Source organism: Panicum virgatum, chromosome 3N, assembly GCF_016808335.1.
Source record: "Panicum virgatum strain AP13 chromosome 3N, P.virgatum_v5, whole genome shotgun sequence".
Classification (NCBI taxonomy): domain Eukaryota; kingdom Viridiplantae; phylum Streptophyta; class Magnoliopsida; order Poales; family Poaceae; genus Panicum; species Panicum virgatum.
In genome coordinates this window covers 20,919,651-21,044,100 of record NC_053147.1, presented here as the reverse complement: position 1 = coordinate 21,044,100, position 124,450 = coordinate 20,919,651, and the positions used below count along the sequence as shown (strand labels likewise).

Sequence of the window (124,450 nt, the reverse complement as noted above, 5' to 3'; positions counted from 1 at the left end):
ATTTTTCTATGTCTTAGACCTTTTACGAGAACCCCCTGCAATATGAGAGTAGTTTTATAAAGCTTTATAGGTATCCAGTTATACCAAATCTGCTGGAGTGGAGCACAAAATCATAATCTAAATCTTCTCTCTCCTATACATAAAAGCAAATTTAGGTATTCAGTTTTACGAAATCTGCTGGAGATGATTTAACACTTAAAAAAATAGAGAGCAATATCAACCCATGGTGTCTATAAGTAGTGTCTATTGTGTTATCATATCATCAAGATATTAGAAACTCATACTCTACAACTCATAATGTCTTGGAGTGGTTCCTATTAAACTCATTGACAGGGGAATAAACCAGGGGTCCCTAACGGGCCCGACTTATATAAAGCAAGGCCCGGTAGATTTATTGGGCCAAAGACGGGACGGCCCGTTAAGACGCGCGGGGAGCTGCCTTCGCCGCTAAGCGAACGGGTCCGGGAGCCCGACCTCCCGGACACGTGGCAGCCCCCCGACTTAGCGCCCCGGGTCAGGGCCAAGCTGGTAGCCTGAGACGTGCACTCCAAGGGCGCCGCGCCCCCTGACAGGCGTGCCGGCCAAGACAGCCTCCGTGCAAGCTCCAAGGCGCCGGTTCTCCTTATCTTGTGCTAAGGGCCAAGCCAGCAGGCCTCCCTGACAAGGGGACAGCGCCGCTCGCACGGGCCCCTTGACACAACGGGAGCGGGCGTCCACAGACACTGCCTCCCCTCGCCATAATGATGGTCACCTCTGCGCACCACTCCATTACGCCAGCGATTGTGACCGGACGCTCCCGGGCTGGCCTCGGTAAGACACCCCTCACCGGGCGCGCCGCTTGGTGACAGAGCTATGTAAGATAGCCCTGCAGGTAAGAAACCCAGGCTCCGGCGGATAAGACCGAAGGAGACCCCCGAGGGACCGACCGGGTGGTCGCGCCGCCCCGACTGAGCCAGGATGGGACAGCGCCAGGGAAACACACCGCTCAAGGAGATCGCCAGAATCATTCCTTGCACCAGAAAATTGCCAGGATCAAGCTCGCCCACTCCCGACCGACTGAGTGGGCCCCGACGACCGACAAGGACGATTTGCGCCCTGACGGTGCAAAGACACAACGCTAGATAACTGTAAATGGGGGCCCCCACCTTGGACTATAAAAGGGAAGGCCCCCCACGTAGGAAAGGGTTGGACTCTCACGAGTTCGACACTACTAGACCAGCTTGTAAGCTCCCCTCTGAACTTTGAGCACCCGGGCGCGAGAGCAATAGAGCAAGAACACCACCCCCATACTGGACGTAGGGCATTTCAGGCCCGAACCAGTCTAAATCCTCGAGTCTTTGCGTGCTAGACCATATACGATCAAGCGCACAACAATCAAGCAATCGAGTAGTTTTGTAGTCGCCCATTTCCCGCAGCGACAGTTTTGGCGCCGTCCGTGGGGAGCACTTTGTGCGTTCACTGCTTCGGCGATCGGATGGTTTCGATCACTCCATTCGCCGCTCCGGCAGCCGGCGACAGTGAGACGATCCTCTTCGGCTCGCTGGAGTTCCCCGCGATCCCTTGCGACAGATTGTGGGCGCCTCCACCGTTCTCGCCTTCCCAGATCTTCCAGTTCAGAAGCCTGGAGTTCATCACCGACCGGCTCGGTGCATTGTGCCTCCACGAGGAGGAAGCCGCTCCGGCGGACACTGAGGAGCCAGCTCCTCCTCCCAAGCCTCACAACCTGAGGCGTCGGCGATTGGTTCACTGGCCCGTCAAGAAGCACAGGCCATCGCAGCCAACCCGTGCGGTGCCCCGCCACATCTCGCTCATGATGGCCTCCAACCCCGCCGCCGAGGACGTCAACTTGGTCCTCTTCTCTTTGGACAACGTCTCTCGGCAGCTCACGGGCGGACCTCCGCTCGTTCCACCTCGCTCATTCTCAGAGCGGCTCCCGTTCGGTCTTCGCAATGCCGCGAGCGTCTACGCTCGGGAAGCGCGCAAGGCCGCCCAAAGGTTCCAACCCGCGTCACAATTCATGGGCATGACGGAGAGCTACTGACTCCGTCCACGACCTCCTATGCTACGAGGATCCCCTGAGTGATTCCTCAAGCACAGGGGACAATCGCCTGGGGGGCACATTTGCGCCGCCGCGCATGTGTGCCATGGCCGACGGCGACCCGCCACTGGAGGTGGTGCCGTCCAAGCAGACGCACACCCCAGCGGACCAACAGGAGCACGCGCTCGCCAACGCGCTGGCCCATGGCAACGAACTTCATCATCTCGAGCAGGCGCCTCTGCCCGCGGGACAGCCTCCACGGGCCCCCTCCGGGTCAAAGGAGGTGAACCCCACAAGTTTCACGCGCCGGCGCGCACGTGCGGTCAACCACGACATCATCAACAACGCTCGCATGCGGCTCCCGCAGGAGTTCCGTGTGGGTCATAACATCGCAGCAGCCGCCATCCTACTGCAAACGCTGCCAGAGCCACAAGATCCGGCCCAAAGAGACCTTCACCGTCAGGTGAGGAATCTGGTCGAACTTGCTGCCGTCCAACAGGCGGAGAGCTCCTCGTTCCACCGCCGCCAGGCTGCTGCCTCATGCCCAGTTGGCGGCGCAAACCATGGTGGGCGGGAACCATCCCAAAAACAATGTACCCCACCTCCATGGCAGCCCGACATGGGAGGCGCATCAGCCCCAGCGGCGGCATCCGCTCCTCTCCCGCCGAGGCCATCGATCCACGATCGCGTCGGTCCTAACTACGACGCGCGCAGCGTGATCCGAGGCCGGCAGCAGGCGAGGCACCACGCCGACATTGATCGCATGGCCGCTCGGGCAGAAGATACGCAGGCATATGCCCCCAACCAGGAACGCTCACCGCTCCACCGTGAAGGACGTCCCTGCGACCCCGACGTGGATCAGGACTGGAGTCCAAGTCCAGATCCCACCGGGCCAAACGCCTTCTCCAGAGCAATCCGGGGGGTACCTTTCCCCCAACGCTTCTGACCGCCGGCGAACGTCGTGAAGTACACTGGGGAAACAAACCCCGGCATGTGGCTGGAGGATTACCGGCTTGCATGCCGAGCCGGAGGAGCGACCGACGAACGCTTCATCATCCAGTACCTCCCCATATGCCTGGGAGAAAACGTTTGCGCCTGGCTGGAATTCTTGCCCGCCGACTCCATTGGCTGCTGGGCAGACCTCCGTAAGGTCTTTATTGGCAACTTTCAAGGCATGTACGTGCGCCCTGGCAACTCTTGGGACCTCAAGAGCTGCAAGCAGGAGCCCGGTGAGTCCCTGCGCGACTACATCTGGCGCTTCTCCAAGCAGTGCAACTCGCTGCCGGGCGTCATCGACGCCGACGTCATCGGTGCGTTCCTCAACAGGACGCACTGCAAGACCCTTGTCCACAAACTGGGGTGCCAGAAGCCGCGTACCACGCACGAACTCCTAGAGATTGCCACCAACCATGCCTCCGGCGAGGATGCGGTCGGGGCCGTCTTCGAGCGCGACCAGCGCGTGGCACAAGAGAAGCGGTGCGACCGCGACAGGCCTTCCTCGAGCCACGAGGACAAGAAGAACAAGAAGAACCGCCGACCTCCTGCCTCCAGCGAGGTCGCGGTGACCGAGCGCCAGGACAAGCGTCCTCCGAGAAACGACCACTTCTACCAGCTCCTGGACAAGCCATGCACCAACCATGGCTATCCGGTGAACCACAAGTTCAAAGATTGCGATATGATGAAGCGCCTCCTCTGCAGAATAGCCAAGACCGACGGCGACGACCACGACAAGCGGCCTGACGCCGGCCAAGAGAAAGAGAAGCCGGCGGAAGGAGAGTTCCTGGACATGGATCGGTGCCTGGTGATCATTGGTGGCCTGGAGGACGAGTGCTCCAGGTGACAACAGAAAGTCCGACTCCGCGAGGTATGTGCTGCCGCAAGTTCCATTCCTAGAAGGTTGAAGTGGGCGTCCACGCCCATTATTTTCGATCAGGACGACCATCTGGCAAGTATCCCTCGACCTGTGAGCTATCCCCTCGTCGTCGACCCCATCATCAGCAACATGCGCCTGTCCAAGGTGCTGATGGATGGGGGCAGCAGCCTCAACATCCTCTACTTGGACACTTTGGAAGACATGGGAACCCCGCGAGGCTGCTTGCAGGATTCCCCCTTCCCCTTCTATGGCATCCTGCCGGGCATGAAGGCCTACCCGGTCGGCAACATCGACTTGCCGGTCACTTTCGGCAACAAGACCAACTTCCGCACCTAGACCCTTACATTCGAGGTGGTGAACTGGAAGGGAGTGTACCATGCCCTCCTCGGCCGCCCCGCTTACGCCAAGTTCATGGCAGTGCCCAACTACACCTACCTAGCCCTGACAATGGGTCACGATCCGGCCCTAGCCCCACTCCAATCCTATTTTGTTATTAGCTAGATCCAATCCCACTCCAGCCCAACTAATTTGGGTCAACTCGATCCAATCCTATCCTTAATATCATAGAATTCCAACCCACTTAGGATCCTATTGGAGCCCAAGGATCCATGCCCACCAGCAATCCAAGGGCCCTCACAGTCATATGCTGCTACTAGCAATTTGTGCTAGCACTAGCGATCCAATGGTCTTCACTGGGCCTTCACTAGTAATTTAGCTGAGTAGCTAATAAATGTGTCAATAGAAAAAATAAATTACATGTAAAAAAGAAATAATAAATTACATCCACCAAATTTGACTTAAACTCAATTGCACTTGCATCTTTGAACACCCTCAGTATTGAACAAGTATATAAATTAAATCACGATCACAAATTCTTGGTTGTAGCATAGTTTCTTCAACAGTACTGAGTACACAAGGCGGGCAATGGATAATGTTAAGTGAAGAAGCATTAGAACACAAGACTATTATAAAGAGTGGCCATGTCTGCACCCTACAGAACAAGTCAGCTTTCATCGACGGATCTAGGATAGCAGCTATGAGAAGTATCATGCTAGGTGCAGCCCAGTACTTCTCAAACTTGGTATACATAGCTTCAGCCAATGCATTGAGCAGTGAATTGGCATTCCACGCCTCATCAAGCAATACATCTCGGATTGCCATCATCATCTTCACAAACATGTGAGCTGTTGGATGCCTATCTGCTGAAAATGCTTTTGTAGCATCACTGAACTGTTCTAGAAATTCATGAAGCCATGCAGCGTCCTGCCACTCTACTTCACTAGGACAATCTTGAAATTGCTCTGCTGCAAATCTGTTGAGGGCTGCTTTGTACTTCAGAGCTTCATGCAACATATCATATGTAGCATTCCAACGGCGGGGAACATCTAGAACCAGCCCCGACTTGCCTCTGAGACCTAATGTCTACACAATTGAGTTGAATGTTTGCAGCCGTGAAGGTGTAGAGGTGGCAACCTTGATAATGTCCCTTATTCTTTTAATTGCATTTGGAATGACTTGTAGCCCTGCTTGAACCATTATATTGAGTACATGAGCAGCACATCTGGCATGTAGATGTTCACCATTAAAGAACATCTGCGGACCCAGAGCGGCATGCAAGTCTCTAATTGCTCTATTGTTCACACTTGCATGATCTAGAGTCACTGAGAACACACGATCAACCAAATCCCACTCCATTAAGCAAGCAGTAATTTCATCTTGAACAGCAAATGAGTTATGAGGGTAAGAGATCTGCTTAAATGCAATGATCTTCTTCTGGAGCTCAAATTCTTCATCGATGTAATGAGCTGTAACTCCAAGATACCCCAAGTTTTGGTTAGACGACCACAGATCAGTTGTTAAACTAACATGAGACTTCAACTTTGTGATCTTATCTTGTAGCTGCAATTTTTCTTCTTCGTACAACATCATACAATCTGCATGAACTGTTTGTCGACCGACCACATTGAATGATGGCTGCCAATAGTTTATCATCTCTCTCCCAAGTCGGATCATCTGCTTTGCGAAATGCAACCTCACCATGAAGAAAATACTTGGCAATGAGGCCTCTGAATACCACAGGATCGAACACAGAATTATCTCTACCGGGCGTGTTCTTCAAAGATGCTAAGAATGTATCCCTGTCCTCTTGAGGGATATGATGGCAGTAATATCCAATATGCCTGTTCAAATGAGTTGTTCCTTTCCCTGGCACAGAAGATAACTGAAGCTTACAATACTTGCAGACAGCCTTCTCCACTCCATCAATGAGTTCTGTGTCAACATAAGCCCAAACTTTGGCTCTCTTTTTCCCTGACCTGCCTGACTGATCAGTGGATATAGCATCCTCAACCTCTGTTGCGGTTGCTGATGAAACTCTTTCCATAATACCACACACTGTAAAAGAGATAGCATTGCTGGATATTATTATACAGCTGGCAATGAGTAATATGAAACAACAGGTAGTGGCTATGAAGAAAAAAAATTCTGCAGGTCACTGGTAGTATGTAATAAAAGTACAAATTCGTGGTACCCAAGTACAAATTAATTATTTCCAAGTGGAACTGAATTTGGCACTTAATAGCTACTGGATAGAAATATTAAACAGTAAGAACTCAGGTTATATGCATTGCTTCTGATGCTACAGTCTTACTGCTTGGTAATTAGTAATATTACCAGATGCATTGAGGAGACATTTATGTTATCCTCAAATATTTATGCATTGCTTCTGGTCGCTCATATTGAATCCGTCAAAAACATGCTGTTTGAATCGTTTGGTCGTTCCTTGGCTTGCAAAGGAATCTGCAGCCTCCATCTGTAGATCCGCCGTTTGCTAGGAACAAAACGGCCCTGGGCAGAGCGTGGCATGAGCATGACATTATTGCTGCCTCCGCCTCATAAGCTTACACTGCCTTAACCCAGCAGCTACCCTACCACTACCACAGCCCAGAAAAAAAATCCCCAGCAAGAGATGCTCTGCTCCTATCCATCCCTGCGGCGTCACTACTGCAATCTTTCTCGGATCACCAACCATTAGTTGAACTGAAGCAATCAACGCATCAAACGGAAGCAACACCAATAGCTAAAACCATCGAACAGCGGCCGTACAGGCAAGATTCACGGGGCAGACACGAGGTTGTGCAATGCATTAGTTGAACATATGGATCAAAAGTCAAAAGATAGCAACAAATCAAGGGTGTGCGGCACAGGCAAGATTCACGGGGTGATTGGGATGGGAGAGGGGGTGTCACCTGAATATGATGGTGAGTGGTGGCGGCGACAGTGCAGGGGCTTCAATTCTCGGCGAGGAGAGAAGGTTCTTCGAGGGTGCGCCGCCGGACGGAAGCTGCTTGGAGGGCGCCGCCACCGCCGCCACCGCCTCGCAGCAGCACTGCCGCAGGGGGGATAGGAGAGAAGACGCACGCAGCAAAGCCTAGCCCTTTCTTGAGAGTCCACGGGCCGGCCCTTTCTCACGGTCCACGAGCTGACATTGGGCCAATGCCTAAAATCCAATCCATATAAGCCCTTTAGAGATATAACCCAGTCCGATCCGGCCTTTTCTTATATGGAGCCCATATGGAACCCGTAAATAACAACCCTTGAGTTTGGGAGCCCGTACGGCCCTTGGATCTAGTCGGCCCATTGTCAGGGCTACACCTACCTCAAGCTCAAGATGCCGGGTCCGAATGGGGTCATCACCGTGAGTGGCTCCTTCGAGCAGGCCTATGTCAGCAGCCGCGAGTACTACGACCTCGCCACCACCGCGGCGAACTCGACCGAGCTTGGCCAGCTTCGCGCCACCACAGCCGAGTGCCGCCCTGACCCTGGCAAGCCCAGCCAGGCACCGGCCTTCGTCTCAATCGACGAGACCAAGGCGGTCGCGGTCGACAACGCCGACCCAACCAAGACGGTGTGAATTGGCTCCCAGCTGCCGCCCAAATAGGAACATGCACTCGTCGACTTCCTCCGCCCCAACAAGGACACTTTTGCTTGGAAGCCGTTCGACATGTCGGGCATCCCTAGGGAGGTCGCCGAGCACGAGCTCCACATTTTGCCGGGATCCAAGCCCGTCCAGCAACGACTGTGCCGCTTCGATGACGAGAGGCGCAGGGCCATATGAGAGGAGATAGCTAAGCTATTAGCTGCCGGCTTCATTAAAGAAGTTTACCACTCCGACTGGCTATCTAATCCAGTCCTTGTAAGAAAGAAAACCGGTCAATGGAGGATATCTGTTGACTACACCAGCCTGAACAAGGCTTGCCCTAGGGACCCTATTCCTTTGCCTAGAATAGATCAGATAATCGATTCCACCTCCGAGTGCGAGATCTTATCCTTTCTAGACGCTTACTCGGGCTATCACCAGATAGCGATGAAGGAATCCGACCAACTCGCGACATCCTTCATCACGCCGTTCGGCTCATACTACTACGTATCGATGCCTTTCGGTCTCAAAAGTGCGGAAGCAACATACCAGTGATGCATGCAATCCTGCTTCTCCGACCAGATCAACCCGCCGATCGATCCCGACCGGTCAGACCAGCCTCGGGCAACGGTCGCGGTCTACGTCAATGACATCGTCGTCAAAACACCACGGGCGGACGACCTGGTCGCTACTCTAAGCGCCACATTTGCAAATCTCAAGAGATTCAATATCAAGTTGAATCCCGAGAAATGCACGTTCGGCGTGCCTAAGGGCAAAATACTCGGATACATGGTGTCTGAGCGTGGCATCGAAGCCAACCGCGACAAAATTACGGCCATCACAAGCATGGGACCCATCCGTGGCGTCAAGGGCGTCCAGAAGCTAACAGGATGCCTGGCGGCGCTCAGCCGATTCATCACTCGGTTGGGAGAACGAGGTCTGCCCCTATACAAACTCCTCAAGAAATCCAACATGTTTTTCTGGATGGAGGAGGCTCAGGTGGCCCTCGACCGCCTATAGGACCTCTTGTCCTCTCCACCAGTGCTCGTGGCACCGGAACCCTGCGAACCCCTTTTGCTTTACTTGGCAGCTACTAACCACGTGGGCAGTGCCGCTCTAGTAGTCGAAAGGGAAGAGGAAGGACATGCCCTGAAAGTCTAATAGCCCGTGTATTTTGTCAGCGAGGTACTAACAAACACCAAGTCATGGTACCCTCAGACACAGAAGCTTCTGTACGCCGTCATCATGGCAGCTAAGAAGCTCCAACACTATTTCACCGAGCACGAAGTGTCGGTCGTCACCTCATTTCCACTCGGAGAAGTTGTCCGCAACCGCGACGCCGTGGGACGGATTTCTAAATGGGCAGTCGAGCTCATTGGCTACGACGTCAAGTTCGTGCCGCGTACGACGATAAAATCCCAGGCCCTGACCGATTTCATCGCCGAGTGGACGGAAGTCCAAGCCCCAACCCTAGAAATCGCCCACGAATACTGGACTCTCTACTTCGACGGATCAGTCATGGGACCCGGCGCGGGGCCGGGGTCGTCCTGGTCTCTCCAGAAGGAGGCAAGTTCCAGTACACGGTTCGACTCCATTTCCCTGCATCCAACAACGTTGCAGAGTACGAGGCGCTCATCGGCGGCCTTCGCATAGCCATCGACATCAGGGCAACCCGCCTGTATGTCTATGACGACTCCAAGCTGGTAATCGACCAGGTCATGAAAAACTCCAACTGCGAGAGCCCACTCATGGACGCATACTGTCAGGAGGTCCGCAAGCTAGAAGGGAGATTCTGGGGTCTGGAGCTCCACCACATCCCACGAAAGCAAAATCCTGACGCGGACGCTCTCGCAAAAATGGCCGCCGACCGCAAGCCGGCACCAAGCGGTGTTTTTGTCAACGACCTGAATGCGTCGTCGACGCGTGAAAGACAATAGGCCGCAGACAAGGCAAAAATAGAGGAAGCAGAGCATGCACAAAAAATAGAGCACGCTCCCTCCGACCCAGCCCCCGACCAGACACCCGGGGGCCCAACCTGTCTCGCCACGGAGCAATCCGACCCAGGCTAGACAAACAACACAGACTGGAGAGCCGACCTACTGGCTTATCTCCTACACGAAGTCCTCCCCGAGGATCGCAACGCAGCCCGTCGCGCCGCCCAACGGGCCAAGATGTTCATTGTAATCGACGATGAACTCTACAAGCGCAACCCTTCAGAGACTGGCATTCTCATGAAGTGCATCCCCATTGCGCCACGCTCCTTGGTCGGAAAGGCATTCCGACAGGAATTTTACTGGCCAACAGCCCTGCGCAATGCGGAAGACATCGTCCGTGCATGAAAAGGATGCCAGTTCTATGCCAAACAAACCCACCTACCAGCCTAGGCGCTCCAGACCATCCCCATAACATGGCCATTCGCTGTATGGGGCCTAGACATGGTCGGGCCACTCAAAAAGGCAGCAGGAGGGTTCACCCACATACTTGTCGCAATCGACAAGTTCACAAAATGGATAGAGGCAAAACCGATAACCACGATCGATTCCAAGGAGGCCGTCAAGTTCTTCCTGGACATCGTCTACAGGTTTGGGGTGCCCAACTCCATCGTCACCGACAACGAAACCAATTTCACAGGTCCCTACTTCCAAGAGTTCGCGGAAGGGTACGGGATCCGAATCTATTGGGCATCGGTCGGACACCCACGCACGAACGGGCAAGTAGAAAGAGCTAACGGCTTAATCCTCCAAGGGATCAAACCACGCATTTTTGACATGCTCAAAAAGTTCGCGGGTCGTTGGGTGGAAGAACTGCCGGCAGTGCTCTGGAGCTTGCGAACTACACCCAACCGATCCACAGGGCTGACGTCTTTCTTCCTAACATACGGCTCCGAAGCCGTGCTGCCCTCCGACCTGGACTTCGGTGCGCCGAGAGTCAAAGCCTTTGACCCAACAACGGCAGCCGAAGCCCAGAGGGACGCAATGGAAATTTTGGAAGAGGCAAGGCTAGTTACGCTCCTCCAATCGGCTCGCTACCAACAAACTTTACGCAGGTACCACGAGAGGCGCATACGGGAAAGGATGCTGCAGGTCGGAGATCTGGTGCTACGACGGGTCATGATGATGAAGGACAAGCACAAGCTCTCGCCGCCATGGGAAGGACCCTACAGCATCGCAGAGGTGATACGACCAGGCACCTACAAGCTAAAAGACTCTAACGGCAACATTCTGACCAACTCTTGGAACATAGAACAGTTACGTCGCTTCTTTCTGTAAGCAGCACTAGCGGCTCAGTCCAAGTTCTCCTACCCGGCCACTTCCGGCTCGGCGCACTCGGGGGCCCGACACCTGTCAATTTTTTCTCTACCCGCACAACACAGTGCACTCACTAGGCGCCCCGACCTGGCCACTCACTGCCCAGAATCACTCGGGGGCCAGACACCTGTCTTTTTCTTACATATTCATAACACAAATAAACTTGCTAGTTATCCAGCACCCCGACCCATACAAATTTGGCTCGGAGCACTCGGGGACCAGACCATGGCCTTCGACTATCTTATTTACTGTTGCTTCCTGCCTCTACATCCCCTTGCCCTGAACTACTTTCTTGCCAAGGCGCTCAGGGGCCTCACTGGGATAAACCGTGCAGCGTGCACGCATCTTCTTTTTCCCTCGACACAACCCTTTCTGCCGATCCGCATGCTTTTTCATCCTACTCAAACGTTTTTTCCGAACTATCCAATCGATTGGATCCGTGCAACGATCTATGGCGCCTAGCGAATGATGCCTCTGGGCCAGCTCCTGGCTATACATCGCAGCCTACGATCAAAATGCAGTTCCAAAAGAAAGGAGTGCAGAGGACCAAAAATGTTCACGAGCAAGCAGAAAAGCAGTCAGAAGAACCTTTTTCGGAAAAAAAAACATAGAACAGTACTTTGATCACCAAGCGCAATATGTTTTTTCCTCACCAACAGCCCCTCATAAAAAACAAATACTAATACATCGTCTATTTTCGCAACGGTGGATCAACACTCGAGGAAGGAACGGCAGACCCACCGATCGACGACGCGTCTGCCACGGCCCCAGTACTCCCGCAACTGACCTCCAACTCCTCCTCCAGCACTACAGGTAAAATGCATGAGATGCAGGGAAAAACAGGGGAAAGAAGACGCTATCAAGAATGGAACTCACCGAAGCCACGGGCCTGCGCGTCCGCTGCAGCGTCCCTCACCGCGCGCACCTCCCCCTCGGCGGCACCCCGAGCCACCTCGACCGCCTGCAGGCTGTCCCGCAACTACTCGATCTCGACCGTGGCGACCGAAAAGCGACCGTGCGCCAGGTCGCACTCCCGCTGTAGAGCCACTACGTCCGGGTTGACTCCCCCGGGGTCGGACCCTGAGGAGGCGGCAGACACAGCAGGCGAACCCTGCGCGGGCGAATCCGGCGCGGGCAAGCCCGGTGCTCCAGCGGCCGCGACTGGTGGAGCCACAACGACCGGCAGCAACGGCGCGACGGAGGACGACGCCAAGCCACCAACAGCAACACCATACGCCCTAGTGCCATCCCGCGCTGGGGTCCTGCCGGACGAAGAGGACTCGGAGGCGCCAGGGCCGCCCGATGGCCCAACGCCGCCTTGACCGATGATCCATGCTCCGGGACCCGACGACGGCACCCTACCACCGTGCAGGTATCATCATGAATGCAATAAAACAAAATGCAGGGACAGAAGAACGAGGACAATGCCGAAAGGTACCTCCCCCGGAAGAACTTGCGGCGTGCCCGCCGCGAGCCACGCTGCTCAGCACTGGACTCCTCGTCGCGGGGACGCTTGTCGCCAGCTGTTGGCGCTCCTTAAGTACCCATTTTATCCCTTGTTTATCCTTGATAATGACATGAATTTAATATCAAAATCACTAACCGACCTAACCCCGGCCTAATTATTGGTCATTTTCATATTTGCACATATATTTTGGAGGAATTTCATTTTTGCAGGTTTTTGGCCTATTTTGGAGCATGAAATGCCAAGGCCCGTGATCGAGCGCTAACACAGAGAAAGACGAAGGCCAAAGCTCAAAGGAAGGACCCAAGCCCATGTTGATTCGAAGCTCATTCATGCACATCCATCCTCCAAGAGAGCCCAAAGGACCAAGCCCACGAAGATGAGATCAAGATACTTCGAGATTAAGCAAAGCAAATGAAGATTTAAGGAAGGATTCCCTATCCTATCCTTTCCTCAAAAATATCTCCAAGATAACGATGTTCAAAGGGGTGCAATCGTGAAGGACATAAACTCTAGAAGATGCGAGGAGTCTACACGCGAAAGATGAGATCGAGACGGGCCCGAAAGAGGGTAGGTCGGCTGGCCTAGGCCCATGAGCAGGCCGGCCTAGCCCGTTTCCGAGGCAGTTTGGCCTCCCCTTCGACCGGTAGCTTCCACGACTCATAAATAGCTCGCACCTTATTCAACTCGCGGCATCCATCCACCCAGAACTCGATGAAAACCTAGGGCCAAGACCGGAGGGAGACGACGGCCGCCACAAGTCTTCGAAGTTGTCTAGGAGATGGCTTAGGCTGCCCCTAACGGCCATGGCCTCCCTACGTGGTTGTGCCATGGCGGAGTTCATGAGCTAGTTGGATTCATCGATGGTGTGCACATGGCGGTGATGATCCAAACACATCTATTATGTGAGTAATGATAATCATGTCTTCCGAATCTATTAGCGATCATGTCTCTCCTTTTTTATTTCGTTCTTGCCTTGGGTGCGCTTATTCCTAGATCTATTCTCGAGATAGATTGCATGGGGTGTTCTTGTAGCTATGGTGGCTAGGAGTTCATACCGGATCTACCCAAGGGGGTTCGACACGTCTAGCGTGCTTCGGGGTGCTTTTGTCCAAAGGGAGCGTCGTAACAGGGCATGGCCTGAGTAGAGGGGTTCCCGAGGGATTGGATTGGAGGTTTTGATTTAAGGATGCTATTGATTGAGATGCATGATTTATTTGGAGGTTTTGATTTAAGGATGCTATTGATTGAGATGCATGATTTATTTGCTCGTTAGCTTGAACTACAACTAGATGACGATAGGCCTAGTCATGTCTTTGGTTTTGCTAAGGTTACGCCTATGTTCATGGATGAGATCAACTTTTACACAACACTCATATCTATTAAATGTTTACTCTATATGTGCAATTCAGGCTTCATGTTAGGATAGATCCGTTAGATTAGATGGAAAACCTTAGGTAGTTCTTTGTCGATCCACAGATTGATAAACCTTGGGGGAGTACTCTAAGGGAAAAGCTACCACGATCCGTGCGCTTGCGGTACATAAATTGGGGCGCTAAGGAGCGTCAACACCGGCCATCAAGGAGGATCGACGACGACGACTGGCGCGGTTAGAGTCCCTTCTTCTTCTCCTTCTCCTTACGCCTTTGCCTTCCCCTCTTCTCTGTGCCTTTTCTCCAAGAAAATGGCAGGAAGCAATGTCGACGGAGACGAGGCGGCGGAAGGCAGAAGATTAAATAGGCGAACACCATCATCACTCCGCAGCGGTTCCCGAGCGACGCGATGCTTCGAGACACGAGCCGCCACGAACGAACCTCTCCGCCGCAACCGGCGCGACGCATCGACTCTACGGGTACGTACTCTACAGTTTCAATTAAATCCTCTTCGTCTATTCGTTTCCGATTGCAGGGAAGACGGTGGACCGTTTCGATGCCTCAAAAGAATCGCAACCGCACGATTCGATCTCATGGTTCGAAAGCCAGTCCGTCAAGGGCTCCACACTACCTTGACTCAAAGAGCCAGGGAAGAAAAACCGAGACGAGCACCAAGCGGCCCATTGTAAGGATCACCGGGGTGTCCGACCCTAGAGGGGGAGGGGGTGAATAGGGTCGCTAATCGCTTTCTATCCTAGGGCTCAATCTATTTGCATGAGATAAACCTAATATGTCCTACACATGCTAGTTATGACTAAGATTTATCTATGCTACTCTCTACTTACCCCTAAAAGACTTGCAACCTATAGCCAATCCTAATCAAACTAACTAGGAAAGTAAAGGCACGCAAGATAGAGTAAATGCGGAAACGTAATATGGTAAGTAAAGAGGTAAGGGAGAGAATATGAAAACTCCCGAGAAGACACCAAGACACACGATTTAACGTGGTTCGGTTAGGACACCAAGTCCCTCCCTACGTCCACGGCCACTTGTCCAACACGAACAAGTGTGATGCCAAGTCTCTTCGCTTGATCGTCGTCTTGCGTTCGCTACCAAGGCTCCCAGCAAGCAAAGGCTAAGTGACCCCAAGTCACCAAGACAAGGCCACCGCCACCGTCTCTCTCGAAGCGTCACCAACGGCACTGTCCTCACTATCGGAGCTTCTCACCAAGAGGGGTCTCCTTCCCCGCACAAAGTGTCGTTGCCGCTCCACACCAAGTCGGAGGGTCACACGACGAGTACACAAGATGCTTGCCGCAGCAAGACTTTCACTCAAGCTAGTTCTCTCAAGAACTAAGCCTAATCAAGCACTAAGCACTCTCACAAGTGTGCTTAAGCCTATATGATGTACAATGAAGCTCTATGGTGGTTGGAGGTGTTCTTCAAGTGTAGTAAGCTTTCAGCAACTCCAGCACTCTCAAATGACCCGGGCTTGGGGGTATATATAGGCAGCACAAGCAAATATAGCCGTTGGAGAAAAGCTGCCAAAAAAATACTTAGCGCCGGTTAATCCGACGCACCTCCAATAGCCATCGTCGATTCAACCGGTGATACTAAAATGCCCGCCTCAAAAACTAGCCGTTGCGTGTACGGGCAATCAACCGATGCTGCGTCAGTTTAACCAGTGAGTGTAGTTGTCCTGTGAACTCTGAAAAACAAACTCTCTGGACAACTGCACCGACGTTCATCAAGACCCAATCGTCGGTTCATCCGGTGTATAGACCTTGCCTCAGCTTCTGGGTCCATTGCACCGACATTCTCAACTTTCCTGACGTCGGTTCAACCGGTGAAACCAAAATTCCTGGTGTGCTCCAAGTCAATGCACCGACGTATATGATTTTCTCAGCGTCGGTTTAACCGGTGATACTAAAGTATCTCTGTCTAAAAGCCTGAGAATGATCATCTTAACAATCATATTAGTCCAAGTGTTGTATTGTCTATATCAATCACCAAAACATTATATTGAAATATGGCATGAGAGGCCATTTTCGCTACACCCATGCCCGACCTACCCTGGCAGTACTCGGGTCGTCTCAACCTTTCTTGTCCGATCCGGCCTCTAGTGTTCCACGGAATCCCCTCCAAGGGGGAGGCCAACTAGGCCCCCCGAGCTGGCTGACGGCTCGGGTATCTATCTGGGATGCGGGCCGTAGAGCAATGGAGTGCTCCTATCTGGGGCTCCGTCGACCCGGTCGTCCGCGGCCATCTCGGATTGTCCTTAATTGGGCCTACCCGCTATCGAGCTCACCGAACTCGCCGTTCCGGGCCATCTAGGTCAAGCGGTAGGTTTCACCTCCTCCGATTGCTACTGGTCGCAGTGGAGTCATTCATCATTGAGGCACAAAAATGAAAAAACAATGGAGATAAATGAACAAACAAGAGCGCCTCAGGGCCAACTTTGTTTCATTAATCTTCCTCTACAAAAATCAGCTCTAAGCCATTACAATAAACGAAAGCTAGCTGTCCTCGACTCATGGACACAGCAAATACAATGGATCAAATCCACAGGTTTCCCCCAAAGTGGGAAACCAAAAGAAAAAAGGCGGGAAGGCACTCCAAGAACGCCTTCTCCAGCTATGGCCTCGTCCCCCAAGCTGCAAAGGATGGGGACAACAACCACCCCGGGTAAGAAGCAAAGGACACGCTCAGGAGAACCCACAGGGTCCTATCCAAGGTGTTCGCTGCCTCCTTCCCCCGAAGCCCGTCTCATTAGAAGTCCCGTAGCGGTGGGCGACACGGGAGGCCACGACGCAGGGAGACTCCAAAGCCGACGCGAGGTCGGGCGCTCCGAAAGCACCACCTTCTGCTTGCAGCACCACGCCTCCGCCCACGCCGGCACCAAGGAATACCAAGGGAGCCACAAGGGAGATATGGTCCCTTACCACGCCCTTTGGAAAGGGAACCAGTGGTCAGGCTCGCCTAACCTCCCCCTGCAGCACCCTGGTTCCTCAACACCGACACAAAACTAGCGGAGGGAGCACGATAGCAAGCGCGCGTCTAAGGAGGATCCCCCGCCATTCGCAAGCATTCTTCTAGCACCAGAAAAACGGGCCATGCCCACTCTCATCTGGAGGACGGGTATGGGGTGTGAGGAAGAGAACTGGCGAATGGAACTCCATGATCTGTCTACTTGTATGGAACCATGTATCCACAGTCCCCTTATTTATAGGCAAACATGGGCACCAACAGCCCCAGTAGTCAGTGGGCCGGCCAGAGCGGGACACGCCAAAAGCCCTCGCCAAAATCAAATCCCCATTTAAACGCCGACAGAACGGCGCCAGCGCGCCCGGCAACTGCCGCGCCACTCGGGGCACGATCGCTGCACGACCCACCAATGGGAGGCGGCCCCGAGCGGGGGAAAACGAGGCGTCTGCGGTACAACGATAAGACGCGACGACCGGCCTCGAGATTCCACGACCCGTCAGCCGGCCATCAAGACGGGCCTGACCCCGTCACGCCTCGCCTGGCGCACGCCGAAAGCTGAAGGCGCGAGCAGTCAGATGGGACGTCCCGCTCAGGAACCATCAAAGCCGAGACCAGCGGCTCCACGATTATTTCAAAATCGTAGAACCGCTCGGGGGCCTCTGACGGGGGAATAAACCGGGGGTCCCTAACGGGCCCGACTTATATAAAGCAAGGCCCGGTAGATTAATTGGGCCAAGGACGGGACGGCCCGTTAAGACGCGCAGGGAGCTGCCTTCGCCGCTAAGCGAACGGGTCCGGGAGCCCGACCTCCCGAACACGTGGCAGCCCCCCCCCCGACCTAGCGCCCCGGGTTAGGGCCAAGCTGGTAACCTGAGACGTGCGCTCCAAGGGCGTCGTGCCCCCTGACAGGCGTGCCAGCCAAGACAGCCTCCGTGCAAGCCCCAAGGCGCCGGTTCTCCTTATCTTGTGCCAAGGGCCAAGCCAGCAAGCCTCCCTGACAAGGGGACAGCGCCGCTCGCGCGGGCCCCTTGACACAACGGGAGGGGGCGTCCACAGACGCTGCCTCCCCTCGCCGTAATGATGGTCGCCTCTGTGCGCCACTCCATTACGCCAGCGATCGTGACCGGACGCTCCCGGGCAGGCCTCGGTAAGACACCCATCACCGGGCGCGCCGCTTGGTGACAGAGCTACGTAAGATAGCCCCGCAGGTAAGAAACCCAGGCTCCGGCGGACAAGACCGAAGGAGACCCCCGAGCGGCCGACCGGATGGTCGCGCCGCCCCGACTGAGCCAGGATGGGACAGCGCCTGAGGAACACACCGCTCAAGGAGATCACCAGGATCATTCCTTGCACCAGAAGATTGCTAGGATCAAGCTCGCCCACTCCCGACCGACTGAGTGGGCCCCGACGACTGACAAGGACAATTTGCGCCCCGACGGTGCAAAGGCACAACGCTAGATAACTGTAAATGGGGGCCCCACCTTAGACTATAAAAGGGAAGGACCTCCATGTAGGAAAGGGTTGGACTCTCACGGGTTCGACTCTACTAGACCAGCTTGTAAGCTCCCCTCTGAACTTTGAGCACCCGGGCTCGAGAGCAATAGAGCAAGAACACCACCCCCATACTGGACGTAGGGCATTTCAGGTCCGAACCAATCTAAATTCTCGAGTCTTTGCGTGCTAGACCATATCCGATCAAGCGCACAACAATCAAGTAATCAAGTAGTTTTATAGTCGCCCATTTTCCGCAGCGACACTCGTTCTCTCTTCTCCCCCAATCATATTTTATCTTCATTTATTAGGAAGACACCATCTCACTCCCAAAGAACAATTTAACAATGTCTAGCGTAAAAGTTCTCGTTTCTTCCTCTCTTTCTCTTCACTCTCTTTCTCATTTTATAATGATGCCACATAAACTAAAAGTCCTATATTGCGCTATATTAATGCTATGAAATCATCTTATATAGAGGGTTGGGATGCCCTTAGGGCGCCTGCAACGGCCCGATAGCACCCTCTACAGCAGAGCCACGTCGGAGAGAGAGAGACAGAGAGAGAAAAAATGGTCGCTAGACAAAGCGAGAGAGTCGCCAGCTCTTTGTTCGACGCCGAGCTGACCCTACGGTGCGTTTTCCTTTGTTCCGTGTGGTCCCAGGGGAGATGGGATGCCGGATGCGGATAGGAGAGCACGCGGCTGCTGGGCATGCGGCGGCCACATGGGACTCACATTTATGGTGGATGCTGCGCCAAAGATTAACCGTTGGAACTGTCGCCGATTGTAGTCTCTATAAGTTGAGCTGGCATGGATACGTAGGTACTAAAGTGAGCTATTGCCGTTAATTGTTACGGGTGCCCTTAGAGCAATGTTAATAATGCAGCCGTACTAAAGTGAGCTATTGCCGTTAATTGTTACGGGTGCCCTTAGAGCAATGTTAATAATGCAGCCGGTTGCTGATTGCAATAATCCTTACAACTCACCTCCGAACCACTCGTATAGTATTTAGTTTTTCACCATTAATATATGTCTGATCTGTCTTTTTCACAAAATTTCTTTTTGTTTTGTCGAAGCTAGCTATAAATTTACAGCCGCTTCTCCTCTCTCTTCTTTTCTCTCTCTACCTCAGCATTTAGCCTACTTGCAACCTGTTATAATACTTGCTCTTATAGTTTATGTGAAGCTGCACCATGAAACCAGTTACTACAACGATGAAACATATTTATTGTGGATTAATTATGATAATTTGTTGAATGAATTATGTCAATACTCCCTTTGTTTTTATTTACATATGGTATTAGAGTTGTCCTAAGTCAAACTCGATCAACTTTGACTAAATTTGTAAAAATAATAACATTTACAATACCAAATTTGTTTTATTGAATCCATCATGAAATTAATGTTGATAGTGCATATGTTGGGTAGTATATTTGTTGCTACATTTTCCAATAGTTTTGATCAAAGTTAGCTGTTTGATTTAGAACAAATCTAATACGATATGTAAATGAAAACAGAGAGAGTAGTTAGGATAGAAGTTGCCACACTTTGGTGTGGAGCATTTTCGAGGAACCCAATGCATAATGAGACCAATTTTTCTTGAAATAGTTATGACAATTTGAATGGATAAAGAGGATCACTAAGATAAGGGCTAACAACGATTTGTTGGCAAATTACTATAATGACAGGAGGCAAATTTAATTTAAAGTAGCTAGATTGCGATGACTTGAATGGTTTTGAGATGAGATTAAAGAGCATCACTGTGCACTACGACAACCTGTATTATTGAATATAATATAGAATTTGAGTTGCCGCAATCTGACATTTTGATCTCTATGTTATTCAGATGGTGAGACACAAATGAAATATCACCATAATATATAGCATGAGAAAAGCCAAAAGCAGTTCGGAGGAGCTAAATTGAGGCACGTTTTGCTCAATTTTGTTGGGCTTCTTCAGTTCTTCGGATAGCCCTGTGATCAAACTGGTAGCTCCAGTGCTCTTGGGTTCTCTATAGAGACATGGTTTTAACCTCCAATATATACAGTTTGTCAAATTTTACTTGGCAAATCTTGTGACTTGTCAACTCCCAAAACTATATGCCAAGTAAAAAAACTGCCCCTCTCTAATAGTTTGCTATTTTGGACTTAATAAAATGAAAAAAAAAAGACCACAAGACTTATCCCGGTCGGTTTCTGTAATGCTTTGCGTGAAGTGTTCTTCTCCACATGAAGCCGCCGCCGCCGCGTCATTCTTTCACGCGCGATCCCTTTCTCCCAGCCGGCCATCTCTTCCTCCGTTCCAGCCCTCCCCTCCATCCAAATCTCTTCCCAGCCGTTTACAGAAGTTTCAAATTGTTGTCGATCCATCTTCCGCCGGCCAGGATTCATGCCTCGAGTATTCAATCAAATATATTTTTAAATAATATACGAGTGTGCAATGGATCAGCATCAGCAGGAGACGAGGATGGGACATGGATCAGCAGCAGCGTAATGTTCTACTAGGCCCTTGTTTAGTTCCCTTTAGAATTCTAAAATTTTACAAGATTCCACATCACGTCAAATCTTTAAACACATGTATGAAATATTAAATGTAATTAAACAAAATAATTAATTATACAGTTTATCTGTAATTTGCGAGACGAATCTTTTGAGCCTAGTTAATTTATGGTGGGACAATAATTATCAAATATAAAAATACTACAGTGCTTTACGGGATGCACTTTTATGCATCTAAACAATACATAGTACATCCAATCGGCACGAGCAGCAATGTACAGCAAGAGCAGGCAATGATTAATGCATGTCGAGCAGCACATGTAATCGGTAGGAGTAGCAGCCTATAGCTGGAGCAGCAGGCAATTTGCCCGACAGTAGCCAGCGCGTATATTTGCGTGTTGAACAGCTGCATTTGCCAAGTTGACAAAAGATGGTAAGGAAGATAGCAAACTGTTGAAGCCCTATTTTTCTTACTTTTACTAAAAAACAATGATAGAGAACCAATTTGCCAAACTATTGGAGTTGTTTTTAGGTTGTGTCTAGAATCAAATGCTAATGGATAAAAGTGCTAAACTTTAGCAAGCTATCCAAATAGGAGTGCTAATGAGGTGAGCTAAATTTTAATTAAGATTTAAAAAATTTAGCAAAGATGTAAGCGCTACCAGCGCTAGGTAAGCATTCAACTTGGACCTAGCTATGCAGACAGGTGAGCGCCTCCTGCACCGGATGGGTGAGCGCCTCGTCGACTGCAGTCGTGCTGTACTCTTTGCTTTTTATTCTTTTTTTAATAATTTCACATTCAGGTCCTTTTAGAAATGAATTGTGTTTTGGACCCTGGGGTTCGGCACCACAGGTCGTGGCGCCAAAGTTACACATCTCGGCACCATGATACGTAGCGCCGAGCTCTGGGCAGCACTTCAGCATGGCAGCAAAGCTGGCGTGGCATGGCAGCGACCTCGGCGCCACGGATCTAGACACCGACGCCGTCCGCCCCTCCCCCCATCTGGCCGCGCCGCCGTCGCCATTGGTGCCCACCACAGCAGGGCCCTCCCTGCCCGCCCGCGCTGCCGGCCATGCCACCGGCGTAACACGCGCAGGGCTTCCCCAGCCGGCCGTGGCGCTCGTGCCCCCGCCAGAGTTTGGGCTGTCCGCGGCGCTTGGCCCGGCCGCTAGAGTTTGGGGCGGCCGCCAGCTCCCATGTCGTCCCCCCCCCCCACCCCACCCCACCCACTTCAAGGTATGTATGTTTCTGTTAGTAAATTCAAATTAGCTACAAACTGTTAGACATTGTTAGTTAGCAAATTAAGGTTAGTAGGTAGCAATGTAGTTAGCAAGTTAGAAAATTTAGTTGGTGCAATATAGTTAGCAATTTAGCAAATATAGTTATCAATATAACATGAGAATGTAGATATATGAGCTTGTAGATATATAGCATTTTAGTTTTGTTAAGAATTTAGAAATTTACTTTTGCTATCAATTTACTAATTTACTTTTGCTATCTATTAACCAATTAGATGGACAATGTAGTCACCTTATACCATGGAGGAAGTGTGGAGCTAGATCGGTTTAGCAATGTCGATTTTATTGGAAACACTGTGATGTTTTAAAACAATTATTTGTAAGATACAAATATTTCTGGCCCCATTTAGGTGCATGTTGTGCTGTTGTACCGAGCCTTTTCAGAGTTATCTAACCTAGCCTTTTCAGAGATATCGAATCTAGCCTTTTCAATGCTACTGAAACTAGCCTTTTGAACAATTTCAAATAGCCTTTTCACTGCCCTTTCAAATAGTATTTTCAATGTTCTTTCAAATAGCCTTTTCATTGTTATGTCATATAGCCTTTTCAGCTATCGAAAATAGGCTTTTCAGAATCTTGTGAAGACTAAATTCAATCCGAATTTTGAGGTACATTGACACATCCACACACCGGTATCAAACTTTTCCGGGCTATATATACCCCCCTTCATTTCAAGGCTCTTACAGTCACTGGAGTAGCAATGTCTGGAGGGTCGTCTGGTGGGAAGGGTTTTGGCACTGGGAAAGGAAAGGGGGGAAGCAGTGGCGAATCTAGGAACAGATCAAGGGGGTGCTGAGTTTCTTCTTCCTCTCCCTTTCCTTCCCTTCTTCCTCATTCTTTGTCCTAAAAAATGGAGGGGGGCTCAAGGCGGCTCCATTGTTTGTGGGAGTTTAGAGGGGGCTGGAGCCCCCCTAGGCCCACCGCTAGCTCCGCCCCTGGGGGAAGGAAGGGACAACCGGTAGTGTGGGATGGTGTAAGGATCACCGGGGTGTCCGACCCTAGAGGGGGAGGGGGTGAATAGGGTCGCTAATCGCTTTTTAACCTAGGGCTCAAACTACTTGCAAAAGATAAACCTAACACGTCCTACGCATGCTAGTTATGACTAAGGTTTATCTATGCTACTCTCTACTAACCCCTAAAAAGACTTGCAACCTAGCTAATCCTAATCAAACTAACTAGGAAAGTAAAGGTATGCAAGGTAGAGTAAGTGCGGAAACGTAATGCGGTAAGTAAAGAGATAAGTGCAAGAGGGATGCAAACTCCCGAGTAGACACGGTCATGTAACGTGGTTCGGCATAAACGCCTACGTCCACGGGACACCGAGGCTCTTCCGATCACCGTCTTGCACTACGCCACCAATGGCGATGCCGGCAAGCAAAGGCAAGTGCCCACAAGACACCGAGTCTCGTGCACCGCCACCGTCTCTCTCGGTCACCCGGCCGAAATCCACTACGGAGCTTCTCCACCAAGGAGGGGGCCTCCTCTTCCCCCGCACAAAGTGTCGTTGCCACTTCCACACCAAGACGGAGGGTCACACGACGGATCACAAGTTGCTTGCCGCAGCAAGACTTCTCTCAAGGGAGCTCTCGCAAGAACTAATCCCTATTACAAGCACTAAGCACTCTCACAAGTGTGCTTAAGCCTATATGATGTACAATGAAGCTCTATGGTGGTTGGAGATGATCTTTAGCTCTAGTATACTTCTTTGAACTCCAGCACACTCAAATGACCCGGCCTTGGGGGTATATATAGGCAGCACAAGCAAATATAGCCGTTGGAGAAAAGCTGCCAGAATTGTGCTTAACACCGGTTAATCCGATGCTCCCCAAATTGCCATCGTCGGTTTAACCGGTGATACTAAACTGCCCACTGAAAACTAGCCGTTACGTGTACGGGCAATCAACCGACGCAATCGACCGATGTATGTAATATTAGCGTCGGTTTAACCGGTGAGTGCAACTGTCCTCTGATCCTTGAAAAACAAACTCTCTGGACAACTGCACCGATGCCATTAACCGGTGCATCATCGGTTCATCCGATGTATGCATTTTTCTTGGTCTGCTTCTGCCATTGCACCGACGTATTCAAACTTGCTATCGTCGGTTCATCCGGTGCCAAACCCTAGCCCGCAGGCCATCTCTGTCATTGCACCGATGAGTACATTTTGCCTTACGTCGGTTTAACCGGTGATACTAAAACTCCCAGACGTGCTCAAGTCAATGCACCGACGTGTGTAATTTGCTTGGCGTCGGTTCAACCGGTGACTTGATTTCTTTTAGGTTTCAGGGCGCTGCCCTGAGACCCGCGAGGGGCGGCTCCCCCTCGACCCCCGTAGGGGCGGCCCTTCGGGCCTAGCTTCGCCTCTCTTCTCTTTGTCATCACTTGAACCTAAAAGCCTGAGTATATCATCTAAGCAAACACATTAGTTCAAGTGTTGCGTGTGTCATCAATCGCCAAAACATTATATTGAAATATGGCATGAGAGGCCATTTTCGCTACAATCTCCCCCTTTTTGGTGATTGATGACAACACAACCAAAGCAAGCAAGATAAATTGCAAGAATATGAAATTGATACAAATTTGAAAAGTTAGAAACTACTTAGCTTGCTTGGATGACATTTCAATGCTCATTTTAAAAAGCCCTTGATACCAATTGTAGAAAGAATTGTAGAACAAAGGCTTGTGTGTGGTTTGAACCATATGAGCAATGAAAAATTTGTACCTTAGTCCATGGGATCATCAAATTGCACTTCTCCCCCACATTGACTAAGTACCTCCCCCTATCACCATGCATCCTTTTGCATTGCATATTCCATTCCTCCCCCTTGCTAATGGCATCACTTGCTTGCTTTTAGGGTACATTTCTCCCCCTTTGTCATTAAGCACCTAAAAGCTTCATAACCACTAGCAACAAGGATCATTAGTAGCAAAAGAAATTCACTAGTGATAGAGTGTTATACCAACTAGATTAGGCATATCTCCCATTGTTTGAACAAGCTCCCCCTTTTTCAAAGCTTGTGGCACCTCCTATCTTGACATCCATTGTAATACCAATTGTGACTTGTAGGGGTAGTGTTCAAAGGAAATTGAATTCATGGAGATAGCTCTAGGTGACTAGCCATGTCTCCCTATATCATTTATCTCTTTAACCTTTGGGAGTTATGGCTTGGTCTTCTTCCCTTGTCCAATCTTTCTTGATCCACATTTGTCCCTCTTTGGAATCAAATTACTTAAAAGGTCTTGCTTCTAAAAGTTCTTGCAAAATAATATAGCTCAAAAGAAGATTAGTATCCTAGGGAGTTAGCTCCATGACTCATGATCCAATTGTATGATATCAATGAAGATACCAATTGAGAATTTACTATGGTGGATCACAAAATCACGAAACTAGCATGACATGAGCTAAGCTTTCCACAAGTATGTGCATAAAGTGATAATGTGAAAATCAAGTGCACAACTAGATGTTATAACTAGAAAGCTTAGATCATATCATGCACGGAGGTAGCTCTAAAAAAAAATAAGGAATTGACAATTATACCAATTGAATGAGTTTAGAACCTAGCATACCTCCGGGGGAACAACTTAGTTTACCTTGCATGTACCAAATAGAAAGTGACTTGCAACCAATTGAAAGTCTTTGAAGGAAGAGTACTTGGTACACCAAGGTTGAGCAAGTGTATGAGCACATAGCCTATGAACTTAGATATGAGCATTTAAGTTCAATAAAGCATGGCTCAATATGCATGAAGGCACAATTTATCTAGCCACTCTTATAGAGTTGTTTGTTCACATTGATTGTGAGACACATTCTCTTAGAGTGTTAACTTCACGTGAGACTACAAAAGATAAGCTAGCAAACATGTTAGTCTCAAAATCACAAGCTATAAAGTGAACTCCCCCTAAATGTGTGCATTTAGTGTTTGAATCACCAAGCAAATGTATGCACATTGATTTTTACACAATTGGGAAGTTTACCCTATAGCTTGTGTTCATAGTACACATAAGAAATACATACCTCATGAAGTCCGTGTACCATGAAAGGTAACCTTGTGTAGCTTTCTACACACTTATCAAACCATGTAGGTTGCTCATGGGTTAGAGTCATGGCATAAGCAACCCACCATATATAACACTAGGAGATGCAAAACAAGCAAACATCCTAGCAAAAGCAATGGAGCTACATGATGCTTGAATTGAAATCTAGCTACCATTACCTTATGGGGGACTTGGGCAACAAATGTCCAAGTTGTGAGCTTAGCTTGTTTTGGCTTGGACCTTCACTTTTAACTTGTAAGCTAAGCATCCAAATCCCCCGATGCACTTGTTTGGTGCCTAAGTCTTAGGAACCCAAACCTTTTGAGAGCCATCCATGGTATGAATAATATCCTTGGGCACCCAAATAGGTTGGTTCCATCCATATGTTCTCCACCCCATGACATGAGCCACCACCTTGCCATTCTTCTTCTTTTCAAGTATGTAGTGGTTGCTCTTTTGCTTTTTCTTGTGGGTGGGCTTGGTGTACATGTAGGACGCCTTCAAGTATGGAGATGTGTTTTTCTTGATCTCCTTAGCCTTCTTGTTCTTGTTCAAGTTCTTGGGCTTGCTATTTTCTTTGCCCTTTGCTTTGCCCTCTTTCTCCTTGCATTGGTAGGACTTGTGGCCTTCTTTGTGACACTTGAAGCAAGTCACGGTTTCTCCCTTCTCAAGCTTCTTCACGCCCGCGGAGGTGTTATCTTGAGAAGGTTGGATTTGCTCTTGAGTGTACTTTCCTTTGAGCCGCCTCAAGTCCGTCATTAGCCTTTCTATCTCTTGTTTAAGCTCATCATTTTCCTTAGCAATGAGATCATCACATGTTTCTACAATCACATTCTCATTGCAAGAGGTTAGATCACAAGAGGTAGAGGCATCTACCTTGTCAAAAGAGATAGCACAAGGAATATTGCAAGGAAATGATTTATCCGATGATGATTCACTTTTAGACTCAAGACTCTCATATTTCATTTTAAGTTCTTTATGCTCATTGTCTAACAAATTGAATTTATTTAGCAAGTTCTCATATCTTGAGACAAATGAAGCATGAAGTTTTTCTTTAGCCTTGAGAGTTTTGATTTCTTCATTTTGTTTAGTGAGATATTCTTGTTGATTTTGGAGAAGTGTCATCATCTCACTAATTTCATCGGTTTCAACATCGGATTCATCATTTGAGGAGGAGTCATCACTTACATTGTTATTACCTAGTGCCATAAGACACATGGGAGGTGGTGATAATCTCCGAGGGCGATGGGTGGTGGAGCTCTTGGAATTTTTCTTGTGACTTGAGCTTTCACCACTTTTCTTGGGCTTGTGGATGGCGGAGAGAGCTTGGGCTCTTGACTTGTTCTTTTTCTTCGCCATCTTCTCCATCCCAACCGCACTCCCTCTAATGAGTGTTTTGTACCCAAGCTCATAGAGCTCATGTACATGCTTGGCAATCTTGCGGTGATGGTATAGCACGGCCCTTGGATATTCTTCATCACTTGAGCTTGATTCATCATCACTTTCTTCCTCATCCTCTTCTTCTTCTTCTTCTTCACTTGAGCTTGATGAGTCTTGTCGCCTTGGTTGATGCTTGCACGAGTGCTTGGCGGCGAGACTCTTTTTGTTTGAAGAAGAGGTGGACTCTTGCTCTTTCTTCTTTGTCATCCCCATACTATATTCATGGGCAATGATTTGATTGATGACTTGGTTGGGTGAAAGCTTGACCAAGTCTTCCTTTTGCAAGAGTGTGTTGATGATGTCATAATCGGGCTTGCGAAGACTTCGGAGGATCTTGCGGTTAATGTCCTCATCTTTAACTTGATTGAGACCTAAGGCATTAATTTCATTGACAAGAGTGTTTAATCGTGAGTACATGTCATGAGCATTTTCATTGGGAAGTTGCTTAAAGCTACTAAGCTCCTCGCCGAGAATATGATATTTTTGATTGGCAACATCCTTTGTGCCCTCATGATTCTCGACAATTTGCTTCCATAGCTTATGAGCATTTTCATTTGCAAAGACACGATTAAACACACTATCACATAGAGAAGACAATAGAATTGATTTTGCAATGGCATCATATTGTCTCTCGGCCTTATTCTCATTTTTCTTGCCCTCTTCGGTGACACGCCAAACATCAAGCCCCCGGGCTTGAAGATGTGCTTGCATAAGCACTTTCCACCGTGGAAATCCCGTGCCATCGAAAAACGGAGCCCTATCGGTACTCATCCCTTCCCCGGACATGATACTCACTCGACTGTTAAGTCGACGGGTCTCCTACGAGCTTTCTCACAAATTTACCAATAGAATTGGCTAATCCTCGTAAGAGGTGTGAGACCAAGCTCTGATACCAATTGTAAGGATCACCGGGGTGTCCGACCCTAGAGGGGGAGGGGGTGAATAGGGTCGCTAATCGCTTTTTAACCTAGGGCTCAAACTACTTGCAAAAGATAAACCTAACACGTCCTACGCATGCTAGTTATGACTAAGGTTTATCTATGCTACTCTCTACTAACCCCTAAAAAGACTTGCAACCTAGCTAATCCTAATCAAACTAACTAGGAAAGTAAAGGTATGCAAGGTAGAGTAAGTGCGGAAACGTAATGCGGTAAGTAAAGAGATAAGTGCAAGAGGGATGCAAACTCCCGAGTAGACACGGTCATGTAACGTGGTTCGGCATAAACGCCTACGTCCACGGGACACCGAGGCTCTTCCGATCACCGTCTTGCACTACGCCACCAATGGCGATGCCGGCAAGCAAAGGCAAGTGCCCACAAGACACCGAGTCTCGTGCACCGCCACCGTCTCTCTCGGTCACCCGGCCGAAATCCACTACGGAGCTTCTCCACCAAGGAGGGGGCCTCCTCTTCCCCCGCACAAAGTGTCGTTGCCACTTCCACACCAAGACGGAGGGTCACACGACGGATCACAAGTTGCTTGCCGCAGCAAGACTTCTCTCAAGGGAGCTCTCGCAAGAACTAATCCCTATTACAAGCACTAAGCACTCTCACAAGTGTGCTTAAGCCTATATGATGTACAATGAAGCTCTATGGTGGTTGGAGATGATCTTTAGCTCTAGTATACTTCTTTGAACTCCAGCACACTCAAATGACCCGGCCTTGGGGGTATATATAGGCAGCACAAGCAAATATAGCCGTTGGAGAAAAGCTGCCAGAATTGTGCTTAACACCGGTTAATCCGATGCTCCCCAAATTGCCATCGTCGGTTTAACCGGTGATACTAAACTGCCCACTGAAAACTAGCCGTTACGTGTACGGGCAATCAACCGACGCAATCGACCGATGTATGTAATATTAGCGTCGGTTTAACCGGTGAGTGCAACTGTCCTCTGATCCTTGAAAAACAAACTCTCTGGACAACTGCACCGATGCCATTAACCGGTGCATCATCGGTTCATCCGATGTATGCATTTTTCTTGGTCTGCTTCTGCCATTGCACCGACGTATTCAAACTTGCTATCGTCGGTTCATCCGGTGCCAAACCCTAGCCCGCAGGCCATCTCTGTCATTGCACCGATGAGTACATTTTGCCTTACGTCGGTTTAACCGGTGATACTAAAACTCCCAGACGTGCTCAAGTCAATGCACCGACGTGTGTAATTTGCTTGGCGTCGGTTCAACCGGTGACTTGATTTCTTTTAGGTTTCAGGGCGCTGCCCTGAGACCCGCGAGGGGCGGCTCCCCCTCGACCCCCGTAGGGGCGGCCCTTCGGGCCTAGCTTCGCCTCTCTTCTCTTTGTCATCACTTGAACCTAAAAGCCTGAGTATATCATCTAAGCAAACACATTAGTTCAAGTGTTGCGTGTGTCATCAATCGCCAAAACATTATATTGAAATATGGCATGAGAGGCCATTTTCGCTACAGATGGGCCTCTTGGTTCAGACTTCTTTCCAGAACTGATGTTTGAGTTCCCAGCTCATACTAAAAGAGAGTTCACCAAAGTGACACCTCTCAGATAGTATGATAACCGCAAAGAGGAGTGGCCAAAATGCAGGCATGCTGAGGACTACTTAGTGCAGATGTGCACCAATGCAATGTATGGAGGTCGCCGTTTCTTCAAATGCCCGCGTGTTTGGGTCAGTATTATCATCAAATGATTGTTCATTATCTTTCTATTGCCATTACAACTTACATGAGATTTTTGTTATAGTCTTCAGATGCTCCCGAGAACTGTGGGTTCACTAGGTGGGTCGATCCCGCTCCAATTGATCCGCATCAGGAGTACATCGAACACCTATAAAATTGTATCTTCGAGTTAGAGACTGAAGTGAGCGCCGCTTCCCAGGCGGAAGATGATGGTGACTCCCCAGAGGAAAGGTGCACTATTCCTTATTACAGTTGCCCCTGTCACAAGACCAACGGTCCTCCATCGTCGTCATCACCACCACCACCACCCCATGCAACGGAAGCATACTATGGAAAATGTGCAACACAATATGGTAGGTGGCCGCACTACTAGAGTACCCTAGTAACATTTCGATGTTACATGCAATGTTTCTTCTCTCGTTTAGTGGAATAAGGCATGTTAGGTTTAGTCCAAGACCTCATTATCCTACTATTCTACACCACCCGATATGCCACTTTCTGTGTTGTCTCTGTTCAATTATGTAATGTCCTCTGTTGCATGTATTCAGTTCCATCAGATTATATGTAATGTCCTCTGTTGCATGTATTCAGTTCCATCAGATTATATCGACTAAATAACTCTTTGTTAATTAAATAGAAATAGAAATAATGATCATATTAAGTTCCATAAGAACACAAAAGTATACTCAAACATGCAATAATGACAACATATTAAAACTAGAGTACATGATAGCTCACCGAATAGTTCAGTACATGACAACACGAGAACAAATGACAACATAATTAAAACTAAAGTAAAAGACAACACATCTAATAGTTTATTACATGATAACACAACATCAGTCGACCAAAATAGTTCAATACTCGCTAGACTTGCCCAAGGTAAACTCGCATACTACTGCATGCAACGAGGTCACTTCTCCTTCCTCAAAGCATCTGGATTCTCCTTCATTGCGGCTTTGGCACGGTCAACACGCTCAAGCTTCCGCTCCCTCTCCTCCCTACGCTCAGCTGCCTGTCTCCTTTGCAGTTCTTCCCAATGCTTCTTTTTAGCTGCCTCCTCCTGGCGTCTCTTCTCCAACCTCTCCAGCCGCTCTTATTTCCACATCTTGCACAGCTCCATATACCTCTTGTGTCCTCCTTGATCTCAGTGTCAATCCAGTCATATAGCAGCGAAGGGGTCTACAAATAATCCATTGTTACACAATATTCACACACGATTTCAAATAATATCAAAGTAATCGAAGACAAAACTTAAATTCTCACCATCAACCCAATGCGGATCATACGAGCTGGTGGATCGAAGGCATAATTTGCACACATCCAATATCCACACCTTGCAAGGATCACCGCAGAAACACATCGGTATAGGAACTCCACTAGGCAGCAGCAAAAGGAAATTAGCATCACCAGTCCGCACCGGCGGTTTCTTAGACTTACCACACCTAGGCATCCTAGTTGCATAATACACGTTACAACAATTAAACCCTAAACTCTAAGTAGCTACATTTCAAACATACAAGTAAAATAGACCAAATCAAAATGTACAAATTCAGGAGGGGAGGGAGGATACCTTGCTCTTGACGATGTACGGATTAAATCAAAGTTTTCATGGTCAAATATGATGATTCAGATGGTTGAGCGAGTTGAGAGGGAGAGAAAACCGAGAACAAAGATGAACAATGGAGGCACGCTCGGGAAAGAGAAGAGGGCGCAGGGTAAAGGCAGCAAGGCGGGTGCCAAGATCCACGGCGTTGAGCTTGGTGCCAAGACCTGTGGCACGGAGCTCGGCGCCAAGATCCGGGGTGCTAAGGTCGGTGCCACATCACGCCACCGTGGCTACAGCGCTGGAGTGCTGCCCACATCTCGGCGCCGCATATCATGGCACCGAGATGTATAACCTCGGGGCCACGATCTGTGGCGTCGAGCCCCAAGATCCAAAAACGCAATTCGTTTCTAAAAGGATTTGAATGTGAAATTCTTTAAAAAAAGGCTAAAAAGCAAAAAGTACGGGCAGCCGTGCAGCGTCGTCGACAGTGGCGGAGGCAGGATTGAGTCCAGGAGGGGCTCTCCTCTTCTTCTTCCTTCTCCAATCTCTCCTTCTCTCATTCATCTTCCTCAAATTTGTAGGAGGGGCTTAGGGGGGCTTCATAGGATTTCCAGCGGTAGGAGCGGCTCGAGCCCCTCTAAACCCACCACTGGATCCGCCCCTGGTCGTCGATGCACCACGAGTCGCCTTCGGCAGCGGAGAGGTTCGATCTCCACGTCCGGAGCGATCCCACCAGGCCGCACGCCATGGGGGCGTGCCGCTCGACGGCTCGAGGGTCGAACGGACCAACTGGACGTTCGCCAGGATAACGGTGATCGATGGTGGGCTTGACGACGCCCGACCGGTTGATACGAGGCGGATGGCGAGGTCGGTGTAGGGGGCTGATGTGGCTGGGTGGGGAAGAAGGGTATCAGAAAGGGCGCAGCATCTTGCTCTGCTTAGCTGCAGCCATGGCTGATTGCAAGCTGTTTTGGTGTGAGGATTTGGGTTGAGAAGGCAGCAGGAGCTCTCTAGCTTTAATTATGCTCAGCGTGACAACCTCATGGCAAGGAGTAATTAAACACAGTAGGTGCATATCTTATCTCTTGACCACCAGAGTTAAAATCTCACTTTAAAGAACTGCTGCATAATTTTCCGTGACATCACATTACATTGTCTAAACTCTAAAAAGAGGATGCGAGAGTTGTTTAAACCAGTGCTGTTAAAATGAAGTTCTGAACAGAACGATCTTGTATGGGATGGTTCCAAGCAGTAGTAAGTTGGTTGCTGATCACCAAGATGGCAGTGTCCTCGTCTAAAGGTTTGTGCAAATGCTCCCTGAATCACCTACCAGAACAGCTTGTGTGTGCTGCGATTATATATGGCCATGCAACCCGAGCTCGCTAGCCCAGCCTGAGGCCTGTTTTTTTAGGCCGGCCCAAGCACGGCCTGGCTCGGTGACCTACGGGCTCGGGCTGGCACGGCCCGGGGGAGCAAGCCGTGCCTGGGCCGCCCCCTAAGCACATGGGCCGGCACGAGCACGGCCCGGTCCCCTTTCCCCCGCCGGCCCAGCCCACCAGGCCACCACCTCGCCTCGCTTCTCCAGTCCTCCCCCACGTCCGCCGCTTCGCCTCGTCTCCTCCGCTCTGCTCTCCATGTCCGCCGCTTCCAACGCCTCCTCCTCCCACACCCGACCGCCCCCTTCCGCTCCCTCCTCCGGTCCTCCCCTTCCGCCACTGCGCGGTCCGCGCCAACACCGTCGCCAGTGGCAGCGGAGGAGGCATCTCCGGCGGTATTGGCGGAGGCGAAGGGGCCGCCGCGAACGCTGTTCGCCTGTTCCCCAATCCCCGGCGGCTTCGAGCGGCCTGATCCCGGAGATCCAGGTGCCCGCGCGCGTCGGCGCCGAGGAGGCGCTGCGGTCCGGGGATGAGGCGGCGGGAGGACGGCCACCATGGCTCGGGGCTTGGAGGTCGACGGATCGTCGTTCTGGAGGCTGGGGAGGGGGAGGAGGGCGGGCTTCATAGGCCGGCCGGGCCGTTTTACGGCCCATAGTACCGTGCCTGGGCCGTATGCCAAGCACGAAGCGCACAGCGGCCCGGCCCGTGACGGCCCGGCCCGTGACGGCCCGACCACTAATGGGCCGTGCCGGCCCGACGTCGTGCCGGACCGTGCCGGGTCAGCCCGTTGGACATCTATAGCTGCGACTCATCCATGTCAGAAGCAGCTGCATGCCTGTCAGAAGCAGTTGCGACTCATCCAGTGCTCTTGGGAGTACATGGTTTTAACCTCCAATATACATAGTGTTAGGTTGTGTCCGGAACCAAATGCTAATAGACGAAAGTGATAAACTTTAGCACAGCTATCCAAATAAATAAATAAATAGGAGTGACAAGATGAGCTAAATTTCAGTTAGGATTTAAAAATTTTAGTAAAGATATAAGCGCTACCAGCTAGGTAAGAAATAGTACAGATATTTTCCGATTATATTTGTCGGTACCCCAGGACTGGGGTACCCCCTCTTGCTGCGTCTAGGCAAGAGCCTTGTAGTTATCCTTAACTACGTCCAGCAGCCGGACCCCTGCGGTCCGGAGCCCTGCTCACCCAACAGCGGTCCCAGATCCGTCTCCTAGTTGGGAAAGGTCCGGGAGCACCACGTGTCCCGGGAAAAGCTAGCGGTCAGCCCGAACGGCTGGAAGCTCCGGACCTCCCGAAGAGGACCGGATCCCCAGGGAATCCCGGACCCCCCATGGGGTCCGGGACCCCCTGTATAGTAACCGGACCCCTCTCCAAGGAAAGGAACCGTCACCCCGCCTCGGGGTGGTCCGAGGCTACCACGTGTCAACAGGCCCAGACACGTATATAAGGCCGCTTGGTCTCCTTATTAAGGCTCACCGACCGCGGCATTCATTACGACAGGAGAGCGTCCGCATTAATGTAGCAGAAGCCGAGGCGATACTTTGACCAGGGGACACTATTGATCGCGTATTACCAAGATAGTGGAGCTGCTGGCGCCGCCCACGCCGCGCCTGCCAGTCTGCCATAACAGATGGATACAACGGCTCGAATTCACCCATTATGACGCCTACATAATAGCCTCCACAGGCCACGCCGCAAGCTACGCTCCCCCAACGGACACCTTGGTGACGGGACAAGAGAAGACCACTGTAGCGCTAGCAGGGCGTGGGAGCGTATCGGAGGAAAGATTCGTAACCACTGTACCCATCTAAATACTCTGCGCAGTATGCTGTGCAGTCACGTTGGGCCCACTTGTCGGGGCCCCAACGTCCTATGTATCCGCCCCCTTGGTCTATAAAAGGGGGCGCCCGCTAGAAGGAAAACTCAGGCTGGGTGAGAGCCAAGGCCCGGCAGAGGATAGACTCATACACAACAGAGGTCAAAACTTCTCCCAGTGGACGTAGGGTATTACGCTCCGGCGGCCCGAACCACTCTAGATCGTGTGTTCTTGTGTGCTTATCTCAGAGCTAGATCAGCCCAATCGCCTAGTACCTTCCCGAGCACTCCCTCTCTGGGAATAGGCGGGTGCGTTCCGCCACCCGGCTGTGGGTACCCTAGAAATCCCACGACATTTGGCGCCGTCCGTGGGGAGGATCAGGCGCTGGCTGGATCTTCAGGCTTCTGGGGCCGTGTTCATCCTCTGCAACAACGAACGAGAAGATGAAGAGAGGCATAGTGGCACCTACGCCACATGTTACTACGCTGTGGCACCAGCGCCCTCGGTGCGACGGTGCACGGCAGCGGCGCCTGCTGTGCGTCGCCACTGTGACGCCTCAGAGCCGGCACGGTGGTGCGCGGGGGCGACGCCTGTTGCGTGCTGCCCCGCGCCATCCCAGTGTCGGCTCAAGGTTTTCTCTCTAGCAACGGCCATGCTTCCTCTCCGGCGGCATGACGTCGGTTCAAGGCTTTCTCTCAACATAGAGCCTGGAGCCGACGGCTATCCCGGAGGAAGTTGGCTGTGTCGTCCTGCCGTCGCCAGCACCGGAGAGCCACCTCAGCGTAGCTTGGTGCTGCTGCAGACAGGGCCCCGCCGCCAGGCGCGGGGGCCCCTGGCGCTAGCACCAAGGACAAGCCGGCGAACGACCGCACCTCTCCGCGCTTCGCACCGGTCCTTCTGCTGCGCAAGGGCGTCTGGCTTCCATCGGCAGACGGCGGCGGCGGCAGGGGGGCCCTCCCATTCAAAGCCAAAGAATTTGTCTCATGCTACCTAAGCATATGATAGCTCTTAGGCAAGGAGTGGCCCCCCGAGCTCCCGAGGTGATGCTGGATGATGCAGTTCAGGCACATCCAGGGCGCCTTCACCTCCGACGACCATGAAAAACCCCGGAGTAGTGATACCACTCCCAATCAAGAGAAGAACATGCTGTATAGAATGCAGCCGAAGGTTACTCCTAAAATAGGGCTGGGAAAATTCCTCCTTTGTAATAACGTGGCGCCTACGTGTGAGTCCAGAGCGGTCAATGTCCGACCTTGTATACCCGACCTCTGGCCCTATCGCACAAACAGGCAAGCTACGGACCGGAGCGGTAGAGGTCCGACCTCGTAATCCCGACCTCTGATGTATACCGTGACAACCACAATAATAAAGGAGATCTTTCTCAGTTTTATCTAGGCTCCACCTTGATTACATTTATTCGCCTTGGTTTAGCTTTTCTTTCCTCTAAAACGGAATCTTCCTATTATTGCTAACAATCCAAGATAAGTTGCTGGCTTGTGGCCAGGTGGGGACACCCCTTCAAGCTGGAAGGCAGTTCGGACCCCTAAGGACCTAGTCCGGAGAAGTAGTGCTCGTATCCTGGGGTAGAGAAGCTCCACGTAGCTTAGCCTGGTAATGTACCCTAAGTTTACGTACTTCACTACCCTGTTATAAGTACTCTAGTATCCGAGAACTGCTGTCTTTAGAAGTCCCGAGCTCCCTTCTAGTATAAGGCTTGGTTTCTCGCACCTTACTCTCAGATCTGGTGATATATTTCATCGGATCATCAGCAACGACTCAAGTCCACTCCGATGGCCCGCTCCGGCGGAGACCGCTCGCCACGGTCGACTCAAGTCCACTCCGGTGGCCCGCTCCGGCGGAGACCGCTCGCCACGGTCGACTCAAGTCCACTCCGGTGGCCCGCTCCGGCGGAGACCGCTCGCCACGGTCGACTCAAGTCCACTCCGGTGGCCCGCTCCGGCGGAGACCGCTCGCCACGGTCGACTCAAACCCACTCCGGTGGCCCGCTCCGGCGGAGACCGCTCGCCACGGTCGACTCAAGCCAGATCCGGGAGGTGGTGCATGCTCCCTGAGCGATCCGAGGTCTGTGTAGCCGCTTAGCTTGGTTCCGCACCCTAAGCCTACACCTTCGTCGCCCTGTGGAGAGCACTCTAGAGCCTGAACCTGGCAACCGATGTACTGGCCTCAGGGGTCCGGAGCACCCGCTCTTTGAATGAGCATACCGACGCAATCAAGTTTGCGTGGAAACACATCTCGTTAGTGGCCCCACCCGCGGGTTCGTGCCTCTCCCGAGGTGGGCCCGGGGGTCACTGTCGGTACCCCAGGACTGGGGTACCCCCTCTTGCTGCGTCTAGGCAAGAGCCTTGTAGTTATCCTTAACTACGTTCAGCAGCCGGACCCCTGCGGTCCGGAGCCCTGCTCACCCAACAGCGGTCCCGGACCCGTCCCCTGGTTGGGAAAGGTCCGGGAGCACCACGTGTCCCGGGAAAAGCTGGCGGTCAGCCCGAACGGCTGGAAGCTCCGGACCTCCCGAAGAGGACCGGATCCCCAGGGAATCCCGGACCCCCCATGGGGTCCGGGACCCCCTGTATAGTAACCGGACCCCTCTCCAAGGAAAGGAACCGTCACCCCGCCTCGGGGTGGTCCGAGGCTACCACGTGTCAACAGGCCCAGACACGTATATAAGGCCGCTTGGTCTCCTTATTAAGGCTCACCTACCGCGGCATTCATTACGATAGGAGGACGTCCGCATTAATGTAGCAGAAGCCGAGGCGATACTTTGACCAGGGGACACTATTGATCGCGTATTACCAAGATAGTGGAGCTGCTGGCGCCGCCCACGCCGCGCCTGCCAGTCTGCCATAACAGATGGATACGACGGCTCGGCTTCACCCATTATGACGCCTACATAATAGCCTCCACAGGCCACGCCGCAAGCTACGCTCCCCCAACGGACACCTTGGTGACGGGACAAGAGAAGACCACTGTAGCGCTAGCAGGGCGTGGGAGCGTATCGGAGGAAAGATTCGTAACCATTGTACCCATCTAAATACTCTGCGTAGTATGCTGTGCAGTCACGTTGGGCCCACTTGTCGGGGCCCCAACGTCCTATGTATCCGCCCCCTTGGTCTATAAAAGGGGGCGCCCGCTAGAAGGAAAACTCAGGCTGGGTGAGAGCCAAGGCCCGGCAGAGGATAGACTCATACACAACAGAGATCAAAACTTCTCCCAGTGGACGTAGGGTATTACGCTCCGGCGGCCCGAACCACTCTAGATCGTGTGTTCTTGTGTGCTTATCTCAGAGCTAGATCAGCCCAATCGCCTAGTACCTTCCTGAGCACTCCCTCTCTGGGAATAGGCGGGTGCATTCCGCCACCCGGCTGTGGGTACCCTTGAAATCCCACGGCCAAATGTCGTGGTGCTGCAAACACGGCCGGGTGGCGGAAGGCACCCGCCCTAGTCCGGAGGGTGTGTACTCGGGGGTTAGCTAGTCCCAGTTAGATCTCACTTAAGAACACGATGAACACAGCAAGATTTAGAGTGGTTCGGGCCGCCGGAGCGTAATACCCTACGTCCACTGTGTGTTGTATTGCCTTCCCACGAGAGTGAGCGAGCTCACCAGGGCTGGTGTGTGTGGAGAGCTTGAAGTCTATAGTGCGCAGCGAGCGCCTCCCTTTTATATCTCAAGGGAGGCGCGTACATGGCTGTTGGGTCCCCGACAAGTGGGCCCAACGGTGTAGTATAAATTAACATACTGTTCATACATCATGGCGTCGCAGGCAGCGGGGATCTCTCTTCTGGAATCTCTTGCCTGCTCCTGGTGTCCCTCGTTCATCATGTCCAGGCGTCGTCTTGTCGGGACGATGCCAGACGTAGCTAGTGGCGTCGCCTGCCATGTAGCTGAACGGCTGTGTAGGGGGCGACGTAGGCGGCGTGATGGAAAAGTGCCGTGCCGTCGTATCCATTTAATGCTGCAGACGGACTCTGCGCGGGCGCGGCACAGGCGGCCGCACTGTGCACCTTGGTAATACGCGGTGCACAGTGAGGCCTGACAAAGGCTGTCCCGCGTGCCGCGGTGACAGAGCACGCCTCAACCACCGCATTAAATGTGGTGGGTGGGCGAGTCTCCTTGCGGAGGACTCGCGCACGAGCCCACACCCGCGCCTCGGGGGCACGTGGCGGCTCTGGACCCCCACACGGTAGGGGGGGGTCCGGATGGCGCAGGAGGTCCCGGACCCCTATGGGGGGTCCGAGGCCTCGGCTGTCAACTCGGAGCTTCCCTTCCTTAGAGACACGTGGCGTCTCCGGACCCATCCCCAGGCGGGGAACGGGTCCGGGGCCGTTGGCCTGGTGAGGAAAAAGCCTAACCGGTGGGGCCTGGCTACTCCGTCCTTACGCGTAGTTACGGATAACCACGCGGGTCCTGTCTTGCTGCAGTAAGAGTGGGTATCTCTGCTTCAGGGTACCGACAATATTCGAATTCGATTCGGTCTGGAAGGGTTTTTATCCGTCCGTATCCGATTCCGAGTATTCAATATCCGTAACTGATCCGTATCCGAATACTCAAAAGTTACATTTTTATGATGTCGACATCCATTGCAATTTTATTCGGCAAAAACTAGCACTATCCATATTCAACTCTGTATTCGAATAAAAATATAAAAAAATACGATATCAGTAATATCCGTCCGTATCCGATTCGTTTATCTCCCTAGTGCTGCCACTCATCCATGTCAGAAGCAGTTGCATGCCTGTCACGATTAAATTCAGAGGACACCGTTGAATAATCACCCAAACCATCAGTCTCGCATTCATGATTCATGCAGGTCATCCAAATCACTGCTTGGCCTTCCCTCCGGTCACATTGGACACCATCTCCCTAAGGAACCTGGCCGACTTGGTCACCGGCGAGTTGGCGGCCATGAGGTTGTACAGCATCGTCTCCACCTCGCCGATCGTCGGTCGCTTCTTCAGCCGCGACACGACCCTGAACTCCTGCCCCACCGGCGCGCCGCCGTCGTTCTCCACCATGAGCACCCAGCTCTCGCCGCCGAACCGCCCGCCGTCGACGCACCGGAGCAGCACGCCCCTCTTCTTGCTCAGCAGGCCCCGGACCTCCAGCCCCGTGAAGGAGTACACCACGTCGAAGGACCCCAGGAAGCCCCTCGCCCCGGCGCCGAACGCTTCCCCCTCCTCCTCGTCGAAGCTCCACGCCGGGTTGAACAGGACCACCGGCTTGGGGTCCACTGCGGCGGCGGAGGCCTTCACCAGCTCCACCTGCGCTGGCACCGGGGCCAGGAACACCGCGGCGTCGCAGACGCTCAGCGCGCCCGGCGCCTCCGAGCCCAGCTGCGCGTGCGCCGTCGTCGAGTCCCCCGAGTTCTCGAACTCCCTCAGCGCCACCGCCAGCGCCTCGGCCGAAGGCCAGACGAGCAGCAGCCTCGCCGGCGCGCCCTTCCTCGACACGCCCGCGCTGCCCGAGAACACGTCGAGCGCGAGGCGCGCGAGGGAGGCCGGCGAGTCGTCGACGACGGGGATCTCGGCGCGGAGCCGGGGCTGCCGCTGCCTCTTGAGCTTCTTGGGCGGGACCGAGTTGCCGAGCGGCTTCCGCAGCGCCGCGGCGAGGCAGGACCGCGCCTGCGCGACGGCGTCCTCCCTCGACGACGGCGGCGAGGGCGCGGCGTCCGACGGCGGGGACGACGCCGACGAGTGGACGCGCAGCGTCGGCCGCGGCGGCTCGCTGCGGAAGGTGAGGGAGCGACGGAGATGGGTCCCTCGCGGTGGCGCGGAGAGCGACGGGCGCGGCGGGAGAGGGGGCTTGAGCGCGACCTCGGAGGGAGGAAGGTTCAGGAGGTTGTTCAGGGCCATTGGCGCGGGAAGCGTCGGTGCGAGAGGAAGATAATGTTATCTACTAGTTGGCGCATTTTCTTTTTGGAGCAGTTTCTCCGTCGGATCAAACTCCAACCGTTCACAGGTTTGTCTTCTACCTCCCCTTACGAACGAAGCAATGCACAGCGTGATGGTCCTGAACTTGGCATTCGTCCCGGATCTGGAAATGCCACATGCTTCGGACAGGAAACGAAGCAATGCACAGAGAAATAGCAGGTCTATCCCTCTTTGTCAGTCTAAGCAGAATAACTAGCACATATAAGTGAGCAGCTAATGGGGCTGTGGTCAAACCACTGGAACGTACGAGGGCAGCAGATCATCATCACACACAGATCCACAATTCCTGAAGATTGTTGCACATGCAGAGCAAATAATATGCAAAGCAGTGGAGCAATCCGCAGGCCACAAAAGCATAGCCCCCTCTCCAAGGAAATCTAAAAATCATACAACCAATAGTTTCTTTTCTGTATCAAGGATTGAAGAAGTTGCCAGAGCAAATAAGTAAACAGGCATACTTGCATCACCCTTCCCAAAGTCACATATGACAGTAAGGTGACTGACAAACATCAACACAAATGGCAATACGCTGCGTTTTCTGATCACATATGTACAAATTGTTCGTTCAAGTTACTCTCGGAAGTCGGAAACAACATAAACAAAAATGTAATCTGAGCTGCTCCACGAATATTGAACTTCTGGATTCAAGCCATACTGGTGGTTTTAACAGTCCATTCAAATGGGGGAAAAAAGAAACTGGATTCCATCATCTAAGCAAACCCAAGGGTGAGATGCTAGCGCATATAGACAGCTACCCTTCCAAAATAGAAAACTTCATACAAGAATTTAGTAGTCCATATAAAATTCTCAAATCTCAATGGCCAGCTCAAGTAATATGGAACCACAACTAGAACAGAGCAACATCCAGCACTTCTTTGTTCAGGAAAAAAAATCCAACGCTTCTAACTTCCAATGACCCTGCATCCTTACGTCTTTTCTCAAACATGCTGTAACTCAACCACAAAATACAGTGATGTTACCCCGCTCTCAAAAGTGACACCAGTCCACCTTCTCTAACTTCATATTTTTGTTACTGTTCTCAAATTGGCTACCTAGTTCATTCGCCCCCCCCCCCCCCCCCCCCCCCCCCCGGGGTTGAACTCGGCTAACCAAACCATTAGCATGCCAAGAACTCATGAATGGCAATGACAACTATCTTCTGGTTTCTCCTAAATACCAAGAAGCCATCCTTCTCTTCTTACACACCATAAAAACCCCGTGCAAGGATTTTCAGTGTCCAGCACTCCAGCTCTATTACTATGTCACCACAGATTATGTCAACAGCTACCACAGTGATTTTAAGGCAGCAATTCCCATGTACACCGAACATGTATCTTGCAAAAGTTTTCAATCACGTTATATAACTCATCTACAAGTTTCGGTAGCTTCTACCAACACGTAAGAAACAGTCCCCTTGATATGCTAATTTGACATCTACCATTAGTGTTCGCCTGTAGTGGCTAATTTGTTCATCTTAGCAGCAGCAATCAAATGACCAGCTCGCAAATCGAGCACAGAAAACCATAATCGGTCGAACCAAATCATCAAATTCATCAATTGCACCTCAAGTTTTATTCGCTGAATGCCTGGTTACCAGTACACAATCAAGTACCGCACCCACACCTTTACTATACCTCTAGAACCAGGTATCGTCCCGGACGGGGTGCGCTCCTCGCGCTCAGAACACGATCCGGAATTGCGGCGCGCCCTCCCCGGCCGCCGGCACCAGCTCCCAGCGGCACGGCTCGAGGTCGTCGGAGACGGGGCAATACCCCGCGAGCGTGACGGCGGCGCCTGACTCCGCCGCGGACCCGAACTCGAAGACCGTCGCGTCCGCCGCCTGCCGCTGCCGCCGGACCTCCACCGCCCCCTGCGCCCCGGAAGCCGCCGCCTCCGAGCCCCCGGCCCCGGAGGCCGCAGCGGCCTGCTGGCCCGGCTGCTCCGGCGGGCCACCGCCGCCGCGTCGCCCTCCTCCCCTCCACCACGAGAAGAGCCCCATCGCGAGAGGGAGAGACGTGGAAAACGAGATTGGGTTAGGGTTGCGCGTCTCGTCAGCGACGGACCTCGGGCCCGTTTGGTTTGAGAGAGACGTGAGAACCAAGAAAAGTGGGCCGGGCCGTGAAGATCCTGATGGTTTGGACCGCCACGGTCGGCCCATTTACCAGCGTGTTCCAGGATCTTTTTTCTTTTTTATATTTAAAAAAAATTAAAATTTCAAAAATATATGTCCGTTTTCAAAAATTTCAAAAATATACCCCGGTCGCCCTCCCATAAGGCGACAGGCCCAATGTGTAATTTTTTTTTCAAATTTACAACGAAGTCCCTGGAGAAAAAAAACAAGCCCTGTCGCCCGGCCCGCGGGCGACCGCCGCTGGGCCCGGCCCACAGTCGCGGCAGGGGGGCTGTCGCCCCCCCCCCCCGGGCGACCGGGGTCTCCCCCCTTATAAAAGCCCCAGCCCTCCCCTTCCCTCCTCATTTGAGCCCGAAAATTCCACCAAAAATCCAGAAAAAAAAAGAGAGGAGTGAGGAGAAGGAAAGCGGCGAAGCCCTGCCGGATTCAGCACTTGTGATCTGCAGGTTAGTACATTTAGTTTAAATATTGTTATATTTAAGTACTACGTATTTAAATATGAGTAATTTAATTTAATTAGTGCTATAGTAGATCCATTTAAGTAGGAGTTCAATGATACTTTAGTTTGTAGTTACGTAGTAGTAAATTAGTTTAGAAAATTAGTTCTACGCATTTATTATTACAATTGCAGTGCTATTAGAGACATGTTTATAAATTAATTATGATTTAGAATAGAATTTGGCATATGCAGTATAGAATTCGAGAGTCATCACGTAGTTATGAATACTTATACGTTATAGTTGAATTCCATACTTAGTTTTTACGGATTATTGAATAAGGTAGTGAAGTAAAGAGTATAACTCGATAAGTATTATGTGATATACAGATATGTCGAGCAAAATGCAGTTTCAAGTATTTTATGGTGAATACAATATTATGTATGGGCCAAATGGAGTAGATCTTTCTGCCTTTAAGCGCACATCTAGCGGCATAGATAAACCTCTGGAAAGGAGTTTTGGTTCCATATGTAAGTGGCTGCAGTGTGGGTTCCATGTTGATCCGTTGACACATGTGATCACTGTCCAGTCTCTTGTTAATTGGGAGGTAGAAAGTGAATTATGGGAATTAATGATGATACACAGCACTGATGACTGGCAGAAGTACGTACATGCAAGCAGCTCTAGAGCGTGGGTGGCCTCTGGCCATTCTTATTCAAATCCGGGATAAGACACAAAATGAAATCCAACATTGTGCAGATCAAGGAACTCCGAGTATTCGAAGAGAGACCAATTATGTTGAGCAAGATGAGTCAGAAGAGACAGAGAACCAAAACATGGGACCACAGGGCCTTGCTGATGAGGGAGAGAGGATACATAGCATTGTGGACGAGATGGAGGCAGAAGACCAAACCGCAATAGAGATGGAAGAATATGAGGACTTATCTGATGACGAGCAGTACTCATTGCCAAAAGAGTGGAAAGAGCATGGTTTTGGCAGTCATATCGCAGAAGATGTACGAAATCAGGAGTGGGAGTACAGAGGGAATGAGGTAGTGCAAGGTGCAACATATCCAAACATTGAAGCCGTAAAAGATGTTGTGAGACTATGGGCAATCTCATTGAAACGAGAATTCAGAGTCGTGAAGTCTGGCAGTAAAGAATATGAGGTGAAGTGTGTGAATGCTGGATGTCCATGGCGAGTACATGCATTCAAGGGAAAATGGAAGTCAAACTGGAAATGTTCCATTGTCACAGAGCACACTTGTTTGCTGTCAGAAGTTATTCCCTCGCATCGCAATATATCATGCGACTTTGTTGCAAAGCAAATGTATGGGTTTATTATGGACAACCTAAATTATGAGCCAAAAATGATTATTCGACACATTGAGCAGATTTACCAGTACACCATCAGTTATTTAAAGGCATGGCGGGCTAAACAAAGGGTGTTCGAGATGCGGTTCGGCACATACGAGGCATCATATGATAACCTACCTCGTATGTTATCCCAGGTTGCTGCTAGAAATCCTGGAAGCTTTTATGACACATACCTTTTACCAGCCGTGACTAGGGGACAAACAATTATGCAACGAGCCTTCTTTTGCATAGGTGCTTCTGTTAGAGCATTTCAGTTTTGTCTTCCGGTGATCTGCATTGATGGCACATTTTTGACTGGAAGGTATAAAGGTCAGATACTCACCGCAATCGGTGTAGATTGTAACAACCAAATTGTTCCGCTCGCATTCGCATTTGTTGAGAATGAGAACATAGACAATTGGTATTGGTTCCTTGAACGAGTGAAGAATCATGTTGTTGCTGCACGTCCAGATGTGTGCCTTATTAGTGATATGCATGCAGGTATCCTGCAATCAATACTGAAATTGCAATGTGGAACTGCGACAACGCCTCCATTATGGCCTGATGTCCAAAACAGGTGGTGCATTAGGCATATGGGTGCAAACTTCTATGAACACTTGAAGAACAAGGATCTTAAGAACCTGTTTAAGAGGTTGTGCACCCAAAATCAACAGAGAAAATTCAATGCATTATGGCAGATGCTTGATCAGTTGAGTGCAGAGCTAGTGAAGGTAAGGGCATCAGGAGCAGGCACGAGTCAGGCTGCAGAGGCTAGGGATTCAATTGAGAAGCCATTTTCACACTGGATTCGAGGTGCACCTAAAGAGAAATGGTCATTCCTTTATGATACCAACGGAATACGGTATGATATTCAGACAACGAACCAAGCAGAGTGTTTCAATATGGTTATGCGTTCTTGTCGTGCCTTTCTACTTGTGGGAATTGTTGAGTTCATCATGTATGGGTGCATGAAGTATTTCAGAGAGCGTTACACGGCTGCAAGCATAAACATCAGCAACCCCCAAATTCAGTTTTGCAAAAGAGTGACACAATATATGCAAGAGAAGATTGAAAAGGCAAAACTGCACCGCGTCATATCCACAGGTACAATGGAGCATAGATTTGAGGTTCTATGTAAGGATAGAAGTGGTCGTGGTATCCGTAGAGATAGAGTGGTACAGGAGAGTTTGATTACAGTTGATGGCAAAGCATTCTGTTCCTGCATGAAGCCTAAGTTATTGCATATGCCATGCTCCCATCTCATTGCGGCATGTGCAGAGTCTGCGTTACAGCCAGGACTATTTGTTTCACCGTACTTCAGCAAGGAAGCAGCTGTATCCACATGGGGACATGAGGTATACGGGATTGGAATTGTGGGGCCTTTCACTCAGGATAATGAGAATAAGATGTTTATTCCTGATCCAGCCACTAAGAAAGGCAAAGGCCGCCGTCAGACACGTCGTATTCGGAATGGTATGGACGAGTCGGAAGCAAGCAAGGCACAAAAACGTTGCAGCCAATGTGGATCATTGAGTCACAACTACAAGAAGTGTCCTCAGAATGCACTTCATGATGCTGCTGACGTCGGTCCTTCCGGAAATCCCAGAGATGGAGCACCTCCTACGTTCAGACGAGCATCGGCGAGAATTGCTCGTGGAAGGCATTCGGTGTCATGATCCACAATTGTATTTCATTATTTGTAATATGTAGTAATGAAATATGGCAGGTATGTAATGAAGTATTATTGTATTTATGTGTCTAGTTTGTATGAAATATATATTTAGCTATGTGTTCTCATATATTTTTGAATGCAGGTATGGAGATGGACTCCTTACTAGACCCAGTGATCGACTCGAGCCACAGGTCTTACTTTGCAGCTGTTGAGCACCGAGCCCTAGAGGTGCTACGTCCTCGTCCACCCGGCGAGGCGATCTCTATACACAACGATTGGTGTGACCGGTATGTAATGAAATATTATTGTTTATGACTTATGTATTCGCCGGTATTCCTTTGTTTCGACATTTTTTGTTTTTTTGTAGGTTACGTGAGGGCGGCCTACTGACTCTGAGCCGTCTTGTCGAGGTTGGGCCTATTCAGCTCGACCGATCCCTCCTGACGGCGCTCGTTGACAGATGGAGGCCGGAGACACACACGTTCCACCTCCCGTGTGGGGAGATGACTCCTACGCTGCAGGACGTGGCCTACCTCCTCGGCCTCCCTATCGTCGGGGAGGCTGTAGGTCCGCGTGTGGTGGCGGCCTCATGGAAGGATGAGCTGGAGGCCCATTTTGCACTGGTTGACCACGTGGATGAAGCAGGTCCGATCAACCCGCACCCGCGAGCAGCAGGTCCTTCGAAGACCTGGTTCCTACAGTTTACAGTACGTATTCATTCCAAATATAAATTTAATTGTTACAATTCACATGTTCCATTGATAGTTGAAACTATTTATCTTAATTGTTTATGCAGCCTGCCCTTTTGGCTGTGGATGTCGACGAGTACAGTGTGACCAGATCGCTGGAGCGTACCTACTTTGGTTGTTTGGTTACATCATGTTCAACAACACTCATGGCAACTCGGTCGATAGGATTCTCCTTCCGTATGCACGGGAGATTGCGGATGGGGACGAGGACGTACCGCCCTACAGCTGGGGTGAGGCGGTACTTGCAGCCACTTACCGTGGACTCTGCGATGGGTGCATGAAGACACATGGGAACGCTATCCTGTCAGGGTGCCCACTACTGCTACAGCTTTGGTCGTACGAGAGGCTAGCCGTTGGTCGCTCCTTGGTCAGCCACGAGCCTTACCACGGGGGCATGTACGGCGACGAGGAGGACGAGAGGCCCACTATGGGAACTATCTGGATCTGGCGTCAGGTATGTTCGCAACAAACCTAATTTTGTTATTTATTGTTACATGATGTATTAGCGCACTTTTAATTTTACTTATTCGGAATGCAGAGGTCCTGGGCACATGCGCGGGTTAAACGCGCATATCCTGAGTTTGTTTCGGAGCTCGACATGCTGACGCCCGAGGACGTTGTCTGGGAGCCTTACAGCCCAGAGGCTGTGGCTACCCGTGCACCAGCAGGCCTGTCTTCGCACTGCTCCGCGAATGCGAGCCTGTGGCTTACTTCCGCCGTCCTGGTTTATGACATCGCAGTTGAGGCATATTGCCCCTGGAGAGTCAGGAGACAGTTTGGGCAGCGCCAGGAGTTTCCGGTGCCCACCGCGTTGGAGCGTGTCAGTCGCCAGGACCACAGGTAATTATGAATGAACTTGGCTCATACATTCGTGTCGATTCTAACGATTCTTCGTGGTCCACTTTGTAGGTTGTCAAGGAGTGGCTTGCCGTGCTCTGATGATTGGCTCACCAAGATCCAGCCGTGGGTGGACCAATGGGAACAGGCAGACGAGCACTTGGTCCATCCAACAGGACCACACACAGATAGCTCCTTTAGGGCTTACCTCACCTGGTACTTACCCCGGACTCGGGCTCGTCTGGTTTTTGTTGACACTCACCCGCAGCCACACCAGGCGAGGCCTCAGGATGGCTATGCCCGGCACCACGTGGAGGCACTAGCTGGCGCGGTGAGTCTCTTGATCATATTTGCATATATATAATCATATTCATAAGATAATTCATGTGTTTGTAACTTTACTGAATTGATGCAGTTTCGCCTTTGCAACATGATGGAGACGGACTGCTCGACTTACCTGACGAGGGTACGTGCCGGATCCCCAATGACCCAGTTTGAGCAGATAGAGGCATGGTCGAGGCAGCGTGATCAGTTGCGTCAGGTAACGCACAACTTCGGAAGCCGTGTGTAGTACGAAGACAGCCACGGGTCGTCTCAGGCGTCGTCGTCGTTCCCGTGTCCGTCGACCATACACGGGCCGACGTCGCAGTTCTTCCCAAGTACAGGTAACGTACATATCTCTTTAAAATTACATCAAGTGTTCCTACATATTTACTAATATCACATACAGGATACGATCCAGCTACTGCGTTCGGCCATACTGGAATGTTTAGAGGGACAGCACCAGTTGGCGGACCGTATCCAGGGATGGTACCGGGGCCACAGATACCGGCGTGCACAGGTTAATTTATGTTTCGTATTTCGGTTTCAACATGTCATTACGAAATATACGAGCGTACGCTAACATCCATATTTTTTGCGTAGGATTCTACCCCGATGCGGGCGCCGGACCTTCTTCTTCCTCCTTTCGACCAGATAACGAGACATTCACCTTAGACGACTTCGACAGCTTGAGTCCAGAAGAGCCTGCCGCGCAAGGTGACCCCGATGTCTTGGGGTATTCACAGCTAGGAGGAGCACCACTTGGGATCTCTCAGCAGCAGACACCGCAGCCCCTTGCGCGTCCTGAGCGACAGGTAAGGTCTCCGGATGTTCTCACCTACTCCGAGGGACATGTCCGTGCCCAGCAGAGGACTAAGAGGGTCCGACGCCCTAGGGGTGGTTAGATGTATATGATGTTTATTTGTAATGAGATAGCTGTGGACCGCTTATTTGTATCCGATGTTTATGATTGTGGTAGGTTACTTATCATTTGTTTTTATAGATATTATTTATGTGAACTTATTATGTTTGTGGGTTCCATAATGCTCGTGAAATAAGGGAAGTTCTTGCGATTTTTTTCCGTGATTTAATGAAGGACAAGTAACGTGCGGTAGGAGTTAGCGGCCGAGATCTTGCCGACGATGATGACGAATACATGCTCGAATAGCTCAAAATAGGTCCCTGCAAAAATAAAAGTCCGAGAAAAAAAAGGGGGGCCTGTCGCCCCCCCCCATGGGCGACAGGGGCCTGTTGCCCGAGGGGAGGGCGACAGGCCCCTGTCGCCCATTGGGGGGGCGACAGGTCCCCTGTCTTTTTTTTCTCTCCAGGGATTTCGTTGCAAATTTGAAAAAAAAAATTACACATTGGGCCTGTCGCCCTATGGGAGGGCGACCGGGGTATATTTTTGAAATATTTGAAAACGGACATATATTTTTGAAATTTTAATTTTTAAAAAATATAAAAAAGAAAAAACCGCGTGTTCCAGCAGCCCAGAGACCCAGAGACCAAACCGCAAAAGGCCAGCCATGATGACCCCCACAGCCCATTTATTTCCAGTAACAAAAAAAAAGGAAAAAGGCAGGAATCACATCGATGGCAATGGCGTTAGCCAGGCCACACCGAACGGAATCGCGGCTCCCATCCTCTGCTTTCCCCAAAGGCCAGCCAGCTCCACCACGGCGCCACCGCTGCTATAAACCGCGGCCTCCCTCTGGGCGCGCTCGGCCCCCCCGGGACCGGGAGAGATCCTGAGGCGGCGATGCCGGGGCGGCGGGCGATCGAGGTCCGGCTGCAGCCCGGCGATGCCGCCGCGGCGCCCAGGTGGCGCATGTCGCTGCTGGAGAACACGTTCGCGGGGTTCCTGCAGGGCGCCGGCGCCGACGCCGCGGCGAGGGCCGTCTTCGCGGAGGGCTCCCTGTTCAGCCCCTTCCTGTTCGGCAAGTTCTTCGACCCCGCCGACGCCTTCCCGCTGTGGGACTTCGAGCCCGAGGTGCTGCTCGCCGCGCTCCGGCGCGCCGCCGCCAGGACCACCGTCGACTGGGCCGAGACCGACGCCGAGTACTACCTCAGGGCTGACATACCAGGTACGCGCTGCTCGATCGATCGCCGCCTACTCCATGTCTCTGAACGTGCTCCTAGCACGCTGCTCATTAACAAACATGCAACATCCTTCGCAAAGACTGCAAGCTTCGAACCGGTTTCAATTCAGAACAGTGTTCAGTGACAGACTTACAGACATCTAAATCCCGGCGCAAACTTCAGATAAACTGACATAGGATGATTTGGAATTAGTACTTCAAATTCAGAGCTTTAGAACTCGGTATAAGATGCTGCACTGCACATATAGATTCTTTGTCCTTGTAATATTTCTGCTCTCCTGCCTCATCAGCTACCCAGCTGTTAGCGTTACTGCTGCGGTTGCGTCTCCTCGGGATATCGGCAGCTGCGACCGGGCAGATTGCGGTGGCAGTGTGCCGTCCATCCACGATTCAGAGTTCAGATGCTTTACAGTTTTCCAGAGAAATCTTTTGCAACTAGCAGCAGCTAGAAGCTATATAGGATGAAAGAACATTCACCAAGTCATGTGTGCAGCCTCTTTTCCCCCCACTAGCTTCCCTTGGCTTTATCACTATAGTAATTGGCTTTATCATTTACTTCAAAAAAAAAGTAATTGGCTTTATCACTATAGTAACATACTTTTCCTCTACAAATATACCTTGCGTTTGCGTGTGGCACACTGAGGCGTGGCGTAGACACGCAGGCGCAAAGAGTGTTCGAGACGATTGCCGAATGCCGAGAACCAAGAAACCATGGCGATCTATCACGTTGCATTATTCTAAGCTAGGTCGAGCAAAAAGATTGATTCGGCTGTCCCGTCTCCGTTCAGGTGGCAGGAAATGCGACGTGGAGGTGAGCGGGGACGCGATGAAGGTGATCGACATCAGCGGGCTGTGGCGGGCGCCGCCGGCGGACGGCCGGGACTGGCGCGCCGGCCGGTGGTGGGAGCACGGCTTCGTCCGGCGCGTGGAGCTGCCGGAGGACGCGGAGTGGAGGAAAGTGGAGGCCTACTTCGACGACGGCGAGGGGGCCCTGGAGATAAAGGTTCCCAAGGCCGGGGATGCCCACCAGGCCACCGCCTGAGGCGGAGCGAGAATCCGAACCTCGCCGCCGCCCCCCCCCCCCCCCCCCCCCCCCCCATTGGAGTAGAGCATTATTCTTCGAGCAGTAGGCAGAAATGGAAAATTACGGCATGATCCTGATAAAAAAAGTTTGCGAGATATGGAGGAACAAAAAGGAGCTAACTAAGATCATCATCGCATGTTTCATATGCGTTAACGTTGATCTAGGGTTGAAAACAAAAACGAAAATTTTCGATTACCGGGAACCGTTTTCGAGGTTTTACCGAGATTCTGGTGTAAATGAAAACGGCTACCGAAAATACAGAAATAAAAATGGTATTTTTATCCGAAACTGAAAGCGAAAATGATTTCAGCCTCTAAAGACCGTTTTCGAAAATTACCGTATTTATGCGGTAATTTACCGCCGGTATTATCGTATTTTAGGAATCTTACCGTATTTAAAGCCCAGCCCAACACATATTTTCTCGGCCCAATAGCTCACGGGCTTCCCTGCTGGCCCAGCCTTTCAGATTAACTCTAGCCTCAAAATCCCCTACTCCCCACTCCCTGACTCAGTGAGGCAGTGACCCCGTGAGGTTGGTTCTTCTCATTTCATTATTGGCTATTGGTTTTGTACTTTAGTATGATAATATGAGTACTAATATATTTTTATATTTGTAGGATGAATTTTCAGAACTGATCAATGATGATTATGTGGCAGGTGATGATGATGACATACCTGAGGTTCAGCTGTAGGTATAGGCAGCCGGCCCTGCACTAGTACTATTCTTAATGGCATGCTAGTATATGTTTAAGTCTCTATTTAAATTTGATTAATGATCATGTATGACTATGTCACGTATGTTGTGTGCAACTTTGTGCCATACTATCGTGCATGCTACTATGTGTCAGTTATCACGGATTGGTTCGATATTTGGATTAATATCTTAATCGAATCTTCACTAATTGCATATGAGATGTGTCAAGTCATATTGTTAATGTTATGCTCTATTGTTTGATATGTTTATTGTTTTTTAAATACCGTTTTGATGGGTTTCGACCGTTATCGATGTGTTCTCGACCGTATATTTCTGTTTTCGAAATTACCGGAATACCGGCGCCGTTTTCGTTTTCGAAAATACCGTACTGCTTTCGTTTCCGATAAAAAAATGTGAAAGTAAAAGTGGTGAAGTCTTTCGCCGACCGTTTTCATCCCTACGTTGATCCATGTCCCTGAAATATGTAATATGTTCTTCGTCAGTGCCAACTGTGGAATTGACTTGCTCCTTTGCAGTGTCACTGTCGCTTGGGTCACCGTTCAAACGCGGCATCAAGACCGTGTACATGATTCCGGGGTAGATGAATATAAATTCACAGGGCGCGGCTTTCCGAAAGGCGGATGCGGGTTCTCCCGTTTCTTTCGGCTCTCCATCACCCCCCGCCCCTTTATCCTCCACAATCAGGCACATGACCATCAGAGCTCTGACGGGAGCCCGGCGCTTTCGTTTCGTCAGGATATTCTTCTTCTTCAGAGAAATTATTGCCCAGAAATCTTTAGGTGACTGATCAAGATCTGCTGTAAAATAATCATCTTTCTGTGTGCACCAGGTTGTTTAACAGATTTAACAGGAATTCGTTTCTTCTCCCTGGCAGGAAGACCAGACATTTGTTTCAGAGCGGGCATCTTTACGTGATGCCCTTATCGTACTCGATTACAGTTCGAGTGAACCAGCACTCGACAGGTGTTCTTCAGATTTCCTCCTTAGTCCTTGGCCCTTCCATCATTGGTAGCCTGATGCTGTTTTGGTAATGGCGGTCTCTTTGACTGACAACGGACAAGAATGGGCACGCAAGTACGAGCAGGGCACACGTGGCGCCGGAGCATCGCCGGAGCTGAACTTCAGTGTAGTTTCCTTTCCTCCGCGCTCTTCGCCAGCCAATCGCGCTCGTCAAAATCAACGGCTAAAGGACAGAGATACGACAAGGCAGTGACACGGACACGCCCCAACTGTGTTTCAATCAGGCTCAAGAGTGACGAGAACAACAGGTTCTTCGTCATCGCCCGGAGATGCCCGCTCGTGTGGATTGTTCCCCGTTTAGAATTGGCCCTGCTTGCTTGTTCGGTTCTAGGGACGCCCGCCCTCCGGCATAGAAAATGGGGTTCAGAGAATGACAAGGCGAGGTAAGTTTATTCAGAGTTCTTCGTCCGTTGCTCTCAACGGCCAAAAGAGTCCGGGCGGCTATGTCTGTTCCGCCGTCGCCTTCTCTCCGGCCATTTTTTTAATCTAGGTTTAACGGTAGAAACACTACGGCTAACGACATAGTGGTACATTGTACATGTCATAAACTCATTACAGTGTCGTTAAGCTGAACCACCTTCTGAGGAAAACATGGAAAAAGTTGGTTGAAACTATGCTGTCTGAACTTCAGTATTTCAACATAGGCCTTCTGTTTTTCTGCTTTGATATTGAGTTGTTCCAGTTTTGAGTGTGTTTTCTGGCTTAATTTAGTAGAGTAGTCAGCACCAATTCGCTCGAGAAGAATTTTGGACCAACTAAAGATTCCATCCACGATCTAGAGCAGTACAAATAAAGTTGGTAGTACAACAGCAATTCAGACACAATCAGACAAAGGTGTTAACATGATAATTCAGATTGTCTTTTCCCCAATGGAAAGAGTCCAAATTGCTATCTAATTTCCGCCCTCATGGGGATGAGGGAGGATCTTTCCAGAGCTCCTATAAATAGCCCATGTCATTCCAACAAGCAAACCAAAACTTCGAACAAATTAAAGCACCTCAACCCTGCCAATGCTCTCACTCAAGTCACCTTGCAATTGCATATGCTACCAAACTCCAAACTAGTGTAGGAACTAGCAGCAGGCAGAAGACTAATCCTTCTAGGGATTGCTTGGTTCCACATCTCCAGAAATGATCCGCAGCCGCCCAATGCGAGCCCGACAAGTGTCGCCATCCTAGCCAGCCCTAACTATTTGGCTTTGGCGTCCGAAAATCCTGTAGCACATTGGCACGTCCGTACGAGGACTAGGCCGGGGGATGGAGCAGGAGCTGAGGACCGCCGGCGGCAGCGGCGGCGGCCTCAGGGCGCACAGCTCCGTGTGCTTCTCCGGCGCGCTCATCGACGGCCCGCGCATCCAGCAACTGCTCCTCCACTGCGCCGCCGCGCTGGAGTCCAACGACGTCACGCTGGCGCAGCAGGCCATGTGGGTGCTCAACAACATCGCGTCGTCCCAGGGCGACCCCAACCAGCGCCTCACGTCGTGGCTGCTCCGCGCGCTGGTCGCGCGAGCGTGCCGCCTGTGCGGCCCGGCCGGGGCTGCCCAGGCGGCGCCCGCGCCGCCGGAGCGGGCCATGTCGGTGACGGAGCTCGCCGAGTACGTCGACCTCACGCCGTGGCACCGGTTCGGCTTCACGGCCTCCAACGGCGCCATCCTCCGTGCCGTGGCAGGCAGCGCCGCCGTGCACGTCGTCGACCTCGGCGTCACGCGCTGCATGCAGTGGCCGACGCTCATCGACATGCTGTCCAAGCGGCCCGGGGGCCCGCCGGCGCTCCGCATCACCGTGCCGTCCGCCCGGCCCGCCGTGCCGCCTCTGCTCGGCGTGCCGGACGAGGAGCTCGGCGTCCGGCTGGCCAACTTCGCCAGGTCCAAAGGCGTGCAGCTAGAGTTCAACGTCGTCGGAAAGGGCACGGGCACGAGCACGAGCACGAGCCCGACCCCGACGTCGTCTCCAAAGAAGCAGGCGGCGCCGCTCTGCCAGGACCTGCTGGCGTCCGTGCTGTCGGACCCGCCGTCGCTGGCGCTCCGGGACGGCGAGGCGCTCGTCGTCAACTGCCAGAGCTGGATCCGCCACGTCGCGCCGGGCTCGAGGCGGGACGCGTTCCTCGACACGGTACGCGCGCTGAACCCGTGCCTGGTCACGGTGACGGACGAGGACGCCGACCTGGACTCGCCGAGCCTCGCGTCCCGCATCGAGGGGTGCTTCAACTTCCACTGGATCCTGTTCGACGCCCTGGACACGTCCGCGCCCAGGGACAGCCCGCGGTGGATGGAGCACGAGGCGGCCGTGGGCCGGAAGATCGAGAGCGTCGTGGGCGCCGACGACGCGGACGGCGCGGAGCGGTCCGAGTCCGGCGCGAGGCTCGCCGAGCGGATGCGGCGGAACGGCTTCGCCGGCGTGGCGTTCGACGAGGAGGCGGCGGGCGAGGTGAGGCGCCTGCTGAGCGAGCACGCGACTGGCTGGGGCGTGAAGCGGGAGGAGGACATGCTCGTGCTCACCTGGAAAGGCCATGGCGCCGTGTACACGGGCGCCTGGACGCCCAGCTAGTATAGCAATCTGCTGCTAGGAGCCTTGGATGATGACACCATGGGAAGAAAGTAGGCAAGGTAGCCTATGTTTCCGATTAGCTCAAGAAGAATCAAGCTAACGGACTTGACACAGAAACAGATTTCCTCAATATAGTCAGTTCCATTCGACCATGATCGCGGTTAGAGAATCGATCATTAGTTCATGACTCAAAGAATGAAATTTTATGTGAACATTTGTGCTGTAACGTTTAAGTTTAAACCCTCCCTTGTCCTAAATGCAATGCAAATGAACTTAAAAAAAAAGAAATAAAGACCTCAGGTGACATGGATTCAACTTATCAATTTACAAATAAGTATTTTCGTAGGAGCCCATTTTGTGATGAAAAGGCTGAAAAGCAAATTGATTTGATCACCACAAAAGTTCAGGTATTTGATTTTGGGGACTAAGGTCTTGTTTAGATCCAAAGTTCAAAATTCCAAAAGATTTGTAAAATCGCCTGCATGGTGTACTAAATATAGTTGAAAAAAATTCATTACACAAATGGACTGTAAATCGTGAGACAAATCTAATGAATCTAATTAGGTCGTGTCGACACTAAATTGCTACAGTAAACATATGCTAATGATGAATTAATTAGACTCATTAAATTTGTCTCGTAGTTTACAGAAGAGTTCTATAATTAATTTTATAATTAGTTTATATTTAATACTTTAAATAGAAAAAAATCATTTCAAAAATCAGAGAACTAAACACACCCTAATGCTAGTCGCAGCTGCGACCACCAGCAGTCGCGTCGTAGAAGGCCCAAGAGGCCTACGATGACCGCCTTTTTCAAAAGGACGAGTGCAGTGCGCGCGCCACCGCGCGCGTAAACTGTTTGCTTGATTCCATTTAGCAATAAATTTTAGTCTGAATTTAGTATATGTATATAGTACACGTATATTAATATATATAAAGATGGAAACAAAAGAAAAAGGAGCGGAGGCGTGGAGTAAGAGGAGTGGAGGCGCTGCTGCAGGCCGATCCTGTTCATTAGAGGTAGGCATAGTTAATCGATGACCTAGAACTGAGATTCTGTTTAGTTCTCAAAAGTTTTTAGTGCTACAGTAAATTTAAAAGTTCGACCACTAATTAGAAGCATTAAATGTGGATATCTCACAAAATCCATTCCATAATCCCAGGTGAAATTGCGAGATGAATCTTTTAAACCTACTTGGACCATGATTGGACAACATCATGCTAGAGTAGACATCCTCTCACGATGAATTAATTACACTTAATAGATTCGGCTCGCGACTTTCCGTCTATCCGTGTAATTAGTTTTATAATTAGATAATATTTAGTTCTTGTAATCTTATGTTGAAAATTGCTAAAGTGATTTTTTTTAAAAAAAATTGCAAACTAAACAAACCCCGAATCGAAATGCCGGAAATCGAAACTGAAATCGAAATGACCGAAATAAAAATATTCGGTTCTAAATTGGTTCTCAGTTACAACTAAGCGAATTTATCTTGGTTAATTCGATTCGTAATATCTGCTAACCAAATAAACCGAAAGGATGGAAACTCACGCCACCTCTCTCTCACACCCTTTTCTCCCTCTGTCGGCAGCAGCATCCTCACTTGCTCCCTGCTCTCTCCTCTCTCCTCTCTCTCTCTCTCTGTCCTTGCATTGCATACTCACGCACACATAGTAGGCAGCAGCAGCCTCTCTTTCCCCTCTCTGATTTCTTCTCCACCGAGCAATCAAGAAGCCAGATAGCTGCAGTAGCACACAGGCCACTGGCTCTCACTCCCTCTGATTTCTCCATCGCAAGAGCCACCAACAGCGCCATCTTCCTTGTGCTCCATCCCAAAACGTCAAAGCAACAAATCTCCCTAACGCAAGCACCGTCTCTATTTTCCCCGAGCAAGCAATCCGAGGAGGCCAAGCTACCAGATGGCGCGTACGGTCGCCACTCCTCGCCCACGGCCGTCTCGGAGGCAGGCGTGGCTCGCAGGCCGCTGCTCGCCGCCCACAGCCGGGCTGGAGGCATGCGCCGTTGGCCTGGCGCCGCTGCTCGTCGCTTCGGCTGGGCTGGAGGCATGCGTCGCCAGCGCTCGCCGTCCGCGGCCGGCCCGGTGCTCCTGCTCCCTGCCGTGCCGGCCAGGCGCGCGCGGCCTGCTCGACGGCGGCGCTCCCCGCCGCGTCTCCGGCCCGTGTCCGTCGCTCCACGCCGCTGGCCGGCAGGAGGCATGCGCGGACCGTCCACCCCCACCGGCGGCCGGCCATCCGCTACCAGCAGCACCGCGCCGGAAGCCCTTGCGTCCTGGCCGCTGCTCCCCGTCTCGGCCGGCCACGAGGCGCGCGCAGCCGGCCCGGCGCCTCCGCTCCCCGTCCAGGAGCGCGAGGCCGCCTTGGTGGACGGCCGGACGTGGGAGCTTGGCCTTGATGGCGGCGGCGGGAGATGGTCGCCACCGCCATCCCCTTCTTGCTCTTGCAGCGTCGGCGACTTGGCTTCCGTGGTCACCCGCTCACTTTGCCCTTCTGCTCGCGCCTCCCGCCGCTCCAGGTTCCAGCCCAGCGCAAACCGAGGGGAAGGAGGCGCGGGCAGCGCCCCGCTGGAGCCCGGCGCCACGGAGTTGGGGGGGGGGGGTGTTGTGGAGGCGCAAGCGGTGCCACCGCTTCAGCCCAGCCTCAGGCCGACGGAGAGAGGAGGCGTGGGCGGCGGCGGCGCCGCTGCAGTCCGGCACGAGGTTGAGGGAGGAAGGAGGCGTGGGTGGCGGGTTGGAGAGGGCGGTGGTGGCCGGCGGGATGAGCAATCGCTGCCATCTATGCTGGGATGAACGGCGTCGATTTTTTTTGCCGACGTGGACGGCGTGGTTGGCCGCCGACCTTCGGGGCAATAACATATAGAAATGCCTGCACTGTCTGGATCCTATCTCGCCGTTTATCTCCACGCCACTAGCGGCCGGCAGCATCCTCAGCCCTCAGGGCTCGCCACGCCGTCCTCTCAACCTGCCACCACTATCCGTTCTTCTCTATTGTTCCTGATCCCTTCCTTTTCTAAGATCGGCGGCAATTGAACACCTTGGCAGCCCCTCCTTCGTGAACAGAGGGACCGCTGTTACATGGAAGATAAACAAGAGCGGCGGGGCCACTTGCAGTGGCATGGCTGGTCCTTCTGCGACGCGTGCGCTCATAGTTGCATGCATAGCTACAAGTGTTGTCGTTATTTTGTGTCGTTAAGAAATGTGTCTTTGTTGGACTGTAGCCACTCGGAAAAGGAATTTAGTTCAAAGCCCAAATCTGCTTCGGGCTAAATGTTCCTTCAAAATCATTCGGGAATTTTTATTTTATTTTTTCCGATTTGTCAAAAATATATGTCGATTTTTTTTTTGCAAAAATGTCATCCTGCCTACCTTCCGCCGGATGAACTGGCGACAGGATGACATTTTTGTAAACAAAAATTCGGCATATATTTTTGATAAATCGGAAAAATAATAATATAAAAATTAAAAAAATTATCATTCGGCCTCAGTTTTGGGCTGCCCAATTTTATCAAGTCCACCTTTCAGCCCGTAATCTCTAAAGTCGATTCATGGACCTGAACCGGGCAACATTATTGGGCCATGTCACCTGCAGAGAGGATGGCGGAGTCAGATCTAGAGATGGCAGCGGATCGGGTTCGGTGCGGGTATCCGCGGGTTTCGGTTTTTCGGGTTTCGGGTTTGTTGTTAGTTTTTCGCCCACGGTTTTTAGGTTCGGGTTTGGGTTTGGTTTCGGGTTCGGTTTCGGGTTTTGGTTTCCACCCGTGGATATCCAATGGATATCCGAAATAAATTATTTGGAATTAAAACTCATGTTTTATAATATGTTAATGATAATTTGTTTACTTAGACTATTAAATTTATTGAAAGTTGAGTCATGAAAATATTTATTATTTGTTGCCTCTTGTTTATACATGTGAATATGTGTATATTTATCTGCGGGTTTCGGGTATCCATTCGGGTTTCGGGTATCCGCGGGTTTGGTTTTGGTGATGGATTTCCACCCGAATCGGTTTCGGGTTCGGGTTCGGGTTTCGATTTCGGGTTTCGGTTTTGGGTGCACGGAGACTCTACCCGATCCGAACCCGACCCGTTGCCATTCTTAGTCAGATCATCAACTTGGGAAGAAGGTCTTCATCCCGCGGCAGAAAAAGGGGAGGAAGGCACGTAGCGTAGAGAACTTGCACGCGCAGATCTCCGGCGAGTCCATGCCGCCGGTGGACAGCACACAGCAGGCAGAAACCAGGGACGAATGTGCGAAATAGTCATCCAATTTAGGGATTTTAAGCAAATATTCGGATCGCAACAAGTGCTTCCTCTATTCACAAAAAAAATACAATTATGAGATTGGTACCAGTCAAACTAATTCAAATTTAACAAAGTTCATAGTAAATAGCATGAGATATTATATCTCCAAATAAATTTATTATATAAATATATTTATAACTAATCTAATAGTACTTATGTTATATTATTAATGTTACTATTTTTCATATAACTTTAGTCAAAGTTTAAATGTTTGATTTATTAAAAAACGAGAATTCTTGTGGACCGAGGGAGTAATTGTGAATCGCGATCTAAACTAGGGTGTTTAATGTAAACTTATTAGATCGTAAAAAATAATCACTATTTTTTATGAATTAGGAGGGGTAAAAACCTAACTGGTTATATATTAAGTAAAAATGAAACCACCAAACCAAAGTCTAAGAGCAAGTATATTAGAGCTGTCTAATAGGCGGTGTTATGCAATTACATATCATCTTGGTACGATTGAATAGATAATCTCTATGGAATGAAAAAAAAAGGAGAAAATTATGAGTAGCATGACAAAAACTACTCATATAATGGTGAGTAAGCAGTTTTAAATCCTCCACAATGTGCTCCCAGAGTGATGCTCAAATAGAAAAGAGAAGATTGAGGCATCACTTTCCACACTGCAGCCTGCGAGGCCTGTGCTAAAAATTCCAGCAGCGATGCTTTTAGGTGCACCGATGCCCTGTTGATTTAAAAAAGAAAAAGTAAAACCTCTGCACTTGATTCCCTCTACTGATCTGGCAAGGTAGTGAGCAGCTGGATGAATGGAACCTATATGCAGATTCTTTTTTTTCGGTTTGTGGAACGCTTGAGCGATACTTGAACACTGCAGCCGTGGAAGAGACACTAGCTTCTCTCTTATGTCACTAGGGAATAGTTTTGGATTTCGCTCACATTATGGAAGGTCTTGGCCCTGTTTGGTTTAAGCAGTAGCACGTAGCATAAATTTTGACCAATTACTAGGGGTACTAAATAAAGTCAGTTTACAAAACTAATTCTACAATCCCTGCGCTACACGACGAGACGAATCTAATGAGACCTTTGACCGCACGATTAAAAGTTGGTTACTGTAGTATTATTGTAGCCAATTATCTATTAATTACCGTTATTAGATTCGTCACGAAAAGTTACACTCATCCGGAAAAAATTTTACAAATAAACTCTGTTTAATACTTCATGCATACAAAAAAAATTTATAACACGAGTAGCGCAAACCATCCAAACAAAACCCTTATAGAGATTGTTTGGTTGGAGGCACACCCTGCCACGCCTAGCTATGGCGGCGCCTAAGCACCAAAAACTGGCAGCATCGCCACAGTTGTGGTGGGATTTTATACTCGGAAGGTCTGTGGTTGTCGAACCTTTTGGCTGAACCAAACAACAGTCTTTTGTTTTGTGGCTCGCCACATGTCAGGCGTGGCAAAATAAGGCGGGGCACCAAACACCCTCATAGTCCTTAATTCTAGTCTATGCTATGTTTGTTTCACGAAGCAACTACTTTGTTCTCTTATACTCCTCTCTTCTTCATAACATCAAAAATTCTGTGGAAATCTACACTCCTATAACACAGTTAATGTGTACTCCCTCCGTTTCAAATTATAAGTTATTCCAAAAAATTTGGAGAGTCAAATCATCTCAAAGTTTGACCAAAATTATAGAAAGAAACATAAAAAATTATAACATCAAATAGGTATACTATAAAATATAAGAGTAAAGTCCATCGCCGGTCCCTAAACTTGTGTCGTTGTGTCATCCCGGTCCCTAAACTCACAAATCGACCGTTCATGTCCTCAAATTTGTCCATCTGTGTCATCTCGATCCATAAACTTGTTCCACTATGCCATCCCGGTCCCTAAACTAGAAAATCAAACGTTTACATCCTCAAATTTGTTCAATCATGTCATTTCGGTCCCTAAACTTGATTTTGAATCTTATATGGATCAAAACAAGGCGATTTAAAATCTATATATCCAATAGTAATTCATAACTTTTTCATATGAACTTGAATGAAGATAAATTTTATATCAAAATGGTAGCCCTCGACCTAATCTACAATTTTGTAGTTGAAGTATTTTTAAAATAAAATTGTTTAGGGTCTCAAAAAAATATTGTTGTAAATTTACAGATTTTGAAATTTAAATGTTAAAATTAAATTTTGGGACCCTAAATAATTTTAATTCAAAAACTTTTTAACTGCAAAGTTGTAGATCGCGTCAAGAGATACAATTTTTGATATAAAGTTTGTCTTCATTCGAGTTCATATGAAAAAATTATAAATTATTTTTTGATATAGATGTTTTAGATCGTCCGGTTTGGACTTACATGATATTCAAAACCAAATTTAGAGAATGGGATGACACGACTGGACAAGTTTGAGGATCTAAACATATGATTTATAAGTTTAGGGATCAGAATGACACAGCCAAACAAATTTAAAGACCTAAACGATCAATTTACGAGTTTAGGGACCGGAATGACACAGTCGAACAAGTTTAGGAACCGGTGACGCACTTTACTCGAAATATAACTAACAAAGAATCTGTGACATCCCGGAAAAATCACCGAAATAAATTACTCGCTAAAAATAATTTTTAAAATATTTTCCATCGTTGAGTTCAAATCGTTCTAAATCTTTTTCTGTCCAAACTCCCGATGTCCCGAAATCTTTCCCGGCGATCCGCCGTTTCGACACTCGTACCAATCCCCATCCCATCTCTCTGTTTCCTTTCCTCGTTTTACGTGCGTGTCGCTTCCCCCAGAAGCCACGCAGCGCGCGCGTGGCCGACCGCCGCCGCGAATTGCGCCGGCAGCTCTCTCTTTTCTTTTCTTTTTTTCCTTTTTCCTTTTTCTGTTTTCTTTTTCTCCTCCTTCCCCTTCTTCCTTCTCCCCCCTCCTCCTTTCTCCCCCTCGCGCGGCACGAGCAGAGCAGCTCGGCGCCGGCCGTCGCCCCCACCAGCGGCCCCCTCCTGCCTACCCTCCCTGTGCAGCCGTGCCCCCTTGCCCGCCGCGCGCACCCAAGCAGCAGAAGCGTAGCTCACACGGAGCCGAGCTCTCGTGCAGCACGCCACCGCGCGGCGCATCGCCGTTGGCCGCCGCCCATCCACTTGCGCCGCGCAGCTCTCCAGCTCCATGAGCTCGCCCCACCACCGCACGCCCCCTCCCGAGCCGCGCAGCGTTGCTGCCACAGCCGCCGCCGCCCGTCTCCGCCCACCGCCGTGGAGCCCCCTCCTCGCTGTGCCCCAGCCCAAGCCGAGGTGGGGAATAGGCCCCCTCGTTCCCCTCTCCCTTTTCCCCTCCCCACGCCCGCCGCCGTGCCCGGGAACCCCGGCGCCAGGGGCGCTGGCGAGCTGCCCCGCCCACTCCTCTGTTCCCCTGCGTGAGGAGGAAGAAGATGACATTTTTGCCAAAAACCCCCCTCCCTTCCCTTCTATTCCTTTAAGAACCCCCCTATTATGTTCTTTTCCAAATAAACCCGCCATGTTTCCCCTATTTAAGAAATAACCCCTCCACTATATAAACATAATTTCAAATAGGTCCCTGCCCCTTTTCGGAGTAACACAAATACTTTCAAAAATTATAATCAAGACCTTCCACTCTCAAAAATAATTACAAAGAAGCCCTTGAACACCCGTTTAACCCCTAACCACTCCTTCAACTCATTATTTCATGCGCCAAAAATCCTCTGTTTGCCCTGAAACATTACCACGCCGTTCTAACATAATTCCGGCCATGCCATTAAGAAATCTCCCAAAAATATTCTTTCTACCATCGTTCCTTAAGTTATTCCTGATTCGAGCTCAACGACAAAACATTTATTTCTTTTTATTTATTGTGTGTTTGTTTGTATACGCCGTAGATCACGGAGTGACCTAGGCAGAACCCGTCGATGAGCAGTACCGCGAGCAGGTGTGCGAGGACCAGCACCGTGAGCCTGAACCCGAAGGATGGCACTTCGATCAGGACTTCCCGGAAGGCTTTGTGAACGGCAAATTCAATCTCATCCTTTGATTGCATATTTCGACCCAGTTTTATAAACACAACCTATTGGCCTATTTTATAAAATTGCATATATTTTTACTGCTGAAACATGGTTGGATAGCCACCCTTGATTTGTTATAACCATTCCTTGACCACCTAGATTAACGTCTATATATGATTTATTCTTTATGGATGTTAATCGCTGCTAAAGCGCCGCTTAGGACTCGGTACTCGTTTTATTACACTCAAAAATGGTTACAACATGCTTTATAAAAGGGAAAATGCGTGAGTATTGAGAAAAGGGAAATTGGGTTATATAGAATAAAATGTTAAGCTGGGATGGATGAATGGCATTCCCTGTGTGGATTGTCATATGTTGGAGGCTCGTACCGATGTGGTTGAGCAAGAAGGTTGGGAGATATCCATCTTGTCGCAATTAAGGACCGAGTTGATGTGTCATCTTGTCTAACTCAACTATCATGCAAACCACTCGACCGTTGTGTGTGGCAACGGCTTAGCATAAACCCCACTAGTTAGTCTGATAGACATCAAGAGAACTGAGAGCAACGGGTGATCAAGGAGAAGGGATAAGGTCATAGTGAATTATGCCCCGGTTAAACCTTAGTGATAGGTCAATGGCCCCTTGGTGGAGTCCGTGTTGGCTAGTCAGGTCTAGCTAAGGTGGGTAATGGCTTTGTTGGGATCTGCACTGACACTAAGGTGATCGTGCTGTGGTACCCCACTTGTGGGTAAAGTTGTACACCTCTGCAGAGTTAAAACCTATTGGAATAGCCGTGCACACGGTACTGGGCGAGTTACGGTTTGGTCACATAACTAGCTTCTGGGATGGATGGTTCCATGGTGTGAGTTGTTTTCGAAAGGTGTCCGGCAGATGTGCCGTGAGCTACTGCGGATGAGGAGTCCGGTAGCATTTGAAATTTGGATCCTTTGTGTAGGATCAACCCCACTGATTACTCGGTTACTAAAGAATTGCTTTGGGAAAAACTCTTTTCAAAAATAAACCCTTGCATGTGTAAAATCTAGCTTTACTGCAAATAAACCTCAGCCTTATCCTTGGTTTATCCTGTGCATATCTGTGTTACCTCGTCCGTAGATGGGGTTGGACTTGTTGAGTACTTTTGTACTCACCCGATATATATTTGTGGTTTTCTTCAGATGAAGATCCAGATTTCGTTGTTGAAGACGTCGAGTAGAGGTTGCGTTCGAACCCTAACTTTGCCTGTGGTGTTGGCCCTCTGCAAGATGCTTCTGCTAGCGCGTTACTCTGAACCCGAGCTGGGTCCCATATGAGTTGTGCTTTGGTGTATCACTGTAGCTATTTTATTACTGATTATCATTTATATCGAGTGTCCGCCTCCTCGGAGGTTTGTACGGTGATGTACCATCTGATGTAATAAATGTGTATCAGCCTCCTGGGACTGATATTTGTATCACATTTAAGTCACCTCTTATGAGGGAACGCTTCAGGTGGTATCAGAGCCGTAAGTTGGTCGTAGGACGGGACCCTAGGATCGAAACCCTTTTCTAGGCCTTTCCACATTAGAACTTTCCTTGCTTAAGCCTTTTTCCCACACAAACACTCACCACTGACTCTTGCCTGTTCCAGATGGCTGACAACGGATGGAGTAACAGAATCTTCTTCGCAGATCCTGACCTCCCTAAGTTATTGCTACTCAGCCTGGAACGCGTCGGAGTTGTGGACACACCAGAGTACATCTACCGGGAGTACGACTCCAAGGGCACTCTTTGGTGCGACATGATGATCTTCGTGGGAAAAAGCACCCGCTACCCTGACGTGGACCCCTGGTTCATCTCCACCACTAGCTTTCGCTTCCCAGATACCTATCGAAAGGCCGCCCGAAAGGCCCTGCGATGTCTGCGTGTGGTCTACAAGCATCATCTTTAGCGGACTCCTATGGGATTTTTTCCGCCTACTGGAGAAAGAGGATGCTCATGGATTGCCCGGATGAGAGGACTTGGGAGAGAAGAAGACGACCTAGAAGATACGGTCTCCCACCTATCCATCTACCTCACCGGCCTGGATGAGCTCTACCGCGAACAGGCGGAACAACTGAAGCACCAAATCCGCAGGGCAGAAAAGGCAACCCAAGAAATGGAGGAACAACGGACTAGAGCCGTACGAGCCGATTATTCCCTAGCCACTCTCCAAGCCCAATGGCAAGACCACGAGGCTCACAGAGGAGCGGGTGGATGGTTAGAAGAAGAAGAACCCGAAGAAACCCATTGGGATAGGGGTACTCAAACCGAAGACGAACAGTGTCTTCCATCAAAGAAGCGCCCTATCCAGATCGAGGAAGATTTCCCATGATAGAAGAGTAGCACACCTAGGCTAGAACCACTATCCTAATAATCATGTATCCATGGAAAATGTACCCCACCCCGTTGAAATGATAAGGACCATCTACCCCCTTTGTACTCAAGTATTTATGCAAAGTTTGTTCACGCTACCTTTATTTTCAGATGGCTGAGAAAGGATGGACCCAGGGCATTTGCCAAGCTGCACCTGGCCTCCCCAGTCTTTTGATCAATGCCCTGGAGAGCCTTGGTGCTTCAGAACGCCCAAGGTACTACAGTAGGGAGTACGAGCACCATGGTACCCTTCACTACAGGGTGATCCTGGTCATCGCCAAAAGTGACCGCTAGCCCGACATCCAGCCATGGCGAGTGACCACCACCGGGTTTAGGTACCGAGACACCTATTCCTTGGTCGTCAGGAAGGCGCTCCGTTATCTGTGCCAGATTTTCGAGGAACATCTCGCCCCCACACCAATGAGGATCTTTCCTCCGTCCATCAGAACCCCAGTTTGGGAGGCTCGCATGAGAAGCCTGGAACGGCGCCGCCATGAAGAGGATCCCCTATACCAAGTGGCTACTTACATAGCCTCCTTGGATCAGCTCTTTGATGAGCAAGCCAGCATCCTGAGAGAGCAGACCCATCGGGCCGAGCAAGCAGAGCTCGCGATAAGGATGCATCAAATCCGGGTGGCTCAAGCCGAGGCAAGAGCCGCAGCCGCGGTCAGTAGTGAAGCGGTTGCCCAAGAGGGCCTCAGACAGGGCCAGGACCTGCGTATACAAGAATGGACCAGAAGTGGAATGCCAGTCCTGGCAATTGGAGAAACCCATGTCCTACTTGGTACACCCATCATGGGATGGGGATCGCTTTTTGGGACCCCACAAGCCCCACCCGAGAACCTTGAAGGGCCCACTGCCGCCGTTGAAGGAGAAGCTACTGAGCAACCCCTGGAAAACGGAGACGTAGAGAATGGCGAGCAAGGATCACTCATTCCCCTGGAGGATGTGAGTTCTCTTCCAAGGGGAGAACCCACTCAAGCCAATGAGTCTACCTAAGTGCTAGTGACCGTCAAGGGATGAAGCCGTGTGATCCGAAGTTAGAGTTGTGCCCCTCTTTTGGAGTTGTGTATCCGGACGTGAAGTATGTGTTTTGGCCTTGCCCCAGTGTTGTACCCCCCCCTTGCAGTAATGAAGTTGTTTGTGCTTGTTGCTTGCTAGTCTTGTGTGTGTTTGCTATTAGTTGGTGTGCTTCGGCAGGAGGTGGATTCTGCCTTTTCAAAAACTACGAACTAAATAACTTAAACATCACTTAATCCTAATCCCAGACTCACAAAGACTCTATCCAATCTACAGATGGCTTCCCGACACGGTTTAAGAGCCTCCCGCAGTCGGAACTCTGCAGCCCCTGGCGCAGAAGGACCGCAAAATGGGCACGGACAGGACCCCCTCAGAGAACAGGAAGTGAACCAGGACCAAGGAGAAGTGCCACTGCCACCACCTCCACCTGTCGGAGACCTGGCATAGGCGATAAACAATCAGACCCTCATACTGGAAGCCAAGGGCAATGCCATCATCAATAAGCGGCCACGAGAGCAGACCATGAATGACAAGCTGACAGCTTTCTTGAGAGCCAAGCCACCCACCTTTGCCGGATCCAGCAACCCTTTGGAGGCAGATGACTGGCTTCGTGTGATCGAAAGGAAGCTCGAGCCATTCGAATGCCAAGACCGAGATAAAGTTCTTCTGGCAGCTCACCAACTCACAAGAACTGCCTTAACTTGGTGGGAGAATTACTGTGCCGCTGCTGAAGATGCCACCACCATCACCTGGAACGAATTTGTGAAAGAGTTCTACCGCTACCATATCCCCGCAGCCACCATGAAGCGCAAAGCGGATGAGTTTCGCGCACTGCAGCAAGGGAGCATGTCTGTGGAAGAATACACCTACCAGTTTATGGAACTTGCCCGCTATGCACCAGAGGAATACACCTACAAGGATGAAAAGAAACAGGACATGTTCAAGAAGGGATTGAGCCCAGAACTCCGGACCTTGCTTACCCCTCAGATATACCCGGACTTCAATACTCTGATGAACATGGCCATTCTCACAGAAAGGGCCAAAGCTGAAGAAAGGAAAGAAAACAAGCGCAAGTTCCTGGAAAATAAGACCCGCCAGCAGAACTGCTTCCAGAGACCAAGAAGCTCCAGCTATACTGCACCAGGATCTCAGGCCCCAATGCAGTACAGGACCCAGTCCCAAGTGACAGGCCCCCAGGCCCCTAACACACAGTTCAGGAACCATAACACTATGAGAGCCCCGCAGAACAATGCCAGCCAAGTCACCACCAACAACAACAATGCTAGAGACTGTTTCAACTGCCATGAGACAGGGCATTACATTGCCAACTGCCCATATGCCAAAAACAAGCCTGCTGCATCAGCCTTCTCCAACACGGTGAATGAGCCCAGGCCACCTGTATCCGGAGCCAACCGTGTCCCCGTCGGCAGCAACAACAAGGGCAACAACAATAGCCAGCAGCCTTATGGACGAGCCCGCGTCAACCACATCAACGCGCAGGAGGCTCAGGGTGCACAAGGAGTGGAACTTGGTGAGTTCCTAGTCAGCTCAACTCTGGCAACAATATTATTTGATTCTGGAGCCTCACACTCATTTATATCGTCAAGCTTTGTGGATAAACATAAAATACCTACAGCACTACTAAAAACACCCCTATTAACCCGGACGCCCGGAGGTGACATCAAATGCCAACTGGGTTGTTTACGGGTAAGGATCAATTTAAGTGGGGTAGAATTTCTAGCCGATCTAGTAGTACTTAAGTCTAAAGGAATAGATGTGATCCTTGGAATGGACTGGTTGAGCCTACACAATGGTCTCATAGGTTGTGCTGACAAGGTAGTACACCTAACCAACTCAGACGGGACGCAAGTGACCTGCCATACTCGAGGAAGTGGACCAAACCCAATGGTTTTTAGTATGGATGGGAAATCCCTAGAAGGAGTTCCAGTGGTGAATGAGTACCCTGAGGTTTTTCCGGAAGAACTCACCGGAATGCCACCAGACAGAGATATAGAGTTTGTCATAGAACTTATCCCCGGAACCTCTCCTATTACCAAGAGACCCTATAGGATGGCAGCCTCAGAACTAACAGAGCTGAAGAAACAACTAGAAGAGTTACAACGAAGTGGTTTTATCAGGCCTAGTTCATCCCCGTGGGGAGCCCTAGTCCTATTTGTCAAGAAGAAGGATGGGAGTATGAGGTTGTGTGTGGACTACCGTGCACTGAATGAGGTTACCATCAAAAATAAGTACCCCCTCCCCAGAATCGATGATCTCTTTGATCAGCTAAAAGGAGCCAAGTACTTCTCCAAGATTGACCTGAGATCAGGATATCACAAGCTCAAGATTAAGGAAAGTGACATCTCAAAAACAGTTTTTGTCACCCGTTATGGGCAGTTTGAGTTTACTGTGATGTCATTTGGACTCACTAATGCACCTACTTATTTCATGAACCTCATGAACAAGGTATTTATGGACGAGTTGGATAAGTTTGTCGTAGTCTTTATTGACGACATACTTATCTACTCCAAAAGTGCTGAAGAGCATGAGCAACACCTTAGAGTGGTCCTGGAAAAGCTAAGAGCACATAAGCTATATGCCAAGTTCAGCAAGTGTGAATTTTGGCTCGAGAAAGTAGCCTTTCTTGGTCATATTCTGACTGCAGAAGGAGTAGCAGTCGACCCCGAGAAGGTTGAGGCAGTTTCCAATTGGCAGCAGCCGACCAATGTTAGTGAAATCGGAAGCTTCCTTGGTCTAGCTGGGTATTATCGGAGATTTATTGAAGGATTCTCCAAAATCGCCCGGCCCATGACGGAGCTGCTTAAGAAGGAAAACAAGTTTGTTTGAACGGAGTCTTGCGAAAGGAGTTTCCAAGAATTGAAGAAAATGTTGACGACCGCCCCAGTGCTGACCCTACCGGATATCCATCGGGACTTGGTCGTCTATTGTGATGCATCCCGACAAGGTTTAGGGTGTGTTTTTATGCAAGATGGGAAAGTAGTTGCATATGCTTCCCGCCAACTCAAGCCTAATGAGCAGAATTACCCAACACATGATTTGGAATTTGCAGCCGTAGTACATGCCCTCAAAATCTGGAGACATTATCTGATCGGGAATAAGTGTGAGATTTACACTGACCATAAGAGTCTAAAGTACATTTTCACCCAACCAGATTTGAATTTAAGGCAGAGAAGGTGGCTGGAATTGGTTAAGTATTATAATCTGGAAATCCATTATCACCCCAGCAAAGCTAACATGGTAGCTGATGCTTTAAGTCGGAAATCTTATGGACCCAAGGATGCCCATCTGCAAGAGGAAATGACACGATTGAATGTGCACATTGTCCCTCGAGGCTCCAGCCACAAGATGAGTGTCCAACCCACCCTGGATGATAGAATCAAAAAAGCCCAAGGATCAGACAAGGATTTAATGAGAATCCGCAAACATACCGGAGAAAACAAAGCACCGGATTTCCGAGTAGACGAAAAAGGAACCTTGTGGTACAAGAATAGAATCTGCGTGCCCAAAGAAGGGAACTTCCGGCAAATGATCATGGACGAGGCTCATAACTCGGCGTATTCCATTCACCCAGGGTCCACCAAAATGTATTTGGATTTAAAACAAAAGTATTGGTGGAATGGAATGAAGGCGGACATCGCCTAGTTTGTCGCACATTGTTATATTTACCAAAGGGTCAAAGCCGAGCATCAGAGGCCGGCTGGGTTATTGCAACCATTACCCATTCCGGTTTGGAAATAGGATGAGATTGGCATGGATTTTGTGGTTGGTTTACCCATGACCCAAAAAGGAAATGACTCTATATAGGTGATAGTGGATCGACTTACCAAGGTCGCACACTACTTACCCGTACGGACCAATTATGGTGGAGAAAAATTGGCCCAACTCTATATAGACCACATAGTGAAATTACATGGAGTGCCAAGCAAAATTGTTTCGGATAGAGGAACCCAGTTTATCTCAAAGTTTTGGAGAAGCTTGTGTAAAGCCATGGGTACGAAGCTGGATTTTAGTTCGGCTTATCACCCCCAGATCGATGGTCAGACAAAGAGTAAATCAGATTATGGAAGATAAGTTAAGTGCTTGCGTTCTTACCTATGGCAAGGACTGGAAACAAAGTTTACCCTATGCAGAGTTCTCATATAACAACAGTTATCAAGCAAGCTTAGGCATGTCACCTTTTGATGCTCTTTATGGAAGAAAGTGTAGAACCCCTTTGATGTTGTCAGAAGTAGGAGAACATACTTCAACCGGACCAGCTCTCATAAAGGAGGCAGAAGACCGTGTGGCCGAGATTAAAGAGAAGCTAAAAGCAGCTCAATCACGGCAGAAGAGTTATGCAGACAAGCGAAGAAGAGAATTATGTTTTGAGGTTGGAGATTTTGTATACCTTAAGGTCTCTCCGATTCGAGGAACTTGAAGGTTTCAAGTCCAAGGAAAATTAGCCCCTCGGTATATTGGACCATACCAAGTAGTGAAAAGAGTTGGAGCAGTAGCATACCGTATTCAATTGCCTGAAGAAATGTCGGATATACATCCAGTATTTCATGTGTCTCAGCTCAGAAAGTGCTTGAGGGTACTCGAAGAAGAAGTAGTACCAGTGGAAACAATTGACCTGCAAAAGGATCTTCGGTATCAAGAAGTACATGTCAAAATTCTGGACACTGTCACAAAAAGAACAAGGAACTCAGAAGTACAAATTTGCAGAGTGCAATGGAGCAGACACGGAGTAGGAGAAGCTACGTGGGAACGCGAAGATGCGTTAAAGAAAGAATATCCCCATCTATTCAGAACTCAGTCGAATCTTGAGGACGAGATTCATTTTAAGTGGGGTAGGTTTGTGACATCCCAGAAAAATCACCGAAATAATTACTCCCTAAAAATAATTTTTAAAATCTTTTCCATTGTTGAGTTCAAATCGTTCTAAATCTTTTTCTGTCCAAACTCCCAATGTCCTGAAATCTTTCCCGGCGATCCGCCGTTCCGACACCCGTACCAATCCCCATCCCATCTCTCTATTTCCTTTCCCCGTTTTACGTGCGTGTCGCTTCCCACCGAAGCCGCGCAGCGCGCGCGTGGCCGACCGCCGCCGCGAATCGCGCCGGCAGCTCTCTCTTTCCCTCTCTCTCTTTTCTTTTCTTTTTTTTTCCTTTTTCCTTTTTCTATTTTCTTTTTCTCCTCCTTCTCCTTCTTCCTTCTCCCTCCTCCTCCTTTCTCCCCCTTGCGTGGCACGAGCAGAGCAGCTCGGCGCCGGCCGTCGCCCCCACTAGCGGCCCCCTCCTGCCTACCCTCCCTGTGTAGCTGTGCCCCCTTGCCCGCCTCGATGCGCGTGCGCTCCCAAGCAGCAGAAGCGAAGCTCGCACGGAGCCGAGCTCTCGTGCAGCACGCCGCCGTGCGGCGCCTCGCCGTTGGCCGCCGCCCATCCACTTGCGCCACCCCCTCCCCACTTGTTGTCCTTCCCTGCACGCCCCATCGCCTCACCGTTGCCTCGTCGTCGCGTCCGTGCCGCTCCACGAAGCCGAAGCCGCCCCCACGCCATTAATGGCCGCGTAGAGCTACCGGCCGCCGTCCACCACTCCCCGCCCCTCCCCTGCCTCGCTTGGCCTATAAATAGGCCTCCGCGCAGCTCTCCACCTCCATGAGCTCGCCCCACCACCGCACGCCCCCTCCCAAGCCGCGCAGCATCGCCGCCACAGCCGCCGCTGCTCGCCTCCGCCCGCCGCCGTGGAGCCCCCTCCTCGCTGTGCCCCAGCCCAAGCCGAGGTGGGGAATAGGTCCCCCTCGTTCCCCTCTCCCTTTTTCCCCTCCCCTCGCCCGCCGCTGTGCCCAGGAACCCTGGCGCCAGGGCGCCGGCGAGCTGCCCCCCCTCCTCTGTTCCCATGCGTGAGGAGGAAGAAGATGGCATTTTTGCCAAAAAAAACCCTCCCTTCCCTTCTATTCCTTTAAGACCCCCCCCCCCCTCTTATGGTCTTTTCCAAATAAACCCGCCATGTTTCCCCTATTTAAGAAATAACCCCTCCACTATATAAACATAATTTCAAATAGGTCCCTGCTCCTTTCTGAAGTAACACAAATACTTTCAAAATTATAATCAAGTCCTTCCACTCTAAAAAATAATTACAAAGAAGCCCTTGAACCCCGTTTAACCCCTAACCACTCCTTCAACTCATTATTTCATGCGCCAAAAATCCTCCGTTTGCCCCGAAACTTTACCACGCCGTTCTAACATAATTCCGGCCATGCCATTAAGAAATCTCCCAAAAATATTCTTTCTACCATCATTTCTTAAATTATTCCTGATTCGAGCTCAACGACAAAACGTCTATTTCTTTTTATTTATTGTGTGTTTGTTTGAATGCGCCGTAGATCACGGAGTGACCGTGGCAGAACCCGTCGACGAGTAGTACCGCGAGCAGGTGTGCGAGGACCAGCACCGCGAGCCCGAACCCGAAGGACAGTACTTCAATCAGGACTTCCTGGAAGTCTTTGTGAACGGCAAGTTCAATCTCATCTTTTGATTGCATATTTCGACCCAGTTTTATAAACACAACCTATTGGCCTGTTTTATAAAATTACATATATTTTTACTACTGAAATATGGTTGGATAGCCACCCTTGATTTGTTATAACCATTCCTTGACCACCTAGATTAACGTCTATATATGATTTATTCTTTATGGATGTTAATCGCTGCTAAAGCGCCGCTTAGGACCCAGTACTCGTTTTATTACACTCAAAAATGGTTACAACATGCTTTATAAAAGGGAAAATGCGTGAGTATTGAGAAAAGGGAAATTGGGTTATAAAGAATAAAATGTTAAGATGGGATGGATGAATGGCATTCCCTGTGTGGATTGTCATATGTTGGAGGCTCGTACCGATGTGGTTGAGCAAGAAGGTTGGGAGATATCCATCTTGTCGCAATTAAGGACCGAGTTGATGTGTCATCTTACCTAACTCAACTATCGTGCAAACCACTCAACCGTTGTGTGTGGCAATGACTTAGCATAAACCCCACTAGTTAGTCTGATAGCCATCAGGAGAGCTGAGAGCAACGGGTGATCAAGGAGAAGGGATAAGGTCGTAATGACTTATGCCCCAGTTAAACCTCAGTGATAGGTCAATGGCCCCTTGGTGGAGTCCGTGTTGGCTAGTCAGGTCTAGCTAAGGTGGGTAATGACTTTGTTGGGATCTGCACCGACACTAAAATGATCGTGCTGTGGTACCCCATTTGTGGGTAAAGTTGTACACCTCTACAAAGTTAAAACATATTCGAATAGTCGTGCCCACGGTATTGGGCGAGTTACGGTTTGGTCACATAACTAGCTTCTGGGATGGATGGTTCCATGGTGTGAGTTGTTTTTGGAAGGTGTCCGGCAGATGTGCCGTGAGCTACTGCAGATGAGGAGTCCGGTAGCATTTAAAATTTGGATCCTTTGTGTAGGATCAACCCCACTGATTACTCGGTTACTAAAGAATTGCTTTGGGAAAAATTCTTTTCAAAAATAAACTCTTGCATGTGTAAAATCTAACTTTAGTGCAAATAAACCTCAGCCTTATCCTTGGTTTATCCTGTGCATATCTGTGTTACCCCCTCCGTGGATGGGGTTGGACTTGTTGAGTACTTTTGTACTCACCCGATATATATTTGTGGTTTTCTTCAGAGAAAGATCTGTTCTTCGTTGTTGAAGACGTCGAGTAGAAGTTGCGTCCGAACCCCAACTTTACCTGTGGTGTTGGCCCTCTGCAAGATGCTTCTGCTAGCGCGTTACTCTGAGCCCGAGTTGGATCCCATGTGAGTTGTGCTTTGGTGTATCACCGTAGCTATTTTATTACTGATTATCGTTTGTATCGAGTGTCCGCCTCCTTGAAGGTTTGTACGGTGATGTACCATCTGATGTAATAAATGTGTATCAGCCTCCTGGGACTGATATTTGCATCACATTTAAGTCACCTCTTATGAGGGGACGCTTCAGAATCTAATGATACTTGCTTAACTAAAAAAGAATCTAATGATACTTAGTTGGTATCGTAAATGTTATTATTTTATTGTATAAATTTGGTCAAATTTGAAAAAATTTGACTCTCCAAAATTTTTGGGATGACTTATAATTTGGAACGTAGCAAGTAGCAATGTTCTTGGCCTAACAGAGTTTAGGAAAAAAAAATTGTAACAAATAAGATAAAAAAGATTAGAAGCCTTCTATCCATAATTCCATCTGAGGTCGTAGCCGGCGGCGGATGGAGGCAGAGGACACGCCGGCGATCTGGGGCTGGTTAGCTCTGACAAGAGCGCGGTTTCTAGTGACGATTAATGAGGGCGATCCAATCTGAGGCCTGCACCGCGAGCTCATCGCCGACGATGGACCGGTGCGCGCAGGGGCTGGTCGCGCGCGTCTCTGTCGCGGTGGCCGCCCTCGCCACGCTCTCGCTCCTGTACCTCTTGCGCCACGAATCCGCCTCCTGCTTCCCCGCGCCGCGCTCCCTCGCGCTGACCCTCTCGCTCGCCCCATTTCCCCGCAATTCCTGCGATGCAGCCTCCCGCCGCGTGGTCCCGTCCGACCGCCGCCTCGCTAAACTGCGCCTCTCGCCGCGCTGGCGCCGCCGCACCGCTGCCCTGGCAGCGTCCGCCTTCCCCCCGCTCCGCGGCCTCGGCTTCCTCGCCGCCCCCTCCCGCGTTCTCTGCCTCGCCGCGGGCGCCGGCCACGCGGTCGACGCGCTCCGCGCCGCGGGGGTGGCGGACGTGACCGGGATCGACCTCGTCGACTTCCCGCCGCTCGTCCGCCGCGCGGACCCCCACCGCCTCCCGTTCTCCGGTGGCGCCTTCGACCTCGTCTTCTCGGATGACCCCTCGGCGATCTCCGGCGCGCTCTTCCCGTCCCGTCTCGCCGCCGAAGCTGAGCGCGCCGTCCGCGGCGGGGGCGGCATCGCGCTCGCGGTGGACCGGCAGATCGAGACCGCCGCCGTCGCCGCACTGTTCAAACAATCGCGCATCGTGGATGTGAAGGTTGTCACCTTGGATGGCTCCCAGGTTCGGCTGCTCATCTTGCAGAGCAATGGCACCACTTCAATCCCACACTGACTCGTGTATCATTCACTTCAGTTATAGTAAGTTTTCAAAAAAAAAATCACTTCAGTTATAGTCATTTACTAGTGATGATCGTCGGCTCATTCTCTGGAACCAGATGCATTTTAGGGAGCTAAATTAGTGGGGAAAATCAGTCTTTTGCATTTGGTGAAATTGTGGGGGAAAAGTAAAGTAAAACTAAGGGAAAATGAGGACCGGTGCTATTTCATGAAGAGCATGGATACTTACAGTGCGGTTTTACGGATACCTAGATTAGAGGTGCTGTTTTATGAACACCACTTGAAACAAGTGCTATTTCATTGGTTCTCCCCCCGAAGTATGATTCATCATGGTCAGAAAAAAAAGATGAAATTGTTCATTATCTGCAAGTCAGTTGCATTGCATGGGATGCTTTGCCCAAATGAATGTGCCGTCATCCATGGTGTCTCTTGAGCATTCCATTACACTGCTGCAAACTCCTCGCTCCAAAATCACCTGTATCCACACAATTGTGCAGCCTGAAAGATTGCAAAGCACAACTGAATGCCCTCTCAGGCTTTGACAGCTTGAAGGCCCCTCTGTTCTGCTTAATCTCTCTAGTTATGTAACATACCCCTGGGTATTAGGATTGACGTATATTAGCTCCACACTGAAATGAAGTTTCCTAGAGTTGTATCCATGCATATGGTTCCTAAGCAGGGAACTGAATATTTGCAGTCTACTAAAATGGCTGCTTGCAGATGCTAGGGACTAAATGCAATGGCATCCAAGTATTCAAGAAGTGCATTGCAATTGGTTAAACATAATCTGATCACCTTTCCATATTCAGATTCTAGATTGCAAAGGAGAGAAGAAAAGGTCGATCTTATTAGAAGGCACCAGTTTAAAACATTACTGAAGCTGCATAACATGTATTCTAAGGACGTGTTTAGATGATGTGCCCAAACATTTTGGGACTAGAATCTTGCTAATTTGAAGTACTAAATGAAGTCTATTTACAAAACTTTTTACACAGATGGGTTGTAAATCGCGAGACGAATCTAATGATGGTAATTAATTCATGATTAATCCATAATTAGTGGATACTTATTGTAACATCATTGTTGCAAATCATGGATTAAGTAGGCTCATTAGATTCGTCTCGCGATTTACAGCCCATCCGTGTAAAAAGTTGTATAAATATACTTCATTTAGTACTCCATACATGTGTCTAAATATTCAATGTGATGTTTTTGGGTGTAAAATTTTGGGATTTAAACAGACCCTAACTTTGTAAACAAAGATATAGCCCATAGTGAAGCAGTTATTTAGACAGTGACTCCATTACCATTACTTGGTCTCGCGCTGCTTTGTCAGAAAACCAGTGTAGCAGTGTTGGCCTAGAGAATTATAGACATGCAGATTCAGTCACTGACTGAAGCCCTGTTTAGTTCCTGAAAAATTTTGTAGAGTATCCGTCACATCGAATCTTCGAATACTTGCATGGAGTATTAAATGCAGTTGGAAAAAATAACTAATTACACAGTCTAACTGAATAACATGAGTTGAATTTTTTAAACCTAATTAGTCTATAATTAAATATTATTTGTCAAATAACAACAAAATGTACTATAGTAGCAAAACCCAAACTTTTCACCAACTAAACACACCCTTAATGTCTTCCCGTGTACTCCATGTTTTCATGCGACCCACATTCGGGTGTACTGGAGTTTAACTGCGATGATGATGGTTTGAGTTATTTGTGATGCAAGCAAACTATCTGTCTAAATGACTTTTAGAATCTTCGATGGTAATTGTCAACAGATGTACTATACCAGGTAGCTATGGATGGCTAAAGATTCATGTGCACTTGCAATAGGAACTGCACTATATCTTGGTCGGCCGTGGCTCCCCTCCAGACCTTATTCGGTTGCAAGGGGATTGAAAGGGATTAGAGGGATTGAGAGGGATTAATTATAGATTTAATCCCTCTCAATCTGTTCTAATTTCCATGGATCCTCTTCTGAAGAGGATCAACTAAACAAGGCGCTATCGGAGTTGGGCCCGTGCATTTCGCAGTTGGTTTCCAGATAAATTCAGGGTCACCTTGGCACCAGGCACCAGCAACACGTTCTGGTGTAAGATCAGTCTTAGTGTATAGTTTTATGATACAGTTATTTAGATGCAATATGTGTTTTATGGTACAGTTATTTAGATGCAATATGTGTTTTATGATGATAAAATTTTTCTTACATTCTATAAAATTTCATCATTCACCCTCCTGCTACGTCACTAAAATTGGGCCTACCAATCCTTGGCTGGACGTCTTGTACCCAGGATGGTTTTATTTTTAGGAACGGTAGAATGATTGGTCCTCATCCGAACCAGTGAATGACGCTATCTACCATCACTTCAGGTCAATTCAGATGAACTATTCACCATTGACAAACTGGGCTGAATGTTTATTCCTGCCGGCCTAACCCTGCCTGATGGGCGACTTGGCTTGGGCCTATAGGCTATAGCCTGTTAGCTTTGCTTGTGCGTGCGTCCATTCGGATGTGCAATGTTGGTGTTGCCCAACCGGAAGGTCCACACAACGCCACCATTATAAATCCCCGTGCCCTTGTAAGGCACTTAGGCGCTGTTTAGTTATCACCCCAAACTCAGTAAACACAAAAAAAACCATCACATCGAATGTTTCGACATATTCATAGAATACTAAATAAAATCTATTTATAAAACTTTTTGCATAGATGGGCTGTAAAACGCGAGACAAATCTAATGAGGCTACTTAATCCATGATTTGCAACAGTGATGCTACAGTAAGCATCCGCTAATTATTAATTAATCATGGATTAATTAGCATCATTAGATTCGTCTCGCGATTTACAACCCATCTGTGTAAAAAGTTTTGTAAATAGACTTCATTTAGTACTTCAAATTAGTAATATTCCAACACAAATTTTTTTTGCGCTGTAACTAAACAGGGCCTCACTCTGTTCGGTGGACTGGAGCTGGAGCTGGTGGCTGGAGTAGTGTAAGAGAAAAATACTGTTGGCTGGCTAGTGGTTGGAAGCTAGTGCCGGAGCGGTGTGAGAGAAAAACACTGTTGGGCTGGAGGTTGCTAGAGCTGCCGAACAGAGTGACTCAAAATTTTACAAGGGAGACGGAAACAACAGCGGTGATACTGTTGCGTTGGAAATTCAGCACGCCTAAACAGTGACCGCGAGATCAGAAGGTCTCCATCTGTTTTTTTTGTTTTGCCTGGTAGCTGGTGCTAATTTGTTATGGAAGAAGTACTACTAGTTGGCTAATGATTGATAATTGGTGTTGATTTATTATGAAAAAATACTACTAATTAATTGGCTTACAAACCAAACGAACGTAGTGAGCTAACAGTTCACGGCCTTTCGTTCACGGATCAGCATCTGCATCCTACAGCCGCTGGAAATGCACGAGATTTTGTGAGAAGGGTAGCGATCTGCACACCACTAGCGTGAAACTACTACTACTACCTTTTTTTTTTTTGAGGGAATACTAATACTACCTGTGGTACATACATTAAAAAAAACTACTACTACTAGTACAGTCCGTAACTCTACATAGGCCCCGTTTAGTTTCCAAAAAAAATTTTACACTACATGTCACATCGAATTTTCGGACACATGCATGAAGCATTAAATATAGTTGAAAAAATAACTAATTACACAGACTAACTGATTATCACAAACTGAATCTTTTAAGCATAATTAGTCCATAATTAGATATTATTTGTAAAGTAATAATAAAGTGTGCTACAGTACTAAAAATCCAAATTTTTTCACCAACTAAACACACTCGTACATGGTCGAGACTTCGAGTTCGAGAAGGTTCAGAAACGACTTCCTTTTCGCGAACGCTGTGGCGCGCCTCTGATTCTGAAATGCCCATACGTTGCGCAAGCGCTATCTGGTATCTGCTGAAATTCCTAATCATGTCCATGAGGCCACCGGGCGACTGTGCGTCTGCAGAGCCCTCCGGTCGTGCGCCTGTCGGCTTCAGGAACAACGCCGGCTTCCAGCCGATGGCAGTGCCGCCGCGCCCGTGCAGAACGGAGCTGCTCGTTCGGCGGCTGGCCCGGGCCAGTAGGGCGCTGTCGCGGGACGGCGACCCGGCGGCGGTCGGCCGGCCGGCCGGGATCCCCCGGCGAGATCGGAATGTCCCCGCACCTCCTCCTCCTCCTTTCCAGAATTCCAGGGGGGCTGCGCGCGCGGCGTGCAGCGACGACACCGCTCGCGCTCGCCGGCTAGCTGGCTGTTGGAGGCATGCAGGCACCGGCCCGGAGGCCCCGGACGCAACCCAACCACACCCCGCCGCTGTGCATACACAACGATGCCATCGCGGCGTGCGTCCCCGGCCGTCGTCCGACGCGCGTGCACTGTCGGATCGATCGGATGCCGCCGCGCGAGCGGGCTGCTGCCGATGTGCGTTCAATTCCTGCCGTGTGCCCCCCGTGTCGCGACGCGTCGTCGCGCGCCCGGCCGGCACGACGAGCGTGTCGAGGACACTGTGGCGCGATCATTGCTGCTGCTGCTGCTGCTGCTGCTGGACGGATCCGCGATGGACGATGGGCCATGGAACGCGCATGGGCCGTGTGGTTGGCGACAAGCGGGAAGGACATGCGCGCGCCACCTAACGGCGTGGCGCTGCCCTTCGTCTCCCTACCGCCCCTGCATCCACGCTAGCAGCGGGTCGATGACATGGACCTCCGGTCGTGCTGTCGTGTGCAACCTACTAAGCATGGATCACACGGAGTGTGCGTCTTAAATAAGGTGACCGTGACGGATCGGATTGGACTAAGCTTTTTGTGTTGTGAGGGAATATTAAGGTTCCTACAAAAATACCACCTCTGTATTATCCACCACTTTCTACTTCAGAATTAACCCAAAGTAACCAAGTTTATAAATTATCAATCTTTGCCACATCTGATTAAAAGGGTACATTCCTCCCACACCGCATGTATTCGAAAGATTATAGTTGCATGCATGTATTTCTCTGACTAGTGCGGTAATTTCTAGTCTCCGAGAGCGGATGTGAAAAGGTTAATTTGGTTGGCCAATTACGAAGGTAATATAGATATGTGATATTCACATGATGATGTATTTCGCGAATGTTCGTCTTATAAATGGGTAAATTGTGGAGCCATCCTTCAACTTATGAGGTGATTCATACAGCCTGTACATTCTATACCTATTGTTGTTTGTGTGTAGTGTTATTTGTTAACTACTCCCTCCGTTCCAAAATGTAGATCGTTTTAACTTTTTTAAATTCATATATTTTGTTATGTACCTAGACATATGTTATATCTAGATGCATAACAAACACTATGAATCTAAAAAAACCAAAACGACCTACATTTTGAAACGGAGGGAGTAGATTCATGAACTACTTCATCTCAGCAGGTACGACTCCACCACCACAGCGGGAGCACACGCAGTCTCAAATGATTTGTTTTGCACACATACGTACATCCAGTCCCTTAATAATTGTTCACGCAAAAAATCAGATGGTGATATTTACGTACGTAACAAATTAAACGCATCAGGATCTAGGATACCTGCTTAACTCTAGTGCAGGTCTAAATCTTGAGGTTCATGGCGTGCTAATCAATTTGACAAGTACTCCCTTTGTTTCAAATTATAGGTCGTTTGAATTTTTAACTCTAAGTTTGACCGCTCATCTTATTCAAAAAAATGTGCAAACATAATAATCAACTTTAGGTCATTCTTAAATAACTTGTATTGATAAAGCAACCCACAACAAAAGAAGTGATATTTTGCACAAATTTTTTTAATAAGATGAGTTGTCAAACTTGGGATAAAAAGTCAAACAATCTATAATTTGGAATGGAGGGAGTAATTGATAAAGAAAAATATATTGATAAGCAAAAGGAACGCATCGGCTGGGATTCTGAGAAGTTCCAACATGAAACGGCTATGGAATTCGGTACTAGAAAAAAGAACCATTGGCTATATTTCCGAGTCATGATGATAAAGTATTTTAAATAGATACACAGAGCATCGGCTAAAATGGCCAATTAAGTCTTGAAACATAGCAATCTTGTTTCTGTTTATAAAAGATACATTAAGTCTAATTGATAAAATTTAATCTAGCGTCACTATCAAATCAGACTTAACGCTTGTGACAGCAGGATGATAAAGTAAATAAATCAGCCGATAAATCTAGTTATGCTAAGAAACAAGATTATGATGATTCAAGATAAAAGAAAGATCAAGGTGATATCAGCTAAAACATATTTGAACAATCAAGATTAAAGAAAAAGCAAGAATAGAGCCAATAAATCTTTGATCATCGTTGGATAAATTGTGAAATCAATTAAGAACTAGCAAGAGGTCAAACGATGCAGCATTACGGGAACTTGATAAAAGCCAGTAACTAGTGAACAAAATAGATTCAAATAGAAGTGATGCCTCATAAGTTTAAATCTAAATTATTCAATAAACAATGATGCTTACAAGCAAACTGGAAAGTCGAGATGATGTAACCTTGTTCACCGAAGAAATTCCCAAGAAAAACTATGTTAATTAGTTCTACTCCTACTCCTAGGATTTTTACAATTAGCCGAGAAAAGTTGTATTGATTGGATGATTGACTTTACAAGCCCTAATTGCAACTATTTATACTTTGAAACTAAAGACTCCTAGTCTACTACGACAAACTAAAAATTTGACAAAAAAAAAGAAAGAGGCACTACTATATTTACAAAGTTTCATAAAAAGAATCGGAGTCTGTGTAGAACAAGGTTTTGAGATTCAATTTGGGAAAAAATTTGGTCCCAACAGAGTTGGACGAATTTCGATCGGTTTATGGATAGATTCCTGGGAATATTCAAATTTGAAGCACTAAATTCATTTCTTACTCTTCCGAAATGGGTGAACTTCGGTGAGATCCGGTCATTTCGGACCGAATCCCAAAACCCACTGTAGAATCCTCTGCTGACATCACAATTCTTATTCGATACGCACGGTTGTTTTTACCACCTTTAACAGTTATTCGGCTTTGACCAGAATTCTCCGTCAGCTTTCTGTAAGACTCCTGATCGGCTCCCTTTTATTTAGCTGATTTCAATAAATATACTTGCAAAATTTTGATATCAGTAATAATAAATATATATGTGCTATGCATGTTCTAGAAAGAAAAAAAACATACATGTATAGATTGAGACGTTTGCAATAACCATTCCATGATATCTTCTCCTGATGGACCTACTTACACAGATTGCGTATAATAAATAAATGGACGGGACATATCCGGTCTTTCACAGAATCCAGTGCACCACAAACACATTGTTCTACTGCAATGCAAGAGTAAATTATTGCACGGCGGGGAAGCGAACGAACACGAGCAAAAGGAAAGGCGGAGCAGCAGATAGATAGTGCTCCCTTTTGGCTAGGCGAAATCAAGAAAGATACTGTTGGCTAAAACGGCAGCAAACGGAACAATCATGCATGTCCGATCTAGGCAGCTAGCCCTCTATAGGCTCTAGCTCCGTCCGTAGTAGTAGTCCGCAGGGAGCAAAAGCTTGAGGCCTTTGCCTGCCTCCTATCCCTGCACTGCATCCATCCATCGATGATCGATCCGCACAGTGCTGCAGCGTCGTCGTCCTTGGCGGGATGCCTTCTCCTTTGGACTGGACATTTGGATAAGCCGCTCGGCTAGGGCGCTGTAGCCGTGTGGAAAAACGGGCACGCCTTGTACCCGCACTGCAGCTTTTGTGCTCCATCGGCGACGCAGCGGAGGGGACTGGACTGGCCACTTGAACTCATCATGCGCGCTCCATCGATCCGAGCTCGAGCTCGGTCAGCATCTGCTTTGCGGAGCAGAGGCGATGCTGTGCCTGTCAGGAATCTGCTCCCCCTCCGCCTCCGCTTTATCGCTCGCCGTCGCTGCTGCAGCCGGTGCGGGGGGCACTCGCCGTGCGCGGCAACATGCCAATGTGTCGCTCCGCTTTCTAAAGCCTGCATGTTTATTTGATGCTTCACATGCATGCAACTCCACAGTCACCTACCGAACCGAGGACAACCCCCACCTACCCCTCCCCGTTTTCAAATTTATTTTTATTTAGTGTAATATTTTAATTTTTTTTTGAACCCATGAAATATGTTGATACGTACTAAAATATTGTAATAGAAAAGCTAAGCTAAAAATATAGCTTTTCAGCCTTTTTTCTGATGCATAATCCCCTGGATTTTCTTGAAGCATTGTGTTCTTTCAAAAGGAATGGTACGTAGTTTAGGAAGGGAGGGCATTAGGAAACCGTGAGAGGTGATAAGGAAGTGAGAAACAAGATTTTTGAAAATTAGTGAGAAACAAGATGAGGAGCAAGATTGCAAGAACCATAAACATGAAGTGCCGTTACTGGAAAGTGGTGGAGTACATGAGGTATCCGACAAGCAAATTTGTTTTTTTTTTGTTACTGATCGATGACTGTAACTTTATTTGTATCGAGTTAACGAAATAAATCCACCTCAATTTGCAAAGAAAAACATCACATATTTAAGAACAGTAGTAAGTTTCAAACATTATAACTACCTAAGTATGGTAGTATAGCATGCACCTTTTCTGGTCTCAAAGGGATAATGTATTAGTGTGTAAACTTCAACAAGGACAAGGGATGGTAGGATAGAGACAAAATAGCCGGTGGCAAAAGCTGAACTGGTAGGATATGATTAAAGTTGTGCTTATGCAAGCATGAACGGCTCAACTACTAACTGGCGGTTAAGCTTGTCATTATGCGCCAGCAAATGAGAGCACGTTGCCCCAAATCGGTAACAAAACAAGCGCTGGTACGGTGTGGCACACAGACCATAACACAATCGAAACGTTAACCCCTAGTGGCACCAACCTAGCACGGCTAGCTATTGTTGTACAACTTGTACCCTGCAAAACTAGAGCACGGAACGGCATTGGTCTGCTCCTAGTCCTCATAGCTGACATGAACATGATGCTTCGGCCTGCAGATAAGTTCAGCGATCAACATCTAACACAACATGCCAAGATCTGACAAAAAACAAAAGGGGCACAAGTAACTACATCTTTATTACAAAACCACAGAAAAGAGAAAGAAACAAAAGCCACGACGGACAGACGACGACGCGTACAATAATGAAGCTACCGCACTCGATGATTAGCTAGCTATAATCACTCATTGCCATGCACGGCTCGGATCGATCGGCCACTACGATTTCCAAGATTAGCCGGCTAGTGTATCCTAGCAGCTCTATCCATCAGGCGACGACCGCCCCTCCGGCATTGATGTCGGCCGCCATCGTGACGGCGGCGGCGGCGTTGCTGCTCCATTGCTTGCCGCCGCCGGGGCTCCACTTGGGGCACTTGGGGCTCAGGTAGCGGGCCTGCACCCGGCCGTCGAGCAGCTCCACCAGGGGGCCCGGGCGCACGCACCGGGGCGCCTTGTACTGGTTGATGGACGCGCCGCGGGCGAGCGCGTAGTCCATGAGCTTGTCGAACGTGCCCTCCGAGACCACCCGGATCTCCAGCGGCCCGATGGAGCGGTCGGCGGCGCGGCCCTGGCGGTAGACGCTGTTCAGGGCCTCCTCCACGGCGAGGCAGCAGTCCTCGAACACCGACGCCGGCACGGGCGTCGCGCCGCCGCCGCGGAGCTCCCAGAAGAGCACGTAGTGGCCCGGGATGGCGGCCGCGTCCGCGTAGCTCGTGTACTCCACCAGCGACGCGCCGAACGGGGCCAGGTGCTGCACCGCGCCAGCCACCGCCGCGTGCAGCTCCGCCTCGTCGGTCTTGTCGGAGTCGATGCTCAGCACCACGTTCTTGCGGCGGACGAAGCTGAACATGGGCGCCTGGTTCTTGAACCCGGCCACGCGCAGCACGTCGCCCACGCGATAGCGATACAGCCCTGCGCGGTCACGGTCACGCACACGCACGCAAGCACTTGGTTACACTTTTCCGTAGGCAGCAGCTGTTTCATCAGCCCGCCGGAGAATATATGAGCGAATGAAGCAGGCAGGCATGCTCACCGGAGTAGGTGGTGACGACGAGCTCGTACTCGTGGCCGAGCTTGACGTCGACGAGGTCCACGAGGTCGCGGTGGTGGGGCTGGGGCTCGGCGGCGTCGGAGCCGACGGGGAGGAACTCGAAGTAGCCCATCGTGGGGATGAGGGTGTAGGCGACCTCGCTGGGCTTGCACATCGGGTTGAGGTTGATGCCGAAGTAGCACTCGGAGGAGGCGTACATGGTGCACGTCAGCGGCAGGCCGCCGCCGTAGAACTCGAGCGTGGGGATGTACTGCGCCATGGCGCCGGTGACGATGACGTCGATGTACTTGGTGTTGGGCCACACCCTCCGGATGATGCCCTCCCACGACGGCCTGGCGCACTCGGCCTCCACCGCGTCGGCGAGCGCCGGGTCGGCGCGGAGCAGCACGCGCTCCACGGCGGCGCGCACGGAGCGGTCGGTGATCTCGGCGTTGAGCGCGCCGGCGCGGATGTCTCGGCACAGGCGCTGCCAGTGCTTCTCCAGGAAGCGGATGGCGCGGAGGAAGCCCGACGCGAAGACGGCGCCCACGCGGAGCACGTCGGCGCGGTGCACGAGGCCGCAGAGCAGCTGCGCGTACATGCTCTGGTAGGCGTCCACGCAGAGGACGGCCTCGTCGGGGCTGGTGTACACGGTGTAGGGGTCGTGCGGGCGCTCGAGGAAGTGGCGGCTCCGGTAGAAGCTCGTGAGCACCGGGCGCGCCGGGAGGCCGGCCGGCGTGCGCGACTCGGCCTTGACGAAGTAGAGGTACATGCACTTGCCCTTGTTCAGCCCCGGCACGGCCTGGCTCATGACCGGCATAAGCAGGCTGTAGAGCAGCGAGCGCCGGTCCATCTCGTCGGCGATCGACGGCATCAGCTTCCGCTCCCCTCCCGACGTGCCGGAGCTGCGCGAATCGAGACGAGACGATCAGTCAGTCGCTAGCTACCACGTCGTCGGGTCCGGCGGCGCACGTCGATCGAAGGCGGGCGGCCGGGCGGGCGAGCAGCGTACCTGGTGAGGAACTCGCGGATGGGCTTGCCGGAGAGGATGGGCGAGGTGTCGCCGTTGGCGATGCGCAGGACGTCCTGGAGGATGTCCTCGTAGGTGACGAGCGGCGCGGCGCGGAGGAACGCCTCGGCGGCGCCCGGCGCGTCCCCCGCGACGCCCAGGCGGCGCAGGTACTCGGCCGGCGCGTTCTGCGCCAGGATCTCCGCCAGCACGCCGCGCTGCACCTGGGCCGCGCCCGCTGTCACGCGCTCGATGTACTCGAGCGCCTCGCGGTGCGCCTCGGGCGCCGCCGCCGCCGCCGCCTCTCGCATGGCTCCCGGCGCCTCCGGCATGTCTCTCTCCCTGCTGCTGGCGCGCGCCGCTGGCTGGCTGGCTGTGTCGTGTAGCTAGGCTAGCTCGTGACGAGCGCTCTTCCTCTCTGTCCCCCTCGCTCGGTCGCTCTCGAGTGGCTAGCTAGCTAGTGTGAGATCAAGCTCGTGTTCTTGTGTGACGGGAAGCCGAGTGGGGTGCCCGCTATTTATAGATGACCTGGCCGGGGGGCGGATGGCATCGTGCCTGGCCCGTGCTGGCACTGTTCGTGTCTCGTAGCGCTTGCCCCGGACGTACGAAATGGAATATCACTTTCGGGGGAAAAAGTTTGGAATTGTATCTTTTTTTCTTTCGGATAACGGGTAACCAAATGGATTTATTGCCAGTAGCTATCTGCACCTGTATGCGAGAGGTTTTGGAGCGATTATTTCGTTTCACGGCGATCGGTTGGTCGTGTATGGAAGAGGCGTGGTTTCTATGATTGAGTCACAGAAATGATGTGCAGGGCTGCAAGTGGCGAAACGGTTCGTTCCGGCGCGGTTGGGGCTAGCCGGCATACGATGTGCATGATCCTCTCCGCTTGTGTTCATGCGTTGGGGACAACATGGCAACGCGAGGCGTGCAACCGGGATTGGATCTGATTTATATATATATGTGTTTCCTAGCTACTCCCTCCATTCCAAATTATAAGTCATCCAGTTCATCTGTTTCTCCTTTTAGTTTGAAGAAGATGTAAAATCTGCATAAAATGGAAATTAATTATTGGCTATGATGTATGTATTTATTTATTTTATTTCAGTAAATCGACTGCCACAGCCCACAGCTCGGCGCCCCAATCATTTGGTTTCCAGTGCATTCTTACCGTGCTCATCAAGGATGATCCGTATTGTTATCCTGGTTTCTCTTGGTGGTGCATTTCCATAAATAGCAACCACAGCCGCCCCCTTTTCACCCAATTGGTAACCGGTAGTACTCCAGAAAATTAGTAATTTGCTCGAGCGAACACCTCTTGATTTGGTGGTAAAGGCGTGACTCCAACCGCAAGTGCTGACCGAAAAAAAAGTGGAAAATTTTATTTCCTTGTAGTTCTTTTAAAAAGAAATATTTTCCTTGTAGTTCGATGCTAGTAAAATCTTGCACCAACAGGTAAAGGTTATTAAATTAATTTCTTGGCGGTCTAATTTCCCCTCTCACGAGTCACAAAACTACATGCGTAGATCGGCCCAAAGAGAGAGAGAGAAAAATCCAGACTCGGTAGTGCCAAAGTAGTGGATGGCGTAAAAATATTCAAGATATACACATAGTATATGTTGGTGCTGGACTGCTTATATGATACTGCGAAGGCGCTAGGAAATCAGGGCTTTCACCCTGCCTCCGGCGGCCCTAACACGGGGAGCGATTTTGTATTGCGTTCAACGCCGCTTCGCCGGCTTTGGGACCAGCCGATCGATCGATATCCTCGGATAGCTTGGTCGTGCCTTCACGCCGAAGCCCCTTGAATTGAGGGAAAAGCTGTTGGTCTCGATCGACCTCCGGCTGGCAATGACATCGATCGGTTGCAGGGGTTTTGCAGCGAATTGAAGGTTGGTGGAACTGAATCCAAGGAGTAGACGGACGGAGAACGGGAGAAGGAGGCGAAGGCGAGGGCAGGCAGGCGAGCAGGTCACCTGGAAATAAATGGTCGCCGCCGGCAGCGCCCCGCAGACACGGCGGGCGGGGGCCTTTGCGTGCCGCGGTGGCGCGTGCGCCTGCCGGGCGATGGGTCGGCAACACTAGCGGTTCCCGGTGAGCAGGGACAGCTAGCACGCCAGCCCCGCCGGCGCCGGGGGCGTCCACGTCCACGTCCTCGCGCGCCCGTACCGTACTGAAGGCATACAGGTCGCAGCCGCAGCCGCAGCCGCAGCCCGCAGCTGGACCCCCTGGGGCTCGATCGCCCGGCAGGCACATGCGCCTGCGCCTGTGTCCTTGTCCTGTACTACGACCGCGGATTATTGTTTACGACTTGGCAGGCACATGAGGATGACGATCGAGTTCGTTCGGATGAGGCGATCGTCTCGCTGCGGCGCCCAGGTGTCATCTGGGAGTATGTGAATGCAACCAGCAGCATGCAGTCTTATCACTCAGCGCGCGCGATCGCCGCGCGTCGTACGTCCTCTGGGGATCGGATCGGCATTGGAATTTGGCACCAGCAGAAGAACGATCAAACGCCGCCCAGGAGCCCGGAGCAGGCATGCCGTGCCCAGCTCTGCAGCCGAGTAACCCAGCTGTTGAGCTGTAACCAAAATCGGGTGCCGATCAACTGCCGTACGTGCCAGAGATGGCCGGCCATTCTTGGCACGTACAAAAAGCTGGTGTCGTCTCATTGCGTCACCGGCGACGGCAGCCCAAAAACAATACTCCTAATAAATACACGCGACAACAATAATGCAAGTACATGCTGCATTTGATAGCTACCACCGTAAGCCTGCGTATTTGCGGCCGCCGGCCGGTGACCACCACCTCGACGGCCAGTGGCGGCGCTAGCTGTGCCCGCCCTGCCACGCATTATCCATCCATGCCGGCCGGCCGCCAGCTCATGCAGCAGATGATGTGCATGCGCCAACAAGCTCTGGGCAGCCGCGAGAGCCCGATCGAGACGCGATGCGCACATCCTGCTGTACGTACGTAGCTTTTGATGCAGCTAGCTAGCTCGCAGCATGTTGTACTGGCGTAGGATTAGGATTAGTATTAATTAGGATGTAGGAGGAGTTGTTTACTGCTAACAACACTACTGATTAGCCCGTTGCCGGGGCTCCTGTCCCCCGTAACCACGCCCCTGACCTCAGCCAGCGTATATATATTGTAGCGATGGCTAGTAATCCAGCTTAAGCTTGGCTGTCTTTGCGTTTGTCTCCCTGCAGGGCTACCTTATACCTAGCTGCATGAACTGCTAGCACCATATCTACTCTACAATGATCGGTGCTGCTATCTACTTGATGTCCTCACGTTCACATTGGTTTCGTGTACGATACCTGAGATGCAAAGACATACAATAGTAAGCAACTTGGTTAGTAAACTTAGGACCAAGTTCACTTTTTTTAAAAAAAAACTTGTGACTACTTAAATATAGGTAGAAGAAGCAGTATATTGGATTTCGCCATACCTCAATTTGATTTCGTCCTCCGCCACTGAAAACAAGGACGACATCTAAGAATAGTATTTGTCGACAGTAACCTTCAGTTGTTTGATCAATATAATCATCCGTGGGCAGACTATGACTACATATATATACTTACCTGCCACCAAGTCATTTCATGGTTACAACAGGGTTTTTTTCTCGATTTTGGATTGGATTTTTTGGACTCTCTTTAGACCGTGATTTCATACTCCTATTCAACACCAACTCAGCATGTAGTGCAATCTCAAAAAAAAAACTCGACATATAGTGCTAACATTGACTAGTCCCCTCCCCCAGGAGGAAATGGATCCTCTGCAGTACATCTCTCTGCATTTGACTCACTGAAATATGGACCTAGGCTCACGCGTCAATGACTCAAATGCAGCAGCAACTACTGCAGAGGGTCCCTGCGTCCCTTCTCTCCCCCTCTATTGACTGATCCCCAGGTCATTGTACGAAAATCCAAGTCTCCTACTCAGCGTGCTTGATTTGCTCGTGACAGCACACAGTTTGGTTTGCATATCGATCTACCAAATCTAACCAGGGATTGATTTTATATATATCCTCAGGGCCGGGCGTTAGAGATAAATTTATATGTTCCGCACCCTGTCTGTTTCATACTCCCTCCGTTCCAAATTGTAGGTCGTTTTGACAAATCTAGATGCATAATTTTTGCTATGTATCTAGATAAACATTATGTTTAAATACATGATAAAAATTATGTATCTAGATTTGCTAAAACGACCTATAATTTAGAACGGGGGGAATATCTGACATTTTGGGCGTGTGTTGTGCACTGGAGGTGGATCGGAGGTTGTCTAATCAATGTGGTTTTCATAAGAAGAGATGGACCGTTTCTATTTCAGATATGAAGGGATTCGATCCGTCTAGGCTCGTCCAGCTTTCTATCCAAGCAAACACTAGCTTTGTTTAAAATCAAACTCTACAAAAAAATAAACAAGTCGCCCCTGTTTCAATGGAGTTATCTATTATTATATATACGATGGTCGACACTAGCTTGTTTAATATATGTGCCAAACGCAAGTGCTTCTTACTCCATGCCTTCGCACTACGACAACTATCGATATAAATACTACTACTAGGTCCAGATATGAATGCTAGCTCGACACACTTTGCGAAGATCTGATCGTCTGAAACTTTGATCGTCAGAGTTTTTAAAATATTTAGCTTGCCATAAAAATCATATGCATAGATTTTACTTGAATTTTTTCGTAATCCCCTATGTTTACAAATATTATAAATATATCGTAGTAGAAAAATATATTGGCCAAAATTATGGCTTCATGACCAAGTCCATTGCATCAAGTATTTATGATGACCAAGATAGTATAAATGTCTATTTTGCAGGGAACTTTCTTTTGTGATTTTTCAAAGTAGATTTCTGTAAAAAAAAAAGGTGGGGGAGAAAAAATAGTGTGCGGCCTGCAAAAAGTAAAGTAATTTATAGACCTTATCAAATTATAAATTTCACAAGTATCACAAGTATTTATTGATGTGGTTGAGGATGGCAAGGAGATTTTCAAGTAACTATATATGTTTTGTTTTTCCATCTGTTTTCACATCTTCTTTAATAAAATCGCTAGATCTCCTGACATCCTTTTCAAAAGAAAAAAAAATAAACAGAAGATGTCGATAGCAGATGTTTCAAAAGCTTGGCTACTATATACCTATAACGGAGGAGAGTGTATTTATGACTAGAGGGGCACACCAGCAGATGCAGTTGCTGCCGAGAAGGATGCATGCATGCTTTATTATTGCAGATGCTTTATAATAATCACCAAGTTGCAGATGCAGTCACCTCTCGAAAGAGAAGCACGGAGACGGGCGAATCTAGCTCTCTCGCCGTAAAAACCAATAATTACGGCTACTTAAGTACGTAGCAATAATGGCCACGTAGTTCAAATCGATGTACTCCACCATTGCCTACACAGAGCAACTTGGGTGATTATGAAGTGCTTATCTGCTCCCCATAAACCATGGATGCTCTCTTTTGGATGAAAGATACTCCTGTTACGTGTTACCGATTCTAGCCGGAGACAGCAAATAGCGGCATATATATGCATATATGCATCCCTGTCCACAAATAAGTAGTCTATGGCATTGCCACCAACAAGCATATAGGTCCTCAGTGATATGATTAGACCTAAGTACCTAAGAATTTTTCCTCAGAAAAAAGTACGTAAGAATGCAATCTAGGCAGTGGCAAATGGAAACTAGTAGATGTCTCTCTGCAACAGCTCAATTCTTCTAATCCTGGCCGTACACTGCCTGGCTTTGGGCCGCTAGTTAGTTGTTCTTGCCGGTCTAATTAAATGTCGCTTTAGCTAATAAAGCGCGCCCTTAATGCTTCTGCTGGGACAATATGATTGCAAATCTTTCTGGGGGAAACTCCAGACAAGCTTTCCTATTGGTGCCCCTCTACTGTCACTCAGGACAGAACAAAGAGAAATAAAAATGAATCAGGCGTGCATTGCTTTCTTCCTCCATCGGTCGATCGATCAGCCACCAGAAAGACGCCCTGATGTGCATGTACACACGGACCCTGTCAAGTCGTACGTACATGTACCTCACGAGCTGTACTTCGTCGATCCCTACGACACCAACTTGCATCCACCATCATCCATATGCTTTGGTTCCACGCACTGACGGCACGGCCGCGGACAGCGACGGCCGGCTAGTTGGCGCGAGCCGTCGGAGGCAGAGAGCTAGATCGAGCTACTAGCTAGCTCCCGGGGGACGCCGGCGACGTCGCACGGAAGAGAGTACACCGCCGGCCGGCGGCCTTAACTTCCTGATCCCCGGCCGCTCCGCCGTCGCTAGCTGCTCCCGTAGCCAGCTACACAAGGCTAGCCGCGTCAAGCAGCGAGGAGCTCGGGAGCAGTAGGGCCGCCCGGCCCCATGTCCGAGTAGCCGCTAGCTGTAGCCTTTCCCACGGCCGGCCACTGAGCCGGTGCGGCGGCATGGCCGTGGCGACGCATGCGACGGCCATGGCGCACCCTGTCTCGGAATATCATGGAGCCAGCCAAGCCCCGGCTGCCGCCCGTACGTCCCGACGACCCCCGGGGCCCCAGAGTGTGTCCGCCGGGTCAAAAAGCGATCGCGGCCCGCGCGGATCGAGCGCGAGCGCAACTTGTTACTTGTGCGCGCTGTCAAAGTGGCTAGCGTAGTTTTGGGTTAGTTAGGCGCTTAGCTACTTTCTATCCACGCCACGGCACGCCCGGCGCGCACCACACCACGTTACTAGCGTTCCCGGTCTTCACGTCCGGTGCATCCGCTCTCGTGGTGTATATGTATGACCATTGGATGTCAACACAAATTTGTGCATTGCTATTCCAATACTTTTTCATGGTATATTCGATCCTAAACAACCGCTTCCGCCTCCTCCCTCAACCCTCCGTCGCAGCCGCCATGCCTCCGGCGAGACCAACCCCTTCGTCGCTGCCGGTCCGGTGGCCATCTCCGCCACGACGGCTCAGCTCATCAACATCAAGGCGCATGTTCCCGTGACCCTCAACATCGGTGACTCCAACTTCGGCACCTGGCGCACCTTCTTCAAGATCGCCTTCCGCAAGTTTGGCCTCATGAACCACATCGACGGCTCCATGGACTCCAGCCTCATGTTCGACGACGCCGAGTGGCTCCAAATCGACACCTGCATCGTGTCGTGGCTCTACACCACCCTCTCCGACGACCTCTTCTCTGCCGTGATGCAGCCCGACGATGACACCTACGCCGCGTGGACTGCCATCGGCTCGCAGTTCCTGGACAACATTGTCCAGCGCACTGCGCAGGCTCGCCAGCGCCTTCACGCCCTCCACCAGGGAGACATGTCCATCGCCGACTTCTGTGCCCAGATCAAGCGGCTGGCAGACGTCTTGCGCGATGTCGGCTCCCCCCTCTCTGATCAGGAGATGGTGATCACCCTTCTGGGTGGCCTCAGCGACAAGCTTGCTCATTGCGCCCCAACCATCACGGCGGTGCGCCCACCCATGCGCTTCAGTGAGGCACGCTCCTTCCTGCAACAGGAAGAGGTCTGGATCACCGGCTATGCCCAGAGAGCCGTCTCCACCGCCCTCCTCTCCGCGTCCCAGCCCGACGGCAACTCCACCAATGCACATGCCTATTGATCTGCGACGTCTTCCTCCACTCCCGTCTCCAACAACAACAACGCCGGCTCTGCTCGTCCCCGCAAGCGCAAGAAGAAGGCCGGCCGTCCCGGAACGCCTCCGACTGCTCCATCCTCTGCTGGCCCTCGTGGTGGCCAACTGGCATCCTGGGTAAACCCATGGACTGGCGTCGTCCAGGCATGGCCCCTGCCACAACTCCCCGGTGCACCACCTGCTGTTGGCGTTCTCGGTGCCCGCCCTGGCATCGCCCCTCCCCAGTCCATGATGGCACATCATGCTCCGTCCGGCACAATCCCTCCTGCCCTGTACCAGGCGCTCACCGGGCTCACCCTGCAGCCTTCCCCTCCGAGCGCCGGCGACTGGGTCCTCGACACCGGCGCGTCCACGCACATGGCCAGTGATGCAGGTATGCTCTCCTCTGTGTCTCCCTCCTCCACACGCATCATCGTTGGCAATGGAGCATCCATGCTAGTCCAGTGCACTGGTTCCACCACTCTTCCCACCGTCTCCCCCCCCTCCATTTGCATGATGTTCACGTTTCCCCTTCTCTGATTAAAAACCTTGTGTCTGTCCGCAAACTCACTCGTGAAAACCATGTTTCGGTTGAATTTGACCCACTTGGTTTTTCCATCAAGGATCTTCGCAACAAGGAGGTTCTACTTCGCAGTGAGAGCTTCGGCGATCTCTACCCCTTGTCCTCGCCATTGCCGATCCACCGCGCTCTGCATGTCTCCATCGACACTTGGCACGATCGTCTCGGCCACCCGGGGCAGCCTGCCCTCTCTCGCATTTTACAGTCTTTTGATTTCAGTTGTACTCCCTCCACTCCACATTCATGTACTTCATGTCGGTTAGGCAAACATGCTCGTCAACCTTTCAAGAATTCTACATATGTTTCTCCTGCCCCTTTCTGTCTTCTACATTGTGATGTTTGGACCTCGCCGGTCCTGAGCCATTCTAGCTGTCAGTACTACCTCGTCGTGCTTGACGACTACTCCCACTATGTGTGGACGTTCCCCCTCCGCCACAAGTCTGACGTTCTCCCAACGCTGGTTTCCTTCCATGCGTTCGTGCAGACACAATTTGGCTGCCCCATCCTGGTGTTCTAGACCGACAACGGCGGTGAGTTCATCAACACCACGTTCCGCTCGTTCCTAGTTGCCCGTGGCATTGTGCTTCATCTCACTTGCCCATACACGTCCCAGCAAAACGGTCGTGCCGAACGTATCTTGCGCACTCTGAATGACAGTGTGCACACGATGCTCCTTCACGCCTCCATGCCACTTAGCTTCTGGTCTGACGCCCTCCAGACCGCCACACATCTCCTCAACCGGAGGCCTTGCACTCCTCGCAGCCACGCCACACCCTTCTTCTTGCTCTTTGGCCAGCCTCCGGATTACGAGCGAGCACCTGCGCATCTTTGGCTCTCAGTGATTCCCAAACACAATAGCCACAGCTCACCACAAACTTGCCCCGCGCTCGCTGCCCTGTGTGTTCATCGGCTATCCCGATAACACTAAAGGCTACCGGTGCTATGATCCCCAGATTCGCCGTGTTCTAACCTCCCAGCACGTCGTTTTCGACGAGTCCATTTTTCCTTTTCGACTGGTGCAGCCCTCTACACCGGCAATTCCACCGGCGCCTTCTCCGGGTGACCCGATCATCGTGCACGCACCTCCTCCGCATCGCCCTGGTCGTGCTCACCCCGCAACACACGTTGTGACGCCCGCGGATATCGCCGTCGCGTCTCCAGCACCATCCACCCACCAGACTTCCACACCGGCGATGGCTCCACAACACCATTCTCCTCCGACATCTCCAGCACACGACGTCGCCAGCACACCATGTGATCACACGACTACGGCTCGGGCACCCTCGACGTCGCCTGTTCCGGATGGTCACCCCATGATCACGCGGCCCAAAGTTGGAGTCGTCAAGCCCAACCCCCGGTACGCCAACCTCGCCACGGCAGACGACGTTCCTCGCTCCGTCCGAGCCGCTCTGTGCTATCCCGCTTGGGCTCAAGCGATGTAGGAGGAGTATGACGCACTGCGCCACAACCAGACTTGGGACCTGGTTCCTCGTCCGTGCAACGCACACGTGATCAGCGACAAAATGGATCTTCAAGAACAAGTTCCATGCCGATGGCACCCTGGAACGTCGCAAAGCTAGATGGGTCGTCAGTGGATTCTCACAACGACCCGGTCTGGACTTCGATCAGACCTTCTCCCCCGTCGTCAAGCCAGCAACCATCAGGACTGTGCTTCATCTTGCAGCAGCTCGAGATTGGCATGTCCATCAACTGGACGTCAAAAATGCCTTTCTCTATGGCGACATTGCTGAGACGGTATACTGTCAACAGCCGGCAGGTTTCGTTGATCCAGCCCGCCCCGATGATGTGTACCTTCTACGCAAGTCCCTTTACGGGCTCAAGCAGGCACCCCGCGCGTGGTTTCACCGCTTCGCCACGCATCTTCATCGACTGGGCTTCGTATCCTCCAAATCCGACAACTCCCTCTTCGTCTACAACAACGGAGCTGATGTAGCGCACCTCCTCCTCTACGTCAACGACATCGTGCTGTCGGCTTCCTCCTCCACGCTGCTTCACACCATCGTCGACCAGCTTCGCCTCGAGTTTTCCATGAAGGATCTCGGTCCTCTAAATTCAAGTGCGACGCACGGCGCAAGGCTTCTTCCTCTCCTAAGCCCAGTACGCCGACAACATTCTCGAACGCGCGGGCATGAGCAACGGCAAGCCGGCCACCACTCCAGTCGACATGAAGGCAAAGCTATCCGTCTCCGAGGGCACACCGCTTGATGATCCTATGTTCTACCGCAGCATCGTCGGTGCGCTCCAGTTTTTGACGCTCACTCGACCGGATCTCACCTACACCGTACAACAAGCCTGCCTCTACATGCATCAACCACGTGACATGCACTGGACGCTCGTCAAACGCGTTCTGCGCTACGTCTGCGGTTCTCTGTCCAAGGGGCTTTAGCTGCGGCGATCGTATGCTCCGACGCTCACCTCCTACTCCGACGCCGAATAGGCCGGCTGCCCGGACACCCGTCGCTCCACCTTGGGCTTCTGCGTCTTCCTTGGCGATTCCCTGGTGTCCTGGTCATCCAAGCGACAGGCCGTCGTCTCCTACTCAAGCACCGAAGCGGAGTACCGTGACATCGCGAACGCAACGGCCGAGTGTTCCTGGCTCCGGCATCTACTTGGCGAGCTTCATGTTCCAGTGGACAAAGCCACCGTCATCTACTGCGACAACATCTCTACTGTCTGCCTCTCCGAGAATCCGGTTCACCATGGCCGGACCAAGCATGTGGAGCTCGATGTTCACTTCGTCCGTGAGAAAGTGGCTGTGGGCGACGTCCGCGTTCTGCACGTTCCGACGCGACAACAGCTCGCCAACATCAGGACGAAGGGCTTGCCGACCTCACTGTTTGATGAGTTTTGTTCCAGTTTGAGCGTTGTACCCGACGCACAAACTGTAGGGGGGGTGTCAAAGTGGCTAGCGTAGTTTTGGGTTAGTTAGGCGCTTAGCTACTTTCTCGCCACGGCTGCTCGCCACGGCATGCACGGCGCGCACCACGTCACGTTCTTGGCGTTCCTGGTCTTCACGTCCGGTGCAACCGCTCTCACGGTGTATATGTACAACCATGGGATGTCAACACGAATTTGTGCATTGCCATTCCAATACTCTTTCACGCGCGCCCCCGGCCAGCAAGATCTTGGGGCCCCTGCTCGGCCCCGCCTGCGCGCCACGATTTCTAGGGCCGTGTTTGGATTGTGCTAGCACGTTTCTCGAAAAAAGGAATCTCGCATGCATGGAGTACTAAATGAAGTCTATTTACAAAACGTTTTTAGAGATGAGTGTAATTTTTCGTGACGAATCTAATGATGGTAATTAATTGATGATTGGCTACAATGATGCTACAGTAACCATTATCTAATCGTACGGTCAAAGATCTCATTAGATTCGTCTCGCGAAATAGCGCGGGGTTGTAAAGTTAGTTTTGCAAACTGATTTTATTTAATATCTCTAATTATTGATTAAAATTTATGCTAATCATGCTACTCCCTAAACCAAACATCAAACATGGCCCAGATCGATCACGGCCGCGCCTTTCCGGCTGACGCGACGCGAGGTACCAGTAGCTCGCGCTAGTGCGGTCGCATGGTGGCTGCCCTACCTACGGCTGCGCAGGGCCTAGCTCCAGTCGCGTCGTCCAGAGATCAGCGAGAATAATCTGCCCTGACTCCGTGTCCCTAACCTAGCTAGCTAGCTGCATTTCCGTTGAAAATGACACTGCCAACAAAAGATTATCCGTGCAGCCAGTACGTTCGTGTACATGGATGCCGTGCCAATGGCACGACCTTTCGGAAGCCTGCTAGTTGGCCGCTAGGCGCTAGACGCCACCAGCTAGCAGTAGGGGCGCCGCCGTGTCACCTTGCCGAGGGCTTCGCCGGGCCATACGTACGGCGTCCACGCGTACACGGCGGCCGCCGGTGCGCGCGTACGCACGCGGCACAGGCCGGGGACCGGGCACACCACCGTGCCGCCCCGCGCGCGCGCGGATGCCGATAATGGCTGGCGAGTGGCGGCCGCGACGGGCGCCCACACGGGCACGGGCACGCCGGGCCACGGGGGCAAGTACGTGCGGGGCGGGCGACGACCGGTCACGTCGCGTGTCCGCTCCCGGCGACATGTCGGGACATTCCTTTTGGCTGCCCCTCCCCCTGTGCCGCGGCCGGCACATGGCTGCCACCCGCACCGGCCGTGTGCCCCAGCCCATTTACTCCCAATATCCCCCGTGTCCTCCCCCCGCGCCACGACAACGCCCGCCCGGCCGGAGACACCGGAGCCCTCGCCCGGCGGCTCGATCGGCCCGTGTGCGTGGATGGATCGCGCGCGGGCCGGCGCGGCGGACAGCCAGCGGGAGCGTGAACTGGTGTCGCGCGTGCGGTCGCTGTCCGCGCCCCGCCTTTCGGAAAGGCGAGCCGGGGCGCGGCATCTGTGGCCGTGGCCTCTCGACGTGCGCGCTGGCGCTCGCTTCACGTTCTTCCTTCCATCCATCCATGATCCATCCATCCAATCATCCGACCGATCGATCTGCTCCGTGCGCCTGCGGTTCCCCGCCGCTGGTCACTTGCTGGCTCCGCCCCAACTGTCTCGCGCCTCGCCGCACCAGGGGGCTGGCCGGCCGGCCGGGGCTTAACTGCGGTGGCGCGACCACGCGGCGACGGCGGGCAGTATAGTATAGCCACCACTCCAGCAGATAGCTAGAAGAGGGGGGCATCCGCCTAGACCTAGCTAGCCGCATGTAGGGAGGTTGGAGGTATCAAATCAGTGTCGCGGGCCGGCGTGGCCGCGTGGGTAGGCCCCGTGGCGACGAAACAGACGGATCGCAAAAGGGCAATGCGTCCCCGGGCGCTCGTCTTCGTGTCCCGGTCTTTCGCCGTTGTCTGCAGACACGCCGGGCAGCGCGGCCGGCGTCCAGCACGGATCGGCCGCGATCAATCGATGCAAACTCATAAACTTACCACCTGTTTGGATGAGTAAAGTTTAGCACTTTTGGACAATGGCATTTGGATCCAAACACCCCCTCATGTGCTATATTTGGGTTCTCATTTGTGGCACGACTCTTCGTAGCCCGTGTCGCGATATGCGGGTTGGTTTTGCAAAGTTTCATCAAGTCATCATTTAATTTCCTGCTCTCCGCTGGATGCGAGTCCATCGGTGCAATTGATATGGTCAGGTCAGATACATACTACAATGGTTATATGAAAATTTTAGAAAATTCAGGTGAAGGACGACTAGCAGTCTTCTTCAACTTTCATTAAAAAGAATCTTCTTCAACCTCCGGACCTTTTACATTTACGCCCATTCAACTCAAAAATCTTCCCAACGATAGCTGATTGGACTCACCCTTAGCCCAAGCCTCCACATGCTCGGCAGCTCTGCCTGCCTCCACTATCGACATAGCCTAAATATCATGAAGGTCTTAACCTAGCATCCATGGAAACCAAACCATCCATAACAATAAAGCAACAATGGTTGCCATTTTTTTGGCAGGTATACTGCATAAATAAACGTTTGAAAAGACAATAAAGCAATGTCCAAGCAAGCAAACGCAACCATCCATATTGCAAGGACTCTAACTTCTTTCTTCATTGGATATCTCCTCGTCGGGGCACCCAAAAAAAGAGAGGAAAATCTAGTTAGAAGGTGGATTGGACGAAAACGATTTAAGAAGGTACTCTGCCTAAATTTTGTTTAAAGAGATTAACTGGGCTCTCGGTGTGTGAACATGTATTTCTTCGGCTACGGTATTGACGTGTGGTCCCGCCACACATGAGCAGTGTCCCGCGCACGAATGCTGCTAGCTCGTCGTACCCAGCCGGGTACGGTACGGTACCGAGCCGCTGGTACGCACACCTTGCCCCCCAGCCACGCAGCCAGCCATCAGCTGCTTCCGCTATTCCCGTGAGACAAAACGTACGCCCGAAAGTACGCGGCGGAGGAGAGACAGGGAACACGTGCGCGATACGCGTACGGATCGATCCGTCGCGCACGGCGTGGCCCACGGATTAGCTGGTGCAGAACTGCAGATAAGGCACCGCGACGTCACGGCTCGGGGAGCACGGAGCGGAGCCTGACCGGACCTGGAGGCTGTGTAGCGTGCACAGTGGACGACGAGCGGGCAGTGCAAGCGAGCTGCGAGCAGCCACTTTCAGCGTCTTTTTTATTTTTATATTTTTCAAAAAAAAATTACAGAAATATATTTTTTGTTTTAGATTTTACAGTTCTATACCCCTACCGCCCCCCTATTGTTATTGCAGAGGTCCTTGGCGGATGCATGACAGTACCTTATTGTTATTGCAGCATAAGACAATGACAGTATCTTATGCTGCAATAACAATAAGGTATTGTCATTACTATTTTATATTTCACTATCCAAAAACTAAATCTATTCTAATTCATAATTATTTTAGAAACAAGTCTATAATAGTTGAGAAATATTGGTTACCTGCGGTTCGGATCCAAAATCCGGCAGGACTTCGCCGGTGGAATTACCTCCCTCACCCCTCCTCTCTCCCTTTCCCCTCTCTGGATCTCGTGGGCAGAAAATGAGGGCACGAGGGAAGGGGCAGAGTTTTATATTTAGGGCGGCAGGCACCCGTCAAGGACCTCTGCGTAAAAAAAATATATTTTTATTTACATATAGGTACCTACCGCCCCCTGCCGGGCGGTAGGAGTATAGAACTGTAAAATCTAAAACAAAAAATATATTTCTGTAAATTTTTTTTTGAAAAATATAAAAATAAAAAAGACGCGCCGCTTTCAGCCATTCAGCCTTGGGCATCATCAGCCCGCACACGGTCGCCAGCAATTCGGCCTTGGGCCGAGCTTGCCAGGCGAGCTGTGTTGCCGCGGCCCGCTTTCCGCTGTTCCATTTTTCTCTGAGATTTCTTTTCTTCTTCCCCCTGGCAAAAGGGATGGGCCGAACGGGATTCAAGTCACAGTTCCGTGCGGCTCTCGCAACCTGTAATAAACGCCAAAAGTCTTCGCTTTTTTTTTCCCGTACTACTCCCTCCATCCACTTTGGATAGCTATATTTCAAAAAATCAATTGTTCAAAAAAGATAGCTATATTTACTATTGGCATGGACTGTTGCAATAAATAGCATTAGAAATGAGTTCTCAGTTAAAATATTGGAGGACAAACAAAAAAGTCTATGTTGCATTTATTAGATTGATAAGCACACTTGGTACCCTTAGTCATTGTGCCATATGAAAATATATCAATTAAAACTGGATGGAGGGAGTACTACTAGCTGCAGTGACAGTCCTGCGCTGCAGAACCTGTGATCTCTGGCAATTAGGATTACCATTCACCTGTACATTTTTAACTATACAGAGCAGTTTTTTTCCCAAAAGAAAAGGAAGCAAGTCAGCGACCAAGACGACTAGCTTTTATGATAGTAGTATTACGAGTGTGTTTACAGAGATTCGCACGGAGTTTTGACCACATATCACCCACTGTACATGTGGAATAATAATCCTGGATTTATTGCTAAATGTCATAGCCGCTCTCGGTACTCACTCTGTTCGTTTGGCTGTGGCTAGTAACTGGTGCTGATTTGTTATGAGAGAAAAGTATTATTGGCTGGCTGGTGATGGATGCTGATTTAGAATGAGAAAAACGTTGCTGGCTGATTGACTGACAAGTTGGACAAACAGAGTAACTGATGGCGCTGCATGATTAACGCGAAGCATGCAGAACGCGGGTCAACTGCTCGAGTTGACTTGATAGGCACGCTTGACTAATATAACCGGCCACCAAACAAGTCCACTCGCATCCCCACGTACTCTCCAGGAAAGTCAGGGCTTGCTCAAAAGAATTGGGCAAGCCAGCCAGATCTCGTAGTCACGAGACGGAGTGGCAGTCACGGCCGCGGATCTTTAAAGTAGATCACTGAAAGGACAAGAGCTATCTGATTGTGTTGCTGGGCTAATTTGACAGGTCTTGACTTTGTGGGAGACTATATTATATAATTTACTATATACATATTTGGGAAAGTAAATTATATAGGAATAATCATTTCTACGCTCGTTTGTAACTACTTCCACACACACACACACACATATATATATATATATATATATATATATATATATATATATATATATCATGATGTATGATGTATTTGACCCAACGAAAAATATATATGTGAAGTATGTGATTATACTGGACAATATATGATGGTATATACATTGGTATGTGACCATACATGAAGTATATGGACATTCTTATTTTTAATATATAATAGTAATGTGTAATCATAATTGTCGTGGTGTGCAAACCCACAGCCAGGTGACGTAGTGCACCCGCCTAAACCCAGAGGGTGAGTACTCGGGGGTAGCTAGGATTAGTCCAATCTAGATACAAGAACACGATGGACACAGCAGGTTTAGAGTGGTTCGGGCCGCCGGAGCGTAATACCCTACGTCCACTGTATGTTGTATTGCTTGTGCTCTCCTTGGCCCTTAGAGAGTGTCGAGAGAGTCCCCTTTAGTGTGCAGCGAGCGCCTCTCTTTTATATCTCAAGGGAGGCGCGTACACGGCCGTTGAGTCCCCGACAGGTGAGCCCAATGATGTTGTATTTAATATGAATGGCCAAGCGCTATTGTGATGCTACACCTGGGAAAGATCTTATTCCGAGATTTCCTTGGCTTGCCCGTGGGAATTTTCCGTCCAGCATAGTCATGCCCTGTTTTGTCGAAACGACGCCAGGGCGTAGCTTGCGGCGTAGCTTGCCGCAGCCTGCCGCGTAGCTGAACGGGCTGTGTAGCTTGCGGTGTAGGCGGTATGATGAAAAGGTGCCGTGTCGTCGTATCCATTTAATGCAGCAGACGGGCTCTACGCGGATGCGGCGCATGCAGCTGCACTGTGTACCTCGGTAATATGTAGTCTACAGTGAGGCCTGACAAAATCTGCCCCACGTGCCGCGGCGGCAGAGCACGCCTCAACCACCCGCATTGAATGCGGTGGGTGGGCGAGTCTTCCAGCAGAAGACTCGCGCCCGCGCCTACGCCTGAGGGACACGTGGCGTCCCCGGACCCCGTCCCGGCGGTATTTTGGTTTTGCGTGCGTGGGAGGTCCGGACGGACGTGGGGAGGTCCCGGACCCATATGGGGAGTCCGAGTCCTCGGCTGTTGGCGCGGAGCTTGCCTTCCTCAGGGACACGTGGCGTCACCGGAACCATTCCCAGAGCGGGAAACGGGTCCGGGGCCGTTGGCCTGGTGAGGTAAGAGCCGGACCCCTGGGGCCCGGCTGCTCCGCCGTTTAGGGTATAGTTACGGATGACTACGCGAGTCCTGCTTTGCTGCAGTAAAAATGGGTACCCCTACTACAGGGTACCGACAGTGGCCCCCGGGCCCACCTCGGGAAAGGCTACGAACCCGCAGTTGGGGCCACTACTGTGATTTGGCTCTGCATAACTTGAAGCCTCCAGTGTTAGACTGTGCGCGCTGCAAGAGTCTTGTCCGGCTTTGACCATCCATCGGGTTTCTCGTTGCCTCATCACATCGCAACGACTTACTGAATCGTGGCCCCCCACACACAGTGGTACACCTAGTCATGCGAGCGACGCTCGGCATTGTTGCGGCCGGGGTAAATGGAATTTTTACCACCAGCGCAGTTCCCAAAAAGCCTGGTCTTGCCAGCGCTTCGTGCGCGCACGTCAGCTTAGCTTTCGCCTCGCTTCGCGCGCGGGCGATGGTTCAGATCTCGCCTTTTCACACCTTCGTTTGTACCCACCTCTCCTGACAGGCGGGCCTGGGCCCCCTTGTCATGGACTGGGCGGCTAACACCAGACGTGAGTGTCGCTTGGCTTCCAGCTACGGTTTCGGGGCGCGTCGGGTGGATCAGGCTTCATAAAGGGCCGAACCGCATACCGCGGTTACTTTTCCGCATTCACCTTCTTCCTTCCAAACCTTTGCACCCCTTTGCCTTCGAGTCTCCTCGCCTCTTGCCCTTCTGCGCAGATTGTTCCTCGCCTCCATAGCAAGATGGCGTCCCTCGTTCGTCCCTATCGTTTCCAAACCGAGGCGGAACTGAACATGGTGCGCCGCCTGCTTGGGTGGAGTCCACAGGAGACTGCCTTGGGAATTCGAGCAGGCTCGGTTCCCCTCGGCGATCTGCGCGCCGGGGGATTTGTGTTGTTTATTTTGCACATTTCCACCGTCGTGGGGCTGCCGATTTCTTCGTTCCTCCTGCTGCTGTTGGAGGATTTCGGCCTCCAGCTCCAGCATCTCACGCCTCACTCCATCCTTCTGACATCGATCTTCGTCCACCTATGCGAGATGTTCGTGGGGGTGCGGCCCTGCGTCGTTCTCTTCCGCCACTTCTTCGTCCTGGTGAAGTCCGGGAAGAGCAAGGATGAAGTAGGGGCGTACTACTTCCAGACGAGGAGCGATCTGTAGACGCCCTACATCCCCAGGCTTACTGGCGGGAAGAGGGAGGATTGGCCCATGGAGTGGGTGATCGCCACCACCGAAGCCAACGAGCGCCTAGTCATGCCGACCGAGGGACCCGCCTCCGACCGCCAGTCCTGGAGGGCAAAGCCGTCCCTGCCGTCGGAGTTTGACCCCGTGCTGAGTAAGATCAGGACACTGGCAGAGAGCGGCCTCACCTCGCTGCATGTGCTCGGGGATTTCCTGAACCGCTGGGTCGCCCCTCTGAAGCAGCGGCCGTGTCCTGCCTGGAGCTTCACCGGACTCCAAGACTGCAGCAGGACCCACCGCGGGGAGGGAAGCGATCTGACCCAGGAAGGCCTGGAGGTCGTGGTGCGGTCGGTGACGGGGGAGATCTTCGTCCCGGAGCACCTGATCCTTCCTCAGGGCGTCGTTCTCCTCTGCGAGGACTCGATCCTGAGGGCTGCGGTGCTGGCCACTCTGCCAACCCTCGACGGCGGTGGGCTAGCAGCGTGCCAAACTGGGGCGACCCGGACCGTGGGATCCGGATCCCCGGTGCGTCCGAGGGACAGGCCGTGCCGAGCGCCGCAGGGTCCGGCCCTTCTACCAAGGGCAAGCAGGCCGTGGCTAGTAGCTCTGCCGCGAGCGGTCCCAGCCAGGCCCGAAGTAGCTCCGGCGCATCGCCGGAGGAGGTGAGCCGGCGCAGGTTGCACCGTAGCGACGGGACCCCAGTTATGGAGCTCGCCGCAAAGCGTCAGAGGGCCACTAAGGATGCGGGCCAGGGTAGCTCCCGGGCCCTTGGCTCACGTGGGACCCCTGGAGTAGCCGCGCCGCCGCCACCACCGCCGGGAGGTGCCTCTCCCCGGCAGCAGCAGCCTCCACCACCACCGCCACCACTAGGGCAGCAGCAGCAGCCACGAGGTGCGCCTCCGCCGCCGCCACGGCAGCAGCAGCCACGAGGTGCGCCTCCGCCGCCGCCACGGCAGCAGCAGCCTCCACCACCACCGCCGCCACCAGGGCAGCAACAGCAGCCATGAGGTGCGCCTCCGCCGCCGCAATGGCAGCAGCGGTCGTCCGGCCTCCGTAGACGTTGGAGACCCGACGCTTCGGGGTAAGTGTTCTTCCGTTCACTCCCCTTATTCCTGGTGCTTCGCTTTTTGCTGAAGAGCTTCTTCTCTTCATTTTCTAGGGCCTTTCGCCTAGGCAGCTCTTCCGCCGCCGCTGGCTCGTTAGCGGGGATCCAGGCGATCGGTGCTTCGGCGGCAACAACGGAAGCGACGGCGGATGTGGGAACCTCGGGTGCGGCGACCTCCGCTAACCCGATGGCGCCCTACGTGGCGGCGGCAGATGCGCCAGTGCCAGGCACAACAACACCCGACGCGGTGGCCCCCGAGGCCCCGGCCACGGCGGCAGACGCGCCGACACCGGGCTTGGCGACGGCGAGCACAGCGGCAGCGGACGCAGCAGCGGCAAGCCCCTCGGCACCCGTGGGCCCGTCATCTGTGCCAGATGTCCCCACCCCCAGCTCCCAATCTGCAGCAGAGGAAGAGCTGGAGGTGGTCTCTGGTAGGGGGTGTGACACCTCAGGTGTCAATACTTTTAAATCCAATCAATACACCTTAGTTAAAGTAAAAGAAAATTTGGGAAAATAATTCAAGAGAAGGGTTCAAATAAAAGATCAGTTATTGCATAAGAAATGAAAGGAAAAAGAAAAAGGGTGAAAAGCTATTCAAAAGTTAATTCAAAAATATGCACAAAATTTTAGTTGGCTCATGGGAGGTGTTTCAATTGACATGTGCTCAATTGAACTTCAGCCAAAATCAATTCAAAAACTGAATAAAACTAAAGTCCTTTTGTGCAAATATGCAAATGTACCAATAGTTCAAAATGTGAGTTTCAAATGAAAATTTGCATAACACAAAAGTTGTAGATCTTGAAAAGTTATGCAAAAGTGGTATTCAACACTTTTCCATTTGAGCCCTCCAATTAGGAGATAATTTTAGTTTACCGAGAGGTCCCTGGAAATTTCAGAAATCACAAAAGAGCCCCCATCTCCATCTCTCTCTCCCGGCTGGCTCTGTTTCGCCCGCCGCCCGCCGTACGCCGCCGTCCACCGCGCGCCCGCGGCCAAATGGACCCAGGGAGTCTCTCAGCGCCACCTGGCCCGCCCCTTGGCATCTCCTCGCGCGCACACGCGTCCCAGGCCGCTCCCCGTGCCGCCACGACACCCTCCGCCATGCGCCGCGCCGCTGCCACTCCGCCCGCTCGCCGTCGTGCGCCCCTGACCCAAATCGACCTCCCCCAGTCGCTGCACCCCTCGCCCAGGAGCTCTATGGCCTATAAAGACCCCCAGAGCTCCACCGTCGCGCCCCTTCTCCCCCTTCTTCCTCCTCCCGCCGCTCCGCCATGGCCGCCGAGATCCAGCTCGCGCGGGCCGGCTAGCCCAGCCCCACATTGCCCCCTCCGACCACCGCAGAAGCTTCTCCACCTCCTAGTTACGCTCCACGCGCGCGGAATCGAACCCAAACCCCCTCCCGACGCCGTTCCCCTCTTGCGCCGCCGCCGGCGAGCTCGGGCTCACCGCGGACCGGCCAGCTCCGAAGGAGACCGAGCCCGACAGCTACCCCAGAAGCATCCACGAGCTCACGCGGTGCTCGTGCGCGCCTTGTTCCCCTACCCCGAGCCCTCCTTCGCCTCCAGCGCCGGCGAACCGAACAACCGACCCGCCATCAACGCCGACGAGCTCAAACCCGTGCACCAAACCCTCGAACGTCGACCAGGGTAGGTGTTTCTCGATCCTTTCTCTCCCACGCGCCTCCCCGTGGCAGCCCCGGTAAGCCCTGCACCGCAGAACACCACCGGCAAGATGCCACGGCGGAGAAGGCCGGCGAAGGACCCGGTTGTAATTTGTTTTTTTCGTTTAAGGGTGTTTCTGCAAGTAATCCAGTGTATACCAGTGAACTTCTAAAATGCGAAACAAATCACAGAAAAATCCGAAAAATGCAAACTCAACTGATCTGGAATCCTTGTAACAAAATCTACAAATTTTGTAACATTCACATTTACAGAAACTCAACCGAATTTAATCTAGGGAAAAGATTAAGAAAACCACCTTATGCATGTTCATGAAGTTATGCTCATCAAATGACCTTGATTTTTGGATATGTTATCACTAATGGGATGCTAAGATCACAGTAAAAAGATGACACCAAACCAAAACAGTTATCATGTTAGAACAATCAAGATTCTCTAATCTGTTGTTAGCTTTCTCGATTTAATTCTGGAAAATATGCACATGAATTTTTACTGCGTGCATGTAAAACTAAAACACTGTTAATACCTAAATTTCAGATTTATTAGACTTCATTTTCTATATATCATGATTTATGCTTGTTTAATCAACTTAATTCCTCATATATAGTTCTTATGCTCAGAAAAATCTATATTAATTTCTGGAGTCTCTTTTTAGCTCTGTGTTCCTGTCTAAAAATTTTGAGCTGCAGTTACTGAGTTTAGCTTTGTCGAATGATCATGCTTAGCATCTTAGGGCTAGGTTTACTATTTTTGTTTTGAGTAATATACAATGTTTCTGGTCATAATTTTTGGGCATAATCTTGATCAGAGTATGTTCTACCTGTAATAAAAAGTTCAGATGCAATACTGGTCAAATGCATCTTGAGAAATTTATGCAAACTCATGCTAAGTTAACTGAATAACTAATTTATCATAGTGAGTTAAATCTTGAAAAATTTTCTGGAGTATGTTTAACTCATGACTAGTCTCTAGTAAAAATTTGAAAACCAAATCCTTAGTAAAACTTTCTGTAGAATTAATCTTTGTTAATGGATTGCTGTTTTTATTCTTTTTATCACCTCTGCTATATAAGTGTATAAAATCTGGAAAAAATTTCAGTACTGAGTTTATGCTTTGAAGTTGCTTGCATAAAATTTGTAGCACCAGAACCCATGTTGAACATTCTGTACAAAAAGATGAAGCAACTAGAGTAATGCATTTGCATGAATAGTTATAGATTTTGCTCTATGGTAGATGCTGAAATTTATACCATGAATGTTCAAGTTTGGATCTGAGTTACTTTAGTGTTTCATCACTAGCTCTTTAGTAGTTGTGTTGTTAAGAAAGAATGAAAGCATGCTATGTGTTGAAATTAAAAATGAAAACCCAAAACCCCACCCATTCATGAATAAACGTAGTTATGTTTACTACTCTATAAACGTTTGCCCATGCATTGAAATGTGAAATCGTTACTAAGTTAACTTTCATTGGACTACAACTTTATCGTGAAGGAAAGAAATTGTTATCCATGAATAACTCATAATCTTGCATGGCATATAGAAACAATTAATCTCGCGGACGGTGACTACGAACTGGTGCCCGCGGACTCTCGTGCGGATCAGGAGGTCTCCTTGAACTGTACTAACTTGTCTCAAGACCTGGGCCAAGCCCCAGAAGCTTTTCTGCCTGACAGTGCCCAAGAAGGTAAGCCCCGGAGCATAATCCCACTATTTCTGAATTATCATTCAGCTATCTATTTATTAATGTATTGTAATATTTTGTTTTCTGCATTTAAGTTTTCTAGGCGTTGATCGAAAACCTTAGATGCATGATCCCTAGGAACCTATGTTGATACCGGATCTTTTTATCGACTAGCTGCCATGCTAAATAGGTACGGTAGAAGCCGAGTGGTTTCCTGCCTCTCGGGAGCAAATAGGAATTGTACTGACTTTAATTCCTGTTGAAATGTAAGGACAACGGGCGGGGTTGTGTAGTTGTGATACCCCGCTGGTGTAGTCAAAAATGGCTAAGGTCGCGGTGTGTGGCTCATTCCGTTAAGCGTTTGAAAGTACTAGCCACATACCGAGAAATATGGTAATCGGTAAGCTTAAGTACCTGATTGGACCGGCGAGTGGAACGACCATTCACCCTCTTGGTAGAAGTAGGGTTTATATTTTTGTCGCGACGTACGGGTGCAGAGTGGTCGGACTCTGTAGTCGGGGAGGGTGACCCGGATCCACGGACTGGAAAGAAAGGGGAAAAGTAGTGTGGGCGGGAGCGAAGTCAATCCCCATGCGTGTGGTCTAGGTTCCCCTGGCTAGGTTGAAATTCGATTCGGAATCGTCCGCCTCTCACGGCATGAGATTGCTTAATGATTTCGGTCACATAGAGTAACAAGTGGAATATGATAATGAAAATACTGCTGGTTGATTAAATGGTTGCTCTACCATGTTTGAGTAGAGTTAGTTGCAAATTTAGAATGGTTAATTCCACTAGAATCTGGCTAAGTAAAACCTGAAAGTAAGGATCAACACTTAGCGGCATTTTTGGCAAACAAACCCTACCAACCAAAAAGCCTTGCATGTCTAGTTATCGGACTATGTTATATCCGGAAACGGGTCAGTCTTGCTGAGTATTAGTATACTCAGCCTTGCTTGTGGCACTGTTTTTCAGGTACTAACTTTGAAGATCTATTTGCGAGTCTTACTTGGCCTTGTACTCTGCCTCCGGGTTGGTCTGTTGAGTGGGATGGCCCTTCAGCTGGTGCTAATCACCCTCCCGCTGAGTAACGCATTCGTACGGGCTTTACCGATGCGTCACGTTATCTCGCTAGTTATCTTTGCTGCTTCCGTTGAACATGAGACTTAAATAATTGAGTAGTTGGAACTCCGTGGTACTTTGTTACTCTGAACTTGGTTTGTAATAAATTTTCTTTCCGCTGCAATCACTCTGAGCTGTATGAAATGGTTTGTGTTGTAATCTCTGGGCTCACCTTCGTGTGAGTGTTGTCTGCTGATCCTGGAATAGCGTGGCTTTTATCGAGGCTTCACTCGAGGAACTACCGGTGAGTGCCAAATTGGGTCAGAGTTGCTTAGCAACAAAGATCAGTGCACCCGGGCCCAGTAGTTTTGGGTGGTTCCGCCACAGGGGGCTCTTGCAGGGTCCCCCAAAGGAGGATGCGGTTCCCCTCCCCCGGGTATTGGTCCGGGTCCAGCGGACGATAGAAGAGGCGACTTCTACCACCGAGGCCGCATTCTGGCAGGAGTGGGCAGCTCTAGAGAGCGAGCGTCAGTGCCTCAGCGACTGGCACATCCGCCTGGAGGAGCGCACGAAGGCCGAGGCCTCCCGTGCTACCGCCGCCCGGTCCGAGCTTGAGGCCGACTTTGAGTCCTACAGGAAAGAGCTCCGGAAGGTGTTCGATCGGGAGCTCACGGCGGCGGGACGGGAGAAAGCCCTGGCGCTGCGGGAGGAGGCTATTGCCAAGGAGGAGGCCAGCCTTGCAGCCCAGTGATCCGTGCTCGAGTCTCGCAGCCAGGGACTCGAGGTCCGCAAGCAGGAGCTCGACAAACTCTCCGAGTCCCTGCATCAATGGCTCCAGGAGCGGCCGGAGACCGCCAGCCAGCAGGCTATTGCCGAGATGGAGCTCGAGGAGGAGAGGAAGTCCCTTGCTCAGCGGGAATCCCTCACCACCAGCGCGAGTGTCTTAAGACCTCGAAGGAGTCAGCGGCGCGGAAGGAGGCCTCGCTCCAGGAGAAGACCCGCCAGCTGAAGGCGGCACTAGATGCCCAGGTGCAGGACGTGGTCCAGGAGGCAACCCGGAAGCTGCAGGAGGACCAGCGCTAGGGGGCCCAGCGAATCATCGACTGGGCGAGTGAAGCAAGCTCAGCTCTGGTGCCACTTGGAATGAGTCCAATCCAAGTGGCGGAGCCGCCAGCTTCAATTGCTGACGTCCTCCCAGTGCTGAACTCTGCTTCAGATAGACTCCGGCGCCTGGAGCCGATCCCCGCTGGCCACCTTGAAGCCGAGAGCCGTGAGCTGTGCCGGATGGTGGCGGAGTACATTTTGACCTGCCTCCGGAGCCACGATCCTGCCATCTCGCTAGTCCCCGTCGTCGATGGTCCAGTGACGGAGACGGAGGCCTCCGCTCGGGAAAGTGTGCGGGAGGTCGTCGACTTTGTAGCTGCTTATTTCAAGTGGGAGCATGCAGATTCCTGAGCTGGACCATCACAATAGTAGAACTTTTGTTTTTTGTGTTATGTAAAAACATTGTACTCGTCAAAATTTAAATAGAAGAAATTTCAACTTAGCTGTTTGTCAGTTGCTCTGGTTTGCAGTATGCAGCACCCCGGCGCCCTGGCCCCCTAGTAGATAGGTTCAGTTGTTAGAACCTATCTGCCATCCGAGCCGAGAAGACGCTCCGGACCCCCCTATGAGGTTGAACAAGTGTTCTTGGGCATAGGTGTAGCACATATTGCAAGTCAAACGAGCGACTTATTCCCTGAATAGCAGAAAAAACTATAGAGAGGAAAATCAAACTCATTGGGATGGTAGTAATGATACTGCAACTTAGCTGTTTGACGCATGCAGAATCGATCCTTGGTATCTGGCTCAAAGCGAACGCTCCGGGCCTCCTGGGAGACAGGCTCAGTTGTTTGAGTCTGTCTACCACCGAGACTAGACCTCGATCTACATGAAGCCTTAAAGCGGATGCCGGGCCCCCCTGGTAGGTAGGCTTAATGGTTTGAGGCTAGCTACCACCAGTCAAGGCTTAACCTGCATACCACTCAAAGTCAAAGCTTAGTAGCAGGCCCGCGGGACCTATTCTGAACCGGCCCCCAAGCTAGTATGAGGTCCGGAGCTCCGGATACGCAGGTCCAGGCAGCACGATGCTTGTTACAGAGTGGTGGAGTGTGGAGGCTTAGGGTACGGAACCAGGCTAAGCCGCTACACAGGGCTCTGGACCACTCCCGGAAACAATCACGACTTTACCGGACCTGGCTCTGACGTTCCGGACCCCTCCCTAGCAGTGAGCGAGGACATTCTGTCGTACTTGATCCTTTGAGATATGGAGCTGGACCTGCCGTGTAGGACTTAGGAAGCCAACCCTTGAGCTAGAACAAGATCCGGGCCCCTAATTACCCAGCTCCGGGTACTAGAGCACTCGTCACAGGGTGGTGGAGCGTGTAGGCTTTGGGTACGGAACTGGCTAAGCGGCTACACAGGACTCCGGACCACCCCAGGAAACAAACACCCCCTTTCCAGAGTAGGTCCCTAGGGGCCCAGACCCCTCTCCCAGCAGCAAGGGGGTCCGGACCTGTACGGCAGTCCGGGAACTCAATACAGATCTTAGCTGTAGCGGCAAGAGTGGAAGTCCGCGCGGGGGTTAGAAAGGGAAAGGCTCAAGAATCAAAATGCGAAATAAAATTTTGACACAATGACAGAACTGGGAGCAAATCTTTCCTTTGCAACTTGATATACATGGCTTGCGCGATGGATGCCAGAGGCCGGGTTTATGAGGGCGGACCTCTACCGCTCTGGGCCGTGTGTTAATGCTAACCGATGGTGCGATGGATGCCAAAGGCCTGCTTTACGAGGACAGACCCCCACCGCTCTGGACCGCACACTGATCCTATCTTATTACAAAGGAAAATTTCATTTCCTGTTCTGTCTAAGCGTAAAACTTACGCATATACTCTATGATCCATGGGTTGGGTAGCAGCACCCCTTCTTCTGTGGCAAGGTGAACGCATCCGGGCCGGCATACTTCTGTAACCTTAAAGGGACCCTCTCAGTTGGGGGAGAGTTTGTGGAGCCCTGCTCGGTTCAGGATCCGCCTTAGGACGAGGTCCCCAGCCCGGAGCTCCCTACTGTGCATGAACCATTGATGATAATGCCTGAGCGCCTGGTTGTAGCGTGCATTTTGGATTGCTGCTCGCCACCTTCGTTCATCAACGAAGTCCACATCGTCACGCCGCAGTTGTTCCTGCATGGATTCGTCAAAAGCCTGGACCCGTGGTGAGCCCAGGTGAATTTTCGGGGGGAAGGCAGGCTTCAGCCCCGTAGACCAGGAAGAATGAGGACTCCCCGGTGGCTCGGCTGGGTGTGGTCCGGTTGCCCCATAGCACGCACGGAAGCTCATCAACCCATTTTGCACCATGCTTCTTCAAGCAGTTATAGGTGCGGGTCTTGAGTCCCCTAAGGACCTCTGCATTCGCTCTCTCAACCTGTCCATTGCTGCGGGGATGTGCCACGGACGTAAAGCATAGCTGGATGCCGATGTCCTCGCAGTACTCTTGGAAGAGTCTGCTTTTGAATTGGGTCCCGTTGTCCGCGATGATGTGATTTGGGACGCCAAATCTGCACACAATGGACTTGAGGAATGCGACTGCTGATTTTTTGGTGATGTTCACCACAGGGGTAACCTCCGGCCATTTTGTGAATTTGTCAATGGCGACGTAGAGAAACCGGTACCCGCCGACGGCCAGGGGGAATGGCCCAAGGATATCCACGCCCCATACGGCAAATGGCCATGAGGACGGGATCATTTGCAGAGCTTGAGCCGGTGTGTGTATTTGCTTTATATGGAACTAGCATGCTTTGCAGGACCTTACCAGCTCAGCTGCATCCTGGAGTGCTGTCGGCCAGTAGAAGCCAAGCCGAAAGGCCTTACCAACAAGCGTGCGAGATGAGGAATGACTTCCACACTCACCTCCATGGGTCTCCGGGAGTAACTCGCGGCCCTCTTCTTAGGAAATGCACCGCATGAGGATACCATTAGCGCCACGGCGGTAGAGATCCCCTTCTACCACCGCGTAGTGTTTAGCCAATCGTACTATGCGCTCAGTGGACACATCGTCATCAGGAAGGATATTGTCTTTCAGGTAATCCCGGATCTCGGAGATCCATGCATCGGGACCTCCCTGAGCAGGTGGGAGTGGCTCTATGAGGTCTCCAGGGTCCTCAATAGCGCACACAACCCTGGGCGGGCACCACAGATGGAATGCCACCGGGACCGCTAGCTTCGAGGTGCTAGCTTGATCCCCTTCACCCAGTTCGGCAGGCTGGGTGGTAGGTCTCAGCAACCGTCTTTCGAAGACGCCCTCGGGCACGGGTGCCCAGGTAGATGCTCTCGCGGAGAGATCATCTGCTGCTGAGTTGAATTCGCGGGGAACATGTTGCAGTTCCAAGGCGTCGAAGTCCTTCTTGAGCTTCCTTACGTGAATGAGGTATGCCGCGAGCTAGGGATTGTTGCAGCTGCAATCCCCCGGACCGGCTTGATGATCAGCTGAGAATCTCCCTTCACCAGGAGCTGCCGGACCCCCAGAGATAGGGCTTGTGTCAGGCCAAAGATCAAAGCTTCGTACTCTGCCATGTTGTTGGTGGCCTTGAACTCAAGGTGCACCATGTACTTCAGCTAATCTCCGTTTGGGTCGATGAGGACCACACCAGCTCCAGCCCACTGCTTGCGGACGGACCCATCGAAGAAGAGTGTCCATTGGGCCTCGGTGAAGACTGGTGTCCTGACTTCCGGCTCCGGGTGTCCGGCGTTGAGGTCCGAACCCCAGAATTGTTTGGGGAAGGAGTCCATTCTGCTATGAAATCAGCCAGGATTTGGCTTTTGACTGCATGGCGGGGCTGGAAGTCCAGCTGGAACTCAGCCAACTCTGCTGCCCACTTATCGATTTTGCCCGTGGCGTTGGAGTTGTGCAGGATCGCTCTCAGCAGATAAGAGGTCACTACGACAACTCTGTGTGCCTGAAAATAGTGGCGCAGTTTCCTGGACGCAATAAGTATGGCATAGATAAGCTTATGCGTCTCAAGATTCCTAGCCTTTGCCTTGTGGAGGACTTCGCTGACATAGTAGACTGGCTTCTGGATGGTCCGGACCCTGGCCACCGGGTCCGGCTCGCCCTTGTCCACCGCGTCAGGTCCTTGGGCCCCCATCGGTTCTGGGTTCCCACTGGGTCGAGGCTCTTCCGGACCTCCTTGTCCGGGGTCCAGACCTTCACACAGAGGAGTGGCTGCCGGACCCCCATGTCCATGGTCCGGCTCACCACCCTTGGCCGGTGAGACCCTGGTGTCCCCCTGGCGAGCTTGCTCCGTCCTCTCAGCCACCAGCACCATGCTGACCGTCTCTGCAGACGCAGCAAGATACAAAAACAACGTCTCACCTGGCTCTGGAGCCACCAACACTGGCAGTGAGGTGAGGTGCTGCTTCAGTTCCTGGAAGGCTTGTTCAGCCTCTTCAGTCCAAGAGAATGGACCGGACCTTCTCAATAGCTTGAAGAAGGGGAGGGCCCTCTCAGCCAGCCTCGAAATGAAGCGGCTAAGAGCGGCCAGAGATCCAGTAAGCTTCTGGATGTCCTTGATGCGGCCAGGAGGCCTCATCGCCTTGATCTTGGCTGGGTTTGCCTCGATGCCTCGATGTGAGACCAGGAAACCCAGCAGCTTCCCTGCCGAGACGCCGAAAATGCACTTCTCGAGATTCAGCTTCGTGCGTGTGGCGCGCAGTCGGTCAAAGACGAGTGACAGGTCCTCAACTAGTGTTGACCCTACCTTAGTCTTGACTACAATGTCATCGACATATACCTCAACTATATCTCTAATTAAATTACATAAAGTTTTATTCATAGCTCGCACAAACGTGGGTAAGGCATTCCGCAGAGCATATGGTATGACAATATAGCAATAAAGTCCATCCACTGTTACAAAAGCAGTATGTTTCCTATCCTCTCTAGACATCTGAATCTGGTGGAAACCAGAGTAAGCATCTAGGAAAGACAAAATGTCACACCCGGAGGTGGAGTCAACAATCCGATCGATACGTGGAAGAGGATAGGGGTCTCTGGGACATGCCTTGTTGAGGCTGGTGTAGTCGATGCACATCCGAAGCTTCCCGTTGGCCTTTGGGACGACGACCGGGTTGGCCAACCACTCGGGGTGGTGGACCTCCTCGGTGAAGCCAGCGTGTAGCAGCTTGCGGACTTCTTCACGGATGAAGTTCTGCCGCTCCACGGACTGCTTCCGAGATTTCTGGCGTACCGGCGTGGCGTCGAGGTAGATCCTCAGATGGTGCTCGATCACTTCCTTGGGGATCCCGGGCATCTGTGACAGTTCCCAGGCGAACACGTCCACATTTTCCCGGAGGAAAGTGATGAGCGCGTCTTCCTATTTCTCCTCCAGGTTTCCCGCGATACGGGTGGTCCTGGAGGAGTCCGCTCCGATCTGCACGGTCTTCATGGGAACATTTTCCAGGTCAGACGACTGAACCTTAGGTGCCTTTGCGGGCGCCCTGGCTCGCGAGGTGGATGGGTCCTCCTCGGAACGTGCAGCCTCTGCCGCTAGAGCATGCAGTTTCTCAACTGCAGCGATGGCAGCGGTGCGGTCACCCCGCACGGTGAGGACACTGGCAGGGTAAGGCATCTTCAGGACCAAATACCCGTAATGCGCAATGGCCATGAAGCGGTAGAGAGCCGGCCTGCCAATGATGGCATTGAACGGGAGGTTCACCTCCGTAACATTGAACTGTACGCTCTCTGTGCGGAAGTTCTCGTCGGTCCCGAACGTGACCAGCAGAGTGATGCTCCCCAGAGGGAACACCGGATGTGGGCCCACTCCGGAGAATGGGCGAGAGGGAGTCAGCTTGGACTCTGGGATCTGCAGCTGCTTGAACGCTGCATAGCTGATGACGTTGAGGCCAGCCCCACCGTCAATCAGCATGTGATAGAGCCTAATGTTGGCTATGACAGGGGCGGTGACTAGAGGTAGTACACCAGCCCCGGCCATGTTCTTTGGGCAGTCAGATGGCCCGAAGGAAATGGTGGTGTTCCTCCACCTGTGGTGCGGCACCGCCTTCGGGACCCCCGGCTTCGCCGAAAGGACCTCTTGGCGAAGGGTCTTCACATCCCACCGGGAGACAAGCTCCCAGCTTTCGCCGTACATTACGTACAACTTTTTACGGCGCTCCTCGTTGTTAGAGTCGGAGTTATCGTGGCTGTAAACGCCCTTTAGCTCCCGAACGGGGGATTGGTACCCCAGCTCCTTCTCCCCGGCAGTGGCCTCACTGTCGGAGGCTTTCTCCTCGCCAGACCAATGATGAGGAGGGGGTGAGCCATCCTTGGAGGCCTGCTCACGCCGCCCACTGACCCGCTTCGCGAGTTTTTGTATCGCGCGGCAGTCAGCGGCGCTGTGGCGAGCGGTGGGATGAACTGGGCATGAACCTCCGTTGCCACCTTGTGGGCGCATGCGCTTGCCATGCGCATTCTGGCCCCCAGCCACTGCCGCAGCAGCTGGTGCCGCTGCTGCAGCGACCGGACCACCGGCTTGTGGCTCCCCGCGACCCCGGTTCTTGTTCTTCTTTTTCTTGCCACCGCCCTGGACGGTAGCTCCGGAGCCACCAACCTTGGCGTCTCCGTCTTGGGGTGCTGAGTGCCATACGCGGCCCTCAGCGTTCCTGGCACACTTGTCAGCCAGGGAGAAAAGCGTGGTAACGCTTTCCACCTCGTGCGTCGCTAGTTTCTCGAGCATCATCTCATCACGTACCCCTTGACGGAAAGCAATAATGATAGATGCGTCAGAGATACGAGGAATGGTACCCCGTACCTTGGTGAAGCGCGAGATAAATGCTCGGAGCGTCTCTCCGGGTTTCTGCCTCACGGTGTGGAGGTGAGCCTCCACACCATGTTGTTGGTACGCACTGGCGAAGTTTGAAGTGAACCTCGCACAGAGCTCCTCCCAGGACTAAATCGTCCCAGGAGTGAGGTTCATGAGCCAAGTCCGGGCTGGCCCAGTCAAGGCTACATGAAAGTAGCTCGCCATGACAGCGTCATTGCCACCAGCTGCTGTGATGGCGGTAACGTACACCTGCACGAATTCCGACGGATTAGTGGTACCGTCGTACTTCTCCGGCAGGTGCGGGCGGAACTTGGACGGCCATGCCACCGCGCGGAGGTGATCCGCCAGCGCAGCGCAACCCACCCCAGCCACCGGGGTGCCCGCCTGTATCCGGGCGTTTCCCGGAGGCTTGGGTGCCGCTGCATCCAAGTCGGCGTTGAGGTTGCGGCCCTCGATGTTGAGGCGGCATTCTCGCGCCCTTTCCACGGAGATGCGGGCGACCTCACCCGTGCGCCTGCGGTTGAGCTCCGCCCGCAGGTCTTCTGTTCACGCACCCCTCACCGTGGGAGAGCGCACGGACGCCGACGCACCGCCCTGGCGCTGGTGGTAGGGTACCACCGCATTGCCAGGCGGAGGTCATTGCCCAGTCCTTGCAGAACTGGGGGAGGCCTGAGCCAGATGGAGGAGAAGGTCAACGTCGTCCCGCGACTGCCTCAAGGTGTCTGGTGAGGCTGGAGCAGCCGGAGGGTTGCAAAGCAACTCCCTAGCTGCTGCCAGAGCTCCGCCGCTCGCAGCTTGTGATGGAGCCTTTGACGGGCGCCCTGACTCTCGCCGACGTGCAGCGCGCGCCGCTGCCGACGGTGGCTGCTCCACGGGCACGGTTGCCCCTGGCGCAGGAAGGCGAGAGGCATGTGGCGCGGATAACGCCACACCCTCCGTCATCTCCACATCATCATCGTGGTGGGAGTGCTCAACCACCCGAACCATGGAGATGAGCAAGAGATGAACTAAAACTAGCTAAAGTACCCCTACCTGGCGCACCAAATGTCGTGGTGTGCAAACCCACAGCCGGGTGGTGTAGTGCACCCGCCTAAACCCAGAGGGTGAGTACTCGGGGATAGCTAGGATTAGTCCAATCTAGATGCAAAAACACGATGAACACAGCAGGTTTAGAGTGGTTCGGGCCGCCGGAGCATAATACCCTACGTCCACTGTATGTTGTATTGCTTGTGCTCTCCTTGGCCCTTAGAGAGTGTCGAGAGAGTCCCCTTTAGTGTGCAGCGAGCGCCTCCATTTTATATCTCAAGGGAGGCGCGTACACGGCCGTTGAGTCTCCGACAGGGGGCCCAACGATGTTGTATTTAATATGAATAGCCTAGCGCTATTATGATGCTACACCTGGGAAAGATCTTATTCTGGGATTTCCTTGCCTTGCCTGTGGGAATCTTCCGTCCGGCATAGCCATGCCCAGTCTTGTCGAAACGGCGCCAGGGTGTAGCTTGCCGCAGCCTGCCGCGTAGCTGAACGGGCCGTGTAGCTTGCGGTGTAGGCGGTATGATGAAAAGATGCAGTGCCGTCGTATCCATTTAATGCAGCAGATGGGCTCTGCGCGGATGCGGCGCATGCAGCTGCACTGTGTAAGTCGGTAATATGCGGTCTACAGTGAGGCCTGACAAAAGCTGCCCCGTGTGCCGCGGCGGCAGAGCACGCCTCAACCACCCGCATTGAATGCAGTGGGTGGGCGAGTCTTCCAGCGGAAGACTCGCGCCCGCGCTTGCGCCTGCGGGACACGTGGAGCCCCCGGACCCCGCCTCGGCGGTATTTTGGATTTACGCGCGTGGGAGGTACGGACGGACATGGGGAGGTCCCGGACCCATATGGGGGGTCCGAGTCCTCGGCTGTTGGCACGGAGCTTCCCTTGCTCAAGGACACGTGGCGTCACCGGACCCATTCCCAGAGCGGGGAACGGGTCCGGGGCCATTGGCCTGGTGAGGTAAGCGCCGGACCCCTGGGGCCCGGCTGCTCCGCCCCTTAGGGCATAGTTACGGATGACTACGCGAGTCCTGCCTTGCTGCAGTAGAAGTGAGTATCCCTGCTACAGGGTACCGACAATAATGTATTTAAAAACAGGGATCTTTTGATTTTTTTATATAACTCTTTGAAGTATCTTAGAATTACTATATGAACATACTCAAAGTGATAAATGAGTATGTGGATATACGCATGATGACATATTGGTGGTAAGAGTAGCTACACACAAGTGTAGAAAAACTCATCACACACACACACATATACACACACAGATATACATATATCCTAACTTTTCCCATCTCATTCTCTCCTGTAGTACTAGTACTGTACTACTAATTAAAATTAAGACCTTGGCTGATTTTTGCACGGCGACCTTGTAGACTAGAGACCAAGGTTCGTTGGCAAGGCGGCGGCAGGTATGATGGCCAACGGGCCAGCCTAGCCGGCCCGGCACGACGTCGTGCCGTGGCGGTGCTCATCGGGCCACCGCCGTGCCGTGCCGAGCTCCCGAAGTCGCCGGCGGATCCGCCCAGAGAGAGCAGGAGGCGGGGAGGGAGGCAAAGAGCAGGAGGCAGGGAGGGAGACGACCATACTGCCCGCGCGCGAGGGAACTGCTCCCGGCGCGCCGCCCACGCTGCCGCGCACGAGGGAGCCACTATCGGCGCGCACGCGGGGAAGAGGCGCGAGGGAGCTGCAGCACAGCAAACCGGTGGACGACGGAGCTCGGCAGTCAGCCTGGGGGGCGGAGCTCGGGGCAGACGCGCGAGCTGGGGCCGGCGAACTGGCGGATGGCAGAGCGACCGCGACTGCACGTGAAGGCAGCGGGCGGAGCTGAGGATGACAGCGCTCCAACTTGGGATGGGCGGATGACCTTCGTTGGCTGGGCCGTTGGGGGGCACCGGGCCGCCTCCGCACCGGCCATTTCATCGGGCCATGCCCGGGCTGTTCCATGGGCTAGGGTGGTGGCCCAGGCACGGTCTGGTCACACAGGCCGTGCCGGCCCGGGCCCAATGGCCACCTGGCCGGGTCGTGCTCGGGCCTGGCCAAAACCTCAGGCCACGGGCCGCGCCGACGGGCCGCAGGCTGCATGGCCAAGTATAGCGGCAGGAGAGGAAACGGATTCTGAAAGTGTGCAATAGTATGTAGCTGCTGCATAGAAAATGAGCAGTCACGGCCACGAACTCGTCATGCTTGCTTTACCAACAGCCGGTGTATGTGCTGTCGTTGACTACTCATCGGGATTAACTATATATTCTGCAGCTACTTGACTACTTCTGCGAAACCGCTAGCAGCTCTAGCCGGAACACCGAGCTGACCATGCTTAGTTTCCTCGTAGCAGTTGCGCTAGCTAGCCTCTGGTCGCAACTAACCCTGTCTGGTTGCGGCCGCCTTCAAGTAGTTAATCCGGTTGATTAGCCTAGCCCGCAAATGGTCGCCGGGCCGCATCTATTTGTCGTCTCCGGCGGCGACGGTCGGTCCCCGTCCGGCGTCCGCGGCACACCGGCCGCCGCGTCGTGACGCCAACCGAAGCGGATTCTGGCGATGCGCATGTCGAGTTGTCTGTCTGACGAGTGACGATAGAGATGTTGGAAATTTGTGATTCCAGGATAATAACCCAGATCTGTATGGTAAATAAATTTCCACAAGTTAGAGATAGCATATCAAATAAGTCATGTATCGTGCTTGACAGGTACACCTAATATTTCTATCCATAAGTCGACCCCGGTCCCACAGTGCTATATATAAATATGAGGTAGAGGGGTACCCTCTGTCACCCTAATAAGCTAATCTCGCGATTAGCAAAACACCAATCAATTAGGGCACTGGAGGGGCCGGAAACGCGACTTCCTCATCTACTTCGTGGCAGGTATAAGGAGTTGCTGCTCGTCATCAACTTCATTATCAGAGAGAGATCTAAGTCTCTCTAATTAGGTGAAGACCGAATCTGCATCAGCTACTGCTACGACTACGGAGGCAATAATGGAATCTAAAGGCTATGGTCAGTTTAATCTAAGTTTTCCGCATTAAGTTTAATTAGTGATCATGATTAGGCTAAGCTAAGATCTTGTTCATGGTTAATTAATTCTAACAATCGGTACCAAGAGCCATCTTAGTTCTATCATGATCCTAATATCCAGAGCCATTATGTTCTAAGCCTCTGTTGATCTATGATTGGATCTGTTCATGCACAATCATCTTTTAAGTCATGGTTATGCCTCTGTTGTTTGTCAATTTAAGATGCATGTGCTGTTGCAAATTAGATCTTATTGCACAGTTAAGTTGAACCATGTTTTAGATGCAAACAGTTAATGCAATAATGTTTTAGATCTAATTCATGTTTTAATTAAGACTCTGCATGCGTGATTGGATCTAAATCATGCTTAATTAAGTTTCTGATTACAAAATTAGATCTAATCTAATTCGTTTTAAATCAAGTTTAAGTTGAATCTTGATTTAGTTATGGCTAAGTGTCTCGGATTGGATACAAATCATTATGCTTAATGCTAATTCATGTTTAGACCGAGGCACATT

At 51.0% G+C, this 124,450-nt stretch overlaps 7 protein-coding genes across 7 annotated transcripts; 4 read left to right on the top strand and 3 right to left on the bottom strand.

Annotated features, from left to right (window-relative positions):
* Positions 1-39,610: 39,610 nt before the first annotated feature.
* On the bottom strand, positions 39,611-42,146 carry LOC120665021. The gene has a single exon (XM_039944437.1). The coding sequence runs from the start codon at positions 40,996-40,998 to the stop codon at positions 39,967-39,969; it is 1,032 nt and encodes a 343-aa protein (XP_039800371.1). The 5' UTR covers positions 40,999-42,146; the 3' UTR covers positions 39,611-39,966.
* Positions 42,147-42,600: 454 nt separating this feature from the next.
* On the bottom strand, positions 42,601-43,116 carry LOC120665020. The gene has a single exon (XM_039944436.1). It carries the CDS (start codon positions 43,073-43,075, stop codon positions 42,755-42,757), a length of 321 nt encoding a protein of 106 aa, XP_039800370.1. The 5' UTR covers positions 43,076-43,116; the 3' UTR covers positions 42,601-42,754.
* A 7,086-nt stretch (positions 43,117-50,202) lies between these two features.
* On the top strand, positions 50,203-52,119 carry LOC120665019 (22.3 kDa class VI heat shock protein-like). The gene is made up of 2 exons (XM_039944435.1): positions 50,203-50,663; positions 51,467-52,119. The coding sequence occupies exons 1-2, from the start codon at positions 50,339-50,341 to the stop codon at positions 51,718-51,720; spliced, it is 579 nt and encodes a 192-aa protein (XP_039800369.1). The 5' UTR covers positions 50,203-50,338; the 3' UTR covers positions 51,721-52,119.
* Positions 52,120-54,234: 2,115 nt separating this feature from the next.
* Positions 54,235-56,319, top strand: LOC120665018 (scarecrow-like protein 32). The gene has a single exon (XM_039944434.1). It carries the CDS (start codon positions 54,754-54,756, stop codon positions 56,041-56,043), a length of 1,290 nt encoding a protein of 429 aa, XP_039800368.1. The 5' UTR covers positions 54,235-54,753; the 3' UTR covers positions 56,044-56,319.
* Positions 56,320-76,013: 19,694 nt separating this feature from the next.
* LOC120665017 lies at positions 76,014-77,264 on the top strand. The gene has a single exon (XM_039944433.1). It carries the CDS (start codon positions 76,090-76,092, stop codon positions 76,855-76,857), a length of 768 nt encoding a protein of 255 aa, XP_039800367.1. The 5' UTR covers positions 76,014-76,089; the 3' UTR covers positions 76,858-77,264.
* An 8,592-nt stretch (positions 77,265-85,856) lies between these two features.
* Positions 85,857-88,350, bottom strand: LOC120665016 (probable indole-3-acetic acid-amido synthetase GH3.4). Its single transcript, XM_039944432.1, has 3 exons — positions 87,883-88,350; positions 86,874-87,775; positions 85,857-86,752 (listed from the first exon to the last, which is right to left on the bottom strand). Exons 1-3 carry the CDS (start codon positions 88,209-88,211, stop codon positions 86,109-86,111), a joined length of 1,875 nt encoding a protein of 624 aa, XP_039800366.1. The 5' UTR covers positions 88,212-88,350; the 3' UTR covers positions 85,857-86,108.
* A 6,597-nt stretch (positions 88,351-94,947) lies between these two features.
* LOC120667647 lies at positions 94,948-95,493 on the top strand. Its single transcript, XM_039947682.1, has one exon. The coding sequence runs from the start codon at positions 94,948-94,950 to the stop codon at positions 95,491-95,493; it is 546 nt and encodes a 181-aa protein (XP_039803616.1).
* Positions 95,494-124,450: the final 28,957 nt, after the last annotated feature.

Bases quoted from the DNA above. Each gene is read 5' to 3' on its own strand.
- LOC120665021 (XM_039944437.1), bottom strand. From the start codon at position 40,998: ATGGCCCTGAACAACCTCCTGAACCTTCCTCCCTCCGAGGTCGCGCTC.
- LOC120665020 (XM_039944436.1), bottom strand. From the start codon at position 43,075: ATGGGGCTCTTCTCGTGGTGGAGGGGAGGAGGGCGACGCGGCGGCGGT.
- LOC120665019 (XM_039944435.1), top strand. From the start codon at position 50,339: ATGCCGGGGCGGCGGGCGATCGAGGTCCGGCTGCAGCCCGGCGATGCC. The intron at 50,664-51,466 runs GTACGCGCTGCT...GTCTCCGTTCAG, and splicing joins CCTCAGGGCTGACATACCAG to GTGGCAGGAAATGCGACGTG.
- LOC120665018 (XM_039944434.1), top strand. From the start codon at position 54,754: ATGGAGCAGGAGCTGAGGACCGCCGGCGGCAGCGGCGGCGGCCTCAGG.
- LOC120665017 (XM_039944433.1), top strand. From the start codon at position 76,090: ATGAGGGCGATCCAATCTGAGGCCTGCACCGCGAGCTCATCGCCGACG.
- LOC120665016 (XM_039944432.1), bottom strand. From the start codon at position 88,211: ATGCCGGAGGCGCCGGGAGCCATGCGAGAGGCGGCGGCGGCGGCGGCG. The intron at 87,776-87,882 runs GTACGCTGCTCG...CGATTCGCGCAG, and splicing joins ATCCGCGAGTTCCTCACCAG to CTCCGGCACGTCGGGAGGGG. The intron at 86,753-86,873 runs GTGAGCATGCCT...GTGACCGCGCAG, and splicing joins CGTCGTCACCACCTACTCCG to GGCTGTATCGCTATCGCGTG.
- LOC120667647 (XM_039947682.1), top strand. From the start codon at position 94,948: ATGAACCACATCGACGGCTCCATGGACTCCAGCCTCATGTTCGACGAC.